At 40.5% G+C, this 107,775-nt stretch overlaps 5 protein-coding genes across 5 annotated transcripts; 1 reads left to right on the forward strand and 4 right to left on the reverse strand.

Moving 5' to 3' along the window:
• Nucleotides 1-43,549: 43,549 nt before the first annotated feature.
• Nucleotides 43,550-45,885, reverse strand: LOC311275149 (tripartite motif-containing protein 16-like). Its single transcript, XM_084383441.1, has one exon. It carries the CDS (start codon nt 45,827-45,829, stop codon nt 44,270-44,272), a length of 1,560 nt encoding a protein of 519 aa, XP_084239567.1. The 5' UTR covers nt 45,830-45,885; the 3' UTR covers nt 43,550-44,269.
• A 2,758-nt stretch (nt 45,886-48,643) lies between these two features.
• LOC311274873 (uncharacterized protein) lies at nt 48,644-50,791 on the forward strand (the record flags this gene model as incomplete). The annotated part of the gene is made up of 5 exons (XM_084382871.1): nt 48,644-49,100; nt 49,353-49,565; nt 49,725-49,996; nt 50,203-50,307; nt 50,525-50,791. 5 exons carry the CDS (start codon nt 48,644-48,646, stop codon nt 50,789-50,791), a joined length of 1,314 nt encoding a protein of 437 aa, XP_084238997.1.
• A 5,325-nt stretch (nt 50,792-56,116) lies between these two features.
• Nucleotides 56,117-57,787, reverse strand: LOC311274874 (tripartite motif-containing protein 16-like; the record flags this gene model as incomplete). Its single annotated transcript, XM_084382872.1, has 1 exon — nt 56,117-57,787. The coding sequence occupies one exon, from the start codon at nt 57,785-57,787 to the stop codon at nt 56,117-56,119; it is 1,671 nt and encodes a 556-aa protein (XP_084238998.1).
• Nucleotides 57,788-64,829: 7,042 nt separating this feature from the next.
• LOC311275148 (E3 ubiquitin/ISG15 ligase TRIM25-like) lies at nt 64,830-67,104 on the reverse strand. Its single transcript, XM_084383440.1, has one exon. It carries the CDS (start codon nt 67,030-67,032, stop codon nt 65,362-65,364), a length of 1,671 nt encoding a protein of 556 aa, XP_084239566.1. The 5' UTR covers nt 67,033-67,104; the 3' UTR covers nt 64,830-65,361.
• Nucleotides 67,105-72,284: 5,180 nt separating this feature from the next.
• Nucleotides 72,285-106,010, reverse strand: atp8b1 (ATPase phospholipid transporting 8B1). The gene is made up of 30 exons (XM_084384017.1): nt 105,714-106,010; nt 92,532-92,711; nt 92,154-92,251; nt 89,142-89,255; nt 88,923-89,021; nt 88,474-88,535; nt 88,230-88,302; nt 87,476-87,546; nt 86,672-86,754; nt 85,555-85,713; nt 85,064-85,152; nt 84,418-84,608; nt 84,035-84,119; nt 83,329-83,452; nt 81,947-81,990; nt 81,462-81,618; nt 81,019-81,207; nt 79,307-79,419; nt 78,987-79,151; nt 78,351-78,462; nt 78,083-78,158; nt 77,632-77,764; nt 77,333-77,461; nt 77,072-77,228; nt 76,740-76,963; nt 76,256-76,339; nt 75,476-75,721; nt 75,040-75,178; nt 74,609-74,739; nt 72,285-74,041 (listed from the first exon to the last, which is right to left on the reverse strand). Exons 2-30 carry the CDS (start codon nt 92,692-92,694, stop codon nt 73,808-73,810), a joined length of 3,744 nt encoding a protein of 1,247 aa, XP_084240143.1. The 5' UTR covers nt 92,695-92,711; nt 105,714-106,010; the 3' UTR covers nt 72,285-73,807.
• Between the last annotated feature and the right edge of the window lie 1,765 nt (nt 106,011-107,775).

The following is a 107,775-nucleotide window of genomic DNA, read 5'->3' on the forward strand; positions in this document are numbered from 1 at the left end:
CTAAGAAATGGGAGAATTGTCTCAACACATAAAGGAGCATTCCCTCCTTCCTTCTTCACTTTTATCAAAAAATTCAAAAACACCAAATTTGGATATATATATATATATATATATATTTATGTATGTATATATATATATATATATTTATATATACATACATAAAATGGAGATACGTGGTTTTGACTGGACAGTGACGATATGTAAAACTAAGGAGCAAACATTGACCAGGAAAAAGCTGCAGCTTCAACTCGGTTTAATTCTGCTCAGATCAATCTGATTGAAACATGAAATCTCAAGGCTCTCCATCATCCAGCCTGTACAGGGAATGCTGTTTGTGTTTCCCTCTTTATTTAACTGCACAGTGAAAGAATACAAGCAGCAGAAAATGTGGAATACTGCTTGGCAATACTGCAGTCAGTGCAAGAACAATGTCAGATGTTATAGCTACATTTACCCTAAAATAACAACTTAAAAATCATGTTGATGCTACAGCTTCTTGTAATAGGTTGACTGGTGTCTCTGTCTCAGCCAGTCCGCCCCCCATCACTTGTTTCTGTTCTATGTAACTTCAGTGAGAGGGTAGGATCAGTGTTACATACACGTTGACTTCAAGACACAACTTTTCAAGACATAACATTGTTGTGATGCAATGAGTTTTGTTCGTAGTTAGCACCTACATTACGTCCGTTACAGACCTGGGATTTATATTTATGACAGTGGTGTTGCACTCAGAAACTGTCGGGGGCACAACATTGTACAAAATGCCAATCTCTACATAATGTTGCTTTAATGAAAAGAAAGTGTATGATAAGACATTACATATGCTGATGTCATAAACCTGCTAGCTGTGCTACTTTAGCTGCTGCAGTTATTTTATTTATCTATTTATTTATTTATTTATTTATTTATTATACTATTTTCATCCCACAAGGGGAAATTCTTTTTGTTATTTTAGTTCATGCTTTCAATCCTGCCAATACTATTTCCTGTTCAGCCTGCTTTTTGCTACAAACTACAGCGTAAGGATGTCTCTGAAGTCCCTCTATACAATCAACACTGTCATTATCATTTGTATCATTGTCAGCTGTAGAGTTGCACAACTGTAATTTTTGCATCTATGAAAATGCAGTTGATTCGTTTGTGGGATCGTGAGGAGACAGAACCTACATGTGAATTTTCGAGGGCATGAATATCACACTCACACACTGGAATTAACTGGTGGAGGGTGAGTGCAGTGCACTGTATAAAAATCCATCATCTGGTTTGAAGACCTCATATTAAAGGGTCAATTTGTAAGATATGGCCAGAATTTTAGTTTGAAACATTCAAAAAGTGACCTTACATTGTCAAGTGTGAAGAAACAACAGTGTTGACATTATGTCAAAGACGTTAGCATGCCAGCCAACTAGCCACCTGGCATGTCTCATAATACACTTTGTAATGCAAGAGACGAGAGCTGGGAGATACAGCATGTCTGCTATTTAATTTCCATCCTCCTATATAAGTCAAGTCAAAATCATGTATACAAAACCACAGGTTAATCTCAGAAGGCTTTAAAACTACAGCATACATTGGGGTGGGTAATAAAAATCAATTCACATAAGAATTGCGATTCTTATCTGAATCGATTCACAATTGTCAAAAATGTATTTTCTAAGTGTTGATTATTAACGGGATGATGAGGAAATGAAAAAAGCTGAACTAAACCGCGAGGGTTGTGCAGCACCCAGACAATTTACAGTGTGCACACAATAGAGTTATTCTGAAGTTCACCTTCCAATAAGGCAGAGGTTGCAAGCATTTGTTTCATTTAATGACGGGATAATAATAACCTAAATAATAATAATTACCTTTGCAAGACAAACATTATGCAGGCCACATGTTTCTGATGACTTCTTATGGCATAATGAAACGTTACTACGTAATGTAAACGGAGCGGAGCAGTGGTCAGCAGTAACAAAGAAGAACAGTTGATAGCCACTAACAAACACACACTGCAGTATTCAACATGTTAAACAAACTCTGTGGTGAAGAAAATAACTCAAAGGGTGCTTCACCTCAAAAACTCTGCTTCTGCTTAGTGTCTTGTACCACGATGGACCCCCGAAGCTAACAGTGCAACAGAGAAGCGGCTATCACTGACCGATAAGGTTAATAACACAGCAGAGCACGACCCCTTATTTTGTTATCCATATACATTGCATGCTTTTTAAATTCATTAATTCATTAATCAATGCTAAAGTGGAGCAAAAGACTGAAAAATGTCCCCCCCTTTTCTCTTAATTCAATAGACAAATCTATTTTGAAACAAATCGTCCGTCCGCAAATTGAAATCAAATCAAATGGTGAGACTGCCAAAGATTCACACCCCTAGAATACATCCTCTATTCTGAGAACATCAGTTCAGAAAATAAATCTTCAGCAGGTACAATTGAAAGAAAATTCAACAACTGAAAAGGGGTCTTTCTTCCAGACATGACATGTTTTGTCTTCTGTGCTCAATCCTGTTACTTTTACTATACTACACACGGATCAATAGTTTATTTTCATTTAATGCATTTGATGAAATTTTCATCATTTGTGCTTTAACACTGTTGTCATGTCAACATGTAAAGTGTGAAGTGAATTTCATATGTTCGTCATCCACCATCTGTGCACACGTCAATCTGTCACACAAACACAGAAAGCACACAACAAACATCCAGGCAAGGTAGCATCAGTCTTCACTCACACACACCTGCACACACACCTGCACACGTGCATATGCACATGCTAAAATGTCACAGATATAAATCATACACACATATGAACACACATATGAAAGCACAGATGCACAGTAAAACATATTCACACACACATACACACACACTCCTGCAGCAAAGATGTTGCCGTGCAGATGTGTGTGTTGAATTGCACAGGATGCGACGCCACACATGAGTGGCTGTCACGGCGTTTGGATGACAGATGTAGTACTCTGGTCCAGGCTCTGTTCCAGACACACACACACACACAAACACAAACACACACGTACACAGCTAAAGCCACTCTTCATTTATCAATAATTGGTTTTTAATTCCATTTGGCAGCCAGCAGCGCGAGCGGCAGAACAACGACAATAATTAGTCCATCAGAGAGAAAGAAGAAGAAGAAGAGGAAGAGATGGGAGGCAAAGTTTCAGCGAGCGTCTCCAAAGTGACAGAAACACACCTGACCACTGATCAGATGAAAAGATCGAATGGTGAGATGGGGGGAAAAAAATATTAGCTCTGTTTGTTGATGAAGGTTCTTAGTCATCCAGGTCATGGTAATTCTGGGGGTAGCCAAGTCCAGTTGCCGACGATACAGCACTTAGAATTAGCTCTGGTTATTTCCAACTCACAAGGTTGATTGTTGGAGGGTGTTAATGACTGGACAGGTTGACAGATATTAGAAAAAAATTACAGTAAATGCAACATTGTGACAAACAGTTCATTATATACACTAACGAATCAAACCGTGACGACACATAGGGTGCAGGCAAAACAGACAATTCACCAACAACTCAATATTAACTATGAAATAAATAATAATAAACTGAAACTTTCAAGTTAAATTGTAAGTTACTGGTCCCTGTAAAGAAACAGTCTTGCAGGTCTGTATCATGACAAATTGTAGTTTTTACATGTCGTCTATTTCTGTTATGTTAAAAGCTACAATTACTGTGTAGTTCAAAATTAAGTTACATATAGATAAGAGCAGCCTCTCCAAGTACTTCTCTTCTCTTCCTGGTTCTCTGGCAATTTAGTAGCATGAAACAAGAATACAGTATGGATTTGTAGGGGATATAGTGGATGATGAGTGTCCTTTTAGTCCCAGTCCCCATCAAAGCGGACGGACCTGAGATACACAACCACCTGTCAGTAAGACAGGTTATATTGCTGTTTTGTAATCTGTCCAATGAGACTTTATTGTAAACTAATTACATTGCTGTGGTGAAGTAGAACCACTGTCTTTACTTTGAAAGCGGTTTGTGCTTAATTATATAACTGTTTACTACAAGCTGAGAGCAGGTGAAAACAGGCTCTACTTCCAACTTTACTTTATGCTGTTCATGAGATTCATTATGAGAAGGCAGGTCAGCTCAATTTATGTGTATTATTAACGTTAAAACACCCTCTGCTTCTGTCCACCGGTAAACCAAACTCCTCTCAAAAGCAGGTGTTTTATAGTAGGGCCTTATTTTTACACAGTAAAAACTGTAGTTACCACATGATTTACTCAGTAACATCATTAACTAACCTGTGATGAGGTGTTTGCCACAGACAGACATACTGTATATTGACCTGCCAAGTCTCATGGTTTGCCGTTTAATGCTCTCTGCGGATGACCCAAAGCCACAGAACTCTTCTTTTACTGTCCTTCGCTTGCTCTGGGGAAGTACTGAAAATTATATCCTTTGGGATTTTTTTATTGTCTGGTCTTCTGCTGCTGCTGTCTGGGTAACTCATTGTCCGGAGCCACTCTTCCATGTCAGAGTGTCTCTGGGCTCGTTCAATGCAGTCTCACTCCCAGCTTGTCAAATAGCAACGCTTGGTCATTGCTGGGCTGCTGCCGGGCTGCCCTGTCCCTGCCCTGCCACCCAGCCTGTCCGCTATACCGTACAAGCCCAGAAGCACTGCAGCTGCATGGTGGTGTGTTTAGCGCTGCAACTTCGGCTTACAATTTGCTACATCAGCTCCACTGTGCTGTTTGTTTTAAGCAACTGCAAGAGGATAGAGATTTTCATTGCCCTGGTAGTCTCCTGGACAAGAGAGAGGGAGATCGGTGGAACCCACACCCATAGCCGAGTGCCTCGTCTTGGCTGTCCTCCTGTGTCCACACCCCCCGGGGTGACCTTGTAGTCTGCTGTACAACCAGAGAGCGGGGGGGAGCTCAATGGGCTACAAAAGAGACAAGAATTAGCTATCTAGCGTGCTTTTCCTGTATTTTCAGTGGCTGCTGTTTACGTTAATGGACTGTGCTTGTGTTTTTCCCACCCAGTAAACACACTTCATACGCAGAGCTATATGATTTCACAAACCGTAGTTACCATGATTTAAGCAGAAAACGGCAGGCCTGGCGGCAAATGAGTGCAGCACTTGAGATTTTGGCGCTTTAATTCATTTAGACTTAACTCATACTTAACTGCTAGCATACAGTGCATGGTTAGTGTTAAGCAAGCTCACTTTCAATGAAACCAAAAATATAGCATTGACATTAAAACAACAACACGTATCGCAAACAAATGATCAGCAATTCGGTAGGTCCCATGGACTCTCTGTGGATCGTGGTCATTTTTGTGATGCTGGACCTGACAACAGACAGCATATTGTCATCCAGGCAAAGCTCCTGGATCAGGTGTTGGTACTTCCTGAGATTACTCCTCTTTCTGAGGGTCTCATGGACCCACACAGATTCCCTGTTTCCTATTTGGCAACAGCCTCTCATCCTCAACCAGATTCAGAGATCAAGACTCTTCCCTTTTTTATGCAGACGTATATTTAGTAACTATCTACTTTCTAGGATGTACTTCTAGATAGCTCAAATAAAAGATAGAGATCTGCCATTTGCTACTTCACAGCAAAATCACAGCTTTTTACCTTGCAAAAAAAAAAATGTACTGCTCTTTTATTAAATTGAAGGCTTCAAGAAAATTGTTTTTGCAAATCCAATCTGACAATAAAATAATACTGTGGCTGTTTAAAGAAGTAGAGCTATCAATAAACAAATGGTGAAAGAAAAAAATTCTCATCGACAGTGCAAGAGCTGGTCGACAGTGAGGAGGATGATGAGACACACTATTATAACAACATGCTGATGAAAATACATTTCTGAAACACAGGCTACTAGCTAGCCGTTACACATAACATTACGCTGACATTACACATACAAACAGCTCACTCTTCTCTGCTGGGCAGAGCGGAAACTCACGGGTGGTGCCAGTTAAAGAAACACTACTGCGCATATTCAGTGGGTCACATAACCAGGAAGGGAACCCTAAACCAAGAGAACTTTTTTGGCATATACGCCAGGTTAGCAAATCTCATTGAAGCAAATAGGCAGCATGTTTGCCTTCGGTATTTTCTTATATATCTATGGAAGAACCAAATATAGAATGTAATGGTATTCATACAGCATTCCACATTTACAAACAGTCCAGTTTGTTCCTCTCACGCTTGGAGTGACTCTTCACCCAGCAGTAACCTGCAAATGTACACTGTCTGGTTAGGCCATTAGGTGTTGATGTGAGAGTTTATAGGCATTGCTTCAGTTCCCTTCTGGAAACTAGAACTGTTAGGGTTAGTGGAATTTAGCCTCTAGACTATTTCTCACATCCCAGCAAACCCAAGAACAGCTTCAACTTCCTGTCCTAATGATGAGCTCCTCATGGCCCTGCGGACGTTCATTATGACATCATACTGTATAATCAGCGTTAAATTTGCCGAGCCTTTAATCCTCCACCGAGATGATTCCAGATTGTTCCTCTACTCTGGCCTCACTTCATTACATTTGATTCACATTATCACTATAGATTTAATTCAAATTAATTTCATTAGTCAAAGTGGAGCTGCAGAACGTGGCTCTGACTGGTGTGACCTATGACCTTTACATTTTTAGAACAGCAGATTGCAGACAACACTCGACCAGCGGGATGTGACCTTATTTAGTTTAATCACAGACACACACACACACACACAACCACAGAGCAGACAAAACAGTCAAAAGTGTTTCCTTCTGTCCACATTTCTGGTGATGTGGGTGTTCAGACACACAGCATAAACACTCAGATGTTTTAAGCTCAGCTGCTGACTGTTTTAACATGTGTCAACGCCATCAGAGATGAACCACAGAAATGTCAGAATCACCACATTGTGAGTGTGATAACTGAGACATAGAGAGATATACATAAGGAAACATATTTACAACCAAAGTTAATCCAAATGAAAGTAAAACCAGGTAAACTGACACATTTTAATTAAATACAGGTAGTCGTCAACCGTTGGCTGTAAAAAACACTGGTTAAACAAAAATACATATTCTGTTTGTAAATAGAAATGGTAATTTGTCTTAAAGGTCCAATTTGAATGAAAGTCAAACTGACGCTTTGGGATGGCACCCAACCAGACCTACGATTCCAAAGCATCAGTATTTGACGAGTTGTGGATGAGACTTAAAAATTGACTTTCTTACAAATCGGATCTTTGAGAAAAAGCCCAACATATGAAAAGAAATTTAAAAATATGGAAAATCCTTAGAAACTGAAATGCACAGTATTGTCGTTAGAGAACACTCTCATTATAAATGATCAGAAATGCTGTCTTTCTTTATGTATGTGTGATATGTGTTTTGTCTTTTATTCGGTTTATGTACAGTATATGTGATGCAAGTGCGTGACTTACCTTACATAACCAAACCGCGATCGTTAGTAATGTAATGTAACATAATAAGAGTTAAACAGTCCCTTATTACCATTCTTTTTGACTAAAGTGCCAATGCAGCTGCAGAAAAAAACTCCAGTGTTACAAAATATTGACAAAACAAAGACATTTTTTGCAGTAGAGAACTACAGTAGAGAGATCAGTCTCAGTTTGAACTGTGAACAGATTTTGTTTTCTGTTTTGACTAAACTCTGACTCAGATTATAATTTTGGTCCGTATGTGGCTGAGTTTAAACCTCACCTGGCCAGACAGATTTACGCTAGGGAGGATATGTGTGTGATGTGTGTGTGGCGGGGAGTCCTTTCATAGCCGCAGGGCCAGATGTTCATAGTGAACCCCCCTCCCTCCCTCTATTTTTTCTCTCTCTTTCACAGCTCTTCCTTCCATCCATTCCTTTATCTTCCTGTTTTCATTTTATACTCATACTCATCTATCTATCTATCTATCTATCTATCTATCTATCTATCTATCTATCTATCTATCTATCCCTCACACACACACACACATGAATTCATGCACCATTCAGCAACCACCATTGCTGATGAAAATCAATCTGATGAGACTTAGTCACACATGTTCACAAACAAGGTAGTTCTGAAGTTATATTAAAGGAATAGTTCACTCTAGAACGAAATTCAGTCATTATCGACTCACCCTCATGCTGATGAGAAGTCCGGCGTAGTTTCTTATTCCTCAAAGTGCAGCTGGAGACCTGCAGGGGTACTCTCCGGCAACAATGACTTGGATTTCTCCATGTTTGAACATTGTTGGACACATTTTGGATAATGTAAGTACACAACTCACCAATATACACTATTTAGCAAAGACCTAGTCGTTTTTTTTAGACATTTTAATGCAGAGTTTCTGCATATGATATTTTTAAGTGTAGACCACACGGTTTCAGTGGGATGGTAATGTTCGTCTGTTGGGTGTTGGAGTAAGCAACTGTTTGCTAACAATAAGTCAGAAAAACTTAATAACATGATAATGGCAAACCGTATATTTGTGGAATCCACCTGCCCAAAAAATCCCCCATCCAAATATAATAATATAATAATATTATATTATATAATAAATATAATAATAATGAGAATTAAATTAGCATTTTCATTATTAACTACTGTGCTCGCTATTACAGTTTTTCTCAGTCGCTTTGGTACATTTCTCAGATCAGAATTGAAATTCTCAAAACTACTCAATCTATTCAATCTCCACATCACTGTGTCACTTGTGCACATCAAAAAAGCAGTTTCTCATTTCTTTGAACAGTTGCAAATGCTTTGGTACGTCCATGCAAATGATTATGTACAATTCTCTGCTGTTTTCTACATTATCAATTGCTTATATCATGTTGATCAAGATGTATTATAATGGGTCTCTGTTGAATAGTCTCAACCCCCACAACATTTAGGCATTAGTTCTTCGCATAAGTCTTTACATGCAAAATGGTTGAACAAGTTGTCATAATATGTCAAGCAAATTTTTTTATACATTTCCATTAGACTTTTTTTCTAAATCTGTCCTGAATTGGTAAATTGCTCCCAAGTGAATCTTGACTTTCTCTAACGAAGTGAAATGTGTGAAGCATTAGATCAACCAATGATCAACCAGTTTTCTGAAATAGCTCAAAGGTGCATCTCATGAACCATCAACTGGCAAGTATATATATATAGCCGGAGCACAACACAATGTTGCAGTGGACAAGAAATTGGACGGGTTCAACAGCCAGAGAGAAGAAGAAGAGGAAGTGGAGTGAGGCTGCATGGCGGAGGAGCTGGGAGGCAAAACAGAGGAAGAGGCAGAAGAGGCCGAGGACATATGCATGTTCCTGATGAGATAAGAGCCACACTTGTAGACCACATTCTCAATCATGGGCTTACAATGGCCGAGGCTGGTCGAAGGGTGCGGCCAAATGTTGGGAGAACAACTGTGTCCTCAATCATTCAGACTTTTCGTCGACAGAACAGGTATGTAATCTAACAATAGGCACTGTACTGTAATACTGTATACTTTCTGTAATGCTTCATTCAATATTACAGTATTCCACTTGCATTTTACAATATACAGTAAGTATACTTTATACAGTGACATTTTATCTTACTCAATGTTGTGTTTTGCATTACTATATTTTTTCCACATAGGACTGCAAGACAACTTCACAGGGGTGGCAGAGGGCCCCTTTTCACACCTGAACAGGAGGAGGCTATTTGCACCATGGTTGTAGAAACAATGCCATAAGACTAGGGGAGATAAAGAGTGCCATTATAGAGGACAACAACATCTTTGAAAACATCCTAACAGTCAGCATCTCAACCATTGACAAGGTGCTGAAAAGACACCAAATGAATATGAAGCAGCTGTACACTGTTCCATTTGAAAAAAATGGTGAAAGAGTGAAGGAGCTGCGCTACCAGTATGTACAGGTAAAACATGTATGAGCATGCAGTAACCGTACCTCACAGTAAACAGTACAACATCGTATACTGATATACAGTACAGTAAGTGTGACCTTTACACATTTGCTATGGCTGTAGAAAAGAAGATGCAATATGTGCTGTATACATTTGATGTAACTGTATCTTGTCCAAAATTAAAATGCATGTAATTCATTAAACTCATTTTGTGTCTTTTGAATATAGCGTATAATGGAACTGGAAGCAAGTGAACCACCGCACAACTTCATCTACATGGATGAGGCTGGCTTCAACCTAACGAAACGTGGAAGGCATGGTCGAAATATCATCGGCCACAGAGCTACAGTTGATGTGCCAGGCCAACGGGGCGGGAACATAACCATGGGTGCTATCTCTGAGAGTGGTGTGCTAACGCATATTCCCATTATTGGGCCATACAATACAGAGCGTCTTGTCACCTTTGTAGACACTCTCTACAGGGGTCTCATCCCTGAACAAGAGAGGGGTCAGATTGGAGATGACTTGCCAAAGTATGTGATAGTTTGGGACAATGTCAGTTTCCATCGCTCCATCATCATCAGGCAATGGTTTGCGACCCACAACAGGATGCTGATGGTGTTCCTCTCACCCTACTCCCCATTCCTTAACCCCTTTGAGGAATTTTTCTCAGCATGGAGATGGAAAGTATATGATCGCCAGCCACATACACAGATGACCCTTCTGGCTGCCATGGATGCAGCATGTGATGACATCACAGCAGATGCCTGCAGAGGCTGGATAAGACACTAAAAGATTCTTTCCACGCTGCATTGCAAGAGAAGATATTCGTTTTGATGTGGATGAGAATTTGTGGCCCAACAGACAGGAACGTCGGAGGTGTAGGAAGACTGCACTGTAATTCCTACAGCACTGCATGTACAGTTTTCCCTAAGGAGATTGTCCTATGTTCACATTTCTACTTTTGTTTTTTTGTTTTTTTCTTTGTGCTATGCAGTGCTGTCTTTTCCTTTCTGTATCGCAATGACATGGTCTGTCAACAAATTACAGTACAAACAGTAAAAGCGTAAATGTGAATCTTGTCCAGTCTCTTGCAATCAATCTCCCACATACACTAAGGTGTAACTTACAATTTACAATAATTGTCATCAGAACTTTAGCCATAGTTTACATCAGAACAGGTTGCAGGTGGATTGCAGGTAATCCATGGTGTTTTGCTATTTGTACAAATTGTGTTGAGAAATGCACTTACTGTTTTGCAAATGTCGAGGATGATTTGAGAAATATACCAGAGCTACTGAGAAAAACTGTAAAGTCCTGTATTTGTGCACATATTAAGTATTTAGCTACAGGAAACTCTCTCACTGATCACTTTCTTTCTCTAAATCATGAACAGTCAGCGCTCTTCAGCCCTGAGTGAACTGTGTGTCTAATACTTTGACACATTATGAGTTGTGGCTTGAAAACGGAAATGTAATGAAATGTAAACCTGAAGGTTTTAGGATAATCCATTTCCCATACAGTCAGCTGGTGAGAAAATATGCTCTGCTATCCGATCCCTCAAACACACACACACACACACACACACACACTGGAATAGTGAGCAGCTGCTGTGGACTGAGAAAGAGGGACGTATACAGAAGATGTAATCACAAGGAGAGACAGTGTTGGTCATCCTCCTCCGTCATGGGAAATATTTCTTACCAAGATAAACTTTGTATCAACCATTACTTTACTTTGCCTAAGTCAGGAGACCAGACTGTTTGTTCAGTGTGATGTATTCTAATCTAACAGTGAGACCAAAAAAAAACACCCACAAAAGAGCCCAGCTGTTTTCTATGTTTTTGACAACATGACTATATTCCACGTTTATGGTTATGTTTTAGGCTCAATAGCAGATTAATCACCACGTTTTCACTCCAGGTCATCAAATACAGATGTTGCTTTGTCACGACCCTCACCATTTTGTACAGATGCACAAGGGACCATTGAGGGTCTGCAGAGAGGAGTGGACTGGGGTTGAGCACTGACTTTTGTGAGCGCAGCCTATCGCTGTTGACCACTGCACAGAAAGTTTAACTTTAACTTGTTGTGTTTCTGAATTAATCAGAAAAAATGTAATATAATATAAATAAAAAATATCAGCATGCTGATGGAGATTGTCAGGGTTTATCACGTCCTTGAAAATTTCAGTGTCCCAAACAATTGGGAGAAATTCCAGTCAAATGTTATTAGTGTTTATTTGCAATTCATTGAGATTGATGATGCTGTGCATCACCAACACAAAGTGTATTTGTATGTGACGATCCTGGAGTTCAAAAATCAACTATCTTTCTACTGAATCACTTTCTGCAGCTTTCATTTTGCTCATATTGTGCTTAGGGGGAAATACTTTCACCAGACATTATGACGGGGCAGATTTAAAAAAGTTGGACTTGTACCTGTAATTACCAGAATCCTTATCAGCAGCTAGCTAGCTAAGGTTAAAATATCAAAGTTCAGCTGTTTTTTTTTTTTTATGTGGTCATAATTTGACTGAAGGTTTTCATTACATTAGATTGCTACAGAAACGGTATGATAGCTGAGTGACATATTGATGCAAACAAGGCTGAAACTACAGGTCCAGAGCAAGAAGTCAGTATCCCCTACAGCTGATGACCCATGTATGTGGAAGAACAATGAGATTCAGCTAAATTAGTCTGATAACATTTTAATGGTTATGTTATGGACTTACTTGAGATTGCTTTAAACTTTCATGAGATGAGACTTCCAAAGTTGTGACTCACTAAAGTTTCTCCTTCGTTTTGTTGATTTTTCCTCCTTGTTGTAGTTACTCTAAAGCTCATGAACTCAGAGAAAGACATACAGATGACGGAGAAAAAGAGAGTTTACTAGACTTAAGGGCAGACAGATAGATGAAGAAAAAAAGACAGACAGAGGTCAGGAGGGTGAGACAGAGCTCTCAACCACCACTTCACCAGTTGAACAATCTCCCCATATTCTTAAATATTTACCCGGTTGCCAGGACAACATTTTTCCTGTCCCAGTATTATGACGTCTGGGTTTCCCAGTCTGGAAAATTTTTCTGTGATGAATGGGGGTATCAGATTTAAATCTGACCACCAGTGACATTACGTCTTTGTCTTTCTTTTTCTTTTCATGTTTATTTTACCTTGAGTGTGAAGCAGGTGTGTGAAGGAACACAGTCATCTTGAAGAAATGTTGAATGGTCAAAGGGTAAAGGTTCTCCCCAGTGTATAAACTGCTGTGGAACTTTATCTTTAATTTATATTCACCTCATTCTCTCAACGCTTTTTTACAATTTATATTATAGATCCCTCAAAAAGTAATATTATTAAATATTCAATTAAATTGAGTGCATGGCTACCCAGAATACACCTCTTGTATATTGCCATTACAATAGATGTAAGCTCCATTTAGCTTCTGATCTTTGAAAGGTCGTTTTAACTACCAGAGAAAGACTTTCCCAGCCAGCTGGATAAAAAAAATAATTATTGTGTTTCCTGCATGATGAAGACGTTTTTAAAAAAATGTTTTCCAAGTTTTCTAAATCCACACAAAGATGGCTGACGGAAATTACATTTGTCTTTACTTCACTTATACAATTTTAACCAAACTTAAATATGATATTATTACATACACAATGTAGATATGATGTTACATTTGTTACACTCACTCACACTCACTGACCACTTTATTAGGTACACCTTGCTAGTACTGGGTTGGACACCCTTTTGCCTTCAGAATAGCCTGAAGTCAGCTGCAGATTTGTTGGCTGCACATCGATGATGCGAATTTCCCATGTCACCACATCCCAAAGGTTAGTAAGTTTTGTTTACTATTTTTTCGGAATTTCTTTTTGTGTCTAAGGCAACTTTCAAAGACAGATATTTAACAGCAAAGTGCTTCACAACATCATCAACAATACAGAATCTAAATATACCAGGTGAGATTTGGTCACTGTCGAGGCCGTTTGAGAATGACTCATTCGAGGTGTGTGATGGTACATGTATCCATCCTGAACCGTTACAGAGTGGACATCAGGGTTCAGTGCATGCAGTCATTTGAGGAATATGTCCATTACACTACAGTGAGATATAATTCAATTGATGAAAGCAATTGTGGCTAAAAAATGCACCTAAAAGGTATTTTCCAACCACATTTAACAACAAAAGCAGAAGACAATAAATCGAGATATAGAAGGCAATAGCTGCATTTACATTGAGAGTATTTTTTCAGTCTGATTGAAATCACTCTGATTACAGATTCCAACTAAACTGTTTACATGGATGCTGAAAAAAGTAATCGGATAAAGATGTTTGTTTACATGCCCCAAGTATTTAATCAGACTATAACTTTTTCAAATCTGCAAGTGTTGCCCCCACGTGGGGCAAGTCAGTGCAGAAAGAATGTATTTATTTCAGCCAGAGAGAAACAATCAGAATAAACGTTTATATGGTTAATATTTTCCTATTGATCAGAATATAAAATGTTACTACCCCTCTCTATCTGGTTGAAAATTCCTTCAGATCAGGTTGGATTGGATCTTGGATTTCATGCAGCCTCTTGATGTGAAAGCAGACAGGGCCAAAGACTTTGCTGAAACAACTGACATTTACATTAAAGTTTCTCATCAGTCCTGCATAAAATATGAACTATGTGAGAGTGTAGGTGAGGTTTACTGCTTAATGCACTACAGGCTGTCGACTATCTCAGGTGGAACAAGGTGAAACAAACTAACTTACACCGCTGTCTGTTGAAAATAAATGAAAAGAAAACCTAGCTTAATGAATTAACAATTTGTTGCTTTGTTCCTGTAGTATGGAACTCGTACAGAAAGGTGACCACAAAACCAAGAAATCATACACGCATCATCATACACCTGAACTACAAGTTCTGAGCTAGTTTCATGGCTTCTGCTGGCTTCAATTACACAACAGCCCAGTGTGCCTACGATTACCATGTTATGCCATGTGCTATGTCATGTTATATGTTTATTTATGCTATATGATGCAAAATGTTGGTGAATCAATTTATTAAATGAAAAAAGGATGATTGCAAATTAAACGAGAATCTGTTTACACAGTCACATTGTGGGGACCCACCTTCCTTAAGGGACAAAATGCAAATCATTAGATTTTAGGGTGGTTTAAGGTTAGGGTACGGTTAGGTGAAGGTAAGGGTTAGGATAAGGCATGTAGTGGTTATGGTTGGGGTAAGTCTCCAGGAAATTATTGTAAGTCTATGTCTAATGTCCTCAAAAGTGATGAAAACACAACTGTGTGTGTGTGTGTGTGTGTGTGTGTGTGTGTGTGTGTGTGTTACTCTTATTAGCAGCCTGTTGATAAGGCAGGTGAGTGATCTGTAGTGGAGCCTGGGCTCAGCCCTTCAGTCAGTTGCGTAACAGCACTAATAATTTTTATCAGCTTCAGAACACAGTCACTAATTAGAGAGACACGGCCAATACAGCTGGACCTGAGCTCTCTGATCCTCAAACAGAACAAAACACACTGAGAGAGGCTTGTTAAGAGTCTCTGTTAAACAACTCCCACTCAGCTAATAGAATCGGGTCAGGAGACCACACACACACACTACTTGATGACAGGTAGGCCTCTGATGCAGGGAACACAAATTAACTCTGTAACCCGCTTTATAGTTTGAATTGAACAAGTCATGAAAAACAGTGAATGCACACGTTAACATTTCCCTCTAGGCTGCAGCATAAGACAGGGCTGTCTATTATAGAGTTGTTTTTTGTTTTGTTTTTTGGCTGCTGTCATGCTATTGGCCATCTCATTGAGGATGGATCCAATGAATGCTCATCTTACAGTTGGAAGAAAAATGATACAGTAATTTTAGATTGTGTGTTGGAAGCTGTCTAAATGGGTTAACATTGAAGTTGAACAGTCTGGTTTGAACCATCTGATAGAATGAAAATCTTAAACCAGTCAGGAAAGTCACTGTTTTGTGTTTTTAATGATTTGGGATCATTCCCAGATATTCTCTGGGTTTCATAAAGAAGTAATTACATTTAATACGATATTCAAGAAAATACATAGCTAGACGTCACCAAGTTGTGAAAGTGATTAAACTGTCGAATACTTTTTAGTAAATGATGATCACACAAGCAGCCAATAACCAGCACTACACATTTAAACTCAAACCACATATTTGAAGAAAACTAAATGGAGCAAGATGGTAATATGATCTTTTTTTCTCTGGCTTGCTTTAGGCAGAAAAAGTGACATGAAATTTTGAAAATGTGCATCAGTATAGACATCCAAATGATTTGCTTTCCATAGAAAAACACAAAAGAAAATCAGAGTACCTGCTGCCCTTCATGAAGAGACAGTGCAGGTGCAACACAAATTCTTGCCGCCAGTCCCACACTTTCAGTAATTGTCATTTGCTTTGTTGTCAAGCTATAGTAAAGACTCATATTTCTTTCTCTAGTCAGAGTAATACTTAAATAAAGGTCATCTTAAACAAAAAAGTTAACGGCTAATTTAATGGCCATTTTACAACACCAGGGTTGTAGGACGCAATTTGAGTTCAGGTCCCTGTATGCTACATAAGAAAAGTAAAGAAAAGAAAAACTTTACACAGTGCAGAGTGCAGTATGGATGATGAATGAGTCTCACAGCTGCTCTGTAGTCTGGTGGTATGGCAGCAGATCTTTCTGTATCTATTGTCAGATGGCAGCAGCGTGGGTGTTGTCTTTTAGTATCCTCTGCTCTGTGCAGACATCTCACTTCACTGATATCACTGGTGCTTTTTAAATGGGTACCAATGATGTTCTTCCTGTCGTAGACTGCTTCATCTCAGCTCCACCGATGTAGACCTGGCTGTGTGTCCTTGTCTCTGACACAGGACTCTCCTACTATTGACCATGAACCGGAGGGCAAGATGGTCTTTTTTTAAATAGTTTTTCTTTTATAACCAGTTTTTCCACCTTACCTGTATGTCCATCTTGCACTTTTCTGTTGACTAACTTTCTGGTTTAATCTTTCTAACCTGAATATCCTTGCATGCCTCTGAGCCATCTTTTTGCTTTATAAGAACAGTAATCCTGATTCTTATCAGAACCTGCTGACATCATCAGGCAGGTTACCTGGAGCTCCAGGAGGCCTGCAGGTGAAGCCCATTTAAAAACCTGCAGCACGCTGCGTTCAGGGTTCGTGCGTCGGCTGCAGCTGTCAGCCTGCATGGAGCTGCATGCTGCAGCAGAGCGTTAGCAGCTGTTGATTGGCAGCTCTAATGACATGCAGCAGTATTCAAACCAGAACGGAGAGAGGAAGAGGCTGGTATTTGGACTGATGCCAACAATTCTCTCCCCTCTTTCTCTCTCCTCCTCTTCCTCCTCTCCTTTGTGTCTCCTTTTTCCATCTCTTACTTTTCTCCTACTTTCGTCCAATCATCCCATCCTCTCTTCCATCATTTCCTATTTCTTCTTTTCCTTCTCCTTTTGTTTCCTCCTCTTTCTTCCATTTTTGTCTCCGGATTTTGCCTCCTTCCTCCCTCATTTTTTGAATTCCTTCCGTTTTCTTCAACCTTCATCCCTCCTTCTTTTCCATTTTTGATGTTTTTCCTCTACTTTCATTTCCATCTTTGTATTTTTTTTCCCTTTCTTTCACACTTTTCCCTCCGATAATATGTTTGCTTTCCTTTCATTTACTTTTCTTAATTCACATCTCTGTTCTTATTTCCTTTCCTTTTCTCTTGCTTTTCCTTTTTCTAATTTTCCCATCCATTTCTTTCCACCCCTCCTTTTTCCATTCTTTATGTGTGTGTGTGTGTGTGTGTGTGTGTGTGTGTGTGTGTGTTGCTGACAGCTGCAGATCATTAGTGTAGCAGGTAGACACACACGCACACACACACACATTGCAGACAGACACACTGCCGCACCTGGCCTATTGCACACATTGTGTGTTTCCATGTGTGTGTGTGTGCAAGAATGAGTGTGCAGAGCTGAGCATGACAGAGATAAATAAACAAAAGATTAAAAGATTCCAAACGTGCTTATTTTTAGTCTCTCTCTCTCTCTCTCTCTCTCTCTCTTTCTATCTCTCTCTCTCTTTCTATCTCTCTCTCACACACACGCACGTTCAGACACAGACTCTAACCTCTGTGTAGTTAAGAGACCCAAAACAGGGTGAGATTAATGTTGCTACCTGCCACCAGAGACCACTGCACATACCCCGCCACGTGCAGGAAACACACACACACACACGCAGATACACTGTATCTGCTGACGTCTACATTTCCATCGTGGATTTTATGCCAAATATGCATATCTTAATTGCATTATCTGAAATAATTAGCCAGTGTATTTTTCTTTCCCTCTCGTCTGTCCACGAGCTGAGCAAACAGCGCCGCGCTGTAGGGGGCGGGGCCCCGCCCGGCGCAATCACTTCGACCAAATTAATCCAGTCCCCCTTCGCTAATTATTATCAGTTATGCTGCACGGTTACACAAACTGAGAGCCATGGGGCATATAGAAGGACACAGTCCTTCCATTCCTTCTGTCCTTTCTGCTCTGTCAAAACCCAACAGAAAAAAAAGTTAAACAAGAATCAGGGGAAAGGAAGGACAGAAGGGATGGCGGGAAGTTGTGAAGTAGTGATGAAAAGTTCTTCTTTGTCATCATTAACAACATGATTGGGAAAGGTAAAAAAAAAGTGTTCGATAGAGGGAGAGAAGGAAAGACATGAAGGGCTGATATGAAGATGGCAAGACTGGGGCCGGGGGAAAAACAAGGTCAGGAGGGATGGACAGAAGGTGATACAAAGGCATAGGATGGAGTGAGAAAGTGGAAGGGGTAACATAACATTTACTAAAAAGGAGGAAAAGAAAGCAAGAAGAAAAAATTGAGATGAAGGTGTCAAAAGTGAATGTCAGGAGAAAAAATAAAAATTACAATGGCAAAATAGAAGTAAGATCATATTCAAGACCTGGGGAAAATGTATCCAGTGGGTTAAGAGAACAAGGGTATACATTCAATTTTAAGATCTGTTTAAAACTCATTTCAAAGATAATGTATGCAGAATTATTGAAAGAGTGAACTGAGTTCTTACAGTGTGAAACATCAACAACAGCTGCTGTTTCCAAAAGGATGGAGGAGGAAAGACAGAAGGAAGGGAATATATTGTCAGATTTGATATTTGAGTGGAAAAAAAATAAACAAATCAAAAAGTTTACATATGCTGTTTAAATATTACATCTTCTAATGTTGTATTAAACAAAGAAACGATCACAAGCAGAGAAGAGATGAAAATAAACCTTCCCCATTACATTCGATCCTTTGGTGTATTTAGTTGTTTGCTGCCTCTGAGGTTCCAAGAAATGGCCTAAATACAACACACTCAATGACATCAATTAATCACACACAGCTAATGAATATTTCTTTACTTCCCTTAAGCACTGAGCACGTTATCTCCTCCCTGAGGATGAAAAGGTCAGGGTGATACTTTAAGCCTCCAAACACAGTCTGGGTTTCTGAAGCGAAGATACCTGTTGAGGCCTTCAGGGGCGCTCTGGAGACATGAAATCTGGCATGAAATAAACCTATGATGACGAAATCATACAGTGTTATGTTATCAGTTTAGTTGTTGGTTAGTTGCTGTTCTGCTCATTTAATAATAATAATAATTTTATTTGTGTGGCACTTTTTCAGAACACACAGCTACAAAGTGCCTCAGATAATGAATAAAGTGCACAAGTCAAACAAGCAAATACACACATAAGAACATACTGTATATTCATACGCAAACACACATGCATGATGCAAACTCGAAAATTTAAAGGCAATGATGTCACAGAAACTAATGTCATCAAAGACTATGTCAAATTGCCTTAAATACAGACTGCCACCAGGGGAAAACAACATTGTTTGATTCCAAGTGCGTACAAATCAGTTTTTACTGATTTCTCTAACGACTTCAGAAGGTTTAATGCACATTTTTATATCCATCATTTCAAAAGTTATACATCCTGCTGCAAGAAGACAATGAGCACTGTAAAACAGAAAAATGCTCTTAAAGAACGAACGCTGAAGTGGAGGTTGAAGTGAAAAAATAAAAGGAGTTGAAATGGTAATTAAAGGTGCAGTAGGCAAGAGAGATAGTTGATTGTTGAGTCTCATGGTCATCAAATACTGACGCTAGGGATAGGTGTACAAGTGGTTGTTGATGTTAAGACCAAACAGCAACAATGAAGCCAAAAGAATCAGTTTTTGACGACCCGGGGGATGAGACTCTTTCTCCCACTTATAGAATCACCTACTGCACTGTAAGAAGTGTAAGAACATGAAGTTCAAAATGAGTTGAGGTGTCATTAGATGTGCGCAGAAGCTGAGTGTGCTTCTTCCATCTGTGTGTACAGAAGGAAGAAATTGAAATGGTATTTGAGTAGTAAGCACAAAAAATAGCATCATATGTAAGAATATAAAGGACACTTCACCAGCTGCTCCACAGTTCACACTGACAGGTGTACTGTACAGATGACAGTCTCTGTTTGAAGAGTAAATGTATTGTATTTGGGGTTGAAGTGTGGGAAGGTTAAGTTGTTGAGCAGCAGCTGAAATGTAGAACAAATTGAAGTTGGAGTCATTTGCAACCCAGTCACCAGGTTAAATGTTTGCGCTGTACGTTTCTGCAAACCACTTATATGTTTAAACTTAACATTTCTTTCTGTAAGTTTTAATTTTACATCCTGACAACATTTTGGTTATTGCCTAGTTAGGTTTAGACAGAAAAACCCCTTGGTTAGGATTAGGAAACTAACATTTTTTGACTTAAAATACTCGTTTTTGTCTCATCCAGCGTATCACAAATATAGCTGGGAAAAACTTGTCCAAAATATCTACTTTCGTTGCCACGATGACAGTTGCAGAATTTCTCAAGATGCTGAATTGACACCATTTGTCAGCTGAAGTCGTCTTGAACAATAGTCCCTTGCTTGGCAGGTGTCTCAGCCGGAGCGCACGTCACCACAAACCCATCCTCGTTTTGAAGAGAAAGGCAGCTCATATACATCGATGAAACTAAATGAAATTGAAATAGGATTTGAAGGGTCCGAATGGAAAGAAGCTGCACTAAATGTGGTAAAGTGGAAGGTGAAATGTAACTTAAGCTACTGGGTCAAAGTGCCAGTTGAAGCGTAGCAAGGTGGAGAAGTAGAACAGTTCAAGGGTCAACACTGAAAGGAATTCATGTGTCAGCTGTAGTGAAAGCACCGAAAGGAGCAAACATTCGAGCAATGAACTACGGTAATGCTAGTTGTTGCAGTAACACAGGTGTTGTTGTAGGTGCCAGTGTTCTATTAGCTTCTTCTGTAGCAAATTCACATTATTTGATTGATTCTTACCATGTTAGGTTTGTCTTTACCTCTACCTACACAGAGTAGTAAGGCACTTTACTAAGTACACCACCCAAATCTAACACAACCTAATACAACAGCCTTGTAAAAAAAAAAGTTTATGAACTTTATGAAGCTTGTTATGTTCTGGTTTTGTTTGGTTCAGCTAAGGAGTTCATTCAACTCTGTGGTCATTTCTCAAGGTTTAATCTGTTGTGCTGAAAGGTGTTTTTAATATCTTTTTCAACCTTAGCATGGTATTGCTCCAATGGCTTTTTGTATGATTTGCGATGTCCCGTATAGGGACCGAAGGCCCCAACTGCAGTGGACTGTGGGAGAAAACATCCCTCCACTTCCTCTCAAGTGACCATTCTGACTTAAGAGAACTCTTCTGATTACACTGATTTGTCTATCTGTAGATGGCGTGATTGTAATGGACCTTCACTCAGAACCTACAAGCTGATGTAGGTCAGATCCACTGTTCTGCTCTGAATGATTATTGGCTGTTCGGCTGCCATGACAACCAACCATCCCCCAAACCAAGAGGCCCAGGAACAATGTTTCTGTTTTAGAGATGCAGACCAACGCTCCTGCATCCGATCACAAGTTAATGGCTGTTTTACATGGTCACCGGCACCCTCGTTTAAGGTGTTTCCACCTCACCGGGCCACCTACAGCTCAGAATCCATCCTGAGCGGTCCACCTTAACAACACTCTGCCTGGCACTCAAACAAGCTTTGTTTACTGACAGGATTTGGCAGTCAGCCATTTTGTTTTTGCACATTTACATAAACACCAAATGGTGCCTGTTTCCTGTGTGTGTGTGTGCACGCGCGGGGGCCCCGGCTAATTCTCTCCCTCGTCGCTGCAGATGAAAATCGGAGGCAGTTTGAGATTCATTAAAGCGCGGCGGCTGCCTGGACGCCGTTTTCCTGCAAAAGCCGATGAACTTGACACAAATGCTCACGAGCTGCAAGTTCATCTCTCCGTACCTTAATTTAGTTGATTACTAAATTATGCAATGACCCAGCCAAAGACATCGAGGGGGGAGAGGGGGGGGAGGGGGGGCTTTTGCTGCCAGTGATTTTTCCAGAATTGCCCTGTTTTTAGAAATACTTCCTGCTCGCCGTCACCCCGGGCTAAACATGTGTGCCAGGCAGCACAGCAGAAAATAAATGAAGAAGTTTCTCTCTCCCCCCCTCCCCTCCAGTGGACTGTGCTATAACCCTCATACATCAGGTGGACAGGGATACATACCATCAACTCAGTATTATTAATTTGACCACATTAAGCAGCATGTACACAAACATACAGCGTCCTGCATTTAATGTGTCTTAAACCAGGTTCAAACTGCTTTTAACTGGTTGAAGATGAACTATTTATACTCAGTTGTTCCATTTAGCCTCTGAAGGGTTTCTCCAAGAGTCTTGTTTTAGTTGTGGTATGTGTCAACTGTAAGGATTTACTGTCTGTTTTTAAACCATTTTTAACTTTTTTGATTTATGAACCGATTCAGTCTAAGCCGCATATCTGAGGGGATTATCCTCTGACCCACTATTTGAATAACCATCCATGGAAATAAATAACACACTTAAACATAAAACGTAAAATGTAAAAGTGATTCAAGTCATCGTGTCTTAAGTCAATTAATAAGTCCAAGTCGAGTCTCAAGTCATTTATATTCTGTTAAGTTGCAAGACATCAAAACATTGACTCAGGTCATCTTAAGTCCTCGTCACTGTGACTCGATTCCACATCTCTGCTGTTTATATTATCTGTTACAATGTGTTTATTATTTATATGAAATATATAACTTAAGTGAAGCCACATTGGCCTCTCATGCACAGTAAAAAAAATTAAAAAATAACAATCATATGAAAGACAAACTACCATTACAGCACTAACACCAAGTGTAGCTCATTAGCGTAGCTCAGGAGCTGAGCCTAACTACTAAACTTAAAACTAAAACAGTATAAACACAATTTAAAAAAAAGATAAATAAAAGAAAACCTTTACAAGTATTTGTCAAAAATGTTTAAGCACCGAAACGAGCAAAAGTGGTGTCAGAACATTATGGAGATGAAATGTAGTACGTGTATGAATGTTATCGCTCCTGATGAGCCAGCGGGCATTGCATGGTAGCCTATGCCACCAGTGTATGAATGTGTGTGTGTGTGTGTGTGTGTGTGTGTGTGTGTGTGTGTGTGTGTGTGTGTGTGTGTGTGTGTGAATGGGTGGTCGCTCAGACTAGAAAGGTACTATATAAGTACAGTCCATTCACTACTTGGTTTGTTTCTGCACAGTTTGTTCCTCCATCCATCATCTATTCTTGTCTCTCCACGCAATGTGTTCACCATAAACCTGTTCACTGTGAAGTTTATCTGTTGCATCCCAACGCACTGTAAATGTTCTGCTTCTTGTCTTTGGTAGCTAGATTTAAACCGACAAAGTGCTGGCATGTTTTCCTGACTGATTGTGTCCTGTTGCTGTTTCAGCCGTATTGGAAACCAGAACCTTTGTAATCCTCCAGTTGTTGTCATTCATCTGTACCTGCAACTGCAGTATGGTTAAACGTGGTCATGAAACGCTATATGACCCGTATAAGCCAACAGGGCGGTCAGCGAGATTGGCTATTTATTTATAAAACAGTTATCTTATCGAGGCCGGATTGGATAAGCCGTAAAATTCAAACTATTTTTACTGGTTGACTGTTGAGGATGAATTGAGGAGTCTGCCAGCCTGAGGAAAGAAGATGCTCTGCAGTCTGGTGGTACAGCACTGAAACAATTTGTTCCACTTCTATGCACAAATGAAAGCTTTGAATAAAAATGTGGTTAGCATTCATGACCATACATTCTGCTTAACTTTATATACAAAACACTACTTCCTGCATTGGCACTAGATGTTGGGCCTGGACATTAAATCATGACATGTGGAATCATCCAATATGGATGTATCTCCTATAGTATGTTAGGCCGGATCAACTCTATCATTCACTGTATGTTTTTGTGCTTCTTCTTGATAGTCGCTTCACTGCAGGTTTATACACTGTGAAATGTATTGGTTGTATTTATTCACTGTGCTGAACACCATAAACTTTATTGTCGCACGCATTCACAGTAAATCCATTTTGTGATTCTTCACTGAGAAGTGTCTTCATATTTATTCATAGCTCCCACACACACTTTGACTTCCACTTCCTGCTCTCAGTTATTATGTTTGATCATTTTTTTAGATCTTGGTTAGATTACACCTGAATAGACTCCTGTTGACGTTTATTTTCTGTGTTTGTTATTTTCGTTTGGAGGTGAGATGTTTTTTTTTCATAAGCCCGCTGGGTTCTTGTGTTTTTTTATTTCACCGTCATAATTCATCCTCTCCCTCGTCTCTCTGTTTATTCACAACTATGTGTGATTGCATGTTTGAGAGTGTTTGCGCGATCTGTGAGGTGATTTATGTTTCCTTTTCGTATTTCACAGGTACATCGGAAGGACTGTCTAATAAATAGGTGAAGATTCTGTTATGCCTGACAGTGATTTGTTTCTAAACAAACTAGCCTCTTGACTTAACATCAGATTGCTCCCTTCCTTCCTTCCTTCCTTCCTTCGCCCCTTGCATCCTTCCTTCTTTCCTTCCTTATACTAAAAATCACTTCCTCCCTCCCTTACTTCCTTCCTCCCTCCCTGTGTTTCCGCTCTGATGAAGGCTCCCATCTCTTCAGGCTGTAATTAAGCAGCTCTGCCTCTGTCTCTGCGTTCAGTCATGGGTGGCTCATTGTGCACATGGATTCCTCTGCAACGCTTAATTGGCTAAACATTGTTTAGCCCACTTAGTCAGTTTTTCCTCCTCTACTTTTATTATTATTATTATTATTATTATTATTATTATTATGATTATTACCAAACCCAGCATGCGCCTCTCTTCCTCAGCCTGTTTCTCTGTCATTCAGATGAATCGTGTGTCTTTGCCACTTTCTCTATCTATGTCATGTTTACTTTATCTTTTTTCTCCGGCTCTTTTCCTTCTCTCTCTGTTTCTCTCCGTCCTCCTCTCATCTGGCCGTGCTCCAGATCCGGCAGGGTTTTAGCCTGTGGTCCTAATTGTCAGGACGAGGGTAGATCCTGTACGAGACGGCCATATGGTGCCTGGCTACAGGGCGAAACTCCCCGGGCGTTTTAAGGTGAATGTTTGCGAAATGGCAACACTGCAAAAGAAAATTATATATGAATGCTCATTATATCCCAGGAGAGAAATTTGGTGAAAGGGTGAAAAGTAAAGAGACAACTTGTCTGTTGGATCTTTACCACAAGTGGGTCAAAGCATTTTAAGTTTGTCCTGTGTACGGTGGCCTTGATGACATCTCAGACTCTTTAGACTCAGCTCTCCACTGTCAGACTGGACTGAGCTCTCATCAGTCTCAGCTGGACTGTTAGACTGTGCTGTAAAGCATGTACGTGTGTATGGGTTGGTAATGAAAATATATTATTACATAAGGGCGTAATGATTTCAATTCTTTGTCAAAAATCAATTAAAATGAGCTTTCAATTTCAATAATCGAAAATAAATCGACTCAGTGTTTTTTCTCCTCACCCCCCTACATGCCGGCATCTGAAAGAAAAAGAGACAACACTCCAGAGATGACACAGCTGGCTTACCGGTTACACTTATCCTGTGTACACGAAGACAAACAACTGACCGCTACCAAAGTTTATTTTGAGAAGAGATCCTTTGTTGATTTATTTGACATATTTTTGCGGAACCGAATTTTGTAACAAACTGAAATCCTGTCTCTGGGATCTTTATTTTTGGTGAGTATTATTTGAACTTTCCTGCAAAAGGCCACCAGGATAAAGTCAAGCTGTTGTTGTAAATTACACCCATTTTTTTAAAGAAGGAAATGTACGATGAATATGAAGACATAAATTACAGCTGACAGGGCATAAAATCCAATCATCTGTTGATCTTTACAAATCCAGAGGTGATAGTCTACCAATGGCATCGCCATCAGTGTTGATAAAAAAGGTTTGTTTGAAAATCAAATCTAATGATGACATTAAAAACGAAAGTTAAATCGAATTGGGGATTTGAATAATTATTATCACTATTATCAGAAGTTTATGCACAATATGGAATTATTACTGATGGTTACTTGTTACTGGTTTTTTTTTATTTTTGATTTTAACATAAGGACTAAATTTAATTCAATTTTTTTTCTCAGGAAAATACCTTGACATATTTTCTTGTCTTAACATATGCATGCTCAACGTTTTGAGTATCAATAATGAATTGTTACTCGTCTTGATTATATTTGAATACCTGAATAAAATACAATTATTATATCGACTCCAATAACAAGAGATAATGATTCTCATAATAATGTTTGTATTAATAATGTCATTATTAGTATTTTAGTTGACAGTTTTATGATTTTTTTTTTTTCAATATTTTCATAAAACATTTCATAACACAACTTAAAGCATCTGTTTCCATCAGCTTTTCTCTGGAGGAAAACAGAGTGAAGAGAAAGTTTTACAGATGGATATTGTTCTCCTCCCTGAACTCTGGAGAACTTCTTTTCTTTCTTTAGAAAATAAAATCTGTGTGTGTGTGTGTGTGTGTGTGTGTGTGTGTGTGTGTGTGTGTTATCTGTGGTTATGCAGGTATTCTGCTCCATATGTTAACGGTCAGTAGTTCAGCTCTGCTAATATCTACAGAAACACAGACATACACACCGCCACTTCACCTCCCAACCATCAGGAAACACAACCTGTTGGTCTCTGACACACACACACACACACACACACACACACACACACACACACACACAAACTGTCCCACTGTCCCACATGACATCTGCCTGCATGTGCGTGAGTGTATTGTCCACAGGTAGGGCTGGTGGTTGGCAGGATGTGTGTGTGTGTGCGTGTGTGTGTGTGTGTGTGTGTGTGTTGTAGACATTAAAGGTCCCAGTGGGAACTTAGGATCCAGCTGCTGATTTCAGAACAAATGACATCTGCTGCCACACACACACACAGACACACACACACATCACCTTACCAACACTACCACCAAGAGTATATATAAACACACAAAGGCACATGCTAACCGGTTGTGCGACACACACACCAGACACACTTTGGACTGTAACAGATGTAGTGTGGGCCTGAGACACATGCTCGCCCTCCTCCAACTCAGGTGGTGAGAGAGCAGAGGGTGTCACACACACACTGAGAGAGAGAGACAGAGACAGAGACAGAGTAAAGTTATCCTCTGTGGTAAAATGTCCAGAAGACATCTATTATTTTCCACCATTTTTCATGTTCTGAACATTATTTTGTTTGGGTCCAAACTAGATTTCATTACTACACAAAATCAGATATTAAATGTAATTTAGAGAGCAGCAAAGACGTGTGAATATTGAATAATCATTGTATTTTAAGAGGTTAATGTAACCCGATTGCCAGAATAAATGTTGGCAATGTATGTTTCTGCAAAACCACTCATAGGTCGCAATTTTGCATCTCCTTATGTTAAGCCTTACCATTTCTTCAGGTTCAGCTTTCAGTTTTATGCTGTGGCGACGCTGTACTTGTGGTCTGGTTAGGTTTAGGCACAGAAACCACTTGGATAGGGTTAGGACAAGATCATGTTTTGGCTTAAATTATAAGAAACCCTACTGATGGAGGCTAGACACTCGTGGAGACTGGATAAAGAGAATGGCCAAGATCCGGATGGATGTGAAGAGGAGAGGGCGTCTGGAGAGCTCACACCTGGTGCACTGGAGGTGCAGGAGGTGGAGGAGGGTCGTGACGGTTCACACTGAAATAACAGCTAACAGCAGCGGATTTAAAGTTCGGCAGCAACAATATGATTGGCTTAACAAGACCATGGCAAAATCTGGTTGGTTCAACTGAAAGAGTGAACATCCATCGTCAGCTGATTGTGATGGAAGAGAGAGATGAACGTGAATGATGATACTCATCATTGAGCTTCATTTCTACATGTACAGTGACATGTAGAATATGGAAGGCTGTCATCTTCTCCCTGTGTACGCATTGATTTCCTCCAGCTGCCCCAGTTTCTCCTATGCACTTGGTTATTTAGAATCCCTGTGTCACTGCCCTTGAGCAAGGCACTAGTCCCAGAACTGGAGTTGGTCCTGTGACTCCTGCTCCTCTTAAATGTCCTGTATTACCTCTGCTTGTGTTGTATGTTTGGTGTCTTCACAGCTCATTGGTGGACTGGTTCCTTGGTTCAGGGAGTTGAACCTCTAACCCTGCAGTGTCAGTTTACTACTTTTACATCATCCATTCTTGTTGTGTTGTTGCAGGAGCAGCCACATTTGTTTTTCTGTCTTTTTTTGTCTTCAGGCAGCCTGGGTTTGAATGTGTGTGTGTTAATGTTTTAATTGAACACAGAATTCAGTTTTTAAATGCATGATTTTTGTGTATTAACATTTCGATAAAAAAGATTTTTTTTAATGTTGCCTGTTGCAAAATGTTGCCAAAAAATGCCTTTTTTGTGAATTTAGTCTATTATACAGCTGTATATTTGCTCCTCTATGCACGATGCTGCATATTCTGTCCATTTTAACATGTATTTGCGGTTTCATGTTTGTGTATGAATGCGTGTGTGGGGGGTCAGTGGATCAGAGTGGCAGGTGCAAGGATCGTGGCAACGCCCCCGGGTTGACCACCGGGCTCGAACGCTCGCCGCTGCGATTAATCACCCGGCAAAATGCTTCTGATGTGCCGAAGAGGCAACGAGAGGAGCTTCATGTTTCTGCATCCTTCACTGATCGTGTGTGTGTGTGTGTGTGTGTGAGAGAGAGAGAGAGAAAGAGAGATGCTGCGTGAGTATCTGGGAAGGAAGTATTGGTGTATAGTAGTAGGTGTATTATTGGAGAAATGGTGAAGGAAGAATACAGGATGCATGTTTATTTGGAATCGTGGTTGTACTGCAAGTACTCATCAGTAATGCATTACTGTAATCAAATTACATTTGTCTGTAATGCAGTAACGCAGAGTGTTATGTTGTTACTTACATTACAGCATAATGGGCAGAAAAAAAACATGAAAAGTGCCATTTCATGCAAGCTCACAAAACAATTCAACACAGTGATGTTGTCTGGCACAGTGCAGTACGTTCCCCTAATGATAAATGTGTCATACCTTTTACACAGTATGGCAGTATAACTTTCATATTGTGTATCTGCTATTTATTTTTGTCTGTTTTGGGGCTTACTTCACAATGTTTTGTCTATTTTTTTAAACATTTTCCCAGAATTCAACCTGACATATGACATATAATATGACATATTTGGGATGAGTTTTGTAGAGCTGGACCCAAACTTGAGTTTAAGTTTAAGAGGTTCAGATTATTGACATGTTATTTTGAGGTAATTAATATTGTACTCCTTTATATTGTTTCACTGGTATAGTTTTATTTTTAGGTTGTAATTATCTGCTGCGCACAACACTTTGTGCTGTTTGGGCTGGTTTTCAACTTCAAGGTTTCCCAGCAGAACATTGCCAACAGCGTCACGCTGCCTCCGTCAGCTTGCCTTCTTCCCATAGTGCATCCTGGTGGTCGGTGGACACCTTTCTATCAGAACCATCATTAACTTTTTTAGCAATTTGTGCTACAGTAGCTCTTCTGTTGGATCGGACAACACAGGCTAGCCTTCTCTCCCCATGTGCATCAGTGTGCCTTGCCTTGCTTATTCCACATAAACTATTAAAACTATGAGTAAACTATTGAAAAACTATTCAATCAAATTCATATTTTCTTATTTCTTTGGTATTTTTGTCATATACAGAGGCAAGGAATGATTGCTGGGTAATGACTGTATGTTGTTGTCCAATGTAAAGTCTCTATTTGATCATGTGACAAGACGACGAGACTCCGGCGAGGTGAAGCGCAAAATCTGTCAAGACTGACAAGCTGAGCACACCTGCAAGGCAAGCCAAGCGAGCAGTCGTGCCTTTCAAACATAAAAGCGGTTGTGAGAGAAAACAGGAGGGAAAAGAACAGGAGGAGAAGGTTGCAAAACTCCCTAAATTAGATTCCTTTGGATTTTTTACAAACAGCCCACGGACAAGCCGCTCCCAGCAGCGATGCAGCAGTTTAGCTGGCCTCAGTATCTAAACGCTGCAGGTAACCTCAGGAGCAAGCTGGATAACGTTGGTCAAAATAAGTAGCATTAGGCTATTGTGTTAGATATAACATTTAGGACAAGGATACATGCAATAATTGTTATTATTTTTACATAAGTAACTGTTTTGCTTGCTGGCTGTTTGTAAATGATGTAGACTATGTAGAGTATAATGTTAAGTCCAGGCCTTGTTGTTGACATATCACGGGTCCACAGCGGTATACAGGTGCAGTATAGAATATGTACAATGTTGTGTGGTAAAATCATGATCAGGGTTTTGCTGACTGTGTGCAGCTGGCCATGGTGCTGTCTGATGTTGAGTACTGCAGCTCTCTTCGCTCTTCTTTACTATAACCTCCTGCCTCTTCATCAAAATCACGAGGTTGTTACTGTACTAAAAATGCCTTTTGTTGACGTCTGCGGTCACTTCAGCGTCACAGCAATGGACCACTCTCGGGTGCTTCTGGTCTCATCTAAGTGTGTGTGTGTGTGTGTGTGTGTGTGTGTGTGTGTGTGTGTGTGTGTGTGTGTGTATGTGTGTGTGTGTGTGTGTGTGTGCTTCGTAACTAAGGAGCACTGGGGCCCCACTGTTACTATCTATCTACTGTCTACCCCTTTTGAGCAACTAAAGGCCAAAGAGGGAAGGAGAGGAATTAATGCAGACAAAACAGATGCTGCTAACTGGATCTGTATTGGTATTATTCTGTCAGCCCGATATTATCAGCTGACTTTTGCACAGATATATTGTTACTGATCGGAACCATAAATCTCTGCAAATTATTCGTCTTTATTAGGTTAGGTTTACGGCAATACCCCTTCTCTCTCTGTCTCTCTTTTGTGGCCCTCAGAAGTGTCTAATGAAGCAGAAAATCACACAGAAAGTGAACAATATACGGACATTACTATGTACAAGTCCAACCAAGTCATTATAACCAGAGGTGGGAAGTAACGAAGTACAAATACTTCACTTCTCTACTTAAGTACACTTTTCAGGTATCTGTACTTTACTTGAGTATTTATTTTTCTGAAAATGTTTTACTTTTACCCGCTACATTTTTACAACAGGCTCTATTTTTAATGCATTTAGGAGGTATACTGTAGTCAGTCATTTTTATTTTACGTCACTGCACGCTGCCTTCCCAACAACATAAGGAGAAAAAGGCGTGTTAGTGTCTTGAGACCCTTCAGCCCTCTGCCTGGTTTCTCTTATTTTTATTCTATTTATAATATTATTTTATTATTATATTTTTTTGCTGTGCTCGGGATGCTTTTCCAATCCAAAATGTCACTTTTTGACGTTCTGGGAATTAGATTCAACAATCAACTATCTTTCTGGTGCATTTATCTTACTGATTCTGCTTTTAATAGTGTATATGAGTGTATATTTAATAGTGTAATTTGAAGCGAGGTTCAGTTAGATTTGCACAGAAATGCCCTTCAGAGGGAGACTTTTTACTGTTATACTCTGAGTATATCAGAGCCTGTACTTTATTACTTTTACTTGAGCAAAGAAGTTGAATAAGTACTTCAACTTTCATGGGTCTTTTTTTTTTTTTTTTACAATATTTGTACTGCCACCTCTGATTATAACCAGATTTCACCAACGGTAATTTTACTGTTGACAGGGAAAGATCTGAAAGATTGTTTATTCATTAAAGATCCTCATTAACAAGTCCAGTCTGTGAACATCCGTTTGTTTATAACAGGTCTAAGTTGCTCTGGTCCTTAATATATAATAAAATATCATTTTATTTATTTTGGTTATTCACTGAATTCATTTTGAAAATGTTACTTTTATGCTAGTTAACTATTTGATTTTTCCAAACCTAAAACCCCTGCTGTCATTGTGATTTAGTTACTGATGAGTCATCAACAGAGATCCAAATGGGTTTTTTACCACAACAGATCTAAAAAGTCAATTTTTAACATTTGGTGGTTTAATTAGTAATTTTACACAACTGTGTTTACGTATGTGAGCACAACACGTCCAAAGACAAAGGTCTTAAACTAGCCTTCACTGCAGGACAGATGTTACAAAACACCATTTACAGCTGACTTCACTGATATTTTGGGGGCAAGCTGAAAACTGTGTTTTTCTAAGTTGTTGTTTTTTTTAAAACATGTTAGAAAAAACAGCCTGCTCCCTCCCCTAGCAGGCACAGGACAATATTGTGATCTCTTCGGAGTCGTGTTTGAGTCAACCTGATGAATCTCAGCCTAACATTCCCTCTTCTCTTAGCTCTGGTTTGGATTTCACCAGCTCCTGAGAAAAATATTTGGCTCTATAGCTGCTAAACGTCCCCTTTTCTTTTCCAGATAACGGTGTCTGTCTGCTGTTGGTGCTGGGCAGGCAGGTAGGTAGGTAGGTGTACAGTGGAAACACAAAGACTGGGTGATCTCTTCAGAGTGAAAGCATTCACGTGATCCACCATGAACATAAAAATTGATTAATGTGGCTTAAAATACAAAATTGTAATAATGAAAATACTTTTTTATATTTTGGCTGCAAAAAACAAAATTGGAAGAGTGGCAAGGAGAGGTGACAAGTGAAGACAAGGGGAAACAATCTGCGTGGCGCAGGAGTCTTAATAAAATTATAAGAAAACATAAATAAAAATGCAAAAGGTAGAGAGCAGGAACCAAGGGAGAGGTGGAGGATAAGCGAGAGGGAGGGATGGTCTGTCCTGGAGGGATTAGGGAGAGTCAGAGCAGAGTTTTATTGTTTGTTGTTTTATATTGTTTGGGTCTCAGCTGGCACAATGTCTTCTGTGTGTGTGTGTGTGTGTGTGTGTGTGTGTGTGTGTGTGTGTGTGTGTGTGTGTGTGTGTGTGTGTGTGTAAAAGATGCAGAAGTGCTTTTCCTGTGTACACACACACACTCAGCACTAAATGAAAGTGCCCTCCCAGGTTAGAATTTACATAATGATCCTGTATCAGTTTGATTTATTGGTTCAAATCCTCACTTCTTTTTTTTTTTTTCGTTTTTTGTTTCGTTTCGTTTCTTTCTCTCATTTTTTTTTGTTTTTTTGTTGATCCCCTTGGGTGAAGCGTTTTACTGATACACCATCCCTAATTGGCAGAGCAAGGCACTAACGCAGCCCTGGGTGAGAGTTGGATTCCCCGTGGGGCCACAAATGCTAAAAATGAGCGCTAACTCTGTCCACCTAAATAGGACATAATATTATAAATGTCCAAAATTAATAAAGCAGTTGTATTTGTATATTAGAGGAAGAGATTCAGAGTCAAACGAGAAACCTCGAGGGATGAGGTGCGCCGAGGGAGTTTAAATGCTTTTGAAGAATTGGGCTCAATGAAAAGGAGAAAGCGAGAGCATATACTGTAATACATAGTGTTACAGTACTTGATGTATTTATATTGCAACGATAACTACACAGTCACACTTCTAGTGCAATCTATATTTAAATCAGAACAAATATCGATCCACTTTTCACTTATCAGTGGAAACTGATCTATGTCAAATCGCTATCATCAGTCTCTGTCGTCATTCACGCACATTTATTTGACGTCTACTGACTCTCATTTGTTCATCCATTCATTCATCACCACTCTTACTCTCTGACTCACGTGTGCATTTATTCATGTTAGTGGTTTTTAATATGCATGTTGAGTGCATCCAGTGTGGTTGACTTCAATCAAATATACATTTTAATTGAATACGTTTGATCAGTAGTTAAATTAATTCATCTGTTGGTTGGTTGGTTCCATACTCTCCCAGTCAACACGGTTTAAATTTTTCAGCTGTGATCTGTGCAGGTGTCTGCCGTGACTATCAACCTCACCTCAAAGAGAATAACGCTGAACTCCACCAAACTCCCCGGTGGAGTCACTCCATCGCACATCACACTAATTTGATCGACTCTGTTGAGACAAACAACATCTGACTAAATATAAATACTTTTTTTCAAATGTAGTTTATATTTTTAACAGAAGGGAAATGTATTATTTATCCCACATGAGATATTAAATCGCACACAAAGAGCAGATCTGTGTGTGCGTCTGCTGTAAAGAATACATTTGCTGAACAGCCCTTTAAAGGCCTCGGCTTTGGTGTGAACACCGTTGTCTGTGGATGAGAGACCCTTTTTGTCATGAGCTGATCTTCTGATGCCTCTAATGAATGTATCAATCTGACAGACAGTCAATGAAACCATCAGTCGCCGTGTGTATCTCCTTTTTCAATACTTTCAGGTTGATTAAATCAGTCATTATTCACACGCAGAGGTTATACAAACGGTTTGATCACTAACAAAACTAAACCTTTGATGCTTACATTTTATACTCATTTTGAAATGTTTTGTGGGAATCAGTAAGCGTGTTTCCCATTAGCATGAGCAAGCCTTTCCTGTTTTCCTGCACTTCTCCCTCTGTGTGTTTCTATAGTAACCTTGGCTAAAATCCAAACAGCCGGTAGGGCCCTCTGAAGGGCACTACACAGACAAGATGAAAGATTTCCACCAGGCGACTGCAGCTTCCAGGCAACAGATAAATGTGATTTTTAAAGGAGGACATGCTTCCACTGAGCTGAGGAGCGACAGTGAATATCAGGGTGACAGTGGCCGATCCAACGTTTCTATATGAACTAATATTAGCCATATCTACTGACACACTCAGCACTCTCAAATCTGATCAAATCTCAAACATTTAAAATACAGTAGTAAAGACTGACTAGCAGCAACACACAAAACATGGCAAAGATGTTGCCGGCAGTGAACTGGTGCAGTAACTATCCTGGAAGCCAATGATGCCACAGCACAGGACTGATGTTTTGGCACATGCTTGAGCCGAACCACTCCAATTCATGCAGACTGCAAAAAAATCATTTCAACGCCGATGCAGTCACAGTGTTCTTAGAGCAGCATCTACTGGCCATGGATGGCATGTGAGTGAAACAGAGAGTGAGACAGGTGGAAGTCATATAAGGAGCCAGAAAGTCCATGTCAGGAGGTGGTTGGGCTTCTCAGATGGTTCATTCACAGGACTTTCAACCAGGAGACCAGTTTGGGTTTGAGTCCTGTGCAGAGCCAACAGTTGATGGCGGCTGTTTCTAAGAAGTTAATTTAAAGTTACAATTTCAGCCACTAGGGGGCTCCCTACAAAACAAAACATAAGACATCTCTGAGTGTTACGTTGTCAATGAGCCGGTTTTGGCGGTTGGTTCAGTCAGCGTCACAACCTTAACATGGTGGTTGGTGGGTGTAAATATTTAGTAACAACTTATCTTTACATCAGAACTAGTTTGTGTGATGCCACACAGAAGCAAGTGCAGCTTAGCTTTTATCTATTGAAAATTATTACATATCATTCAGTTCAACAAAATCTCTGAAAGGATTCAACAAGCAAATGAGTGATTTCTGTTTACTAATCCAATCTGACACTCGACACTAAAATGAAAAATAACTAACCCTTTTAGTCATGGCTGTTTGTTGTTAAACCCACCGAATCCAGCTACCTGTCGTTTGCTAAGTCACCGCTGTTCACCAGTCTGTGTAACGGTAACTCACTCCAGCTCAGAGTGACTATTTAAGAAGGCATTTAATTAATCTAGAAAAATAACATAATTGATATCAAAATGAGGTGGTTAGCCAACCATTTGACCTTCCACTTCAGTTGAAAGACGTTCACGGCATTATTCAGCTCACAATATTTTTTAATCGTTTGCAAGTCTGTCATCTCTAACTTTGTTTTCTTCTCCTGAGATGGTGACGGCATGACCCGCCCCTACTCTGCCTCTGATTGGTTGGTTCTCGTTGCCTTTCGTTGGGTTGGTTAGATTTAGGCATGAGGACTGATGATAGGTTATGATTTGTATCTGGGTAAGCCAATCAGAGGCAGAATAGGGCCCCAAGTACGGCAAGCAGCAAGTGAGGAAATAAATATAGAAAAATAAAAAGGGGCAATTTATTGCTGCTGTTCACCGTGTGAAATAGGAGGAGTAGCTCGTGACCGTGGCAAGATGCTTCATTGCGTGAGTCTCACGGCCAATGCGTGAGACCTGGCAGCTTTGTGATGCGACACAATAAGCTGTGGTAGTTTACTCTGTTTTTCCTGGCCTGAAAGGAACAAGACGTGAATATGATTTCAAATTTGAATCATTGAAGCAATTATATTTCATATTAATTTGGGAACAGAATCCAGAAGCCGAACCCTAAGAAACCTACATTTACCAACACTATCCAGGAATCTACCAGTGAGAATATTCAAGTTGCCAACATCTGTCATGCTATATAATATTCCTGTGACCCTAAGACTGCTCGGAAAATAAATCAGAGAGATAAAAACAGTGAGGATGAGGCAGGGAGGGTTATTATTCCCACACTCACTTCGCTGTTTGTTTCGTTCCCAGACACTCAGATTGGATGTTGAAGCGGCAGCCAGCAAAGAAGCTTAGAGCTCTAAGCATCAGTGTTTCTGTTTGTTCCCTGAAAGATTCATAAGCGCCACATCCACATGAATCATTCACTAAGGAAATGATTGTCGTAAACATGAAGTGCCATCTCTGCCACTGTGCGCTGAAAAATTCATGCTTTTTAAGGCATAAATTATGACACAGCGCTCTCTCCCTCTGCTGGAGGGGGGTCTGCGACTTCCTCCTCGTCAACCTTCCTTTTCCTGACCGAGGTTCACTGTCTCACACACACACACACACACATACACACATACATACACACACATTCACACATCGCAAAATTAAGGGAGCGAAGCGTGAAATGAGACATCCAGGATTTAAAATACCACAATGGAAACGTACTCCATTACAAGTATGCGGGGAAAAGAAAGAATCTGAGCCATACTTTTTCAGTTCAAATTTCCAGTTTGATACTCGCTAACTTTCATATTATTGTCCTTGATTTCTGTCAGTTATTATGACTTTGTTCTCACCCAGAGAACAATGTTGCTATAACTGACAGAAGGGAAGGACAAAACTACAGAAAAAATATCTAAATTGTACTGAAGAGTGAGTACATCATACAACAACACTGGCTCAGTAAATGAAGTTGGATACTTTCTGGCTGTTTCTCAGCAAAATAGCGGAAAATCTCATAACAGTGACTTAACGTGTGTGTTTTCCCTTAAAATCACTGTTTGGGGTCCCATATTCACAACCACAGTCATTCTTGACTTTGAGGGTCAGATAGCCCCCAGAAAGGTCTGAACCCTCATGTCCACTCGGGGCTGTAGCCAGCGCAATTTTTTTGCTGAGGTCCAGCAGCAGCCGTGAGTATATGGAAACAACTGTTTTTAAAGGAGTAGCTCATTTTCCTCTACTTCGCAATTCTTCTGATGGTCCCTGCATCATCATCATCCACTGTCTCTGCATCTCCTCTTCCTTCTCTCAGTCTAAGATAACTCTGTCACACTCAAGAGATGGTGTTTGTTCTATTGCTCTACTCACTCAGATTACTCAAAAATTACCAATAAAGCCAAATACTACTTAAACTGGCAAAAGTAAATACTGATTGGAGTGTAGTGGCTGTAGAAAAGTTACACTGTCTGCACATGGATCAATTCCCTATAAGCTTTGCTTCACAATGCTTTTCCACCTGCAACCAGTATGAATTTGTCCCGGAGAAAAATGACGACATTGCACAACCAAAACTGGAAAAGACATTGTTTTCCGTGACCGCTATCCACAGGTAATGGTGGAACAACATGAATAACCGTAGAAACTCTACAGTGCAAAAGAAAAAGAACCCAGCTGATGGAGAAGGCAAAGAAGGTGAAGAGGGAGAGTGATCGAAACCGAGCTAACACAAGAGTGAACAGACGTGCATTCACTTGATGGAGAGTGCCGGGGTTGTGTTAAAGTCTGTTCCCCTGTTGATGTGTGTCTCCTTACCACCGGGACTTGTGGCAGTTCAAACCCAGCATTCTTTCTACCAGATCAGTAAGTTACAAAACCTGCCTACTTACTAATACAACTGGGTGTGTCAATCATAGCAGTGAGTTTGAGGTTTCTTGAACGAATTGGGATTCTTACAGTTGATTTTTACCTTGGACAGTAGCCAGGCTGCTAGAGGTAACCATGTTGCTAATGCTGTCTTTGCCACAGTGGCACCAAAAGTAATAACACAGGGAAACACTAGGAGGGTCTGTTTCTGCTTCAATCTCATAATGTGAGTTACATAATGTTACAGTTGTTCCTTCATCTATCTTGTCAAAATCAGTTAGTCAGCCATGACTTTGGAAATACATTCTTGCTAGCAGTGAACTCTGACTCACATTTCCACCATCGTGTTCCGATAACTATCATCTTGCGAGATTTCAGAACGAGACTTCTTGGTAACAAAACTGATATCATTTAAGGAAAAAGCCTATCTGTGAAGGAATTGTTTCCATTATGTTGTCAGACACTTCAGCCTGTCGGTGGCAAAAACAAGCACTATTAGTGGGCGTAAGTTTGACTTTCATGAACGGAGAGCTTTGGACTGGGTCTCTTCCTTTATTTATTTTATGGAACCTTTGGAAATGGTTTCACGCGTAGAAATGCCTAAATTATCCAGCGGTTTCACGCTTGACAAATGATGAAAATATCCAATGGTTTCACAATTGTTGAAGCACTGCCTCGAATTGGTGGTCTCTTGCTCGGGGTCGTCTGGCCCAGGTGTCACGTGTAGAGCTGTTGACATGATACATATGAATTTGAACTTATTTGTGGATTGCAAAGACGTAAAGTGGCAACATTTGACTGGACTGTGTAACCGCAATGTTGCCAGTATGACTCCAGCCAGCGATCTCTGGCCCAAAAAATATTTTTTAAATAATATGTGCACTTCCTCTTCCCAAATAGGACATACAGGGTTAAATACTGAGTGAAAGAGATCATTTCAATTTAGCAGTTCCATTCTCTCTCTCTCTCTCTCTCTCTCTCTCTCTCACCCACACACACACTTCCACATTTCCTCTCATTACCATCATTATCATTGCAGGTCCTTGGTTTCAGTTCTTCATTTTTAAGTGTGTGTGTGTGTGTGTGTGTGTGTGTGTGTGTGTGTGTGTGTGTGTGTGTGTGTGTGTGTGTGTTTCTCCTCTATCTCTTTCCCGCTCTCACTGCCAGGACCTGTTTTTTTTTTGTTTTTTTTCCAGGGAGTGTGTGGTCCTATCTGTGTGAGCATGTTCCCATCTTTGTGTGTGTTCCTCTCCCTCTCTCTGTCTCTCTCTGTATATTCGGCCCTCACCTCGAGGCGAGTCGATCCTCTTACAGTAATACCATTGCCTAATCTCAGAGGCGTATCAGAGGGAGCTCAGAGCGCTCAGCACTAATAGGTTCACACAAATGGGATCTAGTCAAAAACCTCCCAATCCTCCTGCCACTGTAAATATGGAGAGCATTATCTAAGTCCGCCTGGAGGCCTCCGATGTGGAACTGATGCAGATTTGACAGAGAGACTGAGAGATAGCGGCCAAAAAAAAAAAGTGATTTAACATGCTGTTAGCAGTGTTACAGCGGTAATTTTATTGGTTGTGGGGATGAATCGAATCGAATTTCAACTTTTAAAACCCCAATGGAGTCTGATGTCATTCAGGATTCCTTCAAGGAACAGAAAACATCAAATGTTAATATGAACAGGGGCTTTTAAGGTATAAAATTAAGTAACATTTTTGAACATCAGATCAATTAAGTCTTAAATGTTACTGAGGCTCCTGTGTCTGCTCTTGCATAATGATTATGGGCTTTAATAACTTAAATTTTAAATCTTGTTTAAGCGGCCTGTCGGCTCAGGTTTTACACTTGGATTGGAGTGTGCCTTTAAACTATTTACTAGAACCCTAATTCATCTAGATACAGGTGTAAACTAGACCTGCCCTTTCAGAATCCATATATGTTCTCTGTCTTTGACTGCTTGGCTGCCTCTGAATGTATTTTTTCATTTTTCCACCTTTAACTCTTTCTTTAAAGCAATGTTTGGTAAGATACTTAAGAAGCATTCTTTGTTTCATTTGTAGATCTCATAATATCCCAATGTCATTCAAATGCTCTGACAAGAAATGAAAAAAAATCCAGCGTGTGGTTGTCGCAGGCCTCTAATAAGCCCAAACACTCATTTCATGCAGCTCAATTGAAATGACTGCACAACCCACCTGTCTGTCTACCCACGCTTCTGCCTGGCCGTGCACTCATTCAGCCAGTTCTCACCCCCAACGCATCCAATACAGAGGCCTGATCGCTGGCCCTAAGCTTAAAAATATGTCACTGAAGTCACCCCTCTAGTGTCATATCTGGAAGCGCCCCAGAAAAGTCCAAGTTAGGGTGGACTGGGTAGTTGGATTTGTCATACACAGAATTTCCCCTGGAGATCGGGGATCAAGTCTTGTGTGTGACTGAGTGTCAAGGGAGATTTGTTTTTAAGTTATGTAAGCTTAGTTATTTTAACCCGAAGTATGATTTTCCTAAGCCTAACTAAGTGCTTTTTGTGCAATATGTTCAGTGTTTGTCAGCAAGCTTTATTTTGACAGTTGCATATCTATTATTGCTAACTTGATGGTGGAGCCCTGAAACTGATGCTAGAGGGATAGGAAGGACATCGTAGTTAGAAGTGTATGGCCACTGACCAAGCTGCCGTATGTGACGAGTTGGGAGTGAGAACATGTTGACTGGAGTCTTCCACAAGGCTAGGTTGAAAGGCTATATTGCTAACGTGAATAAAAATAACCCAATTAAGAGATTTCTCTGTGATCTGACTGCGTTAAATGGATCATGAGGATGTCAAAATAACAACATCATAATGCCGCCTTGTAAAAAGCCAGAATTCATGCTTCGTCAGGTCTGTTGGCCAGACGACAAGCAAACAACTTTTAAAATGCTTGTTCCCTGAATGGAGTTCGGATCGATAAGTGCTATGCTGTGCCGTGCTGAGACGTATTTCCAAAACTTACCAGGTAGTCTTACTTCCTAGCTCACTTCCCTTCACGGCAGCTCCTTTTTTGTCTTGTCTTGGTACGAGTAGATGTCAAGACATCAACGCAGATAGGCTTTCGTGACACAACGCCACGCAAAAGTTTTGCTTAAGTTCAATATTTTCAACTCACGTGAATGCTCACACAAAAATCACACACAAATTCATGTTTTATCATTTACTTTGTATGTAATCTAGTCGCGCGAATAATACGCATCGCATTTGGTCTGAACACAGCATAAGAGAGCTTGTGGAACAAAGAGTACAAACACACATTTCCCAACTGGCCAGTGAGAGCTAAAGGACAGTCGTTGTAGTGGATACTGGATACTCTACTGGATTTAGCTTACTCTTGCTGGTTTCTCCAATATTACAAACCATCGCTTTAAAATCTGGAATCTGTAGCTATAATTAAAAAAAAGGAGAAAAAAAGAAAGAAAGAATTGATCTATGATGAGGAGCATATAGTTTTGATTAGCGGCTGACTAATCTGACAAGACACTGAATAAAGTAGGCAACGTTTGGAAGAGCCATGGATCAAACCTCCGGCGCTGCGATCTGCGGACAAGCGACTGCACAGGGCCGTCCACACCAAGATCAATAACAGGGCTATAACAATAACAATGTAAACAGCGGCACCAAGAACGCGCTGCACAACTGTGTCAGCAGCTTAGGAAAATGAATATCGATGGATAGCATGGATACTGATGACCTTAAAATTGCGTTTACAAAACATGTAGGATCCACTTACACACATTCAAATGACCTCTCAGTAGGTTTTTCATCAGTTAGTTACTATAATAACAACAGAATAAAAAATAAAGAAACTGACAATAATATTTGACAACAATCACAGTATTGTATCGAAATCACAGTATCCCAAATTATCCCAAATAATTATTCATTCTAATATATCAAAAGGTTTTCTGTTCTACAAGTTTACTAACTACTGTCCTGTATTTACAATGCAGCCTGATTCTGCACTCTGCAGTATTCACATTCCATCACTTGCAGCGTGTAGTTTGCTAGCTTGTAGGCTGTTGATTCCTGCAGCGACGGGGATTTGGTACAGTAACACGCAGCCTGTTATTAAAATAGGGGGCCAATGGCAGACTTATACCCACAATCAACATCTGTGTGTCATTCTAGCAAATGGCCACAAGAATCAGTTATTGTAGATTTAATAAGTAATTAACTTAAAACTTTTTCTGAGCCTTAACTCTGATTGGTCCTGACTAAGTCATACTTTAAAGACATACTTAAGACTAAAAACCAAGCCATCAGGGGCTTTAAAGGCTAATAGTTCATTCTACAGATTATTGTTTGATTCAGCACATTTTATTGTTCACCCTCTGAACTCTAGCTAGCTCAGAGGGTTTGTTTACCTCAGCCTAGCACAAGATGTAGGTGACACTGTATACATGCAGATGTAGCTGCACACACTTATCTCTGTGTTCACATGACGATACATGGAGAACATGACAGTGGAAAAAAATACATGCATTCTGGAAGATCACATTGAGCTGCCTCCATTTTTTGTTGTCTTTTAATTATTTTGTCTGTCTATTTGTATACTTTTAACTAACTTTTAATATAAAACTGGTCTCTATTTGAGAGCAAAATTAATAATGAAAGTGGAAACAAAACACTGAACCTGCTGTCAGCTGGAAGAGGTGTTCAACTGTATCATGCTTTTCACCTGAAAACAAACTGTAGCTGCAGGTTTGAAAGCTTGATATTTTGTAAAACTGTAAGATGGGGAAAATCAAATCCCCAATAATTGTCTAGCAGCTTGTAAACTGCACAGTCAAGTGAAGATACAGAAATATATGAGAAAATATGAGTGTTGAAACCTGTTCAGATGTTTCGGTGCCATGTTAGCTGCCATCGTCTGTTCCTGCAGCTGAACTACACACTGATTTTTCAATGGAGTCAAACTAATCAGAGCAGAGCTGAGAGACACACAGTCCTGCAGTGACACCCAGAGGCTCCAATCAGCACGACTTCATTTAAAACACAGTAGGCCTACTGCAGTTCACTGTGAAACTAGTACTAGTACTTGTAGTTTTATTAGCACCAATTTTACACGTTCAGTATGTTTACCATGTAAAGCCCTTTAAAATCTGAAAAGTAACCAGAAACTAAAGCTGTCAGACAATTCAGGTGTGTTATGCTAGTGACAGAGTTTCTGGAATGAAATCATGAGAAATACTTTATTAGTTTTTGAGAGAAAAATCCACTTTATTGATTGAGTAATAAATCCTGCTTCAGTGTGTCCATTCATTTCATCCACAGTCAGTCTGTTAAACCAGTGTGTCAGCACTGTGGAGGAAATGACACAGTGCCCAGGTGATTATCACTGTAGTAATAATAATCAAACATCTTTACTTCTTTTCCTGAAAACATTCAGAGTGACAGGAACAAAAGAAACATCAGCTCAGATCAACTACTTAGAAACACTATTTCTGCTCCATGAAGGGCCATGCAGTGGAACAGAAGGAGCATCAAGTATTACAGTAACACCAGATATATGAAACAAAAAAGTCATTATATGATTATATATTCATTCATCACCAGTAAAATATTCAGGTTATTTCCCTTCAAACACACGGAAATTTGCAAAGTCCAGAAATCCATTATTTATAATGAAATGATTTTCTAACAACAGCTTACCATATTTATACTTTAATTCTATGTTCTTATATTTTCACTCTAAATAATACAGCTGCAAACTTCTAACACATTTCTGTTTCCACTGAATCAAATCCTCTTTCTCTACTCCTCTGGAATTATCAGGTTTCTGACTAACATCGTCTCAAAAATTCTTCGAGTTGTTGAAAGTGTAATATTAATTCACAGCTTCCAAGAGAAAAACCCTGAAAAACATTATATTCTGTTGATTTAATATTTAACCCACACTGAATGTATGAACATAGCCACAGAATTTCAACCCGTCTACTTGAGCTCACACAATTCAACATAGTATTCATAACCATAAACACTGAGTCCAGCATAGAGCGGCTGAGTGAAGGCGGTCTGGACTCTGTGGAGGAGAGTCATGGTGTCAGAGACGCTGTAGAAGGACAGAATACCTGCATGATGATCCAGGTACACTCCTATTTTGGAAGACCTAATACCTGAAATGGAAGTGCTGATGTTGTTATGGCTGAACTTATAACTTTTGCGGGAATACTCTAACGCCCAGGACCTGTCATTTTTTCCAAATAGACTTTTATCTCCTGTTCTGCTGATATCCTTGTATGTGACTGCGACAGAGTCATAACACCCACGGCACTCCACCTCCCAGTAGCAGCATCCAGTCAGACTCTCTCTGCCCATGACCTGCCTTTCGGTGAATCTGTCTGGATGTTCAGGATATAACTGTTTTTCTGTCATCACTGTTGCTTTTCTGTTCCCTTCAGATAATAACAGATTTGTGTGTGCTGTGTTTGGATCCAGTGTGATTTGACATGAATACTTTAAGAACTCCTCTCTGCTCTTTGGCTCTGCTTGTGGCAGGAAAACATCCACTGATGTCACTGCCAGTGAGATCTTGGTCCATACGTCACTCAGAATGTCCTGTAGTTTATCTCTGACCTCTGACACAGCTGCTGTCACATCCTCAAAGTACTGCAGAGGGTGGATATTGATGCTGGGTGAGTCTGGAGGTTCACTGATTTGAGACAGTGAGGGGTAACTGTGTAGAAACTGGATGTGATCATTTGTGTATGACAGCTGCTCCAGGTCAGCGTCTTTCCTCCTCAGTTCAGTGATCTCCTGCTGCAGCTTCTCCTGAAGCTCTTTGACTCGACTCACTTCACTTTTCTGCTTGGATCTGATCTGCTGCTTCACATCAGAGCTTCTTTTCTCAATGAGATGGACCAGCTCAGTGAAGATCTTCTCGCTGTTCTTCACTGCTTCATCAGCAGAGTGATTGACAGCCTCCACCCCCTGCTGCAGCAGCTTCACTTCTTTCTCTCTGTCCTGGATTCTCTGCTGGATGTCTTGTCGACTCGTTCCGAGCTCTCCCTGCCTCTTAGTACGTTCTGCTGAAGCTGAGACTGTGTCGTGGCCTTTATGTTCATCCATGGAGCAGAGATAACAGATACACTGCTGATCAGTGCGGCAGAAAATCTTCATTACCTCATCGTGACTAGAGCAGATGTTGTGCTGAAGCTTCTTGGAGGGGTCCACCAGCTTGTGCTTTTCAAAGGCAGGGGATTTATAGTGAGGCTGGAGGTGCTGCTCACAGTAAGAGACCAGACACTGCAGACAGGACTTGACAGCTTTAAGCTTTCTCCCAGTGCAGACATCACAGGCCACATCTTCAGGTCCGGCATAGCAGTGATCAGCTGGAGCAGCTTGGAGTCCAGTCTTCTTCAGCTCCTCTGCTAAATCTGCTAACATGGTGTTTTTCACCAGGGCAGGCCTCGGTTGGAAGGTCTGTCTGCACTGAGGACAGCTGTAGACTTTCTTCTGATCATCTTCTTCCCAGTAGCTTTTAATACAGTTCATACAGAAGCTGTGTCCACAGGGAATAGCAACTGGATCCTTCAGTAGATCCAGACAGATCGAACAGAAGAATTTTTCCTGGTCCAGCTGAACTCCTCGTTGCGCCATTTCACCTCTCAGACACACTGAATGTCAAACACTTTCACTTTCTCATACAAGAAAACAGTTGAGAAGTGATCAAAACAGAGACTGAGTTTCCCTTTTCCTGTTCAGTCACTGATATGTATTGCATGGGGCTTATGGGTTACACCCGTCTTTGAGCTTGTAGATCTGTGAAGGACACAGGCAGCAGGAAACATGTTGACTGAATGGGACGGGCTGAAGTTGAGAGCAGGAAGAGGAGGGAGGAGTTACCGTGCTTTATACACACCAGGAAGAAGAGTCATTCCAGCAAGTCTCTGTGTTCATGTAGCTCCTCTTTAGAACAAGAAGAGTTTCAGACACCAGACTGGATTCATTCCCTCTTAAATACAAATGCTGCTCACGATACACAACCCAAGATCACCCTGATCAGATAATAAATCACTTTTAGTTTGATGTGTTGACCCAGTCCACTGACCTGTTAGAACACTTTGGTCTGTTTGGAGCAGCTGTGTGACATGATTTAAGAGCTCTGTTCCATAAACCACTTTCATTAAATATGAAGAGTGACTTGACCTGCTCAAAGAGGAGAATAAACACAATGTTGCTGCTGTTAGTGATCTTGCTTTGGACTCTTTATATCCTCCAGGCTTATTATCACACCATGGACAGGAGAACAGGTTTTAGGACTTATTCAAAGAGTAACATTTATTCATTTCACTGGCAGAACACATGATATTCTTCCACCATATTGATGCTGAGTGCATCATCAGCAGAGAGAGCAGTCAGATGATACAACACAGAATCATTGAATGGTTTTTAGAATACAGTTCACTTCAAGGGTGACAGTTTTTCTGTGGTTTTGTTTCCAAAGTGCTGTTTTCCTTTAAAAAGCATGAAGGAGCCAGTCAGGGACATTTTCATCTGTCTCTACTCCTGACTCTTCTACTGAGCTCTTCTCTTTTCTCCATTTTGTACCTTCTCATCTCCTCATCTCTTCTGTCCTCATCTCCTCTCTCCTCTCTCCTCATCTCCTCTCTCCTCATCTCCTCTCTCCTCTGTCCTTCTGCCTGTGACCTGGAAAAGCGACCTCAGCGTGCCATATTGAAGGATTTCTCAATTCCTAAACTGCATCTTGAGCAGAGAGGAGCGAGGAGAGAGAAGGCTTGCTGGAGGAGCTATGAGTGAGGGTACACAGGTGTATCCTCTGCAGGAGTTCTTCCAACAGCCGTGACATAACAGACCTGTGACACACAGCTGGAATATACAGACCATGGTGGGAGCAGGGCTCTACAGATCTGTTACTTAGTTATAATAAGTGCTTTAACTTTTTAAGATGATTAAAATGTGATCAGACTTTCTGCCCTTCACTGTTCTAACATCACTCCTTTATGACAAGTGTGTGACAATGCTTAAGCCACGCGCTACAGGGAACAGCTCCAGTTACCTGCAGCAAGCACTGGAGGAAGTTCAAAGCGAGGAGTGGGCAATGCGCTCAATTGAATATCTGTCTGACTGTGAGCTCCACAAAAAGAGGAGTGCTTTTGCACAATGTGAAGAAGCAGTGTATCAGCAGCCACCAGCCTTTTGCCCCCTCCCTCTTGCACAGTGGTTTGAGACGGTCCATGCCAATGAGATCCTGGGTCATCTGGCTGAGTTGAAGGGCGTCATCACATCAACATATGGCAGGATCTTAAAGCTAGACTCCACAAAAAAGGTATTTTATCAAATCTTCATTTTCATTGATTATACTTGATTATGTTGTCATACTTGTTCTTTTTTAACAGATTACAAAGAAACTCGCTGGTGATGTTGCGGACACAGCTACGTGGATGACAAACGTCAGTAATGAATGTGGCCAGGTACTGAACTGCGTCCTAACCACTGGGGAGGGAGCTGGCCTCAATGACTTGTGCCAAAGCATCGTCAAGCGCTACCAGGATGCTGGGGAGCCAGAGCCAGATGTCATTTATCTTGACAGAGATTGCTGCAGCGACACAGGTGTGTGACCTCTAGTGCGTTTGTGTAGTAACGTATTATTTGCTACAGGCATAAAAGTAAAAACGTTTACAAATATGCTTAAATTAAAAAAAATATGATGGAATGAGTTACTTTATAGGTTGCCCCTAGTTGTTACTTGTTTCAGAATCAGAATCATCTTTATTGCCAAGTAAGTATTCACATATCAGCAATTTGCTTTAGCGTTTTGGTGCACAATAAAATAAATGTAGTAAGTGGAAAAATATATAATATATATCTAAAGAAAGATGAAGAACAAGAACTCTAAGTCAATAGAAAACATAAAATTGACAACAAAATATGAAAAAGTATTATACAAAATATATTATTTAAATGACAGAGCTGTACAGTTTGTGCAGGAAAGTGCAAAGTATTCACCAGCAAATGTGCAAAAGTTCACAATAAACAGTATAAAGAATATTAAAATTTGCAAGATAATAATCCAAATAAAGAAAAAAGCGTGTGCATTTTATGTCATGTAATAATTGCCATATTATATCTTTGAAAGATGTGCTCACAGTCGTTGTGAAAATTGAATTCAACCAATATGGTACATTCAGGCTTTGTTGTCCATTTGTACAGGTACAGTACACCCGCAGTTCTTCTCTTGTTTCGACCGTGGAAGCAGAAGTGAGACTGGATATTTTCCACTTCATGAGGAGATTCACCACTGGTCTCATGACAGAACACCATCCTCTCTATGGCACTTCCTGCTCAATGTTGTCCAGTTGTATTTTTGAGTGGGACCAGGATGACATCCGTCTTCTCAAGGAGGCCAAAAAGTCAGAGCTGAAGAAAAAGCATGCTGGTCTCGCTCCTACAGATGCGCAAGTTCTTGGCAATATTAGCTCCAAGGAACTGGCCAAGCACTGCAGAAGGAGAACTCGTGGGGTTGAGGAAACTCGTAACCTGATCCAATTTGCTTTGCTGAAGTCCATGTGGGAACTGACTGACACCTCAGGTTTACACCTGATTAACCCAGAGAGCATGACACGTGTGTGGGAGGTGCAACAGAAGCACTTGCCATGCATCCAAGATCCACCTGGTGTTGAACTGTACACCAAACTCGGCTCAGGGTCACAAAAGGGAGACAAAGTCTTGGATGTCTTCAGATGTGGCAGAGGGTCGTCTTCTGTGGAAAGTTTTCATCGCCACCAGTGCACCTTTATCCCAGGTAAGATGTAATTAGTTATATTTGGCATGATTCATATCCTTTATCAGAATCAAAAGTACATTATTCATCCCTAGGGGGAAATTAGGAGATTACGTGTCTGCTATTGAATTGTCGTCATAAGAACATCATTTTTTCCAAAGTTTCAAGTTTCTGAGAGATAATTGCATAGGGGAACATAGGGAAATGTGTATCATCACTTAATAAATGCAACTAATATTTCTGTAATGCTTAATATAATTTTGCCTTTTCCAGGCTGGAGATCTAATGCTATGCACACTCAGATGTACATGCGTGAGGGTGGTTCCAGATGGAACATGAACAGAGCCCATGAAGCTGTGCATGTGACTGGCGCAATACAAACTAAGATCTATGATATCCGCCTGATGTCCAACGTAAATGCCCGCAGTGACAGAGTCCTCGGTAATGCACTCTTGGCAGAATTCGTACCCCCTGGGAGACCCACTGGTAAGAAAATCAGGAGGCACCGTTCTCCTTGTGACTACACCTTTAGTTTAACACATTCAATGAGTAAACTTCTCTCTTTCTTTTCTCACCCATTCCATTGCAAACTATTCTGAATTGAAAATATGTTGTCTTCTTTTTTGTGATGATTCTTTATGACAGATGAGCGTATTGCTGTGGAATATTTGCTGACTCAGTCTGACAGAGGAGATCTGTTGGGTCCACAACAGCACCGTGAACTCGGCATCGTTCTGCCAGACCTGCAGGTCGATGTTCAGGAGGAGGAATGTCCCGATGTCACGATAAGCAATGCAGAAGACATTCTCAGTGAGCGCCCACCTGAAGCCCCACAGTTTGAAGACATGGACATTTCACCCCCTCACAGTCCTCTATTCCAGAGTGACTCACCCACATCATCTTTGATATCATCTCAGGTAATCTGACCATTTTATGATCATCTGTCATTGAAATTCCAGAGGAAAAGTTATTGATTTACATAATCTATGAATGGGGTGTTTCATTGTTAAATTGCAGTTTGTCTTTTTGTGTTGTATGTTTATAGACTATTAAATGTTGTACAGAGGCAAATTTATAACTCAAGGATATTTTCTCTCATACTTTTTGTTTCACAAATTCCCAGGAAACCTGTCTTGATACAAGCAGTATCTCTCACAGTCCTGGTAGTCCAGCCAGAGCTTCACTTACTGAGGACAATTCTTCTAGTCGACCCAGCACATCGTCTCAGGCAATCTGACTAATGAATTATCATTTCACCCTGCCTTTAACGTCATGTATAATATTTTTTAGTGTGTTATTTTCTATGATCATTGAAACTTATGTTAAGTGTCTTTGAGTACCCTGAAAAGCACTCTTTAATAAAATGAGTTGTTTATTATCATTATCATGATTGTTTTTTATTATTATTGTTATTATTTGTTACTGGTGGTTTCTTATTTTTTTAGGATAGCCGATATGATGCCAGAGGTGTTCCTGGATGGGAGGCGGTTGATCATTTGGCAGAATATCTTGTTAGCCTCAACCGCACAATAACTGGACTGTCAGCCACAGAGACAGATGAGATTGTGCAGCGGTATTCCTGTTTAAATGCCACGGACAAGTGTCCTTCCAAATACTCCCTGAAGTGTAAAAAGAAGACCTTGCCAGGGCCGTGGAGAGCTTCGAGGAAACGCAGTGGGTCTGCTCCTGGTCAACAAGCAGCTGAAAGGTGAACTGACCTAAAGTAGATGCACACATAACAAAATTCACATGTATCATAATTATGTTACATGTTGCAGTTAAGCAATATCACACAAGCACAGTCATGTTGTTCTGTATGTTCTCACAGTGTTTTAGACTCTATAATCAGTCAAAATGTATGCAATGGTGTCTGGTTCTTCTGCCCCAGCCTCATACCAGCAGGGTCATCTGCCTCCAGCCCCATACCAGCAGGGTCATCAGCCACCAGCCCCATACCAGCAGGGTCATCTGCCACCAGCCTCATAACAGCAGGGTCATCAGCCACCAGCCCCATACCAGCAGGGTCATCTGCCACCAGCCCTCATACCAGCAGGGTCATCTGCCACCAGCCCCATACCAGCAGGGTCATCAGCCACCAGCCCCATACTAGCAGGGTCATCTGCCACCAGCCCCATACCAGCAGGGTCATCAGCCACCAGCCCCATACCAGCAGGGTCATCTGCCACCAGCGCCATACCAGCAGGGTCATCAGTAGGGCTGCCACAAACGATTATTTTGATAGTCGACTAATCACCGACTATTTTTTCGATTAGTCGACTAATCGGATCATACGTAAATTGAATGTATAACATACAGTTTATTGCACCAGCATGCAGCTGCTCTTATATAACAATCATTAGCTTTCAGCTTGAAGTGTTTAAGGTATATGCTAACTAAAAATGAAGACAATTAAGATGATAGTTCATTAAAACTTTAATGAAATATGCTTGTAGCAACAAACAATTGTAGCATAAAGTGCAAACAGCTGAGTAAACGGATAAGGCACTAGCTGACCTAAGGAATTATTGAAGTTGCATACATCTTGACAGCTCTACTTTACACTGTTGATTTGTATAATCCCAACAGACATGTCCAGTGATTTTCAGCTTTCTGTGTTTACATTTGTCTGTTCTGATGATACAAGTCAGCTCCTGAAATGTGTGTTTCTCTTCTATAAAACACATTCTACATCGCGGAGGCAGCGTCTTTCCACTTAGGGCTTCCTTCACCTTTGAAACGGGGCAGAGCTCCGTGGGAAACACCTGCCTGACACAGCAACGTAGGGAACCGTGCACGTCCGCGGCGCACAGCTCCACGGACATGCACGGGGGGAAAAAACGGCGTCGCCGTCACACCGAATGCACGCGGCTACGCGCCGCTTTGGGTTGTGGCAACCATGAATGAGTTCGCCTCAGTTTCACGCGATTGTCACTGTCAGCCTATTAATTTTACTGACCCGAGCTGAGACGCACCCCCCAAAACAAAAACTCTTCGGATCTGAACGATTCACACAAGTCACCTAATTGGCCACGAAAAAAGCGAGTTGCGCTTTTCGGCGCGCTGTTTGCATCCCTGAATATAACAAAAGTGCATTTTGTGCACAAGGCTCTTGTTCCTAAAGCTAATGAATCAAATCGTCATCGCTAATGTTAACGTTTACAGCCATCAATATGAGTAAGTAGTAAGTTAGCTCTCTGTTTACGCTAATGTTAGCAGCTAACTAGCCAGTTAGCTTAACGAGACGACTGTCCCTCTTCATCGTCGTTGTCAGCAACAACGTGCTTCCTTTTCAGGAGCTCGTGCATCGCACTTGTGCTGCCGTGAAAGGCGAGTTCTGTCTTGCAGATATTGCATCGCACACTTTTTTCTTTTGTTTTCTTAAAATGCTCCCACACATTTGAGCTCCGTTGCTGCCGGGTAGCCCTGATACCAGAGAGCCCGTCTGGTATAACTTCAGGTGACACCACGGCTGACCCAGATTACCACTACTGCGCATGTGTGTCAAGGACAGAAAGGCAGACGCGGCAGTGGAAGGTGCCGCAGCAGTTTTGAGAGAGAAAACAAAGTTGTTTTTTTTTAAAAACGACGCGTCGACTGTTAAATTAGTTGTCGACGATTTTAATAGTCGACATAATCGTGACTAGTCTACTAATCGTGGCAGCCCTAGTCATCAGCCACCAGCCCCATACCAGCAGGGTCATCTGCCACCAGCCCCATACCCTGCCTGGTCCTCGTATGAGCAGAGTCAGCTACCACCAGCCCCATACCCTGCCTGGTCCTCACAGCCTCCACCACCTCCTTTTCAGCAGAACTATCCTTCAGCCTCGTATCATCAGTACAATTTACCACAATCTCCAGCAGCATCATCAGATCAGTCATCAGACCACTCCAATCGTTACCGAAAATGGAGACAGCAAAAGGCAACACTTGAAGATCAGGAGCGTGTGGCAAGAGTGAAGCAACCAAAGAAGCGGCACTGCGAAGAGGACTACCATTATCAGTGTAGAACATGTGGTCAGTCGAAAAGCAAAAGCACTGGCCATACCCAGATAAAGGGAAAGTGGTACTGTCCAGCATCTGGACAGACCATAACAGAATGGAAGGAATCTCTTGGCAAGCAGTAAAATTTGTAGAATAAAAATTAGGCAAACATCTTCAAGTGTGCACTTTTTAATTGCTGTTATTTAATTGTTGTTATTTAATTGTTGTTTGGTAAAAATGTGCTCAGTGAAAACATGTTTGTTGGTTGTCTGGAAAAGCTGTGAACAAGACTACTGTCAGCTCTAAAAATCACTTCCAAACCTTTTTGAAGGGACTGTTTTTCTGGAATGTTCATCCAGAAACAATAAAAAGAATCTTATGAGCACAGTATGCCTTTCAATTTGTTATTTCTATAAAAATGAATAAAGGTTTTGTGAAGAAAGGTTAAAAGTGAATGAAAAGACTGAATTTTGTTGAAATATGAAATATGAGTTGTATTGGTATAGGAGTATGTATGGAGCCCGTCCTTTTCTCTTTCTCTCTTTCCCCTTTCCCCTCTCTTTTTCCCTTCTTCCCCCCTCCTAGCAGTCCCTTTTGCCCCATTTTTGGCCGAGTGGTTAAGGCGTTGGACTTGAAATCCAATGGGGTTTCCCCGCGCAGGTTCAAACCCTGCTCACAGCGATGTCTCTCCTTGCCCATGTGTCTGTATATGTCCATGCCCCAACTGTATGTTGCTTAATATCATACAGTCAACGATGCACATTTCTCTTTCAGCCTCTTGTTGTCTGAAGGTCGCTAGTCAAGTGTCCTTGGACGAAATACTGAACCCCAAACTGCTCCTGATGTGCTGGTCAGCACCTTGCATGGCAGCCACCGCCATCAGTGTATGAATTACTGTAAATCGTTTTGGACAAAAGCGTCTGCTAAATGTACATAGAGCAGAAACAAGGTTAAAAACTTACATAATATCACTTTAAAAGTAAACGTATAAGTTGCTGTGAACATCATTATGTTAGCTCATCTGACAGAGATTATAAAATATAGCAGAAGACTGTGACAACACAATGGACAGATGATGCAGCTGTGCCACAACTCATATTTCATTCAAATTCAGTTCTGAAGCAGGGACGTCTCATTTCGTTAAATTCCTGTCTCCTTAACTTCTCTCTCCTCGTGTCTCTTCCTTGCGTCCTCTGCTCACATCTCATGAGGAAGGGACTGTGACACGAGGAGGGACGGAGAGGGAACTGAGGACGTACAAACTGACAAATGACAAGTGGAGACTGTTTACCTTTGTTGAATTTGTTTTGGTGTCATTTCTCACCACCAGGTGTCGCCCTTGGATTAGTTTTCCCTCTGACAGCTACAGGCCTTTTTCACAGCTGTTACAATGAAATGAACCCTGCTCTGTTCTCTTCAAGTGTCCCAGTAATAATCTCATGTTGTCTCGACAGTCTGACTGATGACTAAATCATTTGATCGTTAAATTTGACTTTTTATCACAGACAGTACCAAAATATGTGTAACGACTGCAGGACGTTATTACATTGTTCTCATCTGTACTTGTGTTCTTGTGGACTTCTAAAATATCAGTCACAGTCCAGGTACCATCCCAGTTCAGAGTCCTCCAGCCAATGACCAGACTATGATCCAGCTGACTTGTGTGTGTGAACTTGGGGTAGACAACAGTACCAGCCATGGTGGAAAAAGTATTCAGAGTTTTACTGGAGTAAAAGTTATAAATCAAAGTGTGAAAGTGCTCTGCTACATGTATGAGTCCAGCAGTCAACACATTACTTGTGTAAAAGTATGTTAACATCATCAACACAATGTACTTTAAGTATGAAAAGTAAAAGCACTCACTGAGCAGTAAAATGTTCCCTGTCAGGGTTTTACCAGTATATCTGATTTTCTTACTGCTGCATTCATGTATATGTTTTATTTTACTACTCCATATGTTTTAGGTTGAAGTAATCTAACTACTTTATGAACTGTTTATGAGGTCAGGAAAACAGCCTGTTTTCAGCTTTGTGACGATGCATTTTCCAGCTCAACATAGAGGCCTTAAAGAGTTTATTTGGATTGAGAGGGACAAAAATATTAGACTTTATATACTGTGAATATTCATGACAGTGGTGATGAGAAGTGTAGACAGGTGCTCTGAAAAAGCTCCTGAACACTGTTGAGCTGAGCTTATTTACAACAATAACATCATCAGACTCAGCTGAGTTCTTGTTTAATGATTCAAATTGATGCAGCAGAACCAAAGATATTGTGTTTTTATTCCTCCATTCTTCTTAATACCTGGCACATATTACCCACAATGCAACTGTATATTACCCACAACGCAACTCAGTCTCAGGCAGTAAGTGACAGAGTTTCTGGAATGAAATCATGAGAAATACTTTCTGAGTTTTTGAGAGAAAAGTCCACTTTATTGATTGAGTAATAAATCCTGCTTCAGTGTGTCCATTCATTTCATCCACAGTCAATGTGTTAAACCAGTGTGTCAGCACTGTGGAGGAAATGACACAGTGCCCAGGTGATTATCACTGTAGTAATAATAATCATACATCTTTACTTCTTTTCCTGAAAACATTCAGAGTGACAGGAAAAAAAGAAACATCAGCTCAGATCAACTACTTAGAAACACTATTTCTGCTCCATGAAGGGCCATGCAGTGGAACAGAAGGAACATCAAGTATTACAGTAACACCAGATATATGAAACAAAAAAGAGATTATATGATTATATATTCATTTATCACTAGTAAAAAAGCTTACCATATTGTACTTTAATTCTATGTTCTTATATTTCACTCTAAATAATACAGCTGCAAACTTCTAACACATTTCTGTTTCCAATGAATCAAATCCTCTTTCTTTACTCCTCTGGAATTATCAGGTTTCTGACTAACATTGTCTCAAAAATTCTTCGAGTTGTTGAAAGTGTAATATTAATTCACAGATTCCAAGAGAAAAACCCTGAAAAAAAAAAAAATTTTAATATTTAACCCACACTGAATGTATGAACATAGCCACAGACTTTCAACCCGTCTACTTGAGCTCACACAATTCAACAGAAAACCAATAACCTACAACACTGAGTCCAGCATAGAGCGGCTGAGTGAAGGCGGTCTGGACTCTGTGGAGGAGAGTCATGGTGTCAGAGACGCTGTAGAAGGACAGAATACCTGCAGGATGATCCAGGTACACTCCTATTTTGGAGGACTGAGGACCTGAGATGGAAGTGCTGATGTTGTTATGGCTGAATTTATAACTGTTGGTGGGATACTCTAACGCCCAGGACCTGTTGTTTCTTCCAAATTTACTTCCATCCCCTGTTCTGCTGATATCCTTGTATGTGACTGCTACAGAATACCCAAACATATTACTACACTCCACCTCCCAGTAGCAGCGTCCAGTCAGACTCTCTCTGCTCATGACCTGCTGGCATTCAATGAATCTGTCTGGGTGTTCAGGATATAACTGCATTTCTGTCATCACTGTTGCTTTTCTGTTCCCTTCAGATAATAACAGCCGTGTGTGTGCTGTGTTTGGATCCAGTGTGATTTGACGTGAATACTTTAAGAACTCCTCTCTGCTCTTTGGCTCTGCTTGTGGCAGGAAAACATCCACTGATGTCACTGCCAGTGAGATCTTGGTCCATACGTCACTCAGAATGTCCTGTAGTTTATCTCTGACCTCTGACACAGCTGCTGTCGCATCCTCAAAGTACTGCAGAGGGTGGATATTGATGCTGGGTGAGTCTGGAGGTTCACTGATTTGAGACAGTGAGGGGTAACTGTGTAGAAACTGGATGTGATCATTTGTGTATGACAGCTGCTCCAGGTCAGCGTCTTTCCTCCTCAGTTCAGTGATCTCCTGCTGCAGCTTCTCCTGAAGCTCTTTGACTCGACTCACTTCACTTTTCTGCTTGGATCTGATCTGCTGCTTCACATCAGAGCTTCTTTTCTCAATGAGATGGACCAGCTCAGTGAAGATCTTCTCGCTGTTCTTCACTGCTTCATCAGCAGAGTGATTGACAGCCTCCACCCCCTGCTGCAGCAGCTTCACTTCTTTCTCTCTGTCCTGGATTCTCTGCTGGATGTCTTGTCGACTCGTTCCGAGCTCTCCCTGCCTCTTAGTACGTTCTGCTGAAGCTGAGACTGTGTCGTGGCCTTTATGTTCATCCATGGAGCAGAGATAACAGATACACTGCTGATCAGTGCGGCAGAAAATCTTCATTACCTCATCGTGACTAGAGCAGATGTTGTGCTGAAGCTTCTTGGAGGGGTCCACCAGCTTGTGCTTTTCAAAGGCAGGGGATTCATAGTGAGGCTGGAGGTGCTGCTCACAGTAAGAGACCAGACACTGCAGACAGGACTTGACAGCTTTAAGCTTTCTCCCAGTGCAGACATCACAGGCCACATCTTCAGGTCCGGCATAGCAGTGATCAGCTGGAGCAGCTTGGAGTCCAGTCTTCTTCAGCTCCTCCACTAAATCTGCTAACATGGTGTTTTTCACCAGGGCAGGCCTCGGTTGGAAGGTCTGTCTGCACTGAGGACAGCTGCAGACTTTCTTCTGATCATCTTCTTCCCAGTAGCTTTTAATACAGTTCATACAGAAGCTGTGTCCACAGGGAATAGCAACTGGATCCTTCAGTAGATCCAGACAGATCGAACAGCAGAGTTTTTCCTGGTCCAGCTGAACTCCTCGTTGCGCCATTTCACCTCTCGGACACACTGAATGTCAAACACTTTCACTTTCTCATACTGGCAACAGGAAACACGTTGACTGAATGGGACGGGCTGAAGTTGAGAGCAGGAAGAGGAGGGAGGAGTTACCGTGCTTTATACACACCAGGAAGAAGAGTCATTCAGTCTCTGTGTTCATGTAGCTCCTCTTTAGAACATGAAGAGTTTCAGACACCAGACTGGATTCATTCCCTCTTAAATACAAATGCTGCTCATGATACACAACCCAAGATCACCCTGATCAGATAATAAATCACTTTTAGTTTGATGTGTTGACCCAGTCCACTGACCTGTTAGAACACTTTGGTCTGTTTGGAGCAGCTGTGTGACATGATTTAAGAGCTCTGTTCCATAAACCACTTTCATTAAATATGAAGAGTGACTTGACCTGCTCAAAGAGGAGAATAAACACAATGTTGCTGCTGTTAGTGATCTAGCTTTGGACTCTTTATATCCTCCAGGCTTATTATCACACCATGGACAGGAGAACAGGTTTTAGGACTTATTCAAAGAGTAACATTTATTCATTTCACTGGCAGAACACATGATATTCTTCCACCATATTGATGCTGAGTGCATCATCAGCAGAGAGAGCAGTCAGATGATAAAACACAGTCTGCACCTTGCATGGCAGCCACCGCCATCAGGGTATGAATTACTGTAAGTCGCTTTGGACAAAAGCTTCTGCTAAATGTACATAGAGCAGAACCAAGTGACAGAGACACCGTTCACCCTGTTACAAGACACTGTAGCATCAACATGATTTTGAAGTTGTTATTTTAAGGTTAAAAAGTTACATAATATCACTTTAAAAGTAGACATTTAAGTTGCCGTGAACACTGTTATCTGCGCTCATCTGACAGAGATTATAAAATACAGCAGAAGACTGTGACAACACAATGGACAGATGATGCAGCTGTGCCACAACTCATATTTCATTCAAGTTCAGTTCTGAAGCAGGGACGTCTCATTTCGTTAAATTCCTGTCTCCTTAACTTCTCTCTCCTCGTGTCTCTTCCTTGCGTCCTCTGCTCACATCTCATGAGGAAGGGACTGTGACACGAGGAGGGACGGAGAGGGAACTGAGGACGTACAAACTGACAAATGACAAGTGGAGACTGTTTACCTTTGTTGAATTTGTTTTGGTGTCATTTCTCACCACCAGGTGTCGCCCTTGGATTAGTTTTCCCTCTGACAGCTACAGGCCTTTTTCACAGCTGTTACAATGAAATGAACCCTGCTCTGTTCTCTTCAAGTGTCCCAGTAATAATCTCATGTTGTCTTGATAGTCTGACTGATGTTGGGACCCACAGATTAAGTCATTCTTTGTGGATTTCAAAATGGACTCTGAACTGAACTCAGTGTCCCAGAATTCCCCATTCTTTACACCTAGGTGCAAATTCAGCTTTGAGCTACTATTGGTCAGGGTGACAGACCCCCCTCTGATCAGAGAGTCAAAACTCCAGCGCCTTCCTTTGTTCTTTCTCTTCTCTTCAAGTCAACGCCCTCCACTCCTTCGACTTCTTATCCTCAAGGGCTCCTCTCCATCTCCCCCCACGGTGCTGCCTGCCCTCAAGATCTCTTCTTCTGGGCCTAACAGCTGCGGAGAGCTGCGGAGAGCTGCAAGCTGCGTCTGCAGCAGCCCAAAGAACTTCTCCTCACTGCAGCGACACGAGGTCCTGCCAGTATTCCTGATCAGTTAGCACCAGCAGCTGCGACACAAAGCTTGCCAGCTAACTTCACAACCTGAGGAACACCAAGCAAGTTAGCACCAAGCTGCTATCCCTGCGAACCATTTCCTTCTCTACCGACTTTCATCCGTCCTTGCACAGCAAGAACAGCATTCAACACTGGAATCCCAACGTTCTCCTGCAGCCACCAGCACCTTTTCTTCAAAGACTGGTAACGTTGAACTGGGCTTAGATAGCATAGCATAGCACGGCTAAGCTCAGGACTTTAAACTCTGGTTGATGTAATGCATATGTGTTCAAGTTATGTGTGTCCACTGTTTGAGTGTTATTGTGATCTCAGGTCAGGTAATTGGTAGTTTGCTTTCCTAGATGGCTAATTCGACGTTAGTCGAATGATGCTTCACACAAACTCAGGGTCTTTGCATGCAACTAACCATCTTCTATAACCTGGCATCACGTCACCCCCCCCACCCACCCCCCCCCCCCCCACACACACACACACACACACACACACACACACACACACACACACACACATTCCTTGAGCCTGGAGCATATCACACCCACATGTTATATCATTGACCACCATTGTTTCTTTGTTCTGCCAGACACACACACACACACACACACACACACACACACATATACACAAACACACACACCTGTATATAGTACATGTTAGTTAGTGTGTTTTCATCTTTGTGTAAATAAAAGACTTTAAACCCACATGTTGTCTATTTAATATTGTACAAGAGTGAATGTTGCCAACCTCTACTCTGTCAAGAGCTCCAAAATCCTTCGACCATTACTAGCTGTTATGGTAGTATTGGTTGTAGTTATTAAATTAATTATTAATCAGAGTTACAAACAGTTTAGTACCTTTTCTGAGACTGATTTGGTGAATTGGCTATCTTTTCCCTTCTTCAAGGGTGGTGCCCCGAGGTGATCTAATGTAAATTGGATCTTAATAGTAATCAGAATTAATAATTATCCCTGATAATCATGAATTATTATTGATAGCCAAATTAGACCCAAAACTCCCTATTACTGTTGCATGAAGCACTACATTATGGTGCCTCGTGTGATGTGAGCACAACACTGATAACTAAATCATTTGACAGTAAATTTGACTTTTTATCACAGTCAGCACCAAAATATGTGTAACGACTGCAGGACTTTATTACATTGTTCTCTTCTGTACTTGTGTTCTTGTGGACTTCTAAAACATCAGTCACAGTCCAGGTACCATCCCAGTTCAGAGTCCTCCAGCCAATGACCAGACTATGATCCAGCTGACTTGTGTGTGTGAACTTGTAACTACAGTAACTAAGTACTGTAACTGCCAAGTACTTTAGGGTTAGGCCTGCAGCTGACATGCAAGCCAGCCATCATACACAACTTTCCCTTTTGCCCTGACTTTAATTTAATTTGCATCTGTCAAAAAAAATAGCCTGTGGCTTGAAATGTGTGGACTGAAAGGTATTCAGTGCAATTAAGAGCATAAGATAAAGGGCTAATCAGATGAGACTTTGATTCCTTTCTGAAAGATGAATGGGTTTGACTCGGGTTGTGTTTATAGGCCCCATTTACAACACAGAGCAAAGATCATATTGTACATGACATTTGGCACAAAGGCAAAAACATACAGGAGGAACAGGTACGTGGCCTCTGCCCCTGCCTTTTCACAATAATCTGTTGCATCAACAACTCCATTCAACTGCATACAAGCAAATGCACTGATATTTAACTGAGGAGGAGGAGCGATACTGCACGTCCGTGTGTGTAATAGTGATGCACAGATCAGACGGGACAGGTCATAAATAATTCATTCTGATCAGTTGAGGGTGGGATGCAGGGGGGTGAAATACCTCCTTAATGAGGAAAATGATTCAAGACATTACCTGCAGCGATCCTCCATTAACAGAAGCAATAAGTATATCTTGCTATTAAGAGATCCATGTATGCATTTGCTGCAGTCACATTACTGCATGCATGGAAATGTGCATGATGCACATCTGACTATCTGAATAATGTGCCAACTTTAGTCCAGCTTTATGACTGGTCTATTGGTCTTTCTGCTGCTTAAAGATAGCAAAGCACCATCAATTCACCTAACCACAGCTCACTAACACACCCAGAGGTCCACAGATAGACACATGTACATTTGCCTCTTACCCAACAGGGGCTTAAAAATGACAAATGCAACTGACAGAACTAGAAAACTATGACTTTTGATCACTAATATTTATTCTTTGTAGAGTAACATCTACCAAGAACTGTAGCTATATGAGCTACTGCAGGATTAGCAGGTTCGCTTGCGGACCAAATAGGCTCTGCTAACAAGGAGACTTTCCAATGAAAAAAAAAAAGAAAAGAAAGAATTGATCTATGATGAGGAGCATATATTTCTGTTCACTTAATGGGCCATCGTCCAACAGGTCTCCCAGCCCCCAAAAGGTGCATTGTCACACTGAGAGCAGGAGCCTTTGTTACGCTACAAATCTGGTCTCTTTTTTTAAACCCATTCCTCTGTGGTGAGCTTAAATATCAGGTACAGTAGAGATGTGAATATACAGACAAAGACAGTAATAATAACTGTGTGTTAATCTAACAAGGCACTGAATAAAGTAGGCTAAGTTTGGAAGAGCCACGGATCAAACCTCCAGCACTGCGATCTGTGGACCAGCGACTGCACAGGGCCGTCCACACCAAGATCAATAACTAAGCTATAACAATAACAATGTAACCAGCAGCACCAAGAACCGGCTGCACAACTGTGTCAGCAGCTTAGGAAAATGAATATTGATGGATAACATGGATACTGATGACCTTAAAATTGCATTTACAAAACATGTAGGATCCACTAACACACATTCAAATGACCTCTCAGTAGGTTTTTTAATCAGTTAGTCACTATAATAACAACAGAATAAAAAATAAAGAAATTGACGATAATATATGACAACAATCACAGTATTGTGTCGAAATCACAGTATCCCAAATTATCCCAAATACTTATTCATTCTAATATATGAAAAGGTTTTCTGTTCTACAGGTTTACTAACTACTAAAATCATGCATACTGTGCTGAATACAAGGGATCTTATCTGTATTTACAATGCAGCCTGATGCTGCACTCTGCAGTATTCACATTCCATCAGCTTGCAGCGTGTAGTTTGCTAGCTTGTAGGCTGTTGATTCCTGCAGCGACAGGGATTTGGTAAACAGTAACACGCAGCCTGTCATTAAAATAGGGGGCCAATGGCAGACTTATACCCACAATCAACATCTGTGAGTCATACTAGCAAGTGGCCACAAGAATCAGTTATTGGAGATTTAATAAGTGATTAAGTTAAAGCTTTTCTCAACTTTTTCTGAAGAAATACTTAAGACTAAAAACCAAGCCATCAGGGGCTTTAAAGGCTAGTAGTTAGAAGTTCATTTGACAGATTATTGTTTGATTAAGCACATTTCATTGTCCATCCTCTGAACTCCAGTTCATTTGTCTACATCATGAAAGCAGCTCAAGAAGGGGTTTATGCATGCTAGCTTCAGCTCAGAGGGTTTGTTTACCTCAGCCTAGCACAAGATGTAGGTGACTCTGTATACATGTATATGTAACAGCACACACTTATCTATGTGGTCACATGACGATACATGGAGAACATGACAGTGGGAAAAAACACATGCATTCTGTCATATCACATTGAGCTGCCTCCATTTTTTGTTGTCTTTTAATTATTTTGTCTTTCTATTTGTATACTTGTAACTAACTTTGAATATAAAACTGATCTCTATTTGAGAGAAGACACTGAGTTGGTTTGACAAGGGGTAAAGATTCATTTAAAGCTATGAATGAAACAAATACAGATATCATGAACCATGTGATGTGTCCAGTATGGTTTTGCCCAGATGCATGTCCAAAAACAAAAACGTCAAATGAGGTAGAATTAATGAACAAAAATCAGATTATGGGGGAAATCAAATCCCCAATAAGTGTTGAGCAGCTTGTAAACTGCACAGTCAAGTGAAGATACAGAAACATATGAGCAAATATGAGTGTTGAAACCTGTTCAGATGTCTCGGTGCCATGTTAGCTGCCATCGTCTGTTCCTGCAGCTGAACTACACACTGATGTTTTCACTGGAGTCAAACTAATCAGAGCAGAGCTGAGAGACACACAGTCCTGCAGTGACACCCAGAGGCTCTAATCAGCACGACTTCATTTAAAACACAGTAGGCCTACTGCAGTTCACTGTGAAACTAGTACTAGTACTTGTAGTTTTATAAGCATTTTTCAACCTGCAATTTACTGGTATTTAAGTATACATTACACCATGTAATCTACTTAGTTATTTTTAAAATCATAATTGAGTACTAAGCACAATATAATGAATATCTAAACTCTTCATCTGCATTTTTGTAGCCAATAGCACTATCCAATCACAAACGAGCCAATGAAAACCTTGACAAAACTCTACAGCGGGCCACTGAGTAATATTTCAGTAATGTAACTGTACTCGTAATTGAGTACAGATTGTCAGTACTCTTTCCACCACTGCTAAAAGGTAAAAAGTATTGTAACACTGATTACATTTACATATAACGATTGTAATTAACAATATTACACACAAACAGACATTGGCTGACCATAAGCTGCCGGTGCACTTCATTGATGAGCAATTTAAAGGGTAACTCCACCAATTTTACATGTTCAGTGTGTTCACAGATCTTGGTGAGTACTACTACATATGTGAAAAAACGTAAAGCCCTTTAAAATCTGAAAAGTAACCAGACACTAAAGCTGTCAGATGAATGTAGTGAAGTATAAAGTACAATATTTGAGTCACTTGGTGGAGCAAGTACTGCATGTCATCCCTTCTCTCTCTCTTTGCCTTTCCTGTCTCTCTTCAGCTGTCACTGTAATAATAAAGCAGAATGACAAAATATAAAAATAATCTTTAAAATAAAACAATAATTAAAACAATATTTGCCTTGAAAATGTAGAGCCTGCTGTATATTACCCACAATGCAACTCAGTCTCAGGCAGTTCATTGTGAAATTCAGGTGTGTTATGCTAGTGACAGTTTGTGGAATGAAATCATGAGAAATACTTTGTCAGTTTTTGAGGGAAAAATCCGATTTATTGATTGAGTAATAAATCCTGCTTCAGTGTGTCCATTCATTTCATCCACAATCAATGTGTTAAACCAGTGTGTCAGCAGTGTGGAGGAAATGACACAGTGCCCAGGTGATTATCACTGTAGTAATAATAATCATACATCTGTACTTCTTTTCCTGAAAACATTCAGAGTGACAGGAACAAAATAAACATCAGCTCAGATCAACTACTTAGAAACACTATTTCTGCTCCATGAAGGGCCATGCAGTGGAACAGAAGGAGCATCAAGTATTACAGTAACACCAGATATATGAAACAAAAAAGAGATTATATGATTATATATTCATTTATCACCAGTAAAATATTCAGGTTATTTCTCTTCAAACACACTGAAATGTGCAAACTCCAGAACTCCATTATTTATAATGAAATGATTTTCTAACAACAGCTTACCATATTTATAGTTTAATTCTATGTCCTTATATTTCACTCTAAATAATACAGCTGCAAACTTCTAACACATTTCTGTTTCCAATAAATCAAATCCTCTTTCTTTACTCCTCTGGAATTATCAGGTTTCTGACTAACATTGTCTCAAAAGTTCTTTGAGTTGTTGAAAGTGTAATATTAATTCACAGATTCCAAGAGAAAAACCCTGAAAAACATTATATTCTTCATTTAATATTTAACCCACACTGAATGTATGAACATAGCCACAGAATTTCAACCCGTCTACTTGAGCTCACACAATTCAACAGAAAACCAATAACCTACAACACTGAGTCCAGCATAGAGCGGCTGAGTGAAGGCGGTCTGGACTCTGTGGAGGAGAGTCATGGTGTCAGAGACGCTGTAGAAGGACAGAATACCTGCAGGATGATCCAGGTACACTCCTATTTTGGAGGACTGAGGACCTGAGATGGAAGTGCTGATGTTGTTATGGCTGAATTTATAACTGTTGGTGGGATACTCTAACGCCCAGGACCTGTTGTTTCTTCCAAATTTACTTCCATCCCCTGTTCTGCTGATATCCTTGTATGTGACTGCTACAGAATACCCAAACATATTACTACACTCCACCTCCCAGTAGCAGCGTCCAGTCAGACTCTCTCTGCTCATGACCTGCTGGCATTCAATGAATCTGTCTGGGTGTTCAGGATATAACTGCATTTCTGTCATCACTGTTGCTTTTCTGTTCCCTTCAGATAATAACAGCCGTGTGTGTGCTGTGTTTGGATCCAGTGAGATTTGACGTGAATACTTTAAGAACTCCTCTCTGCTCTTTGGCTCTGCTTGTGGCAGGAAAACATCCACTGATGTCACTGCCAGTGAGATCTTGGTCCATACGTCACTCAGAATGTCCTGTAGTTTATCTCTGACCTCTGACACAGCTGCTGTCGCATCCTCAAAGTACTGCAGAGGGTGGATATTGATGCTGGGTGAGTCTGGAGGTTCACTGATTTGAGACAGTGAGGGGTAACTGTGTAGAAACTGGATGTGATCATTTGTGTATGACAGCTGCTCCAGGTCAGCGTCTTTCCTCCTCAGTTCAGTGATCTCCTGCTGCAGCTTCTCCTGAAGCTCTTTGACTCGACTCACTTCACTTTTCTGCTTGGATCTGATCTGCTGCTTCACATCAGAGCTTCTTTTCTCAATGAGATGGACCAGCTCAGTGAAGATCTTCTCGCTGTTCTTCACTGCTTCATCAGCAGAGTGATTGACAGCCTCCACCCCCTGCTGCAGCAGCTTCACTTCTTTCTCTCTGTCCTGGATTCTCTGCTGGATGTCTTGTCGACTCGTTCCGAGCTCTCCCTGCCTCTTAGTACGTTCTGCTGAAGCTGAGACTGTGTCGTGGCCTTTATGTTCATCCATGGAGCAGAGATAACAGATACACTGCTGATCAGTGCGGCAGAAAATCTTCATTACCTCATCGTGACTAGAGCAGATGTTGTGCTGAAGCTTCTTGGAGGGGTCCACCAGCTTGTGCTTTTCAAAGGCAGGGGATTCATAGTGAGGCTGGAGGTGCTGCTCACAGTAAGAGACCAGACACTGCAGACAGGACTTGACAGCTTTAAGCTTTCTCCCAGTGCAGACATCACAGGCCACATCTTCAGGTCCGGCATAGCAGTGATCAGCTGGAGCAGCTTGGAGTCCAGTCTTCTTCAGCTCCTCCACTACATCTGCTAACATGGTGTTTTTCACCAGGGCAGGCCTCGGTTGGAAGGTCTGTCTGCACTGAGGACAGCTGTAGACTTTCTTCTGATCATCTTCTTCCCAGTAGCTTTTAATACAGTTCATACAGAAGCTGTGTCCACAGGGAATAGTCACTGGATCCTTCAGTAGATCCAGACAGATCGAACAGCAGAGTTTTTCCTGGTCCAGCTGAACTCCTCGTTGCGCCATTTCACCTCTCAGACACACTGAATGTCAAACACTTTCACTTTCTCATACTGGCAGCAGGAAACACGTTGACTGAATGGGACGGGCTGAAGTTGAGAGCAGGAAGAGGAGGGAGGAGTTACCGTGCTTTATACACACCAGGAAGAAGAGTCATTCAGTCTCTGTGTTCATGTAGCTCCTCTTTAGAACATGAAGAGTTTCAGACACCAGACTGGATTCATTCCCTCTTAAATACAAATGCTGCTCACGATACACAACCCAAGATCACCCTGATCAGATAATAAATCACTTTTAGTTTGATGTGTTGACCCAGTCCACTGACCTGTTAGAACACTTTGGTCTGTTTGGAGCAGCTGTGTGACATGATTTAAGAGCTCTGTTCCATAAACCACTTTCATTAAATATGAAGAGTGACTTGACCTGCTCAAAGAGGAGAATAAACACAATGTTGCTGCTGTTAGTGATCTAGCTTTGGACTCTTTATATCCTCCAGGCTTATTATCACACCATGGACAGGAGAACAGGTTTTAGGACTTATTCAAAGAGTAACATTTATTCATTTCACTGATAGAACACATGATATTCTTCCACCATATTGATGCTGAGTGCATCATCAGCAGAGAGAGCAGTCAGATGATACAACACAGGATCATTGAATGGTTTTTAGAATACAGTTCACTTCAAGGGTGACAGTTTTTCTGTGGTTTTGTTTCCAAAGTGCTGTTTTCCTTTAAAAAACAGGAAGGAGCCAGTCAGGGTCATTTTCATCTGCCTCCACTCCTGACTCTTCTACTGAGCTCTTCTCTTTTCTCCATTTTGTACCTCCTCATCTCCTCATCTCCTCATCTCCTTTCTCCTCCGTCCTTCTGCCTGTGATCTGGAAAAGCGACCTCAGCCATATTGAAGGATTTCTCAATTCCTAAACTGCATCTTGAGCAGAGAGGAGCGAGGAGAGAGAAGGCTTGCTGGAGGAGCTATGAGTGAGGGTACACAGGTGTATCCTCTGCAGGAGTTTTTCAACAGCCGTGACATAACAGACCTGTGACACACAGCTGGAATATACAGACCATGGTGGGAGCAGGGCTCTACAGATCTGTTCCTTAGTTATAATAAGTGCTTTAACTTTTTAAGATGATTAAAATGTCATCAGGCTTTCTGCCCTTCACTGTTCTAACATCACTCCTTTGTGACATTTTACTTTGATATATAATTAATGTCACATTATGACAACTTGTCAAATGAATTAAAGCAATATTATGTAGAATTTGGCAATTTGTGCAAAACTTGGCGCCCCCCACAGTTTCTGAGTGTAACACCACTGTCATAAATACAAATCCCAGGTCTGTAAACATCTGTCAGACATAATGTAGGTGCTGACTACAAAGAAAAACCCATTACATCATAACAACGCTATGTGTTGAAAACTTTGTATGTTGAACATGTGTGTAATGCTGTGATCTGGACTGCCTCCGAGGTCCGAACACATCCTAACATTTTCCTAACAGGTCCGAACACATTCCTAATGAGATCAAAGAGTTTCAAACAGGTCCGAACACAGTTCCGAACAAGTCCTAGCAAAGGTCACGTGACGTAGGAGGGGGCGGGGTTATCTCTTTAGAATGTCGGCCATGTTTTTCACCAACACCGCATAACAGCCGAACACCAAACACGGGAAAACGTTGGAAAACTTGATTTATACTCAAAAAAGCAACGCCATGTATAAGCCGAATGTTAAACCGTGTGACAAAACAATATACGATTTAATTTCCCGTCCTGTTAGCACGTAATTCAACTTGTATTTCAACTTTCTTGTTACGTAGCCGTTTTGCTAACGGAGATTCTGCCCGTAATGGCATCGCTGTACATATACTAGCACTGTGTGGCGATGGTGGGGATATTGGTGATATGACAGAATCAGAAGACCGATAGTAACTTATTTCTTTGTTTATTTGCCGTATAAACTCTGCTGATTTCCCGGGAAAAGCCTTAAGATGTGAAAGAATTGTGCCAAGTGTCATTGTCCGTCAGTGGAATAGTAATTTATCTGCTATCTGTGGCGTTTTCTCCCCTCCGGTAATGGAGCCTGGTTATGTGCTTGAGCAGAGCAGACAGATGTGTCCAGGTGTTTTAAACATGCTTAATTGTGCCAAGTTTAATTTTTCGACAGCGGAATATTATTTTTACATCTGTCTGTGTAATAATAATAATAATCATCATCATCATCATCATCATCACCATCATCATAGTCATAATAATAATTATTACTTTATTTATACAGCACCTTTTAAAAAATACATTTACAAAGTGCTTCACAACAATAATAAAACAGTAATGCAAAACATGCCTCCATACAGCAAAATGGATATAGTGTACGTTTTCCTCCTTTTCCTTGCCCCTCTTCTTCTCTCTTTTCTTCTTCCCCCCTCCTAGCAGTCCCTTTTGCTCCATTTTTGGCCGAGTGGTTAAGGCGTTGGACTTGAAATCCAATGGGGTTTCCCCACGCAGGTTCAAACCCTGCTCACAGCGATGTCTCTCTTTGCCCATGTGTCTGTATATGTCCATCCCCCAACTGTATGTTGCTTCATATAATACAGATGCACATTTTTTTGGGCAGCTATGGCTCAGGGGTAGAGCCAGCGTTTTGTTATCTGAAGGTTGCTTGTCAAGTGTCCTTGGGCAAGATACTGAACCCAAAAACTGCTCCTGATGTGCTGGTCGGCACCTTGCATGGCAGCCACTGCCATCAGTTACATTGTTCTCGTCTGTACTTGTGTTCTTGTGGACTTCTAAAGCATCAGTCACAGTCCAGGTACCATCCCAGTTCAGAGTTCTCCAGCCAAGTGTGCTTCAAAGGGTGGGTAGTGTTCTTGTGTTGTCCATTTAGTGGAGGATCCTGCAGAAGCTGACTTGTGTGTGTGAATTTGTGGTAGACAACAGTACCAGCCATGGTGGAAAAAGTATTCAGAGTTTTACTGAAGTAAAAGTTCGAAACCAAAGTGTGAAAGTGCTCTGCTACATGTATGAGTCCAGCAGTCAACACATTACTTGTGTAAAAGTATGTTAACATCATCAACACAATGTACTTTAAGTATGAAAAGTAAAAGCACTCACTGAGCAGTAAAATGTTCCGTCAGGGTTTTACCAGTACATCTGATTTTCTTTACTGCTGCATTCATGTATATGTTTTATTTTACTACTCCATATGTTTTAGGTTGAAGTAATCTAACTACTTTATGTACTGTTTATGAGGGCAGGAAAACAGCCTGTTTTCAGCTTTGTGACGATGCATTTTCCAGCTCAACATAGAGGCCTTAAAGAGTTTATTTGGATTGAGAGGGACGAAAATGTACTCAGCACATAGAGGAGCTCTTCATCCTCTAGATCTTCACAAACATTAATCAGCACATCAGAAGAGACTTGGTTTTCACTAGACAGGAAGGGTATGAAGGGTTATCTGAAAAGTAACTGATAACTAACACAGAAATGTAGTGCAGTGTAGAGACACTGAATGTCTGGCTTGAAATGTGTGGACTGAAAGGTATTCAGTGCAATTAAGAGCATAAGATAAAGGGCTAATCAGATGAGACTTTGATTCCTTTCTGAAAGATGAATGGGTTTGACTCGGGTTGTGTTGATAGGCCCCATTTACAACACAGAGCAAAGATCATATTGTACATGACGTTTGGCACAAAGGCAAAAACATACAGGAGGAACAGGTACGTGGCCTCTGCCCCTGCCTTTTCACAATCATCTGTTCCATCAACAGCTCCATTCAACTGCATACAAGCAAATGCGCTGATATTTAACTGAGGAGGAGGAGCGATACTGCACATCCGTGTGTGTAATAGTGATGCACAGATCAGACGGGACAGGTCATAAATAATTCATTCTGATCAGTTGAGGGTGGGATGCAGGGGGGTGAAATACCTCCTTAATGAGGAAAATGATTGAAGACATTACCTGCAGCGATCCTCCATTAACAGAAACAATAAGTATATCTTGCTATTAAGAGATCCGTGTATGCATTTGCACACAAGAAACAGCAACTTCAGTGATTATTTAAATCTCCTGACTGGCCGACAGGATCGATTAGTATTTCATGTTACTAATCTTCTGTATTCTTCTACATGTCCAAAGGCTCACACACAGTCCAGATTCAGTAAACTGTTTGGATTGAAGCGGCCATCCTCCTGACGAATCCAAAGCTCCATCAGAAATGTCTCAAAATATTCATTTTTTTTATAAAATAAAAGTTTAATTGTGTTCCTAGTGGAGAGTTTCCTCTGTCCTGTCAACTTTATAATTACAGCTTTTAGTTTGGCTGCTGAAATGTGCCAAGACATTTGCTGCATGGAAATGTTTCAAATCAATAAAAGCAGAGTGTACGTGTGATGTAACCCACCTGGGTAGGTGCATCTGACTATCTGAATAACGTGCCCTTTAAACAGCAGGAAAAAAACTCTGTCAACTTTAGTCCAGCTTTATGATTGGTCTACGGTGGAGTCGCTTCTGCTGCTTAAAGATAGCAAAGCACCATCAATTTACCTAACCACAGCTCACTAACACACCCAGAGGTCCACAGATGGACACATGTACATTTGCCTCTTACCCAACAGGGGCTTAAAAATGACAGATGCAACTGATAGAAACTAGAAAACTATGACTTTTGATCACTAATATTTATTCTTTGTAGTCTAATATCTACCAAGAACTGTAGCTATATGAGCTACCGCAGGATTAGCAAGTTAGCTTGCTGACTAAATAGGCTATGCTAACAAGTAGACTTTCCAATAAGCCAGAATATTGTTCACTAAAATTGAAGGATAAATATGATATAAGAGCTCTAATTTTACCTCCATTAGCATACTTGATCATTAAAATAAACAATTATTTTGGATTTTTTTTTTTTATATCCCAATCAAATCATTTTTGCAGTGTAGCGTTCCCTCGTTGACCTTGGATCATTTTGTCATGTTGATCCTGGACCATCACTGCCATGTTGATTCATGTAATCCAGGGTTAACATTGCGATGATGGTCCTGGACCATGAAACAGAAAGGTTTGGCTTAATTTGTTAAATGACAAACATCATGTCAAAAAATGTAAAACATAAGTAGCATAAGGAGACTACAACAATCATTTGGTTGTATAATCCTGGTTGTGTAAGGACAATCATATTGATCTTGAAAATTAGAATCACCACATTCATGCATAAAAGGAAAGGGCACGAGCCTCCGCAATAAAATAAAGACATGTTTCAGATTGCTAAATGTGCCCTTGGCTTTTATTAACAACCACATGATAAAATACCATCATATGACAGAGACTACACTGTTGCAGGTACAATCAACAGCAGTCCTCATCCACTGCAGTCATTCATTCAGTAATAAAAAGACATTATCTGCAGACAGTAACAGTCAGAACAGGAATGGGTCAGTTTTGGCTTAGCGCTTTCTAGTGGGTATCCTACATCTGAATATAGGAATGGAAAAACAAATCATTTTGGGGTTTATTGTAAACAACCAGTGACACACACGCAGAACATCCTCACTTTTTCACCACTTAAGATCGTGCAATTTAACTTCCAGGAAGTTGCAAAAATCAAAGAGAAAGGAACAAACTACTAAGACATCAACAAATGACGATGAACCAAGACCTTTCTGTGTGTTTTTCCCCATTTAAAGTAAGGAGCACTTAAATTGACATTCTGTAAAGTGAAAAGAAATGAAGAGACTGTTGTTGAAGGAAGACTGTGAGAGTGTTTGCATGAGGATACAGCTTGGAAAGAGGCATGTAAAAAATTTGAAGGTTGAAACATGTTTGCAGTCCCTCAAATTAGTAACTCCAACCCCCATCAGTAAGGACACTTGGGACATTTGATACAGCAGAAGATCACTATTCACAACTTAGTTTTAAATTAAGACACATTTTATAACATCTGACCACCTTGCATAACGCGGCATGGAAATATCCCGCCATTATTTATAATAAAACATTAAAAGAGGACACCTTGACATGTTTAGTTTTAGCCCATTGTCTTAATGTGAAGGAAAATGTTTTGATTGCATCTAAACGGACAGAAATAAACTAAAGTAACAGATGATGCGGTTTGATTTCATATTGCAAACGGACAAATTGACTGGAATATATATATTTTTAATTTAATAAAACACTTAACATATCAAGTGCTCCGCAGATACTGGGCTAAAACCGTAAATGTCAAAAAGCATCATGTTAAACAACATGGTTACATATCCAGCCACAGTAGTGGTGTGCAGGGACAAACTGACTAAAAATAAAGCTTTTATTTTAAAAAATCCTGAGTCAAACGACATTGTCAGTCACGCAGTCGCTGCATGACCTCAAACCCCGGTAACGGAGGTCTCTTCGGTGAGCTTTTTTTTTTTCATTTGTTTTCAAGAGTCTGTGCATAGAGGAGGGACGAGAGGCAGTGGAGTCAGGATCACAGACTGGAGCAAAAAAGTAGCTCTTCATTTCTGCAAATCAAGTGAACATGCTGGTGCCAAACCAAGCATCTACCTTTTAATTTCTAAAGGACAAGTGACTTTAGGAGCTTTTCAAGGCACTTAAATACCGCAAAGGAACTGTGCACTTAACCACCGACCAGGCTGTGGCTTCTGTGCAGAGCTCGAGATGTTGACCATTACACCAGCGACTCACAGATGATGACGGGGATAAACCCACTGCTCTTCGCACTTTCCCAAATATTTACAACCCCTCTGGCTACAGTTCTGCTCCATCTCCTGCTCAGCCCCCATCAGATGTTTTCAGCCTCTCTGTGGGGAACCTCCCTGATGCTGTCCTGGGGTCCGCCACGGACCGGCGGGCGCCGCCGAATGCTCCGCCCAGACGAGATGAGGTCGGCGTAGCCACGGGAGTGAGAGAAGGCATAGGCAGAGCGGCGAGAACGCCGGCCACGCTGGAAGGCCGATGGCTTTTTCTTCTCCTCCTCTTGCATCTCCATCTCGTACTTCTTCCTGTTTCTTTGGACCTGGGGGCGATCGGAGATAAGGAGATTAGAGAAACACTGCTTTGGAGTTTTTTCCATGTTATGGGAAAGAAGGATGGTTTCTTCTTTTCCAACTAATTGCATTTCATGACGACTTGTTTAAGAAGTAATTTACTTGAATTGCAGTTGGATTAAACATTAGATTTCTATTTTCATCCTGTCCTAACCAATTTGATTTGGTAATTCTAATTCCATATAGTGTAACAACACATAAGATATATGAACTGCAGACAGATAAAAGGGGCACTGTGTAGTTTTGGAGAAGAAATTCAATTTCAGAATATTAATACAGTATTTACACTACAATGAGGTAATAATACAAACTCAAATATTTATCTTTTCCATAAATGAATTAACAAGCTGTTCTCAGAGGAAAATAAGGTCCATAGGACACTGTTTGAAGCTAGAAAGGTGGCAACAATCATTGCTGAAAAGCAGCTCATGTGTGAGCCATATCAACATTTTCCTGATAATCTATAATTCCTCATATGGGTGATTATTAAGGCGAGTCCAGCAGCAGGTCTGCATGTTGACTCATGGAGGCCTCACCTTGTCTCCTACAGAGGGCCAAATGGTTTTATGGAGGAACTGTATGCAGATGACAGGCAGCAGGCTGATGCCCACCGTCAGGATGATGGTTAACCACAGGTAGGGCTGCCGCAGAGCGTTCGATGCTGCACCTACAAACACATAATAATATATGTTAAGAGTTGTGAGGAGGTTGGGGTTTGATGTGGCGTTGCATCCAGGACCAGCTGCCTCGCAATTTATGCAACAGTCCTGACCCTGACCCAACAGCTAATAATAATAATATATGATAATATGCTTCATCCCTCACAGTTCTGCTCTTTTTGGTATTGGAAAGATAAAGACAAAAAGGGCACTGTTCTGAATTGTCCTGGAGACTCGTGGAACTCTGCAGTTCAGAAACAAGTCCAAATGTGGCTTTTGAAGAGACTGTGGTGTGGTTTGTTACTGACCGGTGAAGGTGAATTGTGAGGGGAAGATGACGTGGATCCCAGCACTGTGGATGTCAAACATGATCCCAAAGTAGATTGCTATGCTGCCCAAAACTGCAAAGCAGTTGACGAAGGTCCAGTAGGAGGTGTCCAGAGAGATCTGACAAACAAGAGGCGGAGAAGATAACACCAGTCAGCAGAGGCACTCGCATACATGCACATCTTCTAAACCTCGAGTATCATATTTAGTCTGGATTTCTGAATCAATGCTTCCTTTAAGGATTCAGAACAATTGTTCCTTGGTGAATCCGAGCTTCTATTGTAGCAGATTCAAATCAGCATGTTAATGTTAGCATATTAACATGTTCTTGTCTTATAGTCTATAACATGCCTGATAGGGCTGCAAATATCCCTCTGAAAAAAAAAAAAGAAAACTAAACACTAATGTGCGACTGACCTGCAGGTTGACAGTAAAAATGAGTGACGAGGCAGTGACGACAGCCAAGGACTGGTAGTCGGAGGGGGCTTCTCCGTCTTGCCCCATGGTCTGAAGGAAGGCTCCGTAAGGGATAAAGAAGATGATGAGCGAGACGAAGATGCCGTGGAACAAGCTGATGAAAAAGTTCCTGTAGTTGAACAGCGACCCCTGCTGGCCAGGCAGGTAGAGCTTGGGGAATTTCAGGCTCAGTTTGTCATTAACATCCTAAAGCGAGAGGAGGAGGAGGAGGAGGAGGAGGAGGAGCAAGGATCAGTTAACAGAGTTCTGGATGACTTATTTTTCTCTCATTGAGCAGAAGATAATGGAATGGATTTTTTTATTGACATAAATAATGTAACAATAAAGAAGGTAGAAGTTTGGGATCAATTTTTGGGGGATTTATTGCAACATGACATGGCACACTATGAAAGAGCAGGACCATAAAGATAGTCAAAGAATAAAAGCAAAATAAGGCTATATTTCAGTATTAGTTATTAAATCTGGTAAAGAACAGCTTGGTCTAAGATGTAAAGAATGGTCCATGGTTAAGTTTCAAACCTGAGAAGTTTTAATCACATCAACCCGAGTCTTAGCTACTATATTATACAGTAACTCTCAGATCAACCTGTACAGTTTCAACTTCACTATTTATAACCTTTGCCATTTATTACATACAGTTAAAGAACAGGATGTGGATATTTTTGACTAATATTTATGCAAAAAAAAGTAAATGCAAAAATACAATATGGCTGTTTTTACCTGGTCAAGAAGTCCAACTAGTAGAACAGGTAAGCTGCTGTAACAGAGATTGTACAGAGTGATGAACCAGTCTTCATAGGCGACCTGCAGACGGGAAGAAACAATTATTCAGTATGTAAAAGCAAACCCATGTATGCTGTGATGAGGCCACATGATGTTATTGGGAGCAAACTGAGTGTCGGGGTGAATTATAGTCATAGTGGACGACAACCAACGCAGCATCTAGGATGTCTCACATCCTGACAGAAAGACTTTCATGTTAAAACCTTTTTGACTTTTTCACAATCACATATATCTAAGGTTTTCTAGGTGGTTTATTTGTCCTTATATAACACATATTATAACACAGACATAGAACATATATAGTTATTTATATACATAAACGTAGCGCATTTTTTTAAATTTGCGTCGGGTGGATGTAAACAGCAGCAACAAGATGGTGTTGATGAAGTGGTCGGCATTAGCACGCTGCTGTGCTGCTGACCTGTGAGGAGTATCCGCTGAAGAAGGAGTACCAGAAGTGGACCAGTGTGAAGGCGAAGTTCTTGAAGAAGAAGTAGCGCAGGAACTTGCACATTCGGATGTAGGACCAGCGTCCGTGCACCAGCAGGAGGCGCTCTAGGTAACGGAACTGAGCGAAGGCGTAGTCGCTGGACATGACGGCCTGCATCCCCTCCTGACCGCTGATACCAACACCGATGTCTGCAGCTGGAGGGACAGAAGACAGGGAGGTTTAAAGTAGGTTCACTGGAACATACATCGCATGCTAGAGAAAATGTGTCCTTCAACGCGAGCCGAGAACACTCATGTCCTTACTCTTGATCATGTTGACGTCGTTGGCTCCATCTCCGATAGACAGTGTCACGGCTTTCTTGTACTTCTTCACCAAACTGACAACGTTAGCCTTCTGCTTGGGGGTGACACGACAGCAGATGACTGCCTCGCACTCACAGGCCATGTCCACAAAGTCAATCTGTAGAGACAAATTACCATCTTTGTTATTATGTAAAACGGTCAACACAATCAAATCTCACTTTGATACTTGAACTTTTAAATGTTTAATTCATTTCATTGTACCTGTCTCAACTCCTTCTCCAAGTCGTCCATTGGCTGTCCGTCCTGAGGGGTGGTGGGAGGTGGTCGTTTTCCCAGACGACGGAGACGCAGGCGACGCCGCTTCTTCTTCTTTTCATACAGAATCTCGTTCTAAGAAAATCCAAGCAGAATAAATCAGCACAGTCTACCATGTTGACTGTGGCAAAATGAGGATTTAGGATGATCTTTTTCACCAGGGCTGAATTTCCAAATATCATAAAAAACTCAAAACAAAACTGGATCATTTGTTATCATTTTAAAACCGTGTTGATGGAACCTACCAGCCAGCCTCCAGTGATGATGAGAGCGTTTTTGCCTGGTTCTGGGAAGAAAGGCTGCACAGGTTTCTTTTTGCCTATACGGACAGCTGGAGGCTCGTGTCTCCTCTGGGTCTGACGAATCCTCAGCTTATCACTGGAGACACAGGAACAACAGACAAACTCTTCAACAACACAGTGTGACAGACTTGGATTTCAAAATTAAATTTACAACTTAGATTTACTCCATGTATAGGACTTGCGATCTGGAACACAGCAGTGCGACGTTTGAGCTTTCTACCCTGAGTGTGATGTCAAAGGAAAATGGTTGCTCTGCTAATTTGGTCAATATTGATTAACTTTACATTTGTATGAAAAATAATGTGCTCCTTATTTCCAAATATTACATCGATGGAAAAAAGGACACTTCGGCTGCATAACACGAAAACGAGATCTTAAGAGCTGTAAGACTCACTTGACGTCTTCTCCGTAGTGGATGTGCATGTCGTCTGTCAAAAGTGAACAAGAATATCCAATATTCTCTGCCGTTTCTGGGGAGGAAAGATAAAATACATTAAAAGTGAGCAGAAAAAAAAACATTCTGTTACAGCAGCAGGGCAGTGTTCTTAGGATGCATCTATAAGTTCAAACTTAAAATAAACTTTAACCACCATTTGTTTTTTTAATATTATGATATTGGTTCTTATTAGCACAGGTGGACTAACAGCATGACTCTGAGGTACCTTTCTTATCTCCAGTCAGGACCCAGATCTTGATGTCGGCCTTGGCCAGTGTGGCGATGGTCTCTGGCACTCCGTCCTGCAATTTGTCCTCGATGGCTGTCGCCCCAATCAGCTGGACAGACGTGTACAGGTGCTTAGTTACAGCTCAGGGTCACTGTTGTTAACTTTTATGGACTTAAAGTAAAGGGCTTTACACTGCTTTTCAGTTGGATTTGTAAAAACATGTTGCCGTTTTTTGTTGTTTTATCATTTTGACAGTCATTTATTTATTAATTTCCTATTAAATCCTGTATATCTGTAGATGTCAGTGCTGTTAAACACCCAGTGTTGTTCAGGTGGAAACGGACAACTCTCTCCTCCAAGTGTTTCTAAGTGGTATTACTGTTTGCGCAGCTCTCACAAATATAACTGGATCGTTTTTACTTTCCTCAGGGTTGCAACCATCAACAACACAGGACAAAACCTGAGTTTATTCATTCATTTCGTCTATGATGGAGCCATGAATGTAGGTAGAAATGGTGGTCATTATTCTATAGCCATTACATTGTGCACCAACATTTAATTCATAATGATATATTAAAACTAAAAACTTGTCTATTGCCGGTTTAAGCATGAAAGTTTTTGTCTTCCTCTCACCAATAGGTTGCTCTCGATCTCCTCATACACGCGGTCGAGGGCCTCATCTCTGTTGGCCAAGGCCACCTGGGCTTCCTTGTGTTTCCTTGACCAGGCTGCGTACTCGTCCGCACTGATGTCTTTGTAACACAAGCACAGTGTCCGCAGGGTGGCATTGGCAAATTCCTGAAGCACAAAACACAGATTGTTTGCTTCCACAGAAACAGGACAGACAGCTCTGTACATATGTCATTGCTTCTACAAACAGTGGAGCCATGCTAAGACAGCACACAGCAGCGAAATACAACAGTACAAATAAGAATTAAGCCATAAAAGCTCACATCCAAGGCAGTCTGGGTAGTTTCTTTGTGTCTGGAGTTTGGGGAAAGTCGTTCATAGATGACAGTGTCGGCTCCTTTGCAGTAGAGACGAACACGACCATCAGGAAACTTCACTGAAAGAGAGAGACAGAAGCACAGAGGGTCAGAGGAATTGTTTTAAAAGTCTTGACCCTGGCTATGAATTCTTCAGGCATCTCCTCAGTCCAGACCAGTTTTAAACTTTGTGCTTCAACTTCTAATCAGGTCATTATTGGTCTGTCTGCTGGTGAGCACTGTCAAACACCTTCCCCCTCCAGCTCAGGTGACATGGAGATTGGCTTAGTTGCCATTAAACGTCCTGCTGCCAGTCATCTTTTGTCAGGGCTTAGGCAGAAGAATTCTGACTCCAGTCTAAGTAATGTGACACCTGTGGGGGTGACGTGCAAGACTGTGTTCATATTGGAAAGACTTTTAATTTAAAAGGTCCAGTGTGTAGGATTTAGGATGTATTGATGTATATGTAATATTCATCTGAAACTAACGATTGTTGTGCTGTTGTTACCTTGAGACTTTTATATCTACAGAGGGAGTCTTCTCCTCTGCATTCTGCTATGCTGCACTGTTACATCGTACATGTTTCTACAGTAGGCTAGAAGGGACAAACAAAACATTGGCTCTAGAGAGGGCCTTTTGTATTTTTTTGCATTTTTAGCATCCACTACAGGGAAGGGTGAGATGAGGTTGTAATCATACACACTGCACCTGTTATTACTCTTCTGTAAAGCTTTGATAGCCTAATAATGTTTGAGCCTGTTTAAAGTTTGGTATGCTATATAAACTATATAAACTTTAAGTCTGAAGCTAGTCTTCTTGATTGATCGATAACTAATCATTGCAAGCAGGTCTGAAAAAGCCGACTTCTACTTGAAAAGATGAGGCTCGATTTATTCTTTACTTTTCTTTTTCTTATGGTCAAAAAAGAAAAGACCAAAACCAACAATGTGTTTGGCAGTCACTTCATACAGTCTGTGGCTGTCAGTACCAGGCCTACTGGCTTCTACTGAGGACTAAATCTAACAGCCCTAAAAAAAATATAGTTGTGTGGGTGTGTGCTCTATGGCACAGAGGATTAGGATGCATGAGGCTTTGATAAACACACTGTGTTTGTGCTGCAGGATCAATTAATGGCTGTCTTTGCCATTTTAAAGTGGCATTTAAGGCGATTTGGCACCCTCTCACAGTTCCTGATTGCAACACCACTGTCGTGAATACAAATTCCAGGTCTGTAACAATTTGTCAGATTTAATGAAGGTGCTGACTACAAACAAAACTAATTTCATCATAACAGTGTAACGTGTTGAAAACTTGTATCTTGAAATAAACGTGTGTAACGCTGTGATCCTAACCTCTCACTGAAGTTACAAACAAGTGATGGGGGGCGGAGTGGCTGAGACAGACACCAGTCAAGACACTGCACCATCAACATGATTTTGAAGATGTTATTTTAAGGTTAAAAAGTTACATAATGTTGCTTTAAAGTAATAAAATAAATTCCTTAAACCACTAACTTCATATTTTATAGAAATGTTTTGTTTTTTTTTATTTAGTTTTTAGGAACCATTTTAACTTTGGATTTTTCTGTGAACTGACTTCTCATAACTACTATACAACAACATGACCAGTGATGATATGTGTGTATGTGCAACAGTGTGTGCGTGTCTGTGCGCTCGTACAGATGATAGACATGCGCTTGCGGTCGGAGTTGAAGTCGAGCAGGGCCAACATTCCGTAGGTTGTCTCGTGATCCATCTCCTTGATGGTGATGGTGTCCTGCGTGCGAGACAGAAACACGTAGCCGAAGTTCCTTGCTGCCGTCACCAGGGCGCCCTCATCAGGAGACGCAGCCTGGTACACCAGTTCACCTGAGAGAAAGGCAAGAACCCATACATTGAGGTCATGTCTAATGCAATGTCTGCAGTTTTATAGTAATACACCTTTCTATGCATGTTTTTTTTTTTGTCACTTGATTCGGATGAGTTTTTTTAGTGTGTGTTTGGAGTAACTGACAGGTATCGCAGCCTGTGACAGTCAACCCTGGTGGTTGCTGTTTACTCGTCACATCTTAGCTCCAATCAGGTTTCTTCTCCTTTTTCCCAAATGAGGATTTTAGGATTACCGTCTTTGTTCTCCACCATGACTGTGTGGCAGAGCGAGAGCAGCTTGAAGAACTCCGTAACATCTTTATCCTTCTTGGATCGGATGCAGGCAACAAGGGAATGATCCATGAACTCGAACTTTCTGTCAGCGTGCTGGTTCCAGCTCCAGTCCACCGGCTAGAAATAGGCAAAACAGAAAAAATGGTTTAGAAGACTACGGCAGAAATGATCTGCAATGATTCTGGTGACACTGCTGATGTGATTTTTCAGATCACAGATCACCTGTTTTAATACTATCCACCTAACATTTTCATTCAATATCTGGAAATCTGCTTTATTGAGCAACTTAGAATTTAGAGAAGATGTCAACTTTCATATGTTTAGAATCAAATATAATTTGGCTTTTCTATTTCAAAATCAAACAATCACTAAATGTTAGCTAACGGTTTGTTTTACAAATGAATCCTCTTTTGTCTTCTAAAGTTAAGTGTATTTGACATTTTACCCTTCCTCGGTCCAGCACCACTCCTTCAGCTGTGGTTGGTTCACCTGTGCAGAGGAGGGCAAAAACTTAATATGTATAAATATACACAAAGGATGGTGGCAAAATAAACAAACAGAAAAAAGACATCAGTAGCATAGTATCATGGGAGGTTTAGTCTTCATAGACAGAAGAAGTCCCTTCCCTTCCGGTGTGCCCCATGGGACACTGTTGCAGAGAAATGTGTATGGTGCTTAATGGTGAGAGACAAATCATTATTTGATATTGTTTGAACTGTTTCATGAATGGCACATATAAATTACTAATTAAAAAAAGAAATTCAACTCGTGAAAGTCACAGTTTTATTGCCTCTCTATTGTTCAACAGCCACCACTGCTGATGAAAGTCTGTCTACGTGAGTCAGGCAGAAATGTTCGCAGTTGTTTTAAAGTTATATTCATGTCATCTTCAGTCTTGTTCGCAGACTTCCTTCCTCACTCTCTGACTCTCTCTCTCCTGTCTCTCCTGACAGGCGACCAAATGAAACACTGTTACCTTGTACAAAATGATATGTTATATATAACAAAGATCTAGTCGTTAATGCAGAACATTTCTCAATATTATACCTTGAAGCAGAATCTGATTCTTTGATTCAGATCTTGGTTTTGAGACCAAATGAAGAATATTGCCTGGTCGCGGGTTGGTTCTTTTCACTGTATTTGTTTATTTGTTTATTTTTATCTGCTGCTGATTTACCTGAAGTTTTACATGATTTTCTGTACCTGCTCTAACCAAGCAGTAGTGGCTGTTCTGCTTTTTTCCTTTTCCTCTGTAAAGCACTTTTGTACAGCATCAGTCTGTAACAAAGTGAAGCCATTTGCAAACTTTCAACCTGCCTTTATATGTTTGTTCTGCTCTTATCTAAATTCCACTTCTTCCTGCTTCAGGGAACCAGTTTCCCCACAGGGATCATTACAGGCCCATTTTTCATCTTTCTGATAACACAACCTTGTCAATAGGCGCAAGCAGAGATAAAACACTAAACCTTTTATTCCTGCAGACACTGGACATGTGTGTACACCCAATGCAAAATCCTGCATATTCAAGTGTGCTATTAACATTTTTGGTATCAAGAAGGTGATTATCATTGCAATAAAAGGCAGCAGGTGCCTCACTCTCACACTCACTCACTGTCTTTACCTCCACAGCTACATCTTACTGGTTTCCCTTCCTGTATCTTTCCATTTCCCCTCACAGGTTACTTTATGAAACTGAGAGGGTGAATTCCCATGAGCAAGGCCACAGGTAAGGAGAGGTTCAACACCTCTGAGTAAGTCTCAGTCTCAGTTCTCACTCGCTCAGGTATCTCTCTCTTTATGTTTGAGTGAAACAAAATAGATCAGTACCGTAGCTGCGTCCAGCGATGGTGCACTTCTTGAACTGCATGACGTTCTGCGTTAAAGTTCCTGTCTTGTCGGAGAAGATGTACTCGATCTGACCGAGCTGCTCGTTCAGGGTGGTGGTTCGAGCCTGCACAGGGGAAAGAACTGATTAAATGGAAAGTTTGGATCTGGACTGTTTAAAGAGCGAATAAAGTTTGCTTGACCAATTATTTTCATCTCAAGGTCATCTTACCAGCTTTCACTGAAACTTTAAACTGCACCCCACAGTCTTTATCAGCAAATGCAGCTCAGTTGTCATTACATAGCCTCAGTATTAAATTTTGATTGCATAATTACAAAAGACTGAATATATAGAAAAACGCAATCTGCTAATGAATACCCAGAGATACGGTTAAAAGCCCTGAAAACAGCCATCAAGTGGACCGTGAGTTCAGATTTTGACGAAAAGGAGATAAAAAATTATTTTGTTCCCTTCTAGTTGAGAAAAGTAACATCATAAGAATATAAACTGGTTGTTGATTATGAAATGAACTATTTGGTAAAATATACAGTGTCTTTATCACATTAGTGGAGGCTATCTGCAAAATAAAAAATATATAAATGAATATGATCATTACATTAATGACCTAAAGGTGTAATTAGTAAGAAAATCTAAAAATTCAAACATTATAAGGACTCTAAAAAGAATGATAAAGGAGTGCTGATGTACCTTAGCCGGTGTGTCTTTCTCTGCAAAATACATCTGCAGGTCCCAGTTGATGAACTTACTCTGGCCCAGACGAATCACCTCCACACTGAGCACACAGCAGACAGACATGAGATGATATGAACAAGTTTCATTTTCATTTTCTCAAACCCAAACTGTGACCACATAAAGCTGTTCTGTGTTTGAGTCGGTTTGTTGAAAGTTTAAAGCTGCACTATGAAAAATCCTGAAACATGTTTTCCACACTGCCAGAACAAAGCACCATTGCATTCTCCAAGTCATAAAACATGATGCCTCTGGCCACAGCTATCGCTGGCTCGGAGGCGTAATAAAAACAAGATGAGTAGGAACAGAAAGGCTGAATATGTGGGTATGGTTTTACTGACCTGACATATAGTGAAATGGGCACCATGGTGTTGAGGACGATGATGTATCCCCAGAAGCTGAGGAAGCCTCTGTAGGAGGCGCCCTGGTCTTTGCCGTCGTACAGATACCAGGCCTTAGAGCCGATCTCTTCGTACCAGAAGGAGTGACCGATGGCCAGACCTGCCGCCACCAGGATCAGCAACGCAAAGATCTACGAGGAGGGAGAACCGAAAATCAGATATACAATACAATAGAACAAATGTCTTGATTTGCAAACAACAGTGTTATGAAGTGTTGCTGAGCACATGTAGAAATATCTTTTCAGGGCTGCCCCTTTCATACCAAATCATCATACTATCACCTGTTACCAATGAACCCGTGGAATGTTCCAAACAGGTGTTTGAGCATTCAACAAGTCTTTTATCGCCACTGTCCCAACTTGTTAGAAATGTGTCGCTGCCATCAAATTCTGAATAAGCATATTTTTACAAAAATCAATGAAGTTGATGAGATTAAAACATTAGATATATTGTCTTTGTACTTTTTTAATTGAGTAAACGTCAAAAAGGATTAGCTTCTGTCCCAGCTTCTTTAGAATCAGGGTTTGTGCATGATGAGAAGATGAAAGGTGATAAGACAACTAAAATGCATGTGACTCAGACTTACTGTGTAAACCATGTAGTTCATCAGCTCGTCAATTTTGGTCCTCTTGAACCTCGTCTTCCCACCGTTCCTCATGATTTTGGTGTCGGCTCCTATGGCATCATATCAAAATGGTGAATACAAGCCACTGCTATCAGTCTTTATTAGCTATCACTCATCAACGTTTTGCTTAATGAATTATTTTAAAAATCAAATAATTTATCAAAATTGCTTGCGATTCATTTTCGGTTGATCAATTATTCATTAACTGACTAATCGTTTCAGCTCTAACGTGGATTTCTTTTGCATTAGGTGTCATCTGATCCATATCCATATCCAAGTCTTTTCTTTTACACATAAAGATTAACTTTAAATAAGATACTAAATTAGAAGCCATGTATCAGTACAACAAAGATGATGTTTATCCATATCTTCAGCATGCATTGTGAGTACAGTTTGGAGTTGTAGTGGTGTAATCTCATGAGGAGCAGTGATGGGGTTCAAAAAGTTCACACCTGCGAAGATGACCAGTCCGTGACACTCCTCAGTGTTCCTGATCTTGCAGCCTCGGAGCAGCATGTTATCCAGATCCAGAGGGTAGCGCTCCCTCTGCCATTGCATCGTCCCCGTGAACTTATCCAGGCGGTTGTTGGGCTCCTCACACTCGATCAGAGCTTCAGGAGAGAAGAAAGGACACGGGGAGGGCTTTAACTTAGGTCGAAAAGTCAAATAATTCCTTAAACAGGAACTTTGCCTATTTTTAACCAGCTTTGTATCACTGAAATGTTGGCAGTTTATATAAATGAATAATGTTAAACTTCTCTTCATTTTGCCTGCACACCGAGCCTTCTTCTTTAAGTCCCCTCTGCCACAGCACATCAACATCCTTTCGGCTACAGTGGCCTGTACCTTAACACTACGGTCTTTTTTTAAAGGTTTTTTTTCTCCCATTTGCTTCAGTACAGAGAAGAAATAATTGTGAAACAGGGTATATTTAACAGTGAACTGTGTTGGGGCAACCCATGTACAGAGGCTGTGTCCTTGCTGTAGTGGCCCAGGGTTCAATTCAAGCCTGTGACCCTTTGCTGCAAGTCATCCTCTCTCTCTCTCTGTGTTTCCTGTCCTATCAAAATAAAGCCATGAAAAGGCCCAAAGTTTACTTACTTACATACTTACTTATCACAAATACCTCAAACTAAAAAACTGCCTTCTTAATTTCCAAAGTACAAAATTAAAACTGAAAAATCAGAACATTTCACCTGAAAACTGGAGTATCAAAGTTACAAAACACACCAGTGTTCTCTTGCATATGACATCATACACATTGCATAATGCAAACAATCATCCTAATTCTTATCTTCGACTACTGCCATTATCAGAGTGAGTGTGTGATTATTCCTTATTTTATTCATGAAGTAAATGTCAACAAGTTCTTGAACTACTGTTATGATTACTATTCCTCTCGATAAACCAAGTCTCTTTTTATTAAAAAAAAATATTTTTACAATCCTTTAGATTTTACATTTTCAGTTTAAAAGTAAAAAAGGGCTTTTGTGCTCATGTGAGTCTGTTTGAGTGATAAAAAGTGATTGAGGTTTTTGCGAATAAACCTGTAATGTGAACCAAGCTCACCATCAAACTCAGCCAGCTGACGTTCCTCCTGCAGCATCTCGTCGGTCTCTCGACGGCCCAACTTGAATTTCAGGTTAGTCTCTCTTCAGAGGAAAAAGTAACATACAAAAAGAACTGAAAAACCAAGACCAAAGGAAGGCAGAATCACAGCTAAACAGGTTCGAGATCATAAAATGTCAAATGAAAACCGTTTGGAGGAAGGATTTCACATGTTCTTATGGATAACTTGGCCTGTCTGGATAAAGAAAATAGACTCAAGATTCAAAATGTTTGTTGTCACTCCGGTTGTACAAGTACACTCATGTGATAATCTTTTGCACTACAGAAATGAAATAAATAAAAATAAAATAAGTCTGTGATCATTCTCTGATGTCAGTTTCAGGCCACACAGCTCTGAAAAACATGAAGACAGGAGATAGTGATCTATCAGATTATCTGCCATTGACTGTACAATACCTCCATTACAGACAGCCGTGCAGGCCCGTCTGTTTGATTTAAAGGCGTTTCTCACTTAATCGCAGAACATACAGTCACACAGGTCACATGGCTGTGCTTGGCTAAGATTGTTTAACTGTTGGCAAAAGCTCCTTAGACATTTGGTCTCCTCTTATCAATGATTAATTTGTTGACGGAACTCTTGAGAAACGACAGATCAAACAAAAAACTAATCAGAGTAAAGAGCGCTGCTCCAGCAGTCACGCTACACAAGATGTAGTCCATTTGTCAAGCGATCACTACAGACACTACAGTTCAAAACCAAGTGGGAACAACACTGGAATATGGCAGAAAGTTAGAGAGCCTTACCCGTCGAGCTCTGCCGTTTCTACATAACACAGGCTGTTTGGGTTGGAGCTAGATAACAGCAGGATGTCAGCCTGAAGACAAGAAACAAATATTCATATCAAACATTTGCATTTAACACTCAAACCTGGAACAAAATCTGCTTCTGGTGTCTGATGTCTTCAAAACTAGATCACTGTCATATCTAAATGACTGACCCAGTCTCAAAAAAGTATTGTTACAAATCAGCTGATTCTAAAATTAAATGATCAATTAAGTATTTCTAAATATTTATTTAAACATTTGCATGGGTTTGTACATCTTCAGAGTATAGAAACTGCCAATGAAAGTCACGGCTGATCTCTTCTTGCCAAGAGATGCAGGGAGTCAATGTTAATCTTTCTGGTTCCTAACACAGCTTTTGACTTCATCAACTACAGAATAGTTTTTGATCATTTAGAGCTGGTCTTTATCATCGTGTCTTCACAACAAACTTTTTCTGGATTTAGCTCTTTTACCTCAGTTCATGAAAAAACTTTTGTTTAGTTGATTATTTGCTACATGCTGAAGGAGAAGAGGAAGCAAAAGAAGAAGAAGAAGAAGAAGAAGAAGAAGAAGAAGGAGACTTTTTTTTATCTCTGTCTTGTGTCGTCTCTGTATTTAGAAGATACTCAAGAGACTTTTCTCATAGTTTCAATGTATACTACTGGGTCAGTGTGAAATGGCAAGAGGTCACATATACACATTTAATCTGTCAATTTAAGTATGCTCATCTCACCGGAACAAAATCATTCTTCTTCAGACGAACCACATCTCCGACCTCGATGTTCCTCCACTTGGACGACTGAAACCTGAAGCAGACAGAGGACCCATCCTAGGTTTTATACATTTGTGTTGTCATCGATTTTTCATGACGTTCAAGAAAGTTGGATTCATCAAAATTGTGTCAGATTTTAAAGATGTTCATAAGCATGCTGGTTGCTCGTTCCTTCTAATTAAGACAAAACTCATTTTGCTCTGACCTGCCTTCCTGCATCACCTCACACTTCCTGTTGTTGATCTCTTTGTCCATCCTGTGACGTGCCTTAATGAAAAAAAAATTAAAAGGTCAGTGCAAACAAGATAACATAATACTTAATGTATAATCCCATGACGATGTGCTGTGCTAAATGAACAGCAAACACCAATCTGTGTAGCACCAGGGGTGTGGCTTCAGCGCTCTGGCTTCATGGCTGTGCAGTCCTGCTCATGTACCTTAAGAGTGGTACACTGTGGAAAACGTGTGTGTGTGTGTGTGTGTGTGTGTGTGTGTGTGTGTGTGTGTGTGTGTGTGTGTGTGTGTGTGTGTGTGTGTGTGTGTGTGTGTGTGTGTCTGTGTCTGTATCTGTCTGTGTCTGTGTCTCTGTGTGTGTGTGTGTGTGTGTGTGTGTGTGTGTGTGTGTGTGTGTGTGTGTGTGTGTCTGTGTCTTACCAGGTCGTCCACCAGGTCTTTGATGGCCGTGACTCCCAGCACCACAACCAGAGGAATCAGCGTGGTGTACCAGGGCAGGGTGGAAATGTCTGGAATAATCTAACAAAAAATAAATAAATAAATAATATGTATGTGTGTGTGTGTATATGTATATATATATATATATATATATATTTCTTTTTTTTTTTATTTTCTTTTTTTTTTTTCCCCTCAATGTACCTGTAGGATCAGCAGAGCCAGGAAATAGAGGTTGGCAACTCTCTTGAACTGTTCGTACAGGTTCAGGGGGATGAAGGTGAGGATGTTGTACTTGTACGTCTTGATGGCGTTTCCCTGCAGATGAGAAACACAAAGCAGCCAATGATAAGTGCAAGGTCAGCTAGGATTTGGTCCTTTGCTGTTAAAGTGCAGAGAGGCACTCCGGTGATTTCCCAGTTTAGGATCAGTTTATTGCTCATTAGGAGTAATATTCGACCTGTGGAAAAGGTTCCATGATGTCACCTGTGACTCTGGAAGAGCTTCTGAGAAAATAACCCTGATGATGTCATAGTGATGTCATCTGCGTTATCTCAGCTTGTGCTTGGAGACAACAAATGTATGACAGAAAGTCAGTTTTACAAGCTTGTTTAAAAGGCATAGATACAAGGAGGGTCTAACCAAAAGACTGTTAAGTTGCATTATGGGAAAGGAAGGATTTAATGTTTTGACTCTCCTTGACTCTGCTGCACAGAATGGAGCATTTATTTTTTTTGTCTTTTGTGAGTCAAATTGATCTGCTGTCAACAAATGCCAAAAATGTTTTGCTCTGTAATGTTTACAATTAAAAATACAGCGATCTTCAGATCTTTTCTTGTAAAAAGCCTGGTGTACTGGGTAACAATGGTGTTGTCACAAGCTTATTAGCTGGTGGGAAAATTGTACCACTGCAGCAACCCTACTACTAGAAACTAACTTTATAGTCCTGCAAACTTACTTGAGCTTTGAAATAAAACTCTCTGCAGGTATCAGTCCAGTTATCATGGTGTCAGTACTAAGGCAGTGCTGTGTTTCAGTAGAGGATAACCATCTGAACTCCATCCATTACATCCTGGTTTCCACACAGTGGAGAGTCTTGCCCTGCCACAGTGTCCTTGAGCAAGACACTGAAGCCCTACCAACTCTGCGTCTGTTCTAAGAGCTTGATTTCACAGAGTAACCTCAACTGTGCTGTCTGTGGTCCAGTCTGTGTTTCACTTGATCTCAAAGGTTGAGGTCAGGATGGTGTGCAGGCCTGTTAAGTTCTTCCACACCAAAGTGGAAAAACCATTTCTTTATGGACCTAGCTTTGTCAATAGTGCATTGTCATGTTGAAACCAGAAAGAGTCAAACATAAACTGTACAAAGTTGGGTCACACTATAGTCTAAAATATCATTGGACAGTTTAGCTTTAACATTCCCCTTTATTGCAACTAAAGGAGCCCGGCCCAAAGCAGGAAAAACAGCCCCAGTATGTGAACATGGATTGGGGATAGTGAGAATAAGTGGTTTCCAACTTCACAGTCGGTGTTCTGGTTGACTGTGCAGGCAGTGGCCCAGTTCATGCGGACATCAGTAATGCGACAGAGCTGCCTTTCATTATAGATAACCATCTGAACTCTGAACAGTTATAGCCCTGATACTACAGGACAAACAGGGGTAGTCAAACATCCATCATCTGTTTCACCTTCTCTCCACCAGCTTCCTGTTAGATCTAGGTCTCTAACGTACAGAGGATCACTCTTTAAGTCGTCTCTAACACGTTCTGACTTCAGTCCCACTGAGACTTGCTGCGTCTAATGTGTCCATTAGACAGATACAGGTCGGCTCAGCTGGACGATCAGGTTTCAGCCTCCACAAAGACCGACGACACAAAGGTTCATAAACAAAACACTCCTCTGTTCACCAGCTGCTAAAAAAAAACTGTCACACCAGCAAGTCACAACATTTGACCAATCAGCTAGAGCTTTAGATTATAGAAAGAATACTTTAAGTTATAGGGTTTTTTTCAAATGTAGGACAGACAAAGTTAACAAAAGCTGAATGATATAAAAAAAAGAACAGAAATCAACAAAAGCATTGATCTAATTAGGGTATGAGCTCTCCAATAACACACCCAGTTGACATTCATCCACATGCTGCCACGTCATCTTACCTTTCATCTACATCGTCATGCAAATGCAGTGTACAACAGAACAGTGCTGTAATAGTTTAAATGGCTCTTAACATATTTCAAACGTGATCTTTCAGCAGCTCAGTGAGCCCTGATGAAGTCTGCAATGACTCAGCAGAAACAGACAGATGACATGAGGAGGAACAAATACAAGGAAAACTATCAAATAAACAAAACAGGCTTTCCTTGTTGGTGTTGGAGCCTGCATCACATTTTTCCATTTACCTGAGCTAAATGTTTTAAATGTTTCCACCGATCACATTTTTTTTACAAAGCATACCTTGAAACATAAAAGGTTATCTCAGGTGCAAGTGATTTTTTAGTTTAGATCGACCTACAAAAGACAAGACAACAGAGCAAAGCTCTGCTGCACCATTGAAACCTTTCCAGAAAGTATCAGATTCAGTTTGGGTTTAGAGCAGGTTTGAGGTGGATTTCCTTCCTCCAGGGGGCCATGAGTTCAAATTTGTTTCTATGGAAATTTTGAGACTCTGCAAGAGAAACTAAATCAAAGTGAATGACGGCACACCTTGGTTTTTGTTTTGAATCAAAGCTGCATGATCATCAAGGACTGTTTTTTAAAATCTTCATCATTGGCACATCCAAGTGCTTGTTGGAAATTGTGTGACCGTACCCTCATAGACTTTTAACTGTTAGTGAGGTGACTTACATTTCTTGACCTGCAGTCCTGCAGGCCAGTGTTTCCTTGCCATTGGCTCTCTTAAGTAATCATACAATTAGACAATATGAAAACAGGCACGATCATCCAGCCCTATTGCAGGTTAATCGTTGAGAGAAAAGAGGTCAACAGCCCTGAAGGAAGAAAATCAATCCAATGATAGTTGGATGAGTCTAAGAATAATCAGCACGTTGAATAGCTCATCTAAAATATGTTAAACATCCTGCTCTTTGTCCAGGGTGTGTCACCTTCCCTCAGCTATGTGCTCAGGATTAGTTTCTATCAGGACCAACAAGGAAGGTGGATAAAGGCACCTTCAGGTGAGTCCATTAACAAGCAGTTTCATGTAAACAGCTGAACTTACAGAGTATCTGCTCTTCTTGATACACAGGAAGACTTTTTTCTCGAACTCTGGCAGGTGGTGATAAGGTCGGTCATTGGCTTTCACCTTCCATCCCATCTCTGGAAAAAAAAAAAAAGTTAGTAAAATGGTTTACTTAACATAAACTACAGAATATATGATCTAATAATGTTGTTGTTGTGCTCAGCCAGCAGTTTCCACCTGCTTCCATTCTTTGTGTTAAGGACCCATCTCCATACTGGGTACACAAAAATGGAACTAATATGAAGCTGATAGCTAATATGAAAGATGTCTTGAAATATGGGTTTCCCAAAATAATAATTTATTAAAATAATAATAACTTTAACGTAAGTTATTATTAGTATGTCTGTAGTCACTCACCGCTGGGTTTAGCTTCTACCGGGGGTTGCGGGGCTCCTGGTGGCTCTTCCGGTTCCTCTTCCGAGCTTGCGTCCAATTCGTCATCCGTCTCATCATCACTGTATGGCATGACCTCATCGTCAGGCCCCAGGGAACCCTGGGAGTCGGCTCGCCTCCGACTCATCTTAGCGCCTCAGGTTTCTCTAAGAAAGAAGAAGAGTTTGAGTTGCTCAATAATTGGTGCATGAAATATTTGTTGATGAAGGTTCTCAGTCATCCAGGACCATCCAAGTCAGCTATTTTACCAGAATGGTTCTAGGGATGGCAACGTTGGTCTGTTGAGTTGCCCACTGCAAAATCTGATACAGACAAGTATTCCTGGGGGATGCATCTGTATTCCAAGTATTCCTGGGGGATGCATCCTTATAACTTTAGTGATGACATTAGTGACCCTTTAACCTTTCATCTTTGACCATGTCAAAAGAAAGACCAGTGGGCTGCAGCCATGAGCAGACTACAGCAGCAGACTGTTTTGGAACTAGTATTAACACTTCTGCCTTTGGCATTGGTCGGACCACACATCATTAGGGCTGCACCTAACTGTAATTTTTTGTATTACTCGATTAATATCACAACGAATTTACCCCAAAATAACATTTTAAAACTTGTCATTTTTATTTCAATATTTTATTCAATAATTTTCAATCATCAACAAACAAATATGACAAAGTATGCACTGCAGGGCATTATTCCCCGACAAAAAATAGTCCAGTTTTAACTGGTAATCTGTGTAGTCCTAATATATATTATACGTCACACATCACACACACCATGTGACCATGGAGTGACACTGCCGCACCACCACACCAACCTGCGGCGTTTAGCCATTGAAGCATACTGATGCCCTCAGGATTTTTTGGTTTCAGCACTGAGCATACAGTACACCTAAGGTCCAGGACTTGAAATAACCCCTCGGATAGCAACAGCGCGATCATGTTTTTAAGGCCAGACCAGATAAATGGGCAAACTAACTCACCAACTCTGTAATGGTATAGACTGAACAAAAAAAATAATGAAAAAAGGATCAACGAACAAATGCATGCACAGTTTGAATAACTGAACACTGGAGATGGATTAATGAATCCTCAGGCCTCAGATGCTCAGAGAAAAAGGAAAAGAGGCACTAATGAAAATATATAACAGTCAACTGATGGCTGCAACAACAGTGAAATCAAGTCCAAAATGTTAAGAAATTAAACTACATGCATTTGTACTTAAACAACAAAAACTATCCTGAAATGTTTAACAGCAAGAAATTCATGTAGAAAAAAACAAAAAAAAGAATCAACCCTGATCTATTGTGTCTCAATCTTCAATACTCAGTGAATAGATACAGAAATAAAAAGCTGCAGTTCAAGTTTACGATCAGGTTTGACAGGCAAACCTCCTGATAATATGATGCGTGTGGGATGACGCTGCAGCATGTGTTTGCGTGTATAAGTGTCACATGCATGAATATGAATATTCATATTCATGTATATGCATATTTGACTCTGAGGTCAATGTGACTACACCCTTCTGCTCACTGTCACTCTCTACTCAGGACTCATGGAACCTGTAACCTAGTGTCCAGTTTAAGTTTGAAAGACTGAGAGAAACTCAGTTAACACACATTATAATGTCAACCTTTGATCAGGCTTACCAAAGTTTTTCGATTCTGGGATGGTACAAACCAAATCAACAATGACTGTGTCCTACTAACAAGAATTGTGTTTATCGAAGGCTGATATATCTTCTTCCTCTGTGCCATAGAGCTCCATTGTAGTTCATTAAAAGCACATCAGTGAGCCACACTGTTAGACTGTCCAACATATTCTTTCATTACCATGAATACAAATATTGTAGTTGTAATGTGATCTTACAAATCCATCTTTTTTTCGAGGCTTCAGGCAATGCACTCATGGCCGAACACACCAGCATTGGACCAACTGGCGTGTGTGACAATAAGTGAGAGAAGCAACTTTTCGCTTGAAAGGAAACAATGGCCACTTAAAGAAGTTAGCGTAGCTGCTAGAGCATCAGTTATATCAGAACTGGAGATAATATATCAATGAAAGACGAGCAAAGGATGCAGCTGAAGGCATTTCTTAATGGAAAAGATGTTTTCGCTCTCCTCACGACTGGCTTTGATAAGAGTTTAATTTACCAACTGACTCAACTGGTGGTATTGCTCTCCAACGGTTGCTTTGATTGGTTGAAGTTAGCCTGCGATAGATGGTTATCGACAGATGGTTCGTCAAATTACCTGCCAAGTATTTTCTGAGAGTGCTTGCCCTTTTCCAAACAGTTTTTAGCAGTGCCTTTACAGATGGTTCTGTGCAACAAACCATCTAAAAGCTCCTGGTTAGCAGGTGCCAAGTTTGGGTAGGCGCTTCCTATCAGCTTAATGTTTAATGATGCAGAGGAGTCCATTAGCACAGCTGATAAGCTTCATTAGTCTGGTTTCCTAGAACAAACTCACCTAGAAAGTGCTAAACAGGACTAGACAGAGACTTCAGGAGGACTGAAAAGGAGGGATACAGATAGTACAGACAGATATTTCTACTGTATGTCTGGGGTCTATATTAGTTATACATTTCCCCCTCTGTTTCAGTCCATCTTCAGTCTCACTCATGCAACCATTTCATGGTTGGTTGAACATTTTATTTTTATCTTCAAAATCCATCTGAAAAAAAGAGGGACTTCAGACACTCCAAGAGGATTTTATTCATCATTCGTATACAGTTCAAAATGTTGTATGCAATACAATACGACTGTTGTATTGGACTGCATTAGTTTAAGCTAGGTGGACCAAAAAACAACTGAGTGTAAGGACTGTAAAGACTTGGATCCTGCACTGTGAGTATACAGTTGTTGTATAGTGTACACCGTCATTTTTGTAAGCTACACAAGGATGAAATCCAATCCACTTATTTGAAACTAGAATTACCACTTGTATTCCTCTGCCAACTAATCAGGTTGCAGTTTACACCAGTGTCTGTCCAGTCTCCTAATATAATGTAAGTAATGAGGAGTTTCAAGGAATGTAATAAAAAGGTATCAAGTGTAGTTCTTGGTGACATGAAAGTTAACACAACATTGACTGAAATAATTCCCAAACATGTTTTCTTCTCTTAGAGACCAGAGTACAGAGGACTGATAGAGAACTTAATCACATGGAACGACAATCACCTGAAGCTCAACATCAGGAAAACGAATTAGCTTGTGTTGGACTACTGCCGTTTGTCTATTAGTGCACAAGTTCATTGAGAGAAACAAGAAACATCCAAATTCCTTGGATGTGTTCACATTTTGCAAACAAAGCTGATTCTGATAGAACACAACGTTGAAGTCATGAAAGTAGACTATGTTTCAAATATGTTGTTCAAATTGTTGTTGAAATCACACATATATTTAACCCAGCAACCAAAGTTTCAAGGTGGACACCCAAGATGAGCATCACCAATTTAGTATCTGACCAAATGTAAAACATGGTCACAATCTGCCCTCTGTTCCTAAGTTGGTGGTGATGGCTGGTGTTGAATGACAGTCAGGGAAGTGTTCATGCAGAACTTTAAGATGCCTCAGTGAAGTTGACACTTTACAAGTTGAATTTAAAATGCCATCACTTCATCATTTAGTCACTATTTATAGATTTATGGAGAAGCGATTAAACAGAAGTGGAACACGTGACTTCTACATGTTACATCACAATACCATTTTGTCAAGTTCCTGCAGTAGAAAAGATGTCAGCAGGGCAGCTTGAACTTTTTCAGGTATCAATGCAATACAAAACAATATTTTACATTGTTTGTCTATTTCACAAATGAACCCAAATATCACTTGTGCATAGGTGTCAACACAAAGCAGCTGTAGCCAGAGGACATGCCTGTAACTGTTCCTTAAAAAAAGCAAACTCTCCATTTCAAGATGGGGCGGTTTGATTGAATGAGCTGTTCACACACAAGTCTGCACATGAAAACTGAGTGAGGAGGGGGAGGAAAACAAAGACTTAGTAAATACTATGAGGAGGAGGGAAAGAATGAGAGAAGGAGGGAACCCTGGAGTGGTGAGTAAATAAGATGACGGCTAAACTCTCAATATGTATTTTAAATAAGAAGTACTACAAAAGTCTTGAAAGACTCGTGTTTACAACCGTTTAAAAAACAGAACTTACTCCTTAGTTTTTTATCTTTGAGTTGACATGGAATAAAAAGTTCTCACAGAACATGTTTATTAAACAATGAGACAAAAACTCATAATTTCCTTCTCAAAAGGAAGAATATGTTCAAACTTCTGGATGACCCAAAGCTGTCTTCATAGGAGTGTTCAGTCGGTTTTTCTGATATCAGTGTGTCTGTCACAGTTTGAGTCACGACTAAAGGAAACACCTTGACATCGGACATCTACATCTGACGGTAAATGTTACCATTGTCAACATCTTGTCAAACAACGTGCCACACCAAAAGAGTACACAACATGAACTAAAGGCTGCGTCATGCCTGCATTCATCCACAAACACTTTAGAAACCTGTTATCACTGAAGGCATGCATACTATTTATAAAAACGTTTCCTTGATTGTGAAACAGACAAAAGAAATGCGTCTTTTTACTTGCAATGAACTTGCTTGGCATGAATAAGACAGTTAATAAGACACTGTGTCCCGTCTGGTTTTTATGCCAAATGTTAAATGTTGTGTCTTAAATCATTGACGTGTAACTCACAAATCTGGTTGGCTCAAGATGTCAGGCAGTGCAGTTGTCTAGAGTAGTTTGTAGTTTGGGAGTTTTGTATTGCAGGACTGGTGACACGACGGTCCCAAGCATCAGAAAACTATTTTAAAAATGAATTTTTAAGATGTGTTATAAACCAAGATGTGTTCTACAAGCGGCAAACTCCTTGAAGGAATAACTTGGTGAGTAGGTTGTAGGCATAACGTTAGCGAGTGTGTGTTTAAGAAAGACAGCTGCGTGATGGTGAGTATGAAGTTAGCAGTATTGTTGTAGCTGTGAACGTAGCATCGCGTGAAAACATGCTGCGACTCGTCAAGACCGAAGCCAATTGTCATCTGTTAGCGGGGTCAGCGACAACTTAAACACAGGCTAGTTCTAGTTCTATTTACTGTATTTTCGTTCTCCCTTCTTTAAAGCTGACTATTCTCTGGTTTAACTTAATGGGGATCTATAGGAGATAAAGTATAGGAACCACACCCCCACGCCCAGGGGACATAGAGTAATTGCAGGGGAGTGGGGTGGGGGTTTGCATGACCAGAGGGGGGAAACCTGATGGATGTGGGAACAACATGTAAATGAGAGTGCTCCGATGTTGGCCAGCTATCAAGTTTCGGTTTTGCAAGAGTTATTCAGACAGCATACTGACACATATACAAGATGGAGAGAAAAACTGATCTTTATCCAGCAGACCTTTGCTAAACATGTTAAGAAAAGAAAAGTGTAGCTTATATTCAGAACATTGTTAGTTTAGTTTGATAAATTTAACACTGGCTTTGTTTTTCATTTTATTTAGTTTAACTAATCTTGTTAATCGAGTTGCAAGGCAGCTGATTCAGGAAGTGTTTTTTCCCCTATTTTCTGTATTCTCAATTTCTTTTATTAACAACAAAACCCAGAATCCAAAAACAGATCAACTTCAACATTTTGGTCAATACCTTCTCTGCTAGATTGGATGATTGTTTTTAGTATTGTCTTTGAAACACAATGACAGATGGTCACTGTCATTATCAACAATGAAGAAAGAACAGTAAAAACAGGCCCTTGTTTTCAGGGGGAAAACCTGTTTAAGAAATGTACTTAAGTAAGTTTGACAAGAATTATCTGGACCACTGCCGGAGACATCTACCAGGCCTGACAACAGGCTCATTAGAAAAGACAAATTCATACATTTCTGGCCTGAGAGCTCAACAATCGCTGCCGCGCCCGCCTCACAAAAAACAACCAATCGGAGGATCGGTAGTGAGGATGGCACATCTCAGAAAACCAGTTTTGGTGTGCGGCCCAGGGCGTCACTGTGGCAACAACAAAGAGCAGGGAGGGCAGAGGGGGGAGGGATTCCCAGACTGGGTCAGAGGAGAACATACCTGGGTGACGACGGTGAAACCTGAGAGGAGGGAGGAGGTTCAGCTCTAACAGAGAGGTGAGGAGGAGGCTTTAGACAAACAAAACACAATGTAAAGAGGCTCTGTTTCTGCGCTTGTGACCAAAATACCAAAAAAAACACTGTGTGGATCTGTAGATATTTCTGTTTACCTGTCTATTGTCCTCTGTTCCAGCTCTATCCTGGATAAAAAAGAAGTCTATAAAACATATATATTTTATGTTTGTGATAAGACTTTCCTGTAATCAAGGAAGGCCGCGATCCTTGCACGTGCACACTAACAAGCGCAGTGCCCGATCAAATAGCCTCTGATATTGCTGCTTGCAATACTTAGCTAATTCGATAAGCCTTTGTTGTCACAGTGTGGAGTGTGATGTAGCTTGAGGACATCTCATTAGGTATGACCTGCGTTGAGGGTGAAGCCTACATGGTTCTGGGTATAACACAGGCTCAGGCTGCACCTATTGATTTTTTTATTAATCAAATAATATAACAATTATTAAATGTAATCATTTAATAAATCAATAATCTTTCAATATTTAATTCAACCATCTAATTACCATCATCTCATTTCTACATCACTGGACCTCAAATTCAAAAGATTGTTGTGACACATAAATTAATTAAATCATTGAAACCCTTTCAATGAACTGGAGGATCAGTGTTTATGCTAAAGTATAATATAAAGAGCCAAATTACAATGTTAGATGACACAAGGTGTAACATAACGTTACCATAACACCAGCGATGCAGAAATTACTAGTTGAACATGTCACATGTATATATGTATGTGTTACAATATATCACTGCACTCCTACTCGCCAGTTTAACTGCCTCCGCCTCTTGTTATTTCTATCCTGCATGCGCAGATTGTTCTTCTCAGGCAGTTTAATTAGCACCTTTGTCCTACTCAGCTAGTGAGATCCCTGAAGCCCCGCCCCACTGTGATGTGACAGTGTTTATATCAAACACCAAGCTGAGTTGCTTGCTGTTGGCTTGTTTATTCAAAGTTTATTGACTTATTATTTATTTATTGTACAACATGTTGCGTGTCCAAATGACCTGTTCGGAAAAACACCTGACAGGCTGCTGTATGTTGTAGCTATGTGTGGTGTTGTGCGGCTGCCATATTGGAGCCTTCAATGGTAAATGTTTTTCTTTTAATGATATCTTTAACAATTCTCATCCAAACAACTTCACACTCAACAACGTACATCCTGCAGTCCCCAGCAATGTGAAATGGCAATATGCAAGAGATATACAAACAGAAGGAGACAGACAGACAGAGATTTCTTGCTTTAAAGTCAGATCAAACTAATCATGGGAGGGAAACGTTTTATTTCTCGAGTTCTACGTTTCTGTTTAAAAGGTGCTGTAAGCGATATACTTTTATTAAAATCAGTATTAAATAGCTTTATATTCCAAAATGAATCACTGTTCTAGAGTGTTTGGTCAATAACCCATGTCTCTCCTCTACCTGCTCATGCAGTAGAAAAGAATAGAAATTTTCTGGTATCCCTGCCCAAGTTATCCAATCAGGACAGAGAACTCCATAAAGAGGCGATCGTGTCTGCGTGGGCTACAGGCAGAGTGCAGGATCCTCCTGTTGTGGTACCAGCAACGGTGGAGCAGGGAAAGCTACCAATTCCAGCGCTCCCAGTGGAAAACAGGCCAAAAGAAAAGAAAGAGGCAAAGAGAGCTGCCTTGAAACAAAGAAAGGAGTCGTGCAAGTGTGGTGACGTAGAGAGGAAGGACGGGATTGCCAACTACAAAATCAACAGGAAGTTAGCTCAAACAACGACAATGCTTCCAGCTGCTTGAACTCAAAATTCATCAGAAATGTGTATATTTGAGTACTAATCTGTGAGAACAGGAAAGTGTTTGTTTAATGACAAAAACTCATGGCCACCGAGTTACAGTCATTTTAATTAATCCTAATTTAGTGCCACCTATAAACAAAATGGCCTCAGATTTTACAGCATTGCATGCAATAAGGATATGGATTATTACTTATTTTTGTGTCTGGTTATGCAGTGTGGATCCTGCACAGGAACGCCACACACCACTGTCAACAATGAAAACTATTTATAGAGAGGTGACACACTGAACGGCTATTGCCAAAGTAAATAGTATCAAAACTTCAATCTTAAGCAATATGCTTTTAATATTTACCTATAACAGTGGAAATGAGGTTTGGAGAAACTGTCCTTTTTTCAATGCTTGTCTTAAGTTCTTGAACACAAAAGGTATCACAATCACACAAGCCAACACATGCCAAAACCCCCACAATACCCAGAGGCATTTTTTCCAGGACATGGTAGAAGATTTTGGCGAGGGTATCTGGGAAAATCTTTACTTGGAATAACAAAAACGCCTCTTCAGTGTGTTTTTTCAACTACTCAGCATATATGTTCTACACTGTACTACATTTGGCTAAGATCAGATGACATTTGCAGGGGAAAAATTGTAATTAATCAAATTAAAATGTCAGGAAATAAAGAGCATAGCCTACATGGACTGATTTCTGAAAAAAAAACAGATTTTTGCTTCTATAAAAAGGCTGTATGGCAGCTTGTTTCTTTTCTGTATTTGAGATCTCCTGCTGACAAACTGAGCACGAGAAAAGAAAAGAAAAGAAAAGAAAACCTCTGGGGCAATTGTCACAGATGTCTTAGTCTTTCTGAAGTGATGGTGAAAGTGAAAGATATTTTACTCATTCATTATTTTTTTGGAATCGGTTCATAGTGTGACAGAGGTCTGGGCCACAGCAGAGAGTATTTATGTCAGTTACTGAGCGTCCCGGCTTGAACTGATGCTATCAGTCAGATTAAGGCAGAGTCGGGTTTCTGCAGCACCTGAGGGGAATCTTTTTGAGCTGTCTCTGTAACAAACAGGTGGAAAACAAAAAGAAACAATAGCTGCCTGTTCTCTGCTGGACTGCCAATTAATACAGTGACTCTGCATGTAGAGCAGCACAAACCACAAACTATCCACTGCTCTCTGCTTACACCTGCATCACCTTCTACTGGTACTACTACTTCCCTCACAGCAGCTCGCTTAAGTGATCACCTCCAACATATAAGTAAGTGTAGTATCAGTTTAAGGTGCGTGTGTGGGCTGTTAGTGGAGTGTAATTAGGGTTAATGAGTTGAGTGTAAATTGAGATTCTTCAGTCTTTTACTCACAGCTGGAGTCCTGACAGTGAATCCATGAACAGACAGTCAGTCCACGGAGATACCAGCTGCTATTTCAACATGTGACCCCCCCCCCCCACACACACACACACACTGCCAGACCCTCTGAGCATGGCACTAACACTGCCAGAGTCGGAAGTTCAACTCCTCTTTGGAGGATGTTCTCAGGATTTTTCTATGTCTTTGTTTATGGCTTTTCATGCGAGTATAAAGCCTCAGTCATTATGTTTTACCTCAGCAGAAATCATAAGATATGACATTTCCAAAGAAAAATCATGCAGTCCTCCTCCAACAACAAACAAACACACGCACACACATACATCATCCCCGATGAAGTCAAATCGTATTTGACTCCTAATTTGCCTATGTTGTATATCAAGTCGGTCTGAGTGGTGACTGTAACAGGTTCGTCAGAAGTGGTTGTGTCTGGATTGAAGTGTCACTGGTAGTATTATGGATCTATATTTAGATGACTGGGTCCTTTTTCTATCTATTTTATATCATTCTACAAGTCTTTCATTTCCTCTTGAAAACATACGAAACACCTTCATCTGGACAGAAACTCCTTAGTCCAAGATGAAAACCAAACCTCTGAAATGGAGCTCAAGCCATGAAGCTATACACTGCCTTGCTCCATCTCCTACCCATACACCAGTATCAGCCCCAGCAATCACACAAAAGTCGTTTTGTAGGTTTTCTTAATGGTATTTTAGAGTTTGTCATTTGTCTGGATTATGATAGAGGAATACAAATGTTGTGTCCATTAACAGTGTCTTAATATTTATGATGCTGTAACTGTTTATTCACCGATTTGGGTGAAAATGGATCATATTTTATGGATAAATATCCTCCAGTTTTCTCTCTGCTGTCCTCCAGGCTGCTCTGCCTCAGCTGGGAGAGATAGCTTCACTTGCTGCTAAAGTAACTGCTACCTACTAAACAGTAGTAGACATTATTAAGACAATTTCAGGATAAATGCATTTTAAAAGGACATCTTCCCTCATTAGGATACATTCAAAAAATATGGAAAATATTCAGATTCTGCCATGATGTCTTCACCTCAGCGTGACCTTCAATCCATTTGCCTCTCAAGTCACAATTCAAATTCTCAGTCCCTGGTTCTTAAGGTCAAACATTTCCATAAGGAGACAAACATTTCCCTAATCAAAAGGACTCAAACTTGCTTCGTCTGCAGAAGAAGAGCTTCACTGCTTGTTTATGGAAAAACAGCCATGGCTGGTTGGACACGCGCGACCAGGAGCGGCCCCTGTGTTCACACACAACACCAGCTACGACTGAGTGTACGTGGGTGTGTTTCACAACCAACCTGAATACTTACAAGCTTATTTTTTCCGTCACTCTTGTATGTGTTGAATAGGTCAAGTGACACTGCACCTTAAATCTATTTTATGGCAGATATAGCCAACTGATTAGACGAATGGTGAAAAGTTTTCACAGCAGACAAAAGACTGAAACTTCTCAAACCACTCCTACAGCGACCCACTCCTCCAAACACTCATACTGCCACGAAAATAATTGTATAATGTGATTATGTAAAGTGTCTTTAAGTATAAAAAAAAGTTCTCCATAAATTAAATGTATTAATATTATTATTATTATTATTATTAATAATAATAATAATAAGCCTGCTTTTTTAGGAGCTTCAAAACAGTGGATGACAAAACAACACAAAGCAGTCGAACAGTACTTTGGGAACTTTGTTTTTTTTTTGCATTTTTGATGAGTGGTCCAACTTGTAAGATGGAGTTTGGCTGAAATGTCACTATAATATTATCCTGCGACAAAAAACTGAGGTTTCAAGACTAATAAAATTTAGCTGCTCGACAAAAATCTTAATCAGAAGGGACATGCTGTAAATATGTATTTGAAATTTAATTGTCACTGTGCATTGGTAATCAAAAAGCAATCGCATCATGGACACTTATTCAAATGTAACGCTTGTATCTGACGGCAGTGGTTCCCACCCGTTTTGGCTTGTGTCCCCTCTAACCAAAGCTATGTCTTCTTCAAACCAGATGTACAGTCAGCATTCTGCCTGTCTAACAGTTGCTTCCAGTTTATCAGCAAAGAAACTTCTTCGCCTTTGGTAAATTTAGATAATCTTTAGAGTCCTGAAGAAGTTACTTTATCCAGTAAACACAATAAAATATAGAATAAAAGAAAAGCTAAAAAAAAAACGCCATATAATACCAACAGAAATCATATGTAGAAGCAGAACTGATACTGGATGTTGGGGCCAAAGCCCATACCGATGTTAGGGAGTGAAAAAAGTTTGATATTGACATATCAGCTGATCTTATACACACACACACACACTATGACAAAAAATTAGCTCAAGCATCTTTTTCTGCATAATGTTCTGTAAAAATAAAAATTGTAAGAAAACATTTTTTTTAAGTTTTGATATAGCCCTATATCAGACAACATATACACAGCTAACAATATATCTGTGATAGGCCAATATGATACAATAGCCGGGCTCCAATTTATTTTCCATATTTTTAATGGATTTTTTAAATGTCATGCAGACAAAGCTTTTATTCTGAAGGACATGGGTCAGAAGTTTTGCTGCTGTTGCTGGTATGGCACAAAAATAAAAATCCGTAAAAATCAAAAGCCAATGCAATGCATTTTGTGAGAAAAAAAGCAATATCTCTTCCCCCAAACCCAATCTCAAATACTTTCCTTCATGTCACTTTCCAAGCCTCCATACAAACATCCGTTCATGTTACAGATGTTAAAGGGAAAACTGAGGGAGGTTTTCTTAAATATCACTAAATAAGTTTTACGTTAACATAACTCAGTTTTGTATAACAGATCCTTATGTTTTGTGTTATTTTTTTGACAGATATTTTCCTCATCATGGTGAGACACTTGATTATGCAATGGAAAGACTCAGACAGTGGTAAGATGTACAGGGGGTGGGATGTGATTGAGAAATGGGGAAGAGGAGAGGGAGAAAAGCATCAGCCCCAAGTCGCGACACTTGTGTATATCACTACTATTTCTGCACTCCTTTATGTACACTCATCAACAGGTGTATTTCACCCATCAAGCTAAAACTAACGCAGACTACTACAGCGGTCTTACAGTAAACCTCCTTTCATGAAGGTTAGAATATTGGGTTTCTGTTATTACTGTTTTAGAAAAGGTGCTGATCCGACCTCATGATCACCATGTGGAGGGTGTAGCCTGGCTTGTGCTGCCGCTGAATTTTAATAACTGAGGTGTTTCTAATATTCAGTCTACTGTAACTGATCTAAAATGTATGGACAAAATACAAGAAACTATTACTTTGAAAACACTTTTTTCAACCCTAACATAATGCCAGTGAAGCACAAACATTTCTCTGGTGATTTTATCATGTGATGTCTCTATTGTTTTACTGTAGGCTGTATTAAAACTCCTGTTCTGAGTGTCTGTAACCCTCAACTGTGACTATACAGACCTTTTTGTAGATGTGGCAGAGAGTCAGCAGAGTTTGAGCCGTTTTAAGGACTCTGACAGGACTGAACTGGAACACCTGGAAATCTTCAGGACATCAGGACTTTTTTTTAACTACAGGGAACAGTCCAAAAGTTCTGAACAGAGGCAGAACCCGGACACTGAGGAGGGTTTAAGTACCAGGACTACAACACGAGCTTTAAAGTGAACGTTTTGAGCTCATAACAGCAGAGTGTTCAGAGAGGAGAGCTGAGCTGAGCTGAGCTGAGCCGCCCAGGTGAGCCACTCATCTGCTCGGTGTAGTATTACAAACACAATGAAGCCTCATAACTCACAGTAACACACACTCAACACACACACAGGTACATTTCTATATCTCATTAAACTTACCCCGTGTCCTTTGCAGAGTGATATCAAAAGATGAACCCTGTTCTCAGTCGTGTCCGGGCGTTTTTGTCACCGCACCATGTTTCCTCTTCTTCCTGCTTGTAGAGAGCTCCGGCGGCGGCTCCCCGCCCTTTCTTCCCCCCGCAGCCTCACCTGCTCTGTCCCGCACAAACCTGCCGGACCGGTCCGACACGTCAAACGGTTAAAACAACAACAACCAAAAAAAGGGAGCTCGTTAAAAACAACGCATGGCATCCAGGGAGGCTGTCTCTGCGGAAGTGGGCGCGTACGTGCTGTGGCCACGTGACGCACAGGTAAAGGTGTGTAATTGAATTGTTAATTGGAGCAGGTGGTCGTTTTATTTCAGTGTTTGTACCTTTTTAATCATCCGTGAAGAGCCTTTAGGTTTGTCATGGAAGTGAATAATCAGTCATGTAAATATGTAACATAGCTAATTCTGTAAACTTTGAATAAGAATTATTTAAAATGTGGAATCAGTTTAAGGACGTAAAACAAGTACATTCGGGCTCCTTAAAAATCCTATAGATTTGTTGCTTCCTGTATATTATCATCAAACAACATTAGATAACATTAGATGCTCTGGAAATACTTCATGAATAGATAACAATATAGAAATTCCTGCTTTAAAAGTAACAATACAGATTATTAAGACATAAAAGATGAGTAAAAGAGATGATAACAAGACACAATAAATAACTTCTGCAAGGAATGAAAATGAGTAAATAAAAAAATCCACTTTATAAATGTGATGTGGGGGTGCCCCAGTAGCTCAGTTGGCAAAGCGTGTGCTTCATGTGCAGAGGCTGTGCTCTCACCGCAGCGGCGGGGCCCAAATCCAACCTGTGGCCCCTTTGCTGCATGTCATCCCCCGTCCCTCTCACCCCTCCTCCTGTCACCCTTCAGCTGCTCTATCAATAGAGCCGTGAAAAGGCCAAATATATAATAATGAATATTATTTTAAGGGGAAAACACATAGAATATAACATTTAAAAAGGCTATAATGTAATTAAACATATTAGGCAATGCAAAAGAATAAAAATTAGGCAGGTGCAGTAAGAGATATGAATAGTCACAAATTAAATTCATTGAAAGGAAAGAAAAGAAAAAATTAGATACATTTTAAGCTATTCTTTGTTTCTCCCACAAACATTAGTGGCCTACTTAGTGTTAAATGGTAAATGGATGGACTTGCATTATGTAGCGCTTTTCCAGTCTACTGAAACACACACACACACATTCATACACTGATGGCTGAGGCTGCCATGCAAGGTGCCGACTGCTCATCACAGGAGAAACTGCTGTAAGATGTAGTAATGTGATCCAGTCTGGAGGGACCCCACCAGCTTTCTGGTCTCTATGACAAAGTCATTCAAAATTCAGTTCCGATGGACTCAGTACTCTATTTGTTAGCCAGCAGTGCCACCTAAAGATGTTTGTGCTGCAAGTGCCATTGTGAAAAACCTGTTGTGCTAGTCATTATGATGGGGTGTTTTTGGTTGAGATACAGCAGACGTGACGCTCCACACAGCAGTCAACCTTTGCTGCAGCTAGTTATTTAAAGTAAGTTTGGTCTGCCAGGGCCTTAAGAGGTGTGGATGGATGGATGGATGGATGGATGGATGGATGATGGATGGATAGATAGTATGAAAAGTATGACATCTTAATACCATTAGAAATGTGGATGGCATTTATTAAATGAGATCTGTTTTTCCAGATAACAAGTATGCTACTGACATACTGGAGCAAATAAGAGCTGCAGAACACAATCAAGGTAAGTTTTCTTTTTTTATCAAGCCAAACATGAATATTTAAATGCATGTGGATGAGTTTCAATTTTCTGGCTTTCCTTCTCTGCAGTAAACCCAAGCAGTGTTGTCACCCAACCTCCTGTCTTTCCCACTCCTCAACCTCCAACATTCACCTGGTGCCCCACTCCTGAAACACACACATCCTCTTCAGACAACTTGGTCCCATGTCCATCCGTCCAGCCAGAATGCCACGAATCCCAGACAGGTACAGTGGTTGTCTGTTTGTAATCTATGGA

This window comes from Pagrus pagrus, assembly GCF_965226575.1.
Source record: "Pagrus pagrus genome assembly, chromosome: 19".
Taxonomy (NCBI): domain Eukaryota; kingdom Metazoa; phylum Chordata; class Actinopteri; order Spariformes; family Sparidae; genus Pagrus; species Pagrus pagrus.

What these genes read in the sequence shown, in the direction of transcription:
- atp8b1 (XM_084384017.1), bottom strand. Translation starts at nt 92,694, where the DNA reads ATGAGTCGGAGGCGAGCCGACTCCCAGGGTTCCCTGGGGCCTGACGAT. An exon ending in AGAAAGACACACCGGCTAAG is followed by an intron (nt 83,453 to 84,034) that starts GTACATCAGCAC and finishes TCCCCTGTGCAG; the next exon opens with GCTCGAACCACCACCCTGAA. An exon ending in CCTGACTGGAGATAAGAAAG is followed by an intron (nt 78,159 to 78,350) that starts GTACCTCAGAGT and finishes TTTCCTCCCCAG; the next exon opens with AAACGGCAGAGAATATTGGA.
- LOC311275148 (XM_084383440.1), bottom strand. Translation starts at nt 67,032, where the DNA reads ATGGCGCAACGAGGAGTTCAGCTGGACCAGGAAAAACTCTGCTGTTCG.
- LOC311275149 (XM_084383441.1), bottom strand. Translation starts at nt 45,829, where the DNA reads ATGAACTGTATTAAAAGCTACTGGGAAGAAGATGATCAGAAGAAAGTC.